The 123,352-nt window shown below is 33.0% G+C and overlaps 1 protein-coding gene across 1 annotated transcript; it reads left to right on the forward strand.

The window, feature by feature from the left end:
- The first annotated feature begins 8,019 nt into the window (after positions 1–8,019).
- LOC114338162 (potassium voltage-gated channel protein Shaw) lies at positions 8,020–107,989 on the forward strand. Its single transcript, XM_050656015.1, has 7 exons — positions 8,020–8,228; positions 36,176–36,293; positions 45,841–46,035; positions 58,342–58,565; positions 63,065–63,590; positions 89,058–89,259; positions 107,814–107,989. The coding sequence occupies exons 1-7, from the start codon at positions 8,020–8,022 to the stop codon at positions 107,987–107,989; spliced, it is 1,650 nt and encodes a 549-aa protein (XP_050511972.1).
- Positions 107,990–123,352: the final 15,363 nt, after the last annotated feature.

The following is a 123,352-nucleotide window of genomic DNA, read 5'->3' on the forward strand; positions in this document are numbered from 1 at the left end:
TGTATATAGGTAAGTGAGGTTCAATCAACTTATCTTTGACCCCAGAATCTGTGGTATAATTTATGACCAATCTTTTCGGGACACCCTGTATAGAGTGTCCCAAAAGTAGTGGAACGGTCGAATATTTCGCGAACTAAACATCGGATCGAAAAACTGAAAAATACGTGTTCAATCATTTTCAAAAATCTATCCAATGACACCAAACACCAATCCCCACTACACCCCCTGGAGGTGGGGTGGGGGGTAACTTTAAAATATTAAATGGAAACCCCCAGTTTTTCTTGCAAATTTGGATTCGTCACGTAAAAGTAGGCAACTTTTATTCAAGACGTTTTTTCGAACTGTGGATAGATGACGCTATAATTGAGAAAAACGATTTATCCTGATACCATAGGTAAATTATAGAAACGGTCTAATATCTCACGAAATACACTTCCAAATGAGAAACCAAAAATCAGATTTTTAATCTTTTTTGAAAACCTATCGAATAACACAAAACATGACCCTCCAACCCACCCCCTGGATGTGGGGTGGGGGTAACTTTAAAATCTTAAAGAGCAACCCCGACTTTTTATTGCAGATTCGGATTCGTCATAAAAAAATTAAGCAACATTTATTCGAAAAATTTTTTAAAATTTCTGATAGATGGCGCTATTAAATCGAATTTTTCCAATTAAGGCGCCATCTATTAACAATTCTAAAAAATGTTTCGAATAAATGTTACTTAATTTTTCATGACGGATCCGAATCTGTAATAAAAAGTGGGGGTTGCTGTTTAAGATTTTAAAGTTACCCCCCACCCCACATTCAGGGGGTGGGTTGGAGGGTCATGTTTGGTGTTATTCGATAGGTTTTCGAAAAATATTGAAAATCTGTCTTTTAGTTTCTCATTTGGAAGTGTATTTCGTGAGATATTAGACCGTTTCTATAATTTACCTATGGTATCAGGATAAATCGTTTTTCCCAATTATAGCGCCATCTATCCACAGTTCGAAAAAATGTCTTGAATAAAAGTTGCTTACTTTTATGTAACAAATTAAAATCTGCAAGAAAAACTGGGAGTTTCCATTTGAGATTTTAAAGTTACCCCCCCACTCCATCTCCAAGGGGTGTAGTGGGGGTTGGTTTTTGGTGTCATTGGATAGATTTTTGAAAATGATTGAACACTTATTTTTCAGTTTTTCGATCCGATGTTTAGTTCGCGAAATATTCGACCGTTCCACTACTTTTGGGACACCCTGTATAAAAAAGTTTGCTTCATTTTCTATTCATTAGCTTCCTGTAGTCTACGGATAGTTCTATCTAGCGGTTTATTATTATTTTAACAATCCATTAACTATAACTTTATTCCTCGATATATGCCAGATAATCTTCGGAAATAACTAAACAATCAACTGGAGTTAATACCTCAAAATAATTTCAGACAGCATAAATTTTCAAATTTCCAACATTTACCTCTGTATAATAACCCTTGGTTTACAGAAGTCAGCAATAGATACGGATTAGCTCTTAACATAAAGAAGACCAAATTTATGACAATTAGTAAAAAAACCAAAACTAAACGCTCAACTTACAATCAACCAACAGAATATCGAAAGAGTTGAACAATAATCTGGCCACGAATTTAAACAGTACCCCCCCCCCCCATGGGACCACTCAACAGAAATTAAACAGCGAATAATAAAAGCAAATGCAGCATAGGTTAGAATGATACCCATTTTCAACGGTCAAGACATATACACCGACAAAATACCGTCTGTTGAAATGCTACATATTCACAGTTCTGCTCTACGAAATGGAACCGTGGACACTAACTGTTGCATCTATGAATCGGCTCGAAGCTTTCGAAATGTGGTGTTATAGCGCTACAACCCTGGCTGGAGTTCTTGGATGACTGTACAATTTTTTTACAATTTGTTCGGTCTTCCATCAACATAGGGTCAAATATGAACCACCGATATACTACGGAATATTCCCTTTGCTTAGTCTTTTCCAGCAAGTTTTGCCTGAAGAGCTAAAAATAGCGAAATACCTGTCACAGAATGGCAGGTTAGACGATGTATCAATACATTTCGTATATTATTTATGAAAATGAATATTTGCACCTCATACTTTGATTTAACAATTATTTGCTAGCAAAAACGATTCATTAAGTATTAACATATTAAAAAGTTTGCTTCATTTTCTATTCATTAGCTTGGTGTAGTCTATGGATAGTTTTATCTAGTGATTTATTAATATTTTTACAATCCATTAACCATAACTTTATGCCTCGATATATGCCAGATAACCTTCGGAAATGACTAAACAATCAACTGGAGTTAATACCTCAAAATAATTTCGGAGAGCATAAATTTTCAAATTTCCATCATTTACCTCTGTAACCCTTGGGTAAAACCATTAATCTCTATACAGATAACACCACAACTCTCCAGAATAACATAATTCATATCATTTATCATCCATCAACGCTTGTGACAAAGGGATATTATTTGATAATCTTACGAAATGTTTAGAATACGAGGGATACTTTTAATAATTAAAAATATGTTTTGAAACAAGCTTTTAACTGGAATTCTTAATTGGGACTAAAAATTGAATTTATACTTTACGAATTTGTGACTATTTTGTATTAGGGATGAAAGCTTTGACCGAACGGTCCGCTATGTTGAGAAAGTTAAAATTCTCCCAATATTTGCAGCACTGTCAAAGACAAGCAAAAATTCGGTTTTAACTGATAATGTATTTTGCATTTATTTCAAGAAATGTATAAACCCTTTAAAGAAGCTATACTCAACCTTTCTCTTTCCTGGGCCACATAGTAGCTATTACCACAGCTTGCGGGCCGCAATCAAGATGAAGTAGTATTATAATAGAGGGTCTACAGGGTGTTTCATTAGGAAACGGAAATACTTGAGTGGCGAATAGAGGTAAATGAGCCGGTTCTAGACATAAAAAAGAATGTGTGTACTTTGTACGCACGTAAGAAGTTATAATTCTATTATATGATTTCAACGAAATCAATACAGTTTCTCTACTACTTTCAAAAATTTTTATTAAAACAATACCAAAAATTAAAAAAAATAAAAGAATAAAACACACACAAACACATTGAAAAATGCCACAAATAATTTTTGAACAATAATTGTTGACAAAATTTTTAATTAAATACGTATTTTCTGAAAAAAATTATATAATAATATACTTACAATCATAAAATCTATAAAAAAAATCAAAAAAATAACAACTTGCTTGGGGCTTGAACCCACTTCACGTCTATCGCGCCGTACGAATGTCGAAGCGATTTCCCACTTCACCACCTTCGCGTATACGTCATGTGGGAATATACACAAACTAAACGTTTACACCATAAACTTTTTGACATTTTGTTTATTTATATGAATTTAATCAAATTATTAGTTTGATTTTTGTCGAATTAAAATACAACAAAATATAGAGTAAGAAAACGATATATTAGATGAAGATTTGTAGAAAGTTTGTTCGTAATCAGATTATGTAAATCAAAGCATTGCCTACTAATAGGTAACTACATTATTTTTTTTTACATTTTCCAAATAGATAGGTATGAAGATAATTTTTTATTGGAATACAACTGAAACATTTAGAATTACGTACCTGCGGCTTTTCAAAACTATTTAAAAAGTCACTATAATTATAAATTTGATTTTATTTCTGTCCTCACAATAAAAACTAATATATACAACATTTTTGTTTACCGACCTCCATATTGAACAATTATTGACAGATCATTTCAACACCCAATCAGAGCCCGTATAACGACTAATACCATACTGTCGGTGTGCGCATGCGCGCAGATTAATAAAATTTCACCCTCAACGAAATCGCGCCTAAAGAAGTATAACTTCAATAAATTTATTGCTCCACCGACTTTATAACCGAGTTACAGGGTGTTTTATCGATTTTGCTCATTTCTTTCTGGACCCATAACTTAAGAACCACCTTGTATATTTTTTTGATATTTGGTACACATATGTCACATTAAGAACCCAAACCACACAACTACTAATTACAAGAAAAATCCAGGTCCGTATTAAACAAAATTATAAATTCATTTGAAATTTTCAAAACCCGTTTGCACATTTGAAAGGAGCTTTAATGCAGCTTCCATTTTTTGCGCAGACAATTCAATGACTTTAGTTTTGAAATTATGTCGAAATTTTTAAGAACTCGAACTTGTTGAAACAAAAATTTCGATATATTTTCAAAATTAATGTCATTAAATTATCTGCACCAAAGATTGAAGCGAGCAATTAAACTTAGTTTTCTGTGCTCTTTTGAAATGTGCGAAAGAATTTTGAAAATTTTAATATACAGGGTGTTGTTTCAAGGTCAAAATTATTATTTTTTGTTTATCCGGACCTGAATTTTTCTTGTGATTACTAAAAAAATTACTACATTGCAACGACCCCAATTAGGTAGTTGCAATATACTAAATACGTATTGACTAGTTTTAAAATGAATATTTGTTCATTATCTTTAATAATTTATTCTTAAAAGTTAATAATACCTTGCTTTTTAATCAGATTTCTTTAAAACTTCAATATAATTTAAAATTAAGTCATTAAATTGTCTGCCTCACGCCCAAACACGCCTCAAACACATGGGCACACTATCAAATAATTTGAAAAACACGTGAAATTTGACAAATAATTTGATCACTGGGCCCTTTAGTTAGCCTTCGGGCCGTATAAGAAACGCTAGAGCGCCGCATGCGGCCCGCGGGTTGCAGGTTGAGTATCACTGCTTTAAAGCTTAGTGGCTACAGATGTACACTAACAAATACTCTGCATAAAAAACGATCTCATTTGGCGAAGAAAAAAGTGCTCTTCCACCATTACAATGCACTGACTTCCACTGCCGTCGTTGCATAGGCAAATTGGTCGAATTGGTATACAAACTACTGCCCCGTCCAACGGATTCTTCAGATTTAACCTCTTGTGATTTCTTTTTCTTTACAAACTCAAAAAACTCGTTCGTCGGATAGAAATTTAAGGTAAATAAAGAGTTCATCGCCGTCACAGAAGCCTACTTGGCATACCTCTAAAATACGTATTTTTCAGACTGGTTCAACAAGTTGGAGCATCGCTGGGTTTAGTGTATCGAGCTAAAAGAACACTCTGTCGAGAAATAAATCGCCACTTTTCCAAAACAGATCTAATTTTCAAAAGTAATATTCGTTTTATTTTACACATCATGGAGATTTTAAATCATATCTTCTAAATGTTGATATATTAGATTAATAACTTTTCATTTAAAACTTATAATTATTAATGTTACGGTAGAGGCATAATAGCAAATATAGCATACATGGCAAAGTGGAAATAGCAAATATGGAACTAAATTGCTTTGACTTGCAGGAACGTGTAGGATACATTCCAATTTTAGAAAGTTACTATGCTTCCCAGTTAATAGTCTGGAGAGATAGAAAGGAATTTTCAGAACACTAATCAGATTTGCTTTGCTATTTATAAATGCATTTAAATTTTCCGATGTATCCAGAAATTCACTTAGGTTATTTAGGAGTTTTTAGGTTATCTATTATTATGTATCATTAAAACATGATACTGCTTTAGGGCCATCGGTACATAATTCGCAAATATTTACGGCTATCCCCACGGGCTATCCCTACCTTTTCTGTCTTTACACGGCAAATTACGTGTAGTAAAATTCACACTGGAATGGATATGTAAGCATTACTAGAATGTCATTCTACTTGACAATGGCATCATTAACTTTAAAGAGATGGCTTTTTAATGTTCTTGTATAACTGTTATTTGTATAATTGCAAATTATTAATTTAGTTAATAAATGTGATATTTTTTTAGTATGTATTCAGTGATTGTAATAATTTATATGTACAGTTACGATCACTGAATAATTAACAACTTAATTTTTATATAGATCTACTGTAAAATTGCAGTGTCGTATGGATTTGATAAATGTCAAAGTAAAAAAATTTCAAAAAGTCAATTCTTGTCAAAAATTTCGCGAGTGTTGGAAAATAAAATAACGATATCAAACCAATCAAACTCATACAAAATGGTTATAATGAATTTGAATAATGCGCAAAAGCAAGAGCAATTGCCAAATTCGAAGAAGGTTTAAGAGAGGCTTAAGACAAGTTGTTGCACACTTGAGCCATATATGTGCATATGGAAAATCAAACAAAGATTGGATAATTTGGGATAGATATAAAATAAAATCGGTATTTTCAAACCAGGCTTCCATGTTTTCATTATTAAAACCATAATCCCATTCTATTCAAAAAAAACTTCTCTCTATATTTTGTTAAACTTTGTAAAATATCTAACAATAAAACACTGAAAACGTTTGTTTTCTATACTTCCACAAAATTTATTACAACTAAAGTCGCGTTTACACGATGGCAATGGGCGAGACAATTGTCATTGGACAATTGTCATCACGTGGTTGTGGATTGTCGGAGGCCAGTCCAGTTGAAAGAGAAGATGTTTACACGGGGCCATGATGTTTAGTTGGCCGCGTGTAAACATCTTCTCTTTCAACTGGACTGGCCTCCGACAATCCACAACCACGTGATGACAATTGTCCAATGACAATTGTCTCGCCAATTGCCATCGTGTAAACGCGACTTTAGTGACTACAGCTGTTTCGGCAGAGTGCCTTTCTCAAGTGATTTAGTTTACAATGGTTTGCCTATTTAATGTCTTTAACTGAAGAGGTTGAGGAGTGGGGAGCTGTTTGTCTCGAGTTGTTCATTCAGAATTATATCTGTATTTTTCAATTTATTAATTTCCATAGATTCTAATAAAGATAGCTTAAGGAATTATTAGAATCTATTAGAATCTATTAGAATCTATTAGAATCTATTAGAATCTATTAGAATCTAATAAGAAAGATTAAATTGTTATCGAGGGCCAAAAGTCCCTTATAATGAATAAAAAGTTTTTTTGAGTGAGATATTTGAAATTAAAAATCACACTACATTTTCTCTTAGTTTTTCACCCCTGTAATTTACTAAAATAAACATAGAAGTTTTCAGGGACTTTCGGCCTCGGTAAGAACGTAATCTTTCATTCTGCGTTTAAATTTTTCAAAAATATTTATTAGTTTTCTCAGGATTCGAAAAAAACGAATCCCCATTTGAATAGCATTGCAGCTGAAAATACGTACCCATCCCCTTAACAGATTAGATTTGTTAATAACCTTATGATTATTCAAGTATTAAATATAATCATTGCTGTGGTTGCTTTTAAGCACAATAATAATGTCTATTGTTTGGAACATACTTATACCAAGACTGTTCCAATCGTGGTCGCCGAAATTTAAATAGGGAGTGTGTGCTGGTCATGACGTAAGAGTAATATCCTCTTATTTAAAAATAAACTTCTAATTCTTTAAGGGTTCTCTGATTATGAGTGCCGCATGAGGGAGTGGATTATTCTGCGTCAGTGTGAAGTGTTCTCCAATAAATGGTGCATTTGGGAGAACATAATTTGGCAGTATGTCATTTATCAGAGGTTAGAGATAGGAACAACGTACAATTCTGTACTCGCCTTCGAATATATACCAAATCATATCATAACTGAACCCCTTTAAAAATTTACTTTATCTTCTCCTTTCTCCAGACTCCATCTCTTCTCCAGACTCTTTCTCTTCTCCAGACTTGTGACCATCGGGAAACGTAGATAAAATCTGGACTCATCGGTAAACATTCCCATGCTTCCTAGCGAAATATTCTGGATACACGATGTTCCCTGGAAAGTTCGGGTCTTGTAGCGAGTTTTATTAAAATTAGCGTCATTTAACCGTCTTCTAACGATTGTTAAAACTATTTCACAATCACTATTATTCACAATTCATATTTTTTGTATATTTAACTGCTCATAACTATCTTTTAAATATATCCAGAGTATCCAGACAGAAACACCATAGCAAATACGTTCTAAAAACTTATTTTGCTAAGAATATTCATTAAAATTTTTGTTTTCAGAAAAAATGAATGTCGGTAACATGGACGCGGAGAACCGCGTCGTCCTCAACGTTGGTGGAATTCGACATGAAACGTACAAAGCGACGCTCAAAAAAATTCCTGCCACTAGACTTTCCAGGCTCACGGAAGCACTAGCCAACTACGACCCGATACTCAACGAGTACTTCTTCGATAGGCATCCTGGAGTTTTCGCACAAGTATTAAATTATTACAGGTAAGATAATAATATAATGTTCGAGCAATTTTGATATTGAATTGATTTCAGTTTTTTGTTTTATACACACTGTATTTCAATGTCTTTTAAATAAGACATTCAATATATTAATTTACGAATAATATTTACATGCCGATATAAACGGACATTCTCTATTTAGTTCAGCGGTTCTCAATCTTTTTGAGTCATGTACCAAATACTTTTTATTATTTTTGGTACCACCTAATTGAAATACCTGTCTAGTCAGGTGATCTAATCTATAATAATAGTGATTTTAGGTGTTTTTACGTTTTCTGTACCACTTTAAATAATGATATGTACCACCAGTGGTACATGTACCACAAATTTAATACCGCTGATTTAGTTAATCTTCTTCTTCTTCTTCTTCTTCTTCTTATGCAATCCACTAATGGATGTTAGCAATCACGTTTGACCATTTTTCTCTATCCCTTGCAGTATGTATTAGGTCTCCTATTTTTTTTAGTCCTGTCCATTGTTTGACATTACGGAGCCATGACATTTTCTTCCTGCCCACTCCCCTTCTTCCTTCGATCTGTCCTTCAATTAAGGTTTGCAGAAACTGGTATCTTTCATTTCTAATTAGGTGCACCAGGAATGCCGTTTTTCTCTGTTTAATTGTGCACGTCAGTTGTCGTTCTGTACCAATTCTTCTCAGGATTTCTTCATTTGTTATTCTTGCGGTCCAGGGAACTTTAAGGATTCGTCGATAGATCCACATCTCAAATGTCTCTAACTTATTCATTGTGTTTATTTTTAAAGTCCATCCTTCCATGCCATATAGGAGCACCGACCAAAGATAGCATTTTGTGAATCTTAGTCTTAGGTTTAGGCCAAAGTCAATGTTCGTAAAAACACAGAATATATAACCACACAGAAGCGAATCTGACTGTCGATTCCATTGATTTTGTTATGACCGAAATATTTGACCTTGTGCACCAGTTACAGAATAGAACTTGATGTTCTAAGGAATAGACCATTCCAAATTAGGTAATATTTTTGACAAGTTGTTATTAATTAAATATAAAATATAAAATTTAACTATACAATATAAATAAAATATAAAATAAAACATATATAAATATAAAATTTAACTATAAACAACTGTCACGTCGTCGCAAAAGTGAGGTTGCACCAGTTACGTTGACACATGAGCATGAAAATTATGTTACCGTTTTCGGCAGGAGTTTCGCTTCTGTATGGTTATTTATTCTGTGGTAAAGACGTTTCTGAATTTCATGAATGCACTTCTAGCTCTTTCTATCCGACAGTTAATTTCCATATCCGATATCCAGTCTGCACATAGCCAGGTTCCCAGGTACTTAAACTTTCTTACGCGCTCTACATCTTGGTTGTTATATGCTAGTCTTGCATTTTAATGTTGCCATAATTGACGGCTGATTATAAGGAACTTCGTCTTTTTTATGTTGATGCTAAGTCCCATGTTCTCGCTATGCTCTCTAATTTTATTAAGAAGGTTTTGGAGGTCTTCTATATTGTCTGCTATTAAGGCCGAGTCATCCGCATATCGTATATTATTGACCCAGGTACCATTTACTTTGATGCCGCTTTCGCATTCCTCAAGAGCTTCCTGGAAGATACTTTCTGAATATAGATTGAAGAGTAGTGGGGAGAGAATGCGTCCCTGATTTAGTTAATATATCATAAATATTCCGTTTTCGTGGACCGGCAACTTACTTTGCTAATGCATAAAAGAGGCCGGTAATTATTGGTTGCTTCCAATCGTACAAGCAGGATTTAGAGCAGGAAGATCCTGCATCGACCACATTTTCTCGCTCAACCAACTCAATGAAAAAAGTAGCTACAGACAGAGCAATACATCTACTATTCGTCGATATAACTAAGGCATATGATACCGTGTAAATTATAGCAAGTCCTGGAAAAATCCCCTATTAATATAACTTCAACAAAAGCAATGCAAAAATGCTATAACAACATTCACGCAAACATAAAATCAACAAGAGATTATCCGATAGCTTCAAGAGACTACGACAGGGATGCAGCTTATCGCCTACACTGTTTAAGATCCATATAAATGAGGTCTTAAATTAAAGGCGGAAATCAAGTTCTCGCATGGGGATATAGTTAAATGGCGACTAAACACTATACGCACTACATTTTGCTGACGATCATGTGGTGATTGCCCGGGATAAAAATGATCTAATATGTCAAAAAAATACCAGATTTGTTGTAAAAGGTATATTTTAAAATAACCTAAAAAAGGTCACACTAATACAAAACGTTTTCGGATTAAGAAATCCATCATCAGTGTTCTAAAAGCCCTAAAATTAAGTATAACCTAATCAATTGAGAAAAAAGTTAAAAAATTGACAGAGGTTTTAAAAAAACAAGAGGTCATACTTACAAAAAATAGCATGCCTGAGCCACCAAAATGTGTTGGGTTAAAACCCTTTAAATGTAAACTATTATGTTATCTTACACATTTATGTAAAATTGAAATGATGTTATATAGTCCGTCCGCTATAACTTTTCCCATGCGGTACGATTCATTTTCAATCAATTCAAGTCAAAACAGAAAGTGAACATGAAGTGAAAGTGAAGTGTGTAGTATATAGTATATACAGCATTCAAAATGTATATACACATCGACGTTCGTTTCAATTTATGTTTTGACTTAATTTGATTGAAAATGAATCATACCGCATGGGAAAAGTTATAGCGGATGGACAGTAGATATGCCTGGATGTTACCCAGGGCAACACAGGACTCTTCCCACATGGTTGGATTTTTTTGGAGAAAACTTCACATATTGGATTTCAATGGCCAACTGACAATTGAATTCAAGAGCAACCCTGAATGACGTTAAAGGATCCCCCAAACCAACGCGAAACTTTCGCAACCGCAACCTACGAGGTATCGCGGCGAATCGATAGGCACGGCGGATTATGAACGTGTTCAGACCACTTTGCGCGTAATCCGCAACGGTCGCGGCTAGCGATGTGAAATTACGTGTAATTTCAGAAATTGTAAGTTACACGTGTAAAATTACCCAAAAATTACAAACCAGATGTAATTTATGTAACTTATGTAATTTATGTTCATTGTATTAAAAAATCAATTGTTTGCATTCATATTGAATATAATAAACACAAAGTAACTACATACTTATGAAATAAAGAAAAGTGGATAAGAAATACATACAAATAATAAAGAAATGAAAACATAGGTTCTTTAGTTTTGTTTTAAGCGGCTTTTATAAATCACAACTTCCTTTTTCGCAGACAACTGGAGACCTTCTTGTTATAAAACGTCGAAGTTTCAATTGTTTGCTCTTCCAATGAGCCTTGTGTAATTTTTTTTATCTCCGGCAAATCCAGAACTGCATCCTGAAATTAAATAGGAAAGTGTAAACATAGAGAGTAAAAATAATGGGTTTATAATATAATATATACAGATCTAACTACCTTGTTTTCGGCATCTGAAGTATCCTTCTCGACTTCCGTTTTTTTTTGGGGTTGTTCTGTGCCTTTACCCTGAAATTGATAATTTTGGAATATAAACAATAAATATGTATGTGTTTACACTAATTTACCGATTTCATTAAGACGTTTTCTAAAATGTTCACTTTGCTTTGTCTCAAAATGCGTGCTGGTCTCTGTTCCCTAGTTTCCATTCTTTGATCAATTTCATCATCGGTCATTGCAAAGTCAGCAAAATTAAAATCATCGTCGGAATTTCCATTTCCTGTTGTATTTGAATGCCATGATGATATTGTCTGAAAACATAAGATTTATAATTTTTTATTCGAAAACGGTGGAATGCATTGGAAAATCGGAAAAGAAGCAAACTGCATATATCACATGCACATATCACATATCTAAAAAATGCCTAAATTTAAAATTACCTCGTCTAATTCTTCCTCTTCGGAAATATGGTTTTCAATTACTTCTATCTCCTTCTGTAAGTTTCTACCTTCTATCGAAACGTTGTTCTGTACAGTCTCTTCTATAGGATATTGACTTTGTATGTGATGTTGTCGTGAACGTTTCAGCAATTTTGAATTATATTGTATATAATTTAAATTTGCTGCCCTTTGAGTTGTTAGGCGATTTCTTCTCTTCGTATGAATGCTGCTCTGGGAGCTAAAGCTTCTCTCTGTTGCCGCAGAAGTGCACGGCATTGTCAATATCCTGACTGCAACTTTGGAGAGGCATGAATGTCCACAAAATCCTTTCCACCATGTAACCAAAGAGACATTATCGAGTATGTTCCATAAAAATGTTTCGCCAAAAAAGTCTGTTTTAGCTAAATAGTTTCCTAAATCCTCAGTAATCTTTGACACTCCTTCATCACCAATCTCTATCGTGGTCGTGGTTGACATAGTAGTAATGTATTTCATCGCTTCAATCCTTTCGGCTGATGATAAATTTGCACCAACAGACCGAGGGTTTAGTAAGTCTGCGGCAAAATGGATCGGTTGAAGGGCGTATTCCTTCCTTGATATAAATTTATCCATCGCTTCTGTTTTTTCGCAATCCGTTAGTTTCACGCATTCTAAATGAGTAGATATGTTACTACCGATTTTCGCGAAAGTTTCACAAACCAAATGAATTGACGAAGAATCTCCTTCAAGACGTGTTATTGCTTCAGTAATTGGCTTAAGCAATTCAACAAGAGCGCTAGAATTTATCCAGAATCCTTCATCAAGTAAATTTGCTTTTGCGCTGCGTATTCTATCTTGAATTGTTTTATCTGGAGATATTGCTAGACGTTGTAGGACGGACTTGCATTTAGTCAGATCTTGAAGACATTTTACATGTGAACCCCATCTTGTTTTTACAGGTAGGCTAAGAGACACTCCACACTTCATCTCATTTCTTATTTCTGTGAATTGAGCTCTCAGTACTTGACACTGGTTAATAGTTTTAACGATATGTATAATATGTGACAAATGTGTCTCTATTGAAGATAATTTCAAAATATCGCTGCACAATAAATGTAATGTGTGCGCTAAACAGCCGTATGATACAAGATGGGGATACATCTCTTCACATTGTCTCACAGCCTTCCTCATATTCTTTGCGTTATCAGTCACAATAGCGAAAAATTTTTTAGGTCCATACTCCTCCAGAACTTCAACCATTAATTTTGTTATATATTCTGCGGTATGCTTCTCTGCTTTTGTTAGTACTGATTTGACAAATAACGGTTCGGGTGTTGTAACAATGAAATTAATTACACTTTCATTTCGCAAGTTGGACCAACCATCGCATTGCAATGATAAATTGTCAGCTTGCTTAATTTTATCATTAACTTGAACTTCAACTCGCTCGTACTCTTCGGTCAGGAGACGATTTGATAACATATATCTCGATGGTAAGGTGTATGAAGGTCTAATTTTTTTAAAAAACAATTTCCAATCTTCATTCTCGGTAATTGAATGTGGTGCTGAACTGGTGTAAATAGCTCTAGCAAGCAAAATATTCAATTCGTTATTTTGTTCGTGTGTCATTCGATCACAAAATGATTGTATTCTGTTGATTTTTGTGCAAACAGGTGTTTCCACATGAATGTTATCAGAAGCAGATGTTGATGCTGTGGAAACCGTTGATGATGTACAAGCAGCATCAGTGTTATCGTTATCCAATTTTGCCGATGTGATCTTTTTCATGGATGTTTCAAATGGAAATTTAGAGTGATTCCCCTTTGACTTTGGAGTTAAAATATTGAATTTAAGTTTTATCATATGCGGCACATAAGTGCATTGTTGAAGATGAGATTTCATTCTTGTAGCATTTTTTGCATGTACACTCTTGCAAAATTTACACCTCACATTTATGGTCTTTTGATTAGAAGAACCCGCAGGTAACACTTCAAAATAAAGCCAGATATCTGTCTTACGTTTCACCATGTTTTATGACCTAAAAAAAATATTCAGGTAGACTTAAACATTAAGAAGGGAAAAAACATTATTTTTCAAAGTATTTGATGGGCACGAGGGCATAAAAAATTGTTAGGCATCCTTAAATAGAAGAAAGATTAAAATTGAATCTGTGTAACAATTTAATGAAATTCGAATAAGCAGAATACTGGATCGGACAACTACATTATTTTGCCCTCAACGTTATCAAAATTTTTTATTTAGTAAGTTATGTCAGTGTAATTCAATTACACATGCTACATGCACAAGTACCCCGTTGCTCCTATCATTCTTATAGTTATTGTACAGTAAACTAATCTAAAAAATCGAATAAAACTTGGTAAACCGAATTCAGAATTAAGTACTGTAGCCACATATAAAATGACGCGCGTTAGATTTAACGTACAGTCGATATGCGATAGGCCCGCCCCTGTGTTTCCCAATCTAAGGTTGCTATGGACATCACCGGCACGTGTTTTGCTGTTTGTAGAAATAATATATTTCTTACCTTATAGTTTCTGTGCTTCCTTATAAATAAATGTAAAGTAACCAACGCTGCGTGAATGAATAGAGAAAGAACAGTCGAAAACTAACTTATACATACACATTACACATACAATAACAGAAATGTAAACATAACCTGCCTGACTCAGACTAAGGAACGACTAACGAGCGACGAGCGTAATAGCACCCACTGGTTCGCGCGCGCCGGCACCGGCGCACCGCACTTACGACAATTGCGCGCGCATAAGTTGCCATAATATATGTAATTTTACCAGTAATTACATAAATTACGGTAATTTATGTAAATTTATCATAAGTTACGTTAAATTTCATAAATTACGTAAATTCCAAAAATTACATAAATTACATTAAGTTACGGGTATCATGTAATATTACCGTAAGTTACGTGTAATTTATGTAACGTAAGTTATGTAATTTTACAACTCACATCACTAGTCGCGGCAGAACAGCGTTCCTTTAATGAAACGCTGCATGCACGGTTTTTTCCGCTACCGTTGTAGTTTCGCGTGTTTTAAAATGGTTGTTACAGAAAAACTCATTGAAATTGTTAAACAATATCCTATAATATAGTATTTTTACTACAAAAGCGATATTACGTAGGTCAAAATTTTTGACGTAAGAGAACTGTCAAAACATGAGAATGTGACTTTTCATTATTGCCATGTTTATTATAAACATGCCATGGCAATAATGAAAAGTCACATTCTAATGTTTTGACAGTTCTCTTACGTCAAAAATTTTGACCTACGTAATATCGCTTTTGTAGTAAAAATACTATATATGATTTAACGGACGAAGATTATAACAATATAAGAAAAAATGATAAAGTCTGGAATAGTATAGGGTCAGAATTAGGAGAAAATGGTATGTTTTCATTATATATTATAATATTATTATAAATTTGTGTGCATAGAGATTACGCCCACTTAAAAATTTGGTCATTTTTGATGTCTTGTATTTCCTAAACCTGTTGGCCGATTTAAAAATATAATTTGTTCGCATTTGTTTGGCGAATAGTCGCGTCGGCTTTCGCGTCAATATGGGGAACCCTTGTCCGCTACCGGACCACCTGCGAATGTTCCGCTACGGAAAATTCGCGTCGCAAAACTTTCGCGTCGGTTTGGGGGATCCTTAAGAGCTGTCAATGCAACCTAGTTGTATTATTATTTCAGCCACAACGTTTAAAGATTATTTTAGTATTTGAGATAAAAACAGTATCAAATTTACATAAGTTAAAGTTGTTCGAAAATAGATGAAAAAATTTTCTTTAAAATAATCCATTAATTAAATAATCAAATAGGAACATAAAATGTTTACGTTACCAGAAGTTATGCAGTCAACAATACCAATAGTTGTTATGGTAGTGGTATGATATCAATACAATTAGACAAATAGTGGGAAAGGCCTTATACGTATAGACGTCTAGGAACACAAAATTGTATGTAATGTGTAAATATGTGTACAATTCTAAGGGCCGGTTGTTCGAAAGCTAATCAACAATGATCATTATCAAATATTTAATTACTATCCCCAACTGTCAATGTCAACTTTGTTTGGGTTGCTGAAAACATAATATGAAATTACTTAATCAATTATGTTAATAATTGTTATGTTAATTGAGTAACTAATCTCATAATTTTAATCAATTATGTTTTCATTAACCCAATACAAGTTGACATTGACAGTTTTGGTGACAGTAATTAAATATTTGATAGTGATCATTGTTCGAACGCTAATCTGCATTGATCACTATCAAATACTTAATTACTGTCACAACTGTCAATGTCAACTTTGGTTGGGTTGAAGAAAACATAATTATTGATGACAATTATGAAATTAGTTAATCAATTTTGTTAATAATTGTTATGTTAATTGACTAACTAATCTCATAATTATAATTAACTATGTTTTCAGCAACCCAACCAAAGTTGACATTGACAGTTGTGACAGTAATTAAATATTTGATAGTGATCAATGTTGATTAGCGTTCGAACAACCGGCCCTTAGGGCCGGTTGTTCGAAAGCTAATCAACAATGATCATTATCAAATATTTAATTACTGTCCCCAACTGTCAATGTCAACTTTGTTTGGGTTGCTGAAAACATAATATGAAATTACTTAATCAATTATGGTAATAATTATTGTTATGTTAATTGAGTAACTAATCTCATAATTTTAATCAGTTATGTTTTCAGCAACCCAATAAAAGTTGACATTGACAGTTTTGGTGACAGTAATTAAATATTTGATAGTGATCATTGTTGATTAGCGTTCGAACAACCGGCCCTTAGAGTATTAATTGAAGGGTAATTGTTTGATGACTGATTACTTGCTTAGAGGTGTAAAATGTAATTGGACCCAATATAATTTGGATAAAGATGGAATATGTAATATGATAATTAAAGAAATACTGTTTTTTGTGTCTGACTGAAACTGAGACTAAAAGTAGCTTGATGAAACTAAGTCCTCCAGAGACCTGACATCAAATTGCTTGAAAATGAAGTGATGGTAAAATATGGAGGGAGTTGGAGGGTATGAAAAGTCTGACAGAGTATGTTGTGATATTGGACCATGAATGATGTGTAGTGTGTTGTTATGGTAGGAGAGTTTTCTAATCGATAAGCTATAAGTTAAGACTAAGAAGAAGAGGTTGGCTGGAATGAGAATCAATTCTGAGAGATGTGGTGGTATATGCGATATAGGAGCTGAAATTTTCTTTTGGAAAAGTAAAGCAGGTGTGAAATAATGAGAATGTGGGAGGATGAAGTATTAAAGAGATAAAGTAGGATGTTGCGTATCGACAATTGGGAGTGAAATAGATGTAGGTGGTAGTCATGGAAGTCGAAGCAAAGAAAAGAGAAAATGTATCAGATCTGGTTTATGAAAAAAGTTGACGGTGTAGGGGTTGGAAATCTCGGTTAAATGACACATGGCGATTGACACAATTAGGACTTCTTTGCTTATCTTTAACTATTTCTAAGTCTTCATACAGGTCCAATTTTAGAAAGTTTAGAAAGTAGAAGTGTTCTCTCTTTTGGCATGCTCTAAAGGGCCCTATTCACATGCGTATTTGTCCGGCGGATATGTACGGTGGACAGATCCGTTGTTAGCTATATACATGCAGATGTGTCTCCAGACAAATTCGTTGGTGCTACACATTCACGGACAAATCTCTCAGTTGTACTTGTTCCCGCGTTGTGTGTTTATCTGTTTTCCACTGTGCTATGAATAATAAAAAACAACTAGCAATAATTGGAGGATATATGGTTTTATTTGATGATAGAAAAAAGAAAAGACTATGGCCAAACGATGGTTATTGGAAAGAAGAATGTACTCACGTATGAATTTAATTAGAGAACTCGAAAAAAGCGAACCCGAAGATTTACTCAATTTTCTGCGAATGGATAATGAAGCATTTGAAACATTATTAGGATATATTGGTCCTAGAATCGAAAGAAATAACACACACATGAGATAATCAGTAAGTAGCAGAGAGCGATTAATCGCCACGCTACGATACTTAACAACTGGACGAGGTGGTGAAGATTTAAAGTTCAGTTGTGCAATCTCCCCACAGCTTCTTGGACAAATAATACCTGAAAGTTGTTGGGAAATATTTATGGAATAAATACTGTCCGTAGATGACCTAGTTCTCTTACTCATCCTCATTTCTCTTAACTCACGTCGAAATCCAGCACGAAAGGGACCTATTTTCTTTCTTACGTACTTTATATCTGCATCTGGACAAATTTCTTGGCATTTTTCCACTAGTTTTTTATATGCGTTGTTTCGCATTTGCTGTTAGAATATCTATTCTTTACTTTTTACATTCTACAAGCATGGCTTCAACTTATATAACGAAATAAAACTTTTTCAAAATACTTTATTATCCGAAAATGCCATTTTAATGTATCTAATATAAATACACGCCTACTACCGTGGTTAGAATGAAAATTGACACAAATTTAACTCATCCGGCGAACAAATCCTTGAAACGTTCCGACACATGCGTATATGTCTGGCTCGCTGTCTGTGGTCGTCGTCTTGAACCACAGACGGCGAGCAAGACACATACGGCGTACGCCCGGATACACAACATGAGGATCTGTCCGGAGTATCTGTCCGCCGTACATATCCGCCGGACAAATACGCATGTGAATAGGGCCCTTAAGGAGCGAGAAGATAGGGATCTACAGGTCCTACCTATATATGTAGCGTTACAATCAGAACATTGTAATCTATACACACCACTACGATCCATGTAGTTGATAGGGTCTTTAGAATTGGTAAAGATCTACCATAAAAAAACCAAGAGTACGAGATATTATGAATAAGAAAACAAACATAATAGAAGAAATCCAAGAAAAACAGCTTTGCTGGTGTAGTCATGTACAGAGAATGGAGGAATATCGACTCCCAAAGCTGATAATGGAATGGCAACCCGTTGAAACAAGGAAAAGGGGCAGACCGAAAACTACCTAGATAGATGGAATCCAGAAAGCAATGTTTGAGAGAGATCTACTACCGGGAGATTGGACAGATCAACGCGGCTGGAAGATAGGAACCGGAAGGCGCAGGATGCTATAAACCGGTGATATATGTATAATTGACAATTATGTTTATTTTGTTGTTGTTTTCTTCTGTAAAGAAAAATATTAGTGTTATATGCAATATGTTTTTACATATAAATTCCACCATTGTACAAATAAAATTAATAAACACGGCATGACATCTTACCTTTTATAATATCAACCTGTTTTATAAATTTTTCTGTTTATTATGCAAATAAAAGTTTTATTAAAATAACTTTTTCTTTATGATCCATTATAGTTTGTGTAATTTAGAATTTTAGAGGCCTCTAAAAAGTACGTTACTAAATTCGTATAAACCACCTTGCTTTATATCAAAATAAAGTCTTTTATAGAGTTCATAAAGTTACTTGGTAACTAGTGTATATGTATATGTTTAATGTCATTGTGTTTTAATATCGTTCATTTTGCTTACCTGGATGTTTTAATAGGTACATGTTGTTTTAGTACACGATGTTGACATAGAGCTGAAATTGAATGGGAATTGTTAACAGATACGTAATGTTCATAAATCAGATTTTGGATTACGTGATTCATTTGGCCTATGTAAAAGATCGGGTGCAGTCGGTAAACAATGTGTATTTCGTTTGGAATCTTGTCTGTGACTGATCGAGTGATCGGACAAGGGATGAAAGCTTTTGTTTGGGGGGGGGGGGTTCATTTTTTATCTTGATTTGAGAATCTTGTTGATGTCAGTGACTCGTTTTATGTAAAGAAGAAAATTTTTCGTATGATGAGGGTCTGAGTCTAATGTGATTTTATCCGTAACTATTTTTGATGAGGGCTTGTTTCAAAGAAGAGAGCTTGCAAACGTATCCTTGTCTCTAGATCAATACACCTGTGCTATTGAGCTTGAGCCTGAAACCAAATACCTATATGTGCATTAACAGACAAAAATTAATTGAACAAAAATGTTTCAAAATGAACTTAAATAAAACAAAAGTGATGACAAATCAAGATATAACAATCGACTTAGATGGCAGCGAGATAGAAATTGTCGAAAAGATACTTGGGTCACACGATCAAACAGAATCAAACGGCAGAAATAACTAGAAGAATCCGAATGACTTGGGCAGCAGTAGCAAGACTTAGTGATGTGTTGAAAAAAAAGGTACCAATAAATCTAAAGAAAAGGGTATTGAACAGTTGTATTCTACCAGTTATGACCCATGGAATGGAGACGAATACTTTAGTGAGGCAAATAAAAAGGGAGCACTGGCAGAGTTTCTCAAAACAGATGGAACACGACTTCTACGGAACACAAAAAGAAGTATGGAGAATGATCAGAGGGGAAAGAAAGGAGATGAACGAATTAATAAAAGCGAAACACATTCAGAAGGAAACATGGCAGACTACTTTCGATCTCTATTTGCTAAAGGCGACGATAATGAACCACCAACACCTGAACTTACGACAAACGAAGAAATAAACATCGAGGAGGGAGAGGTAAAGGAAGCATTAAGAAAATTAAAAAACAGGAAATATCCAGGAGAGGACAGAATATCGAACGAACTCCTAAAGTACGAAGGAGAAGATCTAATTAAACAACTATTAAAACTAATACAAACAAGAATGGGGATCAAGCATCCTAATACCTTTCTTCAAAAAAGGAGACAAATCAGACCCGGAGAATTACAGAGGGATTAACTTATTAAACACAACATTAAAATTAACAACAAAAGTGATAACAAACAAATTGAATGAAAGTATAACATTAGCAGAAGAACAACAAGGTATTAGGTCGGGAAGGTCATGCACTGACGCTATTCTTGTTCTCATGATCATTTTTCAGTGCGTCATTAATTATGACGTCACATACTGTATTGGGTGTGTCGAGACTTATTTCATGTAATTATTGACGAATCTGACAGATGCCAGAATCGTACTTCGCCATAGGTGAAAAGCTTGTGGAATTAAACTAATTAGTAATTTAGTAGATTTGATTTTTACACAATATGTTAACATGTAGGTATTTTTTATAAAGGGGAATAAAATTAAAGAGTAAACAATATTGTTAATTAAATTTATAAATATGGAAACATTAAAAAATGACACAAAACTATCCATAAACTGTGTTATTATCTTCTTCTCTAGGTTCTGTCTCCGCTTCAAAAGTTGGCAATCATCAGAGAGATCTTTATTTCTGAAACCGCGGCTCTAAATAATTCACTGTTATTACATCCAAACCAGTTCCTAAGGTTCTTCAGCCATGAGTTACGTCTCCTTACTATGGATCTTTTTTTTTGCATAATGACCTGGAGTATTAGATATACATCTCTCATCACATGTCCCATATATCTCAGTTTTCTTCTTATTGGTTAGTTCTTCTCGTTCCCTATGCGTAAGTCTCATTACCTCCACGTTGGCTATTCTATCTACTCATGAGATTTTTAGCACTCTTCGGTACATCTCGAATGTCTCTAGTCTCCTCACGTCAATGACTAACTTTTAACGAACTAAATTCTAAACCAAAACACAAAATAATGCACAAAAACGTTGTGAAACACAAGGGAAGTCGAATTCGAATTTCAAAATGACAGGTACACAAAATACTGACCTGAATAATAACCGTCACTTGACTCTTTGACACTTCTAAAAAATGGCCAAAATGGACGAAGTTTTCGTCAAATGTTCGTAATACGAGTATTTGATTGGCTAGAAAAAACGCGCATTCTAAATATCAACGAATCAAATGTAGGTTAGGAATAGACATCTTATGTATATAACCATTGTAATGCTGCATTATTTTTGTGTTTAATCACGGAGCTACCGCTTTTTCCGTCTCATCTAACTTAATGCATTAGAGAGAAATCGAAAAACTGTGACGCACTGAAAAATGATCATGAGAACAAGAATATATATATATTGAGCCAAGTTCAAGAGAAATCGTTGGAATACAACAAACTGGCATATTTATGTTTCGTGGACCTTAAGAAAGCATTTGACAGGGTCACATTAAAGGAAGTTATCCACTTGTTATACTCGAGAGTGGTACCTCTGGGAATAATTAAAACGACAGAAAACATCTACCAGAACAACACAATAAAAGTAAAAGTGGAAGATGAACTGACTGACCTAATTGAAGCCGGAAATGGGATAAGACAGGGGGATTCCTTGAGTCATTTGTTCTTCAACGTGATCATGGACGAAATAATAAAAAAAGTAAAAACTAAAAAAGGATACCAAATGGGAGAAAAACAACTTAAAATAATCTGATATGCGGACGATGCAATACTAATCTCTCAAAGTGAAGATGATTTACAACGTATGCTGCACCAATTCAACATAATTGCCAAAAAATTTAACATGTTAATTTCCTCAAAAAAGACAAAATGCATGGCTATAACAGCAGATCCAATAAGATGTAAATTGGAGCTGGAAGGTCAGATAATAGAACAAGTGATGGAGTTTATATACCTGGGCATCACACTATCTAGCTACGGAAGGCTCGAAACAGAAGTGGAAGATCAAGTGAATAGAGCAAACAGAGCCGCAGGTTGCCTGAATGACACAATATGGAGAAATAAAAATATCGGAAAAGAAATGAAAGGCAGAATTTACAAAACAGTCATCAGACCAATAATGACATATGCGGCAGAAACACGACCCGACACAGAGAGGACAAAAATATTGCTCGAAACATCGGAGATGAAACCCCTTCGAAAAATCGATGGTAAGACTCTATGGGACAGAGCTAGAAGTATAGATATACGACGGAGATGCAAGGTGGATAACATTAATAACCGGGTAAGAAACAGAAGAATAGAATGGAATGACCACATAAGCCGAATGACAACAAATAGGGTAGTCAGGACAGCGAGAGACGGTTCCCCAATAGGAAGACGATCAGTGGGAAGATCACGAAAACGATGAAACGACAACTTACTAGAGGCACATTGAAAAAACAGACAGAGTCATGTCTATACAAAAAGAAGAAGAAGAAGAAGAAGAAGGAATGGAGACGATGACACTTACAGGAGCATCAGCCATTAGATCGAGAACGACAAAGAGGGCGATCGAACGAGCCATGTTAGGAGTATCTCTGAGAGACCATATATTATACGAAATGTGCCAAGCAGGACGAAGGTGGAAGATGTAATTGGAAGAATTACGCAAATGAAACGGAACTGGGTAGGACACGTGGCACGACAAAACATCGAAAGGTGGACGAGAAACATTGTACATTGGAAACCACGCGAGCACAGTCGTAGTAGATGAACTAGAAAAACCACAAAAACTATTGCTGGACGACACCAAAGCCAAAGTGGAGGGAAACTGGCACCAAATTGCAAGAAAAATGGAAGAGTGGAGAACTCAGAAGGAGCCTTTGTCCAGGAGTCAATGTAAGTAGACTGAAGAAGGAATAAATATTTTTATTTACACACTTTGATATACTTTTCTTCACTTCCTTCATTCATTCCAGTGTGTACAAACTTATCAGTCTTTCAACTAATAAATATAAAGCCAACCATTTCAACAATTTATAAGCAGAGTTGTTTTTTATTTACTAACGCATGTTTAATAGAAAAGATAATAACATTTAATCAGAATAAGTGAGAATTTAAGGTTTTTAGATAATTTATATGACTATAAAGTTAGATATTTCCATAAAATAGCGTAATTGGCGTCGAGATTTATTTATCGTTGATTCCTTTTATACTTCACTTCTAATTTTCAACTCGTACTTACCGTGTCGAATTTATTTCTATTGCATTTGTAGAAAAGTGTTAAGCTTTCGCTCTCTCGCTCTCTCGCTCGGTTGCCTCCGTTACATTTGAATTCGAACACGATTGTGTGAAATTAAATTTCCAAAACGTGATCTCTCGGATTACTCACTTCTCCTACTTTTAAATTAAATCTCGAACGAATTTAATCGAATTATCAAAAAATAAAACGTGAATCTTAAGAACATTATTTTGTTCTTATTTTATTTATTTATTTCTCAAAACGATCCTATTCCTGTTAAGATATGTACCGATAATATGCTTTTATCGTGACGATAATATACTTTTTTCTTCAAACGTCAAATAATGATGACATTACTTATCTAACTTGATCCTGTCAAAGTTTGATGTCTCCGCCGGCAGCAGTTTTTTTTCCCATTTCTTTACGGCGCCGGCGGAGGGAAAAATGTTGTCATGGCAACAATATGAAACATGTCACAAAGCAACAATACAAATGTCATTAACAACAATTAAACATCATTTTTATTTATAGTAATATTAAAAGTACAATTAGTTAATGAGGCATTTTCATAATTGAAACCGTGCAAAAATGTTCCCGACTCTTGATACGCATTGGTAATTGTTGATGATACTGATGGTCGAGCACAACTTTCAGCAATCATTCCCGATGTTGGCGAGTCATGAGGGTTTAAAATTTTTTGAGCATTATCGTTCTTATTTTTTATTGAATCCTCTATATATCCTTCGGCAACCGTGCTTGATTTCCAGCCCCCATGTCGTTTGAGGCATTCTAGATTTCCGCCTCCATCAATTAAAAGTGTTGCTGAAGTTCGTCGTAAAGAGTGACCCGTGTATGCGCTTGCATCGTTTAAATTTAAATAACTAGCTACTTTTTGGGCTACTGCGCTGATCGAATGTATTCCCATGACGCTTCGGTAACACTTTCCATTTTGGTACCCGACGACTTAATTATTTTAATTTCTAACATCTAGACGACTTTGATAGTTGTCACAGTTAATTTTGAGTAAAAATAGCGTATGAATTGTACTATTTATGGTTGAATTGCTACGTTTCAAGAAAAAATAGTATACTTTATTCGGCAAGGAAGCGACTTTTCTTGACGTGCCCTCTATTACGCGCCTCACTTCGTTCGGCGCGTAATATCGGGCGCGTCAAGAAAAGTCATGCTTCTCCGCCTCATAAAGTAATATACTATTATCGTCTAGCTGGAGTACACCTATTAGTCTAAGAGCTAGAGCCGAAAAATCATCGTCATAAGTAATATGGAGTTTGGCATGTGAAATGTGTCTATTTTATATTGATAATTATGACCCCTTTCAGGCTGACACCTCAGTGGATAGAGGAAGTAGCAATAAGGGATGAAAGGGGAAAGTTAGTGTAGTCTTTAAAGGTTTTCACCTCCTATTTTGTTAAACCTCCATCGATTTGCATAAAAATTGGTGACTAGTTAGAGCATACCCCAAGAAGTAAAAATAATTTGGTGACAACTTGCACTTTTACCCTGGGGTGAATACCACTTCTCGGGGGTGAAAACTATTTTATTAAAAATAACCCGACAAATCGATAGAGGGGCAAATTATAAGTAAAATTTGTTATATCATGTTATTAAAATAAATCAATACATTCTGAGTTATTAAAGATCAAAGATTTGTCTGTTTAAGAGCACATACAGTCGGAAAAATGAAAGAATACCCATGAACGAACATATAAAACACGCTGTATTTTCCTGTCACCGTGTCACAAAGAAAATTGCCCAGCGCAAGTAGGTACATGTAATAATAAATTATTACATGTACTTGCGCTGCCCAATTTTTTGTCTGACACGGTGCCAGGAAAATACAGCCTGTTTTATATGTTCGTTCATGGGTATTATTTCATTTTTCCTACTGTACGTGAAGTTACAGATGATAAAAAAACATATCAATTAATTGTAACAACTTGATAGTGTATCTTGAACAACAGAAATATTTAACTACTCTGTACAATTTGAGATTCATTTTTAGGTTACCAATTATTCAATACTCCCTTCGTAAAACATGTGATATGGTAATATAATATTAAAGCACCCCTTAATGGTTTAAGGTCCTATCAAGTTTATTTGAAAGTTTTGTCCCTAAGGAAAGGTCTTGTTAAACCAGCCAAAGGATTTCCTCTTCGCGATTGATTAGTTTATTTTGCAAATTGGGCGTCTTAAATTTTGGAAATGAGATCCTGCCTCCTGCCTCCTGTAAATCGAGCATATAGAAAGGGGAATAAAATTAGTACGAATTAATTGCTTTTATGTATGCGTAGTGTTCGTCTGAATTGAAATCCACAAATTGAGATTATTTGAAATGAATTAACTTAAAACTAGATCAGAATTTAATCCAAATTATAAAACGGCGTTGATTACGTTCTCGAAACAAACAACAAAGTTGTATAAATTAGTTACTGCATATAGATATAGTATGACTCCAATATGTGTTCCTGTATAAATGTATTAAGGGTATTTATGCAGGTACATAGTAAAAAAAAATATGAAAAAAATATTTTTAAGAAACGTTTTTCTTTAGTTAAGAGTGACTTAAATTAAACATATAAAAAAATCAACTAACAAGCAAAAAGTAAAAAAAAAATGAAAAAATCTAACACATTCGTCAAAGAAAAGCGTGGCGCGTCTTCATCGAATAAACGGTTTTCGCCCCACGCTTTTCTTTAACGAATGTGTTAGATTTTTTCAATGTTTTTATTTTTTGCTATTTAGTTGATTTTTTTATATGTTTAATTTAAGTCACTCTTAACTAAAGAAAAGCGTTTCTTAAAAATATTTTTTTATTTTTTACTTTTTAGTCTTACTCTTTTCAAACATTAAAATATATCGTTATATTTATTAAAATATGTATATAAAACATATGATATACAAACATAAAAAGTAGTCGGAATCGGCAAAAAATTTGAAACTTTATTGTTTATTTACGAAGCATAACGTAAACAATTAACGTAAAAAGTGAAATTATGTTTAGTTCATATAATTAGCTACAATCTGTAAAAGTTTCAAGTTTCTTCATTGTAAAAAAACAAGAGAATTTCAGCATTTTCCGTTAAAATCGTTTTTTTATTTAAACAATTAATAAACAAAAATTTTTTTTATTGACTATTCGTGTATTGTTTCCGCTAATGCATATGTCTGCAAATTTTTAGTCATTTGCATTGAAAACAAGGTAGTCAAATTAACGTTCAAAAATTTGACCCAAACGATTGAACTAAAGAAAAGCGTTTAATTAATTAATACGACAAAAGGAATTCTAATGTTAATTGTAGCACAAAACGTCTCTACCGGTGGTTTTTCTAAAACTACGATAAAAACACGAATTTTTTGAATTCGAGTTTTGGTTGAAGTTTTGTTTCGTATTGTATTGACACGAATAAACGCCGATTTATATACAGTGATGAGCGCGCTAATAACCGGCAAAATAGCGGGAAAGATGGAAAATGTATTAAGTTGTGAGATAAAAAGAAATGAAACTATTGGACGTGGGAATTTATCGGTATTAACTTATAATTTAAAATACCATTATGGATAGTTTCCACCTTTATTCCTTTAAACGTGAGCTAATTAACTTCGGTCATAATTTTACGTATGACGTTCTTTCACACCTAGTTTTAATAGGTTATGTATATCTTCTTCTTTGGTTTATTGGCCTCTACCTGCATGGGTATTTGGATAAGTCCATCGTCTTGGAATAAAGGATAAATTCTTTATTCGCCTACAATTTAGAGTTAATATCGGACAAATACAACAAAGGTAAAAACTTTTCTCGTTCAGAGATAACTGCTGACCATTACACAATCTGCTTCTACTTCTTTTTCTCGTTTTTTGGTTAATTTTCACAATTTTGAATTGTCATGGGACAAAGACAACAAAGGCAAAAACCTTTCTAGCTCGGGACATTTGCCGATCATTACAAGATTCCGTAATGTGGCCTCGGTTAGTTGAAGTGAAGAACCCAGATGATTACAGAATATTTATACAAAAGATTGTATTGTTAGTTTACCTAGATTTGAATTATCTACTCGTATGTAATTTTTGACATATTGTTCAAATTATTTATTATTTTATCAATTCATTTCAAATATTTTGCTCTCCTCATAACTACGTATGACGTTAACATGATATTAACATTTTTTTGATTTCGCGTAAAGTAAAAATCAATTGAAGACAATAAAGCAAATCTAAATAAAAACAGTTTAATTTTGTTAGTAATTTTTTATTCTAAAAATAAATTAATTTCTACCATGATTTTAGACGTCAAACTTTTTACCTATGTTTTATTTGTTCCATGGCAACCTAAAATTGACAATTAATCAAAGAAGGTGAAGAAAAAGTAGAAGCAGATTGTTTAATAGTCGGCAGTTATCCCTGAGCGAAAAAAGTTTTTACCTTTGTTGTATTTGTCCGATATTAACTCTAAATTGTAGGTGAATAAGGGATTTTTCCTTTATTCTGAGAGGATGAGCTTGCCAAAACACCCATGCAGGCAGAGGCCAATAAACCAGAGAAGAAGAAGACATACATAACCTGATAAAACTAAGTTTGAAGGATTGTCATACGTCGAATTATGACCGAAGTTAACTAGCTGGCGATTAAAGGTATAAAGGTGGAAGCTATCCATAATGATAATGTAAATTAGATAAGTTAATACCTATAAAATCCCACCTTCAGTAGTTTCATTTCTTTTTATCTCACAACCTAATACATTTTCAATCTTTTGCGCTATTTTGCCGGTTATTAGCGCGCTCATCACTGTATAAACAAATAGATGAGCGTTCAAAATTTGAAACTTTATTGTTTATTTATGAAGCATAATGTAAACAATTAACGTAAAAGTGAAATTATGTATAGTTCATATCATTAGCTACAATCCGTAAAAGTTTCAAGTTTCTACATTGTAAAAAACAAGAGAATTTAAGCATTTTCCATTAAAATCGTTTTTTTTTATTTAAACAATTAATAAACGTAAAAAAAAATTCATTGACTATTCGTGTATTGTTCCCGCAAATGCATATGTCTGCAAATTTTCATTCATTTGCATTGAAGAAAAGTCAGTCAAATTAACGTCTAAAGATTTGATGCAAAATATTGAAGTAAAGAAAAGCGTTTAAAAATTAAAAATAATAAAATAAAACAATATTCTGTCGTCGCGCCGCTCCGAAGAAATTTGCGAACATCAATAAAAGAAAAGTAAATTGTAAAAATGTATAAACATTTTCAATTTCTTTTCAACACGAAAATGCAGCAGCTGCATAATACTCTGGTTAAATCGGAGAGTGCAGGAAGAGTCTATACCGGTTTCGGAGGTCTTTTCCCCCTCATCAGTAGTCTCATATCCTCTTCTCTCCGATTTCTCCAGGTCTCATACTTTGGGCCTTCCCGAATTGCAAAGAAAGAAATGTCACGGATGAACTAGAGCCACCTACCGAAAAACAATGTAAGTTATCAATCGAAGTAGCACAGAAAACGACAATAAATATCGTCTCCATACCACCAGATTGACAACAGGTGGAATATTTTCTTTGGTTACTGCTGCTGCATTTTCGTGTTGCAAATAAATAATGTTTATACATTTTTAATTCATTTACTCTTTTGTAGGAGTATTAAGGAATCTTTCTTGTTGGAATTTTTAACAGGCTGTGCAGATGAGTTGTGAATTATTTAAAATTCTCTCATGTTAATTTCCTCGGTATCCTGTTTGATTTATAAATTTTGAAAACATCAGGAGGTGTAACCAAAGAAAGTATTCCACCTGTCGTCAATCTGGTGGTATGGGAACGATATTTATTGTCGTTTTCTGTGCTACTTCGACTGATAACTTACTTTGAAAAGTAAATTATATTTACTATCATCAAAAACATAATAACAATATTATTAATATACAGAAAGCGATCACGTTATACGGCATCAACATAAACAACTACACACAGACTCGTAGCCCCCTTACACTTCAATCCTGTGTAAGTACACATAATCTCACAATCAAAACATCGACACACAGCTACCCATTAAACAACTCCGGATAGAAAATAGCAGCTACCGCTCACGGCGGTTACAGCTACGGCAAAGCATCTCTTCAATCCAGAGTACCTTTACCCCGGCAGAGTTCCGAGTCAATTCCTTTTGTTCAGTACACTAAGTGGAACTCACTTCATGATTCTCGGCTTTCTTCTTAAATACCATTTCCCTCCCTCACCTGACATTCTTCAGTAGTGGAGGAAGTCTAGTGAGAGTGGGCTCGGTCCTCTGCTGTTGAGCTGCTGAAAGATGGACGGAAGGCATATCGTTACAAGTTGTATTTTATTTTAGGTCTAACATAAACTAATACTTTACACATATAAATTCCTTTTGTGTTAATGACTCAAAGCATTAATAAATTTGAATATTTCTGTCTGAATGACGACAGTACAATGAAATCAATAGAACAAAGAACCCCTTATCGGCTACCGCTTATCAGCGACTGGGGAAAATCAAAAAATAGATTTTGTCAAAAGGCCGGTAAAGCATAATGCACACCACACGAGTATATATTATTATTCAAATATTTCAAAATAAAACGATTACAAAAATAAAAATTTGGCATTATACAGTGTGGACCGAGAATCATATGAATATTAGATCCAAATATACAGGGTGTAACGAAAATACAGGTCATAAATTAAATCACATATTCTGAGAACAAAAAGAGTTCGAATGAACTTAATTTACCTTAGTACAAATATGCACATAAAAAAAGTTACAGCCCTTTGAAGTTACAAAATGAAAATCGATTTTTTCGAATATATCGAAAACTATTAGAGATTTTTTATTGAAAATGGACATGTGGCATTCTTATGGCAGGAACATCTTAAAAAAGAATTATAGTGAAATTTGTGCACCCCATAAAAATTTTATGGGGGTTTTGTTTCTTTAAGCCCCCCCAAACTTTTGTGTACGTTCCAATTAAATTATTATTGTGGTACCATTAGTTAAACTCAATATTTCTAAAACTTTTTTGCCTCTTAGTATTTTTTCGATAAGGCAGTTTTTATCGAGTTGCGGCTTCTTTTTTAATATGTTTACATAAAAATTTTATGGCGGTTTTATTCCTTTAAACCCCCCAAATGTTTGTGTATGTTCCAATTAAACTTTTACTGCGGTACCATTAGTTAAACACAGTGTTTTTAAAACTTTTTTGCCTCTTTGTATTTTTTAGAGAATGCACTTTTTATCGAGATATTACTTCTTTTTTAATATGGTTCAAAATATACCTAAAAATTAAATCATAAATCAATTTTCATATTATTACAAAGTCTCCATAATCGTACTTATATACAAATATATGGTGTATTTGACAAATATTCAAAATATCTCGATAAAAACTGAATTTTCGAAAAAGTACTAAAAGGCAAAAAAGTTTTTAAAATATTGTTTTTAACTAATGGTACTACAATAATAATTAAATTGGAACGTACACAAAAGTTTGGGGGGTCTAAACGAACAAAACCCCCATAAAGTTTTTATGGGGTGTCCAAATTTCATTATCATTTTTTCTTAAGATACTACTACCATAAGAATGCCAGATGTCTATTTTCAATAAAAGATATCTAATAGTTTTCGATATATTGGAAAAAATCGATTTTCATTTTGTAACTTCAAAGGGCAGTAACTTTTTTTATGTGCACATTTGTACTAAGGTAAGTTAGGTTCAATCGAACTATTTTTGGTCCCAGAATATGTGATTAAATTTATGACCTGTATTTTTGTTACACCCTGTATACAATTTGCATAAACAAGCATTTTGCAAGAAAAAAATGGTGATCTGCTACCAGAGGATTTATCAGCAGGTGTTTCTGCTTCCTTCATTAAGTGATAGAGATTTTACTACTTGTAACAATGTTAAACAAAATATACGGCTCTGCGCAAATTAGAAAATCACTAATCGCTTATTTCAGTAAAAAATACAATTTATACAGTTGTTCAATAAATTTTGCGGTTTGATAAGAGAGGTAATTGCTACTAGCCTTATTTTTTTTGTTATATTGATACACTCTTCATATGAACGTGTGTGAAGTTTCATTTAAATCTGTCAATTATCCATTCTTAATTTAGAAGCCATGTAGTATGGATGTGTCATAGTACATACAATGAAAATAAGTTTTACAATGGAAATAAGAAATAAGTATTGTGCAGTGATTGAATTTTTGTTTTTGGAAGGTTTAAAAGCAAAGGAAATTTAGGAACGAATGTTGAAAGTGTATAAGGACCCTTTGCTTTCAATTATTACAGTAGCCAGATGAGTTGCTGAATTGAAACATAGTAGTACAAGGCTTGAATACGATCTACGTCAATAATGTCCAAAAACAGCAAAAATGCCAGAAATCGTAGAAAAAAATACAGAGTATTTTATTGGACAATCGTCTACTGACATTGCGATTTAGTTGAATCCCTAGGCCATTGGGCAGTGTAAGCAATATTTTGTCTGAAGCATTCGGTTTCAAAGTGCCTCATTCGCTAACAGTGGAACAAAAACACATTCGAATGTGACTATCTCAGATCTCAGCAACATTTAAAGCGTTTTCGAAAAAAAAGTAGATTTTGTGCATCGATTCATCACAATGGATAAGACTTGGCCTATAACCATGATCCTAAATCAAAACAAGAGGCTAAATAGTGGTAGAATCTGGTTTTTCGGCTCCGAAATGAGTTAGTGCCCCGAAATCGGCCAAGAAGATTTTAGCAACAGTTTCTGGGATGCGGGGAAATTTCTTGTGGGTTACTTGCAAAACTAATTAAACAATAAATTCTGGATATTATTGTAACCTTTTGGACCAGCTGAAGGAAAAAAATTGTGAAAAAGATCCGGTTTGCAAAAGAAAAAAATCCTTTTTCGTCGGGACAATGCACCGTGTAATATGAGCATTTTATTAAAGGCTGAAATCCATTAATTAAAGTTTGAATTGTAGGAGCATCCACAGCATTATTTAGATTTGGCTCGTAGGGACTTCCATTTGTCTCAATATTTTGCTTGGAAAGCGTTTTTCATCAAATGATGAGTACAAAGCGTATTTTGTAGCCCTTCCAGATTCTCCCTTCAGGGATAGAATTTATAAATTGGAATCTAGTTGGAACAACAAGTGTTTTATATTCATAATAAAGTATATTTCAAATCATAAATAGTATATTGTGCAACAAGTGCAGAAAGGTACTAATTTCTCACGAGTTTAAAAAATTGCGGTACGAGTGCAAGCAAGTGCCGCAATTCAAACGAGTGAGAAATTACCTTTCTCCACGTGTTATATACTATACTTTTTCTACAAGCACAGTTTTTCCTAAAAATAAAAATCACAATTTCCAAACGAAGATTAATTATAATAGGTACCTATGTGATAAATTTTAAACTGTATTTAATTAATACTAATCAATTTAAATTTCTTATACCTAAACTAATTGCACAGAAATCTGTTAAAAAATTAATGCACTGCCTTAATTTTTTTAAATTTAAATTCTTTTAAAAGATTATTACACATTACACTAGTTTACAACCAATTTGCGACTGGAATGCAAAATTGTGTTTTTTGTTAATTTTCGCTCTCTGAATATGAATATGATGATAAAAAGTTCCTAACACGTAAGATTTTTGAGTTATGATTTAAAAAAAATGAGTTACGATTTTTGAATTATGAATATTTTACTAAAATTTTTTAAAACAGTCATTTGTAATATATCGGTGAGTGATGTTATCAAACTAACGTTTTTCCTAAAAATTGTGCATACTTTGACAACACTGGGATATCTAATGTCTACGAATAACACATTAACATTTAAATAAAGAATAAACCAAAGGTAATCCTTAATCAGTAAACCTACCCATTTAAACTTATTAGTTCTAAACTGTTTTAACGACTGTTACTTCTGCATGACAAACGTGTCTGGTTTTTCAAGGAAAGGCAAGCATAAAATTGAATATCCAGATATTATCTCAGCAATAAAACCGGTTTTCCATGGAGAAGATTTACCAATTCCAGAACCCCCGGCAAATTGGGAAGAAGATTTGGAAATGTATGGCGATAAAAGTAAACCCGATGATGTATCAGAAAAGAATGATTCTTATTTTCCCGAAAGAGGCGAAAAACACCTTATTGCATCCAACAAGCTGAATTACATGGTTTAGTTCAAGATCTTCACTTGCCCAAAGAACATGCTGAACTCTAGGTTCTACATTACAATAATGGATTTTTTTAAATGGAATTTACTAGCCAGTAAAACTTACAATATTTAGGAACCGCAATCAGGAGCCATCCTAGTTTTTTACTATGCAGGATAAAATGTGTGTTTGTATTAATCCACATAGTGTTATGGGAAAATTGGGATAGGCATAAAATTGTGTAAAAAAGACTTACTATGGTTTTTGTTTCTAGTTCTGAACTTATGTGTATATAGTATAAAAGAATTTTTATAATAAACAGCAATATTTGATACATTCTATAACTCAACATCTAACATTTCACCTGACAAGACAATGTATGCGTGGACCCTACGCATAAATGCACGGCAGCTTAAAAAGAAGATAATTTAAAATCTATACGTGGTGGAAAATTTTAGTGTTTGAATTCGCATTCAGGACGCTTTAAACTCCTCGGTACAGACATTTTAATTATCAGTCGCATTTTTTTTTGTTTTTTTGTTGACTAGTGATTGACGTTATAATTATGCAGTCACGGATTTACACAAAACCTACTTCATTCGACGTCTCTTGCAGAGGTTGCTAAATCCTTAATGTTTAATAAGAATAAAATTGTAAATTAAAACAATTGTAACATCCATAATTTAATTTCTATTCTATAGTGAAATATAATAATATAGTTAAATATAATAATTGTTTTATTATATTAACCACGGATGTAAACAGAATATAACGTTACTCAGAATGAGGTAGTCAACTGTGCAGAATAGTTATTTATGAAACAGTTCGTGAAGTATGCTTTTTTGCGAACGCACGCGATTTTTAGAGCACGAGCGACAACGGAGCGAGTGCTATACATCGCGTAAGTTCGCAAAAAGTACTTCACGCACAGTTTTATACAATATTTTACTACGATAAACAAATAAAAAAAGCTGTAACTCTTCGTCACTGGAATTCATTTCTATTCTACAATTTTTAGAACTTTGACATTTAAAAATTCTAAATCAAAACTTTTGTTGTAATTCATTGCTTATATTGTCATCACCATGACAACGCAAAAGTTAAGGATTGTCACCATGACAACGCGAAAGTTAAAAACAGTACGCAAAAGTAAATCCCACTTAGAATACATTGTTACTTCATGCACACTTCAAATCCTTCACGCACTGCTATCTATAATGACAGTTTTCACAAACTAAAAACTTATACATAATATGACATAGAGTAGATAAAAGAACTTTATCTACTTTATGTCATATTATGTATAAGTTTTTAGTTTGTGAAAACTGTCATTACAGATAGCAGAGCGTGAAGGATTTAATGTGTGAGTGAAGTAACAATGTATTTTAAATGGAGTTTACTTTTTTGCACACTTTCAATGGGTTTTTTGGCACACTTTCATATAATCAAAAATCCTTAACTTCGCGTTTTCATGGTGATGACAATATGAGCAATGCCTTAAAGCAATGAGCAATAACAAATTTTTTGACAGTTTTGTGGTTTGAAAGTAGTAAGGATTTTTAAATGTCAAAGCTCTAAAAATTGTAGAATAGAAATGAATTGCAGTGACGAAGAGTTACAGTCTTTTTATTTGTTTATCGTAGATAAAATATTGTATGAAACTGTGCGTGGTGAAGTACTTTTTGCGAACTTACGCGATGTATAGCACTCGATCCGTTGTCGCTCGTGCTCTACTCGTGCAAAAATCGCGTGCGTTCGCAAAAAAGCATACTTCACGAACTGTTTCATAAATAACTATTGCGGCACAGAAACGTCACTTTCCGGCACAGAAACGTCACTTTTCTGCACACTAATGTCAAATATCTTATACTGTGAGAAAATATCAAGTTTGCTAACATAAAACCGTGCAGAAAAGTGTATTTTGAATAGTTGTTGTAGAAAAATTGTGTTTTTCTTATCGAACCGCAAAATTTATTGAACAACCTAGTAGTTAATGATATTATGTTAGTTATTAATTAATTAATTTAAAAATAAATACATTTGTTTTAGGACGGGCAAACTGCACTATCCTTCCGATGTCTGTGGACCACTTTTTGAAGAGGAATTAGAATTTTGGGGTTTAGACGCGAATCAAGTAGAGCCCTGCTGTTGGATGACGTATACACAGGTACCTAAGCTTTGTACATAAAAAACAATGGTGATACACAAAAAATTACGGGGATATACCCCATTAAAACAACTAAGACACTGCACTGTATGTATGGAAGAAAATTAAAGTACTTACAATTTCTTTCTTTATATTGTTTAGCCAGGGAAATATTTAGCTCAGATATTATCTGCTGAAGCAGGATAAAAAAAATTACTGTGAATATTATTTTTTTCACTATACAGGGTGATTAATTAGTGGGGTAAAGCTCAATAGATCCGCTATAGTAATAGATAGCAATAAAAGTTAATAAAAAAAATTGTACCCAACTTTGAGCTTCACATTATAAAATCAGTTAAAATGTTACAGGTTGTTCGATAACACAGTGGCAGACCAAACTTATGTTCTTTTAAATGAAACACCCTATATTTTATTTCATATTCGAATTGCTGTTAACTTCGCTATTACAAAAATATAAAGGTTTGTTATGTTATACAGGGTATTTACAAAGTTATAACCAATTATGTATGAAAATCGTAACAAGTTCAACTCCCTGTATAAATAAAAATAAGCACAACAGCAATGGTTTATTAATGCCATATTTTTTTATTTATTGTTAAAATTTTTAAGAATTATTGGCATTGCTAATTTTCTTTATATCAAATACAGGGTGAGTCAAAACGCAAGTACATTATTTTCTCAGTAATTTTAAATGGAACAACCTGTATTTTATACACGAAAGAAAAGTACTATTACCGTACTTTAATTTTTGTGTAACATTCCCGTCCAAATTTATTAGTTTTCGAGATATTTTCATTTTTCAGAGCAAATTATTTTAGGTGCCTAAATTTATCTAAATTTTAAGTAAGCCATGACTGAATTGACAATTGACGATTACTGATTATCAATCCGGTAATCAATGTTACAATGTAGCAAATAAAGAAATAAAAATAATTTATTAGTAATACATTTTACAAAAAAAAAACACAACCACAACATGCAACATTTTTGAAACATTTAAAAACTACTTTTTTATGTAAATGTAACAAATAAAAAAGAAAATTAGTAATAAATTTTACAAAAAAAATACACAAAAACAAAATACAACATTTTATGAAGACAAATAAACACTACTTTTGTATGTAAATGTAACAATGTAACAAAATAAAGAACGAAAAATAATTTATCAGTACATAATACATTTTGGAAAAAAACATGTTTAAAAAAATTAGAAGCTACTTTTAATAAAATATTTTCAACGAAAACATTTCGTTTATAAATTCGCAAAAGTGTGTGTGTTATTGCGTTGCCGCTCCTGCAATACTCAGATCAAATTTTTCAATGGATTCTTATGTAGTTTTTTCTTCTGAATTCATCAATATGTCTAACCGCCTTCGAGATAATTGACCTCAAAGTCTAAAATGTGACGTCACAATCGTTTTATTTTCTGCCGACACACTACACGTCCAGCTGAAATCGTTGCTATTAAGTAGGCTAGTTTTTTAATCTCGATTTGTTAAGCAAAGCATAGGTTATTTACATTTGAGTTTGACACTTCGTGAATGTCAAACTAAATTTTAAATTAAGTATTAATAAAACATCAATGACATTTGATAGTGAATTTAATTATTATATGCAATAAATAAGATGTTCAAAAATACAATTTGAGTATATTTTGAAACAATAATTTATTAACAGCTTTAAAAAGGTTTATACGAGTATACGGCCTCCCCTTTATGATACATGGACTGTTCCATTTGCTATGAAATTAAAATATAGTGGGTTTGCTAAACTCGACAAAACTGGCTAGTGATTTTAGTAGGTATTTTTTTGTTTTTTGCGAATTTTGCCAAAATTGGCAAATTACTAATTATTTAGTAATTATTAACTAATTAGTAATAATTTTTTTGTCCAATTGGCAAAATAATTGACTAAAATCACTAGCCAGTTGTGTCTGAGTTTAGCGAACCGACAGTATATGAAATAATATTGTTTGGTATAAAAAAGTATGGTCTGATATGTGCAACTACATCCTTCTAATGGGAAAAAATATTTGAAGATTTTTCTCAAATTATGGATACCAACAACATTTTCATTTATAACTCTTTTAATTTTAATTTGACGAACAAAAGTTATTCTTCATAAAAAGCTCTTCATGTTCTAAGATTTATGATGCAACCATCATATATAAAATTTTATTAATTTTATACGAGGTATATAAAAAATATTAATTTCGATCAAGAGTAAACTACCTTTATAGTTCATAACATTTAAATTAGAATGATATAATTGCACATTAAAACATAATTATTAATTCTAAACTACTTTTCATAATAGCAGTTTTCCATATTATGAATTAAAATACGTAAAAAAACAAAGTTCTCGTTATGATAATGCTCGCATTTTCAGCTTGCTTAATATGTATTTAAGTACATAATGTGTTCAAAATTACCTCCTAACACATTTATGCATGCCTAAAAACGATCATTGAAGTAGCTACTTAGTCTACGAAGCATTTGTAAATTAACTCATCGATCTCCACTTTGTATTCTTTTTTTATCTCATCCCTTGTTGTTGGAGGTATTTTATAAACTTCATTATTAACGTAACCCCAAAAAAATCAGTCCAGTTTATTAAATTCTGGTGATTTGGGTGGCCACGCTACACAGTGGTCCTTTCTGACGATCTATGGTTGCAAAAGTATTACACCACAATTAGTCGGAGAGATAGAAGCGGATTTTGTGCGTGATAATGACTATGGAAAAACTATACGGGAATATGTTGAATTAGTTGTGTACATGACTTTCCCCAACGGCCGGAAACCAGAGTGGGTGACGAGGGTAGTTATAAGGGGTCAAAGTCGCGGTTTTTATTATTTTTTTTGTGACGCTCATGATCGAGATCCACCAAAATTTGGAAATAAGTAGGTCATGACGTAACTAAGTAAAATCTCCAGGGGTGGAACGCTGCGTGGCCGACAAAGGGATGGGGGTAGGGGTGAATATCAGAAATATAAAGGTTTTTTTTGCGACGTTCGTGACTGAAATAGTGTACCAAAATTTGGTAATAAGTAGACCATGACGTAACTAAGTAAAATCCCCAGAGCCGGAAACCAGAGTGGGGGACGAGGGTAGTTATAAGGAGTCAAAGTCACGGTTTTTGTTATTTTTTTTGTGACGCTCATGATCGAGAAAGAAAAGTAGGTCATGACGTAAGTAAGTACAATCTCCAGGGGCGGAACGTTGCGTGCCGACAAAGGGATGGGGGCAGGGGTGAATATAAAAATTATAAGGGATTTTTGTGACGTTCGTGATCGAGATAGTGAACCAAAATTTGGGAGTAAGTAGATCATGACGTAACTAAGCAAAATCTCCAGGGATGGAAACCAGAGTTGGGGATGAGGGTAGTTTTAAGGGATCAAAGTCACAGTTTGTATTCCTTTTTTTGTGACGCATCGCAACATTTGCCCGCCACGTAGCGATCCGCCTCTAGAGAATTTACTTAGTAATGTCATGATCTACTTATTCCCAAATTTTGGTGCACTATCTCCATCATTAGCGTCACAAAAAAAAATAATAAAAACCGCGACTTTGACCCCTTATAATTACTCTCGTCCCCCACTCTGGTTTCCGGCCGTTGGGGAAAGTCATGTACACAATTAATTCAATATATCCCCGTATAGTTTTTCGATATTACTTATCACGCACAAAATCCGCTCCCAGCTCTTAGACTAAATATAAGGGACTGAAAATTCGTATACAGGTAAAACATTGTTGTATAATGTAAAATACAAGAACCTACAAAAATTAAAAAAATATAGAAAGAGCACGTTCGAGCACACAAGAGTAACTTTTTCTGAGAGATAAATAAATAAAGTAACAATAAAAAAATAGATTAGCAACAATCCCGAACGATCCCAAAAGTTCTACTCTATTAAAATATTTACAAATTCTTATTTTAGTGCTAATCTATCATCATCTTTACAATCAAATATTTTTTTATCAACAAAGGTACAACTATTGTTTTATAATTATTGTAAATATACCTGTTCGCTCGATTTCCATTTCAAAAAAATATTAAAATAACAGTTTTAGGTACACTTAAATTCACTTTGAAAGGGCGCAGGCGCTGGTAAATTGCCTGAAACTACTGAGCGTAAGTTCGGTAAAGAAGTACAACTTTCGGTTTTAATTGTTCACTTCGAGGTGGAAGTTGAGTTCTAAGAACGATTTATTTTGTTTACCTGGTTATCTAGGTATTCAATGAGTGTCATTTGAACCAATTATTTAAAGATGAATTTTATACCTTTTGCAAGCATAGATTATGAAAAAGGACCACCGTGCGCTACTGGTCCATTGAAAAATGAAAATATCTCGAAAACTAATAAATTTAGACATAGGGAATGTTATCTAAAAATTAAAGTACGGTAGTGGTACTTTTCAATAGTGATATAAAATACAGTTAATAAATAGTAAAATAAAATTGGTTATAACTTTGTAAATACCCTGCATAACATAACAATCCTTTATATTTTTTTGATCGAGAAGTTAACAGGATTTCGAATTTAAAATAAAACATAGGGTATTCCATTAAAAAAAAAAAACAAAAGTTTGGTCTGCCACTGTGTTATCGAACACCCTGTAACATTCTAACCAATTTTGTAATGTGAAGGTCAAAGGTGGCTAAAATTTTTGTTATTAACTTTTGTTGCTATCTATTACTATAGCGGAGCTATTGAGCTTTACCCCACTAATCAATCACCCTGTATGTACGCTTTGACTGTAAATTTGGTTGGCTGTTTTAATAGGCAGATGGGCAGATTCCCTGATATGATATGAAAGGGAAATTATAGCAGATTTATACATAAACAAACAAGCCTTAATAAATATCAAAAAGCCAGCCTGCCGGCCTGTTCAGAAGGCCTAGTGGTAATGTATGTATAATATTTCTCACAGCAAAAATTATAGGCTCAGAGTGTGCCAAATAACCGGCGATTCTCACGCACATTTAAGGTCGAGTCAACAAACAATAAAAGAAACCAACAACCAACAAGAGAAGAAAAGGGTATTCAACAGTTGGATTCTACAAGTTATGACTTAGAAAATGGAGACCGTAAAGTCAATAGTATTGAGAACAACTCAGATGGCCGTGGGCCTATGTTAGGAGTTACATATCTGTAAGAGAACATTGAAGACGTGTGAAGCAGGACGAAGGTGGAAGATATAATTTGAAGAATTGCGCAAATGAAATGGAACTGACTGGACAGAACACCTGGAACGATAAAACAACGAAAGGTGGACGAGAAACATTGTACATACATTGGAGACCATGCGAGCATAGTCTTAGTAGAGGAAGACAAAAAAAAAACGATGACTAGACTACATCAAAACAAAAGTGGTGTGAAACTGGCACCATATAGCACTCATAAGGTGGTCTTTGTCCAGGAGTGGATGCAAACTAGCTGAAAAAGAAGAAGGAACAAACAACGGATGTTTATTCTATTAAATAAGTTAATTCCGAAGATTTTGAGTTGTTTATAAAAAAGCTATGATAATTAAATACATAATCATTTCGTTGTAAAATGAAACAGGAGCCGTCTTATTTTTAAATTCGTTCAGAGTGCATCATAAGCACCCGAACCGATTTCAAACCTAATTAGTTCATCATCAGAGAGAACATATGATTATCTCTGAATAACTATGATGTTTATTCCAAACATTAGAAACATTATACAGGATGAAATACGAAATACGTGAATTCAATTTCTTAAGGATTTTTCAAGATCATTCTAAGATAACACCATTTCTATACCAACAAAGTATAGACTTGTTTTGTTTTCAGATTAATTATTATTATTTCTTTGTACACAAGCATTTTTAATATTGAAAATTTTAAATCAACAACATTTCTATTTCCAATTTTACGCAAGAAAACTCTGATGTAACCAAAACTGTTTTCCGAAAGTATTTAGGGGATCCCATCCCATTGTCAAAACCAGCGGATACTTACCGAAAGAAAAACTGACGATACTTATGCGTCCGCAAAATAAGAGTTCCATTTTCATAAAAGAATTCGAAGTGGATTTCTTGTTTCTATACTCTCATATTCATCCATTATGTATCTTTCTTGTTACGTAAAGCTGATTGTTATGGATAACCCATCGTATCTCTGAATAGACCTCGATACGGATGGATCTGAATGTAGCCTATAGACTATTCGATTTGTAATCTTAGATGATTCTAAGAAACAAGAAATAATACTGCAATGAAAAAAAGTAATTTTCTTTATATTCAGTATGTCTGAAAAGGTAGGAAAAAATGGAAACTTACTTTGTTATTAATTTTTCGAAAAAAACTATTGTTCATAAGAATATCTGCAAATGTTATCAATATTATACGAGGTACGTCAACAGTTCGAATTTCGCTCAAGAGTAAAGTACCTTTACTCACAATCGGTTAGTAATTTATGGATTTCTAACCTTTGAAGTATTCAGGAAGCGACTTATTACTTACTTTACTTTCCCAGCTAGCCGGAAAAGTACTTTCCCGGCTAGCATCTGTCACTTTTCTACCTGCAAATGTCTATGTCATTTTTGATTAAAAGATGGTTTAGAAAGAATAGAATCCACTCAACATTTATTTAATTAAGAAACAACAACAACAATAACAAAAAGAAAACTATTTGGAATTATAAATATTAATAGTTACATTGGAATTATAATTACTATTAACGGTTAAAGTAAGACTTTAAGATATTTAAGATTTCAATTTGATTATATGTACAATTAATGGCGTCGTGTATCGCCTAAATGTCAGATTCAACAAACTTGTTTTGTTACCTAGCAACGATCTCACAGGTTACTTAAAATCATTAATCGTATCACATAATGAAAATGGATACAGATATTTGAAACGAAATTATTATTGGTAGATTTTGAGTATTAGAAATCCATAAACTACTAACCGATTGTGAGTAAAATAGTATACAAACCTCGCGGAAACTCATTCTAGCCTCGCGTCTGTAGTTTACCTCGGTGCTTCGCACCTCGGTAAACTACCTTGCCGCTCGGCTGAAATAGAGTACTTTCCCGCTAGGTATGTAATATACTATTATTTTTCACAATATTGACAACTACGGATGCAGAATTTTGTTGGAATTTTTATCTAGATAAGTGAGTGATAAGGTGATGAGTGTAGGTTTTAGGCTCTCCCATATCCGTTATTTATCGGCCTGTGTCTTTATAAATTTGTAAAAAGCTCAGGCAACAGATAGTTACCAAGGATTCTGCAATCCGACTCATGAAGAATTTTCTCTGTGTCCAGATAGATGTCGTTAACTTGTCCGTACGCATTTAATATTTTATTTATATGCATACTTCGACAGCTTGGTTTCAGTTCTCTTCAAGATACACCACAGGCGGCTCTGAAGATGCTGAAAAGCAGAAACCTTGGTCAGCCGATGGCGGTGGCCCTGAATCGAATTTAATCTAAAGCTGTTTTTCCATATTAAAATTGTTATTATGAAAAGTTGTTTGGAATTAACAAATATGTTTTAATACGCAATTACATCCTTCTAATTACAATGAACGAGTCAGAAGTAGCAGAAGCTATATAACCGACGATACAAATACAACAGAATATATATGTACAGGGTGAGTGGGGAGGAACGCGCCAAACTTTAAGGCTGTATAATATACGTAAAAATAATCAAAAATAACTCATATTATGTTGTTATTCGATTTTCATTTGTTTCTGAGATATGGGGTGTTAAAATTTTTCTTACAAACTGACCATTTATCTATTGCTCTAAAACCGGTTGAGGTGTGCAAATGAAATTTGGTGGGTTTTAAGACATAGTTATTGCACTTATTTTGACACAAGTGGTGATTCTGATCAAGTGGTGATTCTGATCAAGCAGTAGGGACGACAAGTAAAGAGGCGACCAACAAGGTCCAAATAGTAGTTAACAAAATCCATAAATGGAGACAAAAATGGAGAATCAGGCTGAATGAAGCTAAATCTGTCCATGTTAATTTCACCAACAAAAAAGACAATATATACCAGTTATAATCAACAATATCCAATTACCATATGCAGATACTGCTCAGTATTTGGCTGGAAAGTGCACGTTAATAAAAAAAGGGAAGAACTAAATATAAGATATAAAAAAATGCATTGGCTAATTGGAAGAAACTCCACATTGTGGATGCATAATGTCACTAGTTTACAAACAAATATTGAGACCTGTATGGACTTATGGATGCCCACTATGGGGGTCTACTAGACCAAGTAATATAACAGTAATACAAAGATTCTAGAACAAAATACTAGGAAGCATTGTAGATGCTCCTTGGTATGTGACAAACAGTGATCTCCATAAGGACCTAAGAATGGAAAATGTGGATATAATCATCAAGAAGATGGCAGGAAGTCACGAGCAATGACTTCATATGCACGAGAATATTAAGGCAATCCAGCTCCTCGATACCACAGGACAAATTAGAAGACTGAAGAGGACAAAGCCTTTTGAACTAGTTTAAGTGATAGGTGATAGTGAAAAGCAGAGCATAGTGCTTGTGCGCGTTACTGTGTATGCTAGAATAGTGCACTATCTTGTTGGATTAGATAAGAGACGCTATGGGGTATTGCTCATTGGTCAATTATGACCAGAATGTAATTGTAGTAATCATCATCATAGTGATGATTATGGAAAAAATATTTTGACACACAATTAAGAATTTTATATTCACCATTGGCGCGCGTACGGATAAGGGTCTGAAATTTTTTAAAGAAAAAAAATAGTACGCCACTGAGATATTTCAAATTATAAATTATTTTTGAATTCCCTGTTCAATTTCTAACAAACCATCTATCTTCATGTTTGTTCATACAACGTTTCGTTTTCATGTAAAAAATAAAACATCTTAACGCTTACAAAGTAGGTATTCGAAATAAGTTTCTACACATTCATATAGAAACTTTAACGAAAACTTTGTAAGCGTTAAGATGTTTTATTTTTTGCATGAAAACTAAGCATCGCATGAAAAAAAGTGAAGATAGATTTTTTGTCACAAATTGAACGAGGAATTCAAGAAAGATTTTTAATTTAAAATATTTCAGTGGCGTACCATTTTTATCTTCAAAAAATTTCAGACTATTACCCGTACGCGCGCCAATGGCAAATATAAAATTCTGAATTTTATGTCAAAACATGCGCAATAACTATGTCCTAAAACACACGAAATTTCATTTGCACACCTCAACCGGTTTTCGAGCAATAAATAAATCGTCAGTTTGTAATATAAATTTTAACACCCTGTATCTCGGAAACAAATGAACATCGAATACCAACATATGAGTTATTTTTGATTATTTTAACGTATATTATACAGTCTTAAAGTTTGGCGCGTTCCTTCCCACTCACCCTGTATAACAGAAATACAGAAACTATCAATATGGAAGTAGGAATTCCTGTTTAGAAGATTTTGAAAATAACACTGAACGGAGCAATAAAAAGATCAACTTGTATTTTACACATATTTTTGTACTAATTAAGCCTTTTGTTACAGCACAGGGATACGCAGGAGACTTTAGCCGTTTTAGATAGGTTAGATTTAGATACAGAAAAACCTAGTGACGAGGAAATAGCTCGAAAGTTTGGTTTCGAAGAAGACTATTTTAGAGGGACACTCTCGTGGTGGCAATTGATCAAACCGAAAATTTGGTCGCTGTTTGACGAACCATATTCATCGACAGCGGCAAAAGTAAGTTAAATTAATAAATATATTTATAATTTAGAATTAGAACAACACAAAAATAATTTTGATTAATTTGGCAACAAGGCGATACTTTCTCTCTTCCCTGTGGTGCTACTACAGTCCAAGTCGGGTCCTGGCTTCTCCTAGGGATGTTTTGACAAAACACCGGTTTACGGTTATACCGGTTTTTATTGCTTACGGTTTAACCTGGCTGTTATAACCGGCCAAAAAAAAATGTTTGTCCAAAAACAGGCTTTCGGTTTTTTTTCATCCAATAGGTTACAATGTTATAGGTCTGGATCCCGCGTATGAAAAAAAAGTTGATTAATAGCAAGCTGAAAATTTGTTAATAGCTTAAGGGTGTCTAGTCGGACAAACTTTGATATATGGGAACACTGGGATAGGGGCAGTTTTAATTGTGGAACAGCTTAAAAATTTGGAACGGTCAGACTACGAAAACGGCACATTTATTTTGTCCGACAGAATAGACTTAAACTCTCCGAACAGAGATTAAACTCTCATGTAAACATCAGACTGCTATATATCACCTGTTATAATTCCTGTCATTTGACATATTTTACATGTTCCACTCATTAAAACACCCATTTGGTGATAAATAGCAGTCTGATTTTTGCATGAGAGTTTAATCTCTGTTCGGAGAGTTTAAGTCTGTTCTGTCGGACAAAATACATGTGCCGTTTTCGTGGTCTGACCGTTCCAAATTTTTAACCTGTTCCACAATTAAAACTGCTCCTGTTCCAGTGTTCCCATATATCAAAGTTTGTCCGACTAGACACCCTTAAGCTGTTAACAAATTTTCAGCTTGCTATTAATAAACTTTTTTTTCATATGCGGGATCCAGACCTATTACATTTACAATGCACTTTAGTTTATGATACTCCACTCGACTTGATACTCGATATTAATATGATCAAAATTAGTACTATCGAAAGAACATCAATATCAATATAAATATAACACAATTTTTAATTAAACCATTTTATTCTATTAATTATTATATTTATTTATTATTTTATTATTATTATATAGTTATTGATTATTATTAAATATAATATAGCAAAAGATTAATATACAGAGAGAGTCTGTAAAGTGGAATAAATTCAATATCTCAAATACTAATTGTTTTTTTGGAAAATGCTCAGACCCGTCGATTAGTATTTCAAATTGTCCTTTTTGACATTCAATAAAAATGTATACAGGGTGTCCCAATTTAGAGATATGACGTCATCGTCGATTTTCTTAAATGGCAACACTGTCATTTTGATAGCTAATTTGATAGGGTTTGTAAAGTTATACATAACTGCAAAATATCAAATTTTTATTCTCTACCATTTACAAGATAATAGAAAATAACAAAGTTATATCTGTAATTTGGAATATATTCAATAATTAAAATACTAACTGTTTTTTTGAAAAATGCTCCGACCCGTCGATTAGTATATCAAATTGTCATTTTTGACATATAATAATAATGTATACAGGGTGTCCCAATTTAGAGATATGACGTCATCGTTGATTTTCTTAAATGGCAACACTATCATTTTGATAGCTATTTTGATAGCGTGTGTAAAGTTATACACATCTGAAAAAATTCAAAATTTTATTCCCTACCATTTACAAGATAATAAAAAATAACAAAGTTATGAAGAACAAGAAGTAATCAAATAATAATTGAATTTATTTATTTCAATTAAGCAAATGCTCATAACGTTGCCCATTGACAATTTGACAATAATTGAGGGCAACATTATGAGTTTTTGCTTAATTTATTGAAATAATTAAATTCAATTATTAGTTGATTACTTCTTTTTCATAACTTTGTTATTTTTTATTATCATCTAAATCGTAGAGAATACAAATTTGAAATTTTGCAGTTGTGTATAACTTTACACACCCTATCAAAATAGCTATCAAAATGACAGTGTTGCCATTTAAGAAAATCAACGATGACGTCATATCTCTAAATTGGGACACCCTGTATACATTATTATTATATGTCAAAAAGGACAATTTGATATACTAATCGACGGGTCGGAGCATTTTTCAAAAAAACAGTTAGTATTTTAATTATTGAATATATTCCAAATTACAGATATAACTTTGTTATTTTCTATTATCTTGTAAATGGTAGAGAATAAAAATTTGATATTTTGCAGTTATGTATAACTTCACAAACCCTATCAAATTAGCTATCAAAATGACAGTGTTGCCATTTAAGAAAATCGACGATGACGTCATATCTCTAAATTGGGACACCCTGTATACATTTTTATTGAATGTCAAAAAGGACAATTTGAAATACTAATCGACGGGTCTGAGCATTTTCCAAAAAAACAATTAGTATTTGAGATATTGAATTTATTCCACTTTACAGACTCTCTCTGTATATAAATATTGCAATAATATACAATTTAACCCAACCATTTCAACTTATAAAAAATTTCCCAGACTCTTTCAAATGGCATTTAAAAAATAATATCAACATAAATATTTTACTTGAAAATAAATTGGATATTGCAATTTATCTTTTATTTTTACTACCATCAAAAAAAAATGTATCATGTTTTTCTTTAACACGTTTGTATATTTGTATAATAGGTATATTTTAACTCATTTAATACTTCCTGTATGGGTGTATAGTTTTGAAAACGTAGGGAAATGCTTGGAGATTTCTTATTCGTAATCGGTAATTCGATATTCATAGTCAGAACATTATTTTTGGTAATCAGAAAAAGCCATTCACCCACTTTCAATGTCAAGAGTCAAGTGTCAAAAATAGATGATGTTTGCGTCTACTTCAACCAGATTACTTCTTATAAAAATATTATGATTACAAATACCTTTTCAACGAAATATTATAATAAAACTTAATTGTTTCTGGCTGATGTGAGTTTACTTCTGTATTTATAAAATAAAATTTGAATTATGAATTTGTTTGGAATAATTACTTGAGAATAATAATTATGATTAAGGTCCAAAATAATACCTAACCTAATCCTAATCACCGTAAAAACCTAATAACCGGTTTTTACTTTAAAAAGAAAAAACCGGTTATAACCGGGACAAAAAACAACTGGTAAAACCGGTTATTGCGAAGTAAAAAAACCGGTTTTAGCTTAAAACCGGTAGGTTTTTCCCATCCCTACTCTATCCTCGGCTGCTAGCTCTCCTCCAGTTATCCACCCTCAATATGTTTTTACAAGCAAAACACGAAGACATCTGGAAACCAACGAAGTAAAGATCTTAAGAAGAATTACTGGAAAAGGACTACAGGATAGGGTTAAGAAGTGAGGAAATCAGACGCATATGTGGGATAGACAATATAAATACCTAGGTAAAGAACAGAAAAGAAGAGTGGAATAAGCACATAAGTAGGATGTCTGAATCAAGGATAGTAAGAATAGCCAGGCAGAAGTCACCGTTAGGCAGGAGAAGTATAGGACGCCCAAGGAAAAACTTAGGGGCAGAATGAAAGGCGCCGTTGAACAAAAACAGGCAATACTGCCTATACAAAAGAGGAAGAGAAGAAGAAGAAGAAGAAGAAGAAGAAGAAGAAGAAGAAGAAGAAGAAGAAGAGGAAGAAGAAGAAGAAGAAGAAGAAGAAGAAGAAGAAGAAGAAGAAGAAGAAGAAGAAGAAGAAGAAGAATATATTTTAAGAATCGGTTCTCACTTCGTCTATCCACCTCTTCCTTGCTCTTGCTACTGAACGACGTCCCAACATAATTCCGCTAAGCGTTCTACTAGGTGTCGTGTCAGTATCCATTCTTATAAGGTAACCTGCCCAGCGGAATATTTGTATTTTTGCATAATTTGCTGTAGAGGGATCTTTGTTATGTTGGTATAACTCATGGTTAAACAGTATTCTCCATATACCATTGTCGCATGAGGGTTCAAATATCCTCCGTAATATCTTTATTTCAATAGTATGAATAGTCTTTTGTATCATGATCCATGTTTCTATGTCATAAGTTACTATTGGCTCTATGAAAGTTTTATACATTTTGAATTTTACCAGTTATGACCTATGGCATTGAATGGCATAGGTGTTCTCTGAATGTGAGCGTTCTGTCTAGAGTAACCCCAAGGTATTTCGGGTATTTATTGTGTTTTAACAGCTTGTTATTAAAATACCCTCGCAATCCTCTGTTGGTCAGCTTGTTGTTGAGATAAAAAGCTGATACTTCAGTTTTTGTAGTACTTGGTTGTAGTCTCCATTTCTTAAGGTATTCGCTGAGGATGGATAGGTCATTCGTGTGAGAGTGATTTCTGTAGTTTCTAAAGATTGGTGGCTTGGTGCAAGGGTCCAGTCGTCAGCATATCCAAACTTCCGAGATTTGGTTTCAGGCATGTCATCAATATAGAGGCTGAAAAGTAAAGGGCCAAGGAGAGCACCCTGTGAAAGGCCGTTGTTAAGTTTCATCTGTCTACTCGTCTCCTTTCCCATTATAATCTGGAAGGATATGTTTGTCAGCATGTTGTCAATGAGGTTAATTATCTCTCTGCAGGGGATAATACGGGACAGTTTATATAAGGGGTGGCCAAACTGTGGCTCGCGAGCCACATGCGGCTCTTTGAAGAATTACTTGTGGCTCTCGATAAATGTACCCGAGATCCTTTTCAATTTTGTGTTATTATTTAAAAAAATTATTATCGTTCCATGTGTGTTTCAGAATGTTTTTTAAATTACTGACAATAAAAAATATGAAAGACCAATTGCAACTTTATAACAACTTCCATTTCCATCCAAGCTAAGAGTGATATGACAAATCGAAAACTGCGCGAAAAAATATTAAGAGTGGCGCGACAAAAAATTCACCACTCCAGACCGATTTGTATATTGAGTCATTTTACTCGACTTAAAAAATTTGTTGCAATATTAAACTAGAAAAACGAGTAAATAAAAAAGCCAGAAGGAATATTGACCGAAGTCGAAGTCCAAAATTTATTTCAAGACTTCAAATATTTTAAATCGTCTCTTCATTTTTTCTGAATTAATTTGAAATAAACATGGTTCAAAAGGTGAATTTTTTATTACCATAATATGACCCAAACAACATCTGGAAATTAATATTAATAGAGACGCAAGAAGATTAAGCTCGAAAATAAAACTACAAGTCGACGCCCATTACCGAATTTTGTAAATTTGTACCAAAATCGAAGTACAGTGGAACCTCGATAACTCGGATTAATCGGGACCGCGGCCGATCCGGGTTATCGAAAATCCGGGTTAGCCGGAGAATATGGTAAAAATTAATAAATAACCTCCATTATAATTACAAAAACATGAAACACATATGCACAGTACACATCTAAATTACGTATAGTTGTATAGAGTGTAGAGTTTTGTTCATTTCTTGGTAAAAAACGCAGTCATAGAGATGTACCGACACCATAATATGGTATCATAATATCATATTATGATACCATAATATGGTATCATAATATCATATTATGATGCTGCAATAAATTTATTTTAAAGATTCGCCTCTATCAATCCTACCTAATGTTTCTAGTTTCTTTTCCATTGTCAGTACAACATTTTTACGTTTTGTTACCATTACGTAGACAAAAATCACGCAAACACAATCTGAAGCACGATTACAGAACGGAAGTGATTGATTAATACGACTGTACTACACACAATACGGTCACAAGGAACAATGTTGTTATTTAAGAACAGACTAAGACCATTATTTTAAAAAAGAATTTTTAAATAGTCACCTCTATTTTAAACAATGCTAAGACAGTTTGACATAAATAAAGGAAAAGGAATACACACAGGTGCCTGTTCTTTCCGATAAGCCAAGACGGTCGCTGTGCCTGCCGCCGTGTGCATGAATCATTTTTACTATTGTATATGTAGTTCAAATTACACAAATACACATTATCGCTCAAATATTATTTTGCCTACATACATTTTTATTTGATAAAATTGTTAAATTGTTTATTTGTTAAATTTTTGTCTGATGAAAATCGGTCCCGGTTAGCCGGACTTCCGGGTTATCGGGGGCCGACTTATCGGGGTTCCACTGTACATATTCTAAATTAAAAAGGATGCTTGTCGAATAATTATTTCCATATTATTAGAAATAACGTACTTGTATGGACCATTTAATTCCATTTTAAAATTCGTGAAATCCTAACACATATCACTCATATCAGTATAAACTACTAACCAGCATCTGAAAGAATTACTGAGAAGTGCTACCACAAATTATTCACCAAATTTTAAAGAATTACCAAAAGTAGGAAAACAAATGTTGGACAGGGAAAGGAACGAAAACATTAAAAACATGCTAAGAAACATGCTTAGAAACATGCTAAGATAAGGACCAATAGAGAAAAAAATTGAAAAAAGAAACCTGAATTGGTTTGGACATATAACTAGAATGAATGAGAACAGACTAGTAAAGAAGGTGACAGATGCCAGGAGACAGGGGAAAAGAAGAAGGAGCAGACCTAGAAAGGGATGGATGGAACAAATCCAGGAAATCGGAACCAAGAGACGGAAAACAGCGCAACAGGTGAAGAAAGTGGGAAGAAGACCGGAAGGCGTGGAAGAAATGGGTAAAAGATGGATAGGTGATAGAAAAGTTCGACTCTCTTATTGGGCATAAGGACAACGAGAAGAAGAATAAGGAAAACAAATGTAATTAAGTTTTAATATTTCGTAATTTTATTTCTGTTTTCAATAAATAAAAGTTCTGTTAAAAAACATTGTGTGTACATACCTTCTTTACATACTTTTTGAATACGTTTTTAATTGCGGCTAGCGAAAAATTTTAACTTGTGAAAAGTGGCCCTGGCTATCAAGGAGCTTGGCCACCACTGGTTTATATATTAATCCCTGTATCCAAACAGTATCATATGCTGCTGTTAGATCTATGAATACTGTTGCTGTCTTTTGTTTCTTTTGAAAACTAACTTCTATAAAAGTTGTTAATAACAACACTTGGTCCGTATATCTTCGATGAGGGCGGAAGCCAGCTTGTTCAATAGGGACGTTTTCTAGTATCCTGTGACTAATTCTGTTCCGGTCTGGTATTCTTCTATGATTTTTTTCTGTGAAGTTCCTTAATTTACGGTTTATGATCCATTTAAACACCTTAAACCAACACAGAGTAAGATTAAGCTTCCATAGTTTTTGTAGCTGAGTTTGTCCCCCTTCTTGTGAATTTCTTGTGTACACCTCACATATAATATTATTAGTTTATGGAATCTATCTGTCGGTGCCGGTGTGCTTCCTACAATTTTGAGAAATTTAGCCGGTATGTTGTTAATCCCTGAGGCTTTGACAAGGCGATACAATAAGCATCAAAATTTTGAATTAATAAAAGAGACCAACTACTGAAAACACGAAAAGTACATTATTCCATGAAATGATGACTATTTTCTATTATTAAAAAAGTATGAATTAAAGTGCGGTGCCAAAAGGATTATTCATTATTTAAAAGCAGTATACTATTACAAACTTTAATGTGGATGGATGTTAACATTTTTCTTTTTTCGCTAATATGCGTATAGGCCGATGTGAGTTTGTAAATAAAAAAATGTATAAACATATTAAAATACCTTACACCAAAACAACATGTTGTGTAATAAATAAAAACTCTGATTTACATTCTGATATGTAATAAGTTCCAAGAGAACTATGCTGGATATTCAAATATTTATATCCTACTAATTAAGAAAATCCTTTTTGAAATTCATAAAAATAAAAGAAGAGTGAACTTTTTATGGGTTAAGGCTCATATAGGACTAACGCATAATGAATATGTTGATAGGTTGGCTAAAAAAGCCATTGAATATGGTACTTCACATAATCGTAAGTTTTGCATATCTGACTTAGTTAACACTATTAAGCATCGAGTTAAAAATCAGTGGAGTCAATCATGGCGAGATCTTTGTAAACAATCCAAATCTCAGTATTCACTGATTCAACCTTCTGTTCCAAATATATATTGGTTTAAAAATTACGTAGTACCTCGAAGATATATAACAACATTAATTAGAATGAAGTTTGGACATGCATGTTTCCCTCTACATCTAGCAAGAATTAAAGTTTTTGATTCAAATCTTTGTACAGAATGTCAGAAGGTTGGTGACTTAAATCATACTTTCTTTGAGTGCGCAAAATATATTCCATGCACATATAATTTAATCCAAGATTTAATAAAATGTAATGTTTTTTCACCTTTCAATGTATCCTATCTATTGTCTCTGAACAGCAAGAATATATATGATTGTTTAATGAAATTTATCTGTGAAACTAAAATTAATCTCTAAACTTGTTAATCCTGATAATTTGGTATATTATGTACATATGAAAAAAGAAGAAGAAGAAGAAGAAGATACATAATGGAAAATGTGGTGAGCAACTTGGACAGTCCATAGCGGCCAGCTTTTGAACTGAGTAGAGAGCTGTAGAAGAGTTTGCTATGGAACTCTAAGGACCTCATTGCCTTCCTTATGTATGAACAGAAAACAAAAAAAAAAGTTGTGACTGGCTAAATGACACCCAAGTCAATGCCATAAAAAAACAAAAAAAAAAAAAAAAAACTATGCTGGATTTAAAAAAAATTGACTATAACGTACATATAAAAAAATGAAGAAAAAAATCAAATAGAAATTTAAAAAAATGGCAGTTTGATAGATTTATCAAAATATAAAAACTGTTTCTTTTGGATTTATGTCTTCATGGCTTGAGGTAAGTATTTTTATGTCTTCGTGGGGCAGAAAGTACCTATACTATTTTGTAGTTTATAACTCAACTAATCAAGCATACAAAATAAGGAGTTCAACTGATTCCAAAATAAAAAACCAATGCGGTGTAGATTTCATATGAAAATAATATTCACATGATCTAAATTATTCACGCACTGCGCAAGTAGCAACTAGTTCTACCCTAGGGTCCACAGTTTCCCAAGTTTTCAGTTTATATACGATTACTTGCGTGAACTAAATGAATAACCATAGGACTGAATAATGAATCAAACTACCAACTTTTCAATTTACCCAACAACCCCGGTAGAACAAAGCGAACTTTCACAACATTATTGGACCGTAATTAGGGAATGTGAGTTATTATATACTCAATCTAGAGGTTTAAAAGCTTTGGATAAAAGATATCCTCATATTACAATTCGAGCACTGATATATCCATACTTTAACGCAGGTATATAATGTTGCCCAAAAAACCAAAAAGAGGAAGAAAAACTAAGCCGCCCAATAAATGACCGTTTTGGAGTGTAATTTCCAGGGGCAACTCCGAATTGCATGAAAATTTGGATTTTGGTTCTACCTACCCTCCACTTCAAAGTTGAATTTATTCCGTTGGTAGCTTTTGCTTGGGGGGTGACATTTACCCCTTCTCGGGGGGTGAAAAACGCGTGTTTAAAATAAGGCCGGAAATAGATAAATTGACTTATTTTAAGAAACTTTTGTTCTATAAAGTTTTTTACGTTATTCAATACTTTTTGAGTTATTCGCGATTTAAAATGTTGATTTTTCGACAAAAAAAGAATGTGTGTGTACTTTGTACGCACGTAAGAAGTTATACTTCTACTACATATTATGTGATTTTTAAGACAATACCAAAAATTAAAAAAAAATAAAACAATAAAACGCACACAAACACATTGAAAAATGCCACAAAGAAAAAATGATTTCTGAACGATAATAATTGTTGGCAAAAATTTTAAATACGCATTTTCTGAAAAAAAAAATTATATAACAAATATACTTACAATCATAACATGCATGAAAAAATAAAACTTGCATCGGGAATTGAACCCGTGAATTTCGTGACGCTTTGATTCGTAATCGAAGAGTAGACTAACTCGTCCAATCTCACATTATTTATCATGTGGAAAAATACGGTAACTGAACGTTTTACTGTTTGACAGTTGTTTTGAAAATTAAAATATATAGTTTAAATTTTGTGGAAGAAAATATAAAAATATAACAAAACAATATATTAGATGAAGATTGGTAGAACTTTTGTTGGTAATCAAATTAAGTATGTAAATCAAAGCATTACATACCTACTAGATAAATAAATCTACGACAAAAAATCATAATTTAAAAATAAAAATCGAACCTAATTTGGGATTTCTCTCTAAAATCCGCATTCTTGAGAAAATAAATGTATGTATTTCAACCTAATCCAAATGTATAATTACAATATGATTATAATAAAAACTTATTACCAAATAAGAATGAGTTTTCCTTGTCCAAAATAGTCCAAATTCCAAAAATACAGGTATATGAAAACTATTTAAAAAGGCAGTATAACTATTAACTAACTTTTGTTTGTTGTTTCTTTTCACACAAATTTTAAAACGCAACAACCATAAATAATCTAACTACAGCTGTGCCACAGCCGCCATATTGAATAATTTTTGACATGTCATTTGAACATCCAATCAGAACAAAGTTATAATGCGCATGCGCCCGGTCGCTAGGTTTTACCATAAAAAAATTCACCCTCTATCGCCGGTAAAGAAGTATAACTTCAAAAAACTACGTTTTCAGACAGTTTTTCCCAAATAACTCAAAAAGTAAATATTTTATCAAAAAAAATATTTTTAGCAAAAGTGTAGCCTTTAAAAAAAGGAAAAAAATGGTGTACCAGTAAAGTCTACAAATTGAGTAGAAGCAAAGTTGTAGCTCATGAAAAATACGTTCTAATTCGTCTAATTCCAAATCGAATAATTCAACGCTAAATCACCGAAGAAAGAAGCGTTTTTCGGGAAAAGTTTATTAACATTTTTAAAGCATCGAAAAAAAGGTTATTACTTCAAAATAACTTAAAAAGTATTAGTGATAAGAAAAATCTGAAAGAGTATAAAAATGTAGGTTTTGCTATTATAAATATGCTAGTTTCATTTTGTTTCTCCGTAAGAAAAAAAATTGGTTAAGATATGGCTGTTCAAAATTTGCATACACTCGTGATTAGTGTATTCTCAATTAAAGCTTCCTCAATTATAACCCTTTCAAAAATAAACACTTTAAACCGGTGAGACTGACAGATCATATAAAAAATAGATAGGTAAATAAATTGTTTGTAAAACGTTAGCGATTAATTTCATTTGGGGAGCTAAACACGGCGAGATTTTCATGATTTTTTTACAAAAAAAAAAGAGGGCCAACTTTAATTTGAGCGTAACTCGCTTATTTCTAATGCTAAAACTTTTGTTAACAATTAAAACAAAGCTTTTTATAAACACTTTAAAAAAGTTTAAATGGGTTTTTCCCGAAAAGTGCTTAATTTTTCGGTGATTTCACCTTGAAATATTCGATTTGGAATTAGACGAATAAGACCGTATTTTTCATGAGCTACAACTTTGTTTTTATTTGATTGATAGACTTTACTGATACATCATTTTTTTGGGTTTTTTATAGGCTACACTTTTGCTAAGGATATTTTTTTCGATTAAATATTTACTTTTTGAGTTATTTGCGAAAAACCATCTGAAAACGTAGTTTTTTTGTCGAAAAATCAACATTTTCAATGGCAAATAACTCGAAAAGTATTGACTTACATAAAAAACTGTATAGAACAAAAGTTGCTTAAAATTAGTCAATTTATCCATTTCCTGTCTTATCTTGAACGTATGTTTTTTCACCCCCGTGAAGGAGTGACTGTCACCCCCCAAGTAAAAGCAACCAACGGCACAATTTCAACTTTGAAGTGGAGGGTAAGTAGAACCTAAATCCAAATTTTCATGAAATTTGGAGTTGCCCCTAAAAATTACACGGTATCGCCGAATTTCCCGTTCATTTACTGGGCTATAAGCACGAAAACTGTATTAGAAGAAAGAATGCAACTAACAGATAAATACGGAACTAATTTAACGAAAATAAAAGAACCATACAAACAACTCACTAAGAACATCAAAAAAGACATAAGAGACTACAACACCAGAGACATATCAAAAGTCATAGAAGAGAAAAACGGTCGAAAATGGTCGAAAGTCGGTCTAGACGGCCCAGTTGGCTGAGGCGCAGTCGATCGGCAGGTTTAGTGAATTTGCGATCGAGGTTCCAACCTCAGCCAGGTCATTTTAAATTAATAAAAAGGCCAACGTCGTAGTATAAAATTCAATAGTATCTACGACTTAGCCTGGAATAAACTGGGGTCTGATCGGCCTATGCAGGAGCGGTACGGCAAGTGATAAGGGCTTGCGGCTTGGTGATACTCCTCCATGGATCCCTACCGAAGGGCGTTGACACCTAATAACGGTGTATATATAATATAGTATTAAAAGTAATACTCTATTTTATTTTTAGGTAATTGGTGTGTTGTCAGTATTCTTCATATGCGTATCAATTCTTTCGTTTTGTTTAAAAACACATCCAGATATGAAAGTACCATCGCTTAAGCTTATAGGAGTAAGGACACCCGGAAATGGAACAGACTATTATTTTGACAAAATCGACACAGACGCTCATATAGCCTTCTTCTACATCGAATGTATCTGCAATGCTTGGTTTACTTTTGAGATCCTTATTAGGTAAGTCATATGAAATTTAATAAACATTATTTATAGTCCTGTCGCCAGGGGGGGTACAACCGCCTCCTGTATACAGATGGACTTACCCAAGTTTTTCTTATGTATTTCGGTCCGTAGAACACGAATTTTTTGGGTAACAGTTGATCCGGATGTCGATTAGATTGTTATAAACAAAGAAGTTGAGGAATTACATAACAGCGATTTCTCGCAAAACAAACCATTTTTTTCTATTTTTTGGGCCATTCTAACCAAAAAATGTTCCTACAAGTTTTTTCGTAAGATGCATAGTTTTCGAGATAAACGCGGTTGAACTTTCAAAAAATCGAAAAATTGCAATTTTTTAACCCAAATAACTTTTGATTAAAAAATAAAATGGCAATTATTCTTACCGCATTTGAAAGTTTAAGTCAAATTATACACGTTTTGAATATTTGTATTGCTAAAAATTTATTTTTTGATTGTTAAAAAAAGCTATAAACACATAGTGTTTCCCGCGCCTAATACATGCGTTTTAATGCATGCTACGTAGAAATAGACTCGCTTGCACTTGTACCTACTCTAGCTACTCGTTCGATTTTAAATGAGAAATCATTGAAAACATCACTCAAGCACTAGGTGTTTATAGCTTTATTTAACAATAAAATAATACATTTTTAGCAATGCAAATAATTAAAACCGATGTAATTTGACTTGAACTTTCAAATGCGGTAAGCAGAATTTCTATTTTATTTTTTAATCAAAACTTATTCGGCTTCAAAAATTGTAATGTTTCGATTTTTTCCTAAACGAAAAAGTTTCGAGTTTTTCCTAAAAACTATGTATCCTCCGAAAAAATTTCTAGGAACATTTTTTGGTTAGAATGGCCCAAAAAATACAAAAAAATGTTTTGTTTTGCGAGAAATCGCTGTTATGTAATTCCTCAAGTTCTTTGTTTATAACAATCTTATCGACATCCGGATCGACTGTTACCCAAAACATTCGTATTCTACGGGTCAAAATACATAAAAAAAACTTGGGTAAGTCCATCTGAATACAGGAGGCCGTTGTACCCCCCCTGGCGACAGGACTATTACGGTTACAAGTGTTTCAAATTTTTCCGGGGTTCGGGTCAAGCAAGTCGTGCCATTTTTTCTACCTCCGCTCTATATTCTTGCACAGATTTGTTTCGACTATTTCCTGTTATATCTTAGTTCTACTACCGAAATTATGATTTCATACCTCTATTGTGCATCTTTTGGGATGTTTTGGAGGATCTCCAAATGAAGTGAAGGATGGATTGAAGTGCTAATATAAAAGCTGTTGCCTAATGTTCATTTGCCCATCTACTATTTTGTCAGCGGCTGCTTATTTCCTTCTATTCACTGACCAGAAGGTCCTAGTACATAAACTGTACCATCTGGTACCATTTAGGTAGTAGGTCGTCTTTCCCCACCGTGTCCTAAGCGAAAATCCGATCAATGAAAGCTACTGTCGTTTTGATTTTCTATTGAAAGCTTTTTTCAATAAAAGTTATTGGAGAAAGATCTTGATCACTGCAGTGCAGTTCCTTCCTGGCATTAATCCAGCTTGTTCTACGGGAATCTTTCCACTGACAGATTGTAAAAGTCTCGTGTAGATTATCCTCTCAAAAATCTTATAGCACAGACATTAGACATTTAAAAGAGCGATTGGTTTGTAACTCTTTGGTAGTGAAGTGCCTTTCCCTATGTGTTTTATGAATTCGGGAAATATTTTGTCAACTCCTGCAGATTTACGACACTTAATTAAGTTCAGTGCATTGAAAAGTTCCTTGGTCTCTATTAGTCCAGGAACCAAAGCTTTTCACCTCGCAATTTTTACAGAATGGATCGATTTGCTTAAAAATTCGAGAATAATTAGTGGATATACTAAGGATTAAAATCTATATAATGCCGAAAGGCGCTTTTACCATAAGGGTGATTGCTACCCCATCTAGGGGGTGGAAATTTTTTATTATATTTTGACTGCAAAAGTTGATAAAAACATTCTTTTTAGCAAAAAACGTTCTGTACATTTTTTTGATAAAATTAATAGTTTTCGATTTATTCGCTATCGAAAGTGGTAGTTTTATATCTAAAAAATCAATGTTTTTCGATGGTATACTCATTTACGATTCACTCAATTTTGCCGTAAAAAAATTTTTTCAAGCCAAGTTCTTAGAAATGAAATAACCTACAATTTCATATTGAAACATTTTTTCGTAGGTATCTCTCATGTTAATATTTCTATTCTGAAGAGAATGGCATTTTTTACCAAATTACAAAAATTCGTTATTGGCTTTAAACTCCAATTTTTTAAAAACTAATCATTTTAAGCCAGTCAAACTTCTAGAATCTATTAATAATACATAAATAAAGAAGAATGCATAAGGCCAATGACTAAAAACACCGCTAACTTACATTATTATGCTTCAATTTGGATTTCTCCTTTTTTTTTTTCAAATCATATATTATCTTAGAAAGTTTGGTAAAAAAAGAATTTTGTAGGTTTTTACAAAGTCTATAAGGCTATTAATATTAAATCCTTTTAAAATCCTCAGTCACAAAAAGAGGTGACATTGAAAGAGCTCGTAAAGGTGGTTTTTGCATGTTATTACAAGTTGTCAATAGCTCACTCAATTTTTGCCGTAGAAAAATTTTTTCAAACCAAGTTCTTGGCAATTAAATTAACTACAATCTCATATTTAAATATTTTTTCGTGTCTCTGATGTCAATCTTTCTACTTTGAAGAAAAAGGTATTTTTTCCCAAACTACAAAAACTCGTTATTCGCTTTTAAATCCATTTTTTTAAACTAATCATTCTAAGCCGATGAAACTTCTAGAACCTATTCATAATACATAAATAAAGAAGACCAAGTAAGGTCAATGGCTAATTTTAATTAGGGTGTTGATTATGGGGTCGTTTCCTATCACTTTTTCACTGAAAAAAATAGGGACTGGCATTCTTTTTATTAAAAGTCACTTAATTTTTGAGCTAAAGATTTTTTTATTTCTGGAGATAAATATTTTTAAATACTTTCAATTAGTTTGAAGAAGTTATCTTCGAAAAATGCACAATTTTCCCGTCTTATGAATTTGAAATTGCAATATTTAGTATTTGACGAAGAAGAGCTAACATATCATAAAGATCGATTAAGCTCAATTACTGTTGATCATAAAGAAAATCAGAAAATACGGTTTTGTTTATTTTTCAAAAAGTACATTTCTGTTAAGCAAAGTTGTTTTGATAAAACGAATACTTTTTGAGTTATTAGCAGAAAACTGATTAAAAACATTGATTTTTTCGATTTAAAGCTAACATTTTCGATAGCGAATAAATCGAAAACTATTAATTTTATCGAAAAAATGTGTAGAACTTTTTTTGCTTAGAATTAATGCTTTTACCAACTTTTGCAATTAAAGTATAATAAAAAATTTCCACCGCCGAGATGGGGTGGAAACCACCCCCATGGTAAAAGCGCCTTTCGGCATGATATAGATTTTGATCCTTGGACTACCCTCTACTTATTCATCAATTTTCAAGCAAATCGATCCATTCTGTAAAAATTGCGAGGTTTTGTCCTATTTTAAGCTTCATTAGTTGGACTATATTTGCCTCACGGTTAGCCGGCTTTTCTGATGTACAAATTTATTATTTTTGAGCTGATATCGTACTTCTTATATATGAACTTCTTCTATGCCTTGTTTGAAGAGCTGGCCAATGTGTTTCGCTATAACCTCTGGGATTAGTGATTCAGACTTAGTTGTCGGGATCTTAGGGCTTGTGTCCAGTTTTCTGAGTAGGGTCCAGGCAGTACCACTGCGTTGCGTGAAGTTAAGGTTTTCGAGAGTTTCCTTTATCTGGTGGTTCTTGCTGAATTCAGAGACTCTAAAAGTTGTTTACCTACGTCTGGTTGTCTGGTTGACTCGTAATGATCATACAGGGCTTTACATTCTTCGGTCCAGCATGAAATGCAGGATTTGGATAGGCTGCGTGGAATGTATTTTTAGTACTGCCAATTATTGAGTTTGGCAAATATTTGCGTCCCTTCTATTAAAATATTATATTTTCCATCGATACTTTACGATAGAAAATGCAAATTTTTTAAATAAACACTAAATCACTGTAAAATCGCATAAAATAACATTTTGAGAAAAAAAGAAGAATATTTTTTGACCTTAAATATCTTATTTTTACGTCCCGCAGAAGCTGTATACCAATTTTCAGACAAATCGGAGATCCAAAATTTTGTTTGCTCCAAAATTAAGTGATTTGAAATGGAATCAACCTTATACACAAAAATAACAATGTGTTACATGGTTTTTAATTTATGTTCTTTACAAGTAATTCTCAAACGTATAATTTTCACTTTTTATGGTCAAAATATTTAACTTTTTATTAGTATATAAATTATTGTAAACAAGTTAAATAGACATTTATATTAACTTATAAAATGGTATGATAAACTGTAATTATGTAATAATACAATATAATCCTACAGGTTTATTGCAAGCCCGAACAAATGCGAATTCATCAACTCATCCGTCAACATAATCGATTACATAGCCACGGCCAGCTTTTACATCGACTTGTTGCTCAGAAAGTTCGCCTCTCACGTGGACAATGCGGACATCATGGAATTCTTCTCCATCATCCGCATAATGAGGTTATTCAAGCTCACTCGCCATTCTTCCGGCCTGAAAATTCTGATTCAGACATTCAGAGCATCGGCGAAAGAACTCACTTTACTGGTGTTTTTCCTCGTTCTAGGTATAGTTATTTTCGCGAGTTTAGTGTACTACGCGGAAAGGATTCAAACAAATCCCGATAACGACTTTAAGAGCATACCACTGGGTTTGTGGTGGGCTCTGGTGACCATGACCACTGTGGGTTATGGGGATATGGTGCCTAAGACTTATATTGGAATGTTCGTGGGTGCTTTATGTGCTTTAGCGGGTGTACTGACGATAGCCTTACCCGTGCCAGTCATAGTCTCCAATTTTGCGATGTACTACAGTCATACGCAGGTAAGTTTTAAGGTTATTTATTGCTTAACTGTCATTATTATAGACGGAGAGCTAGAGCCGAAAAATCATCGTCATAAGTAATATGGAGTTTTTCCTGTGAAATGTGTCAATTGTATATTGATAATTATGACCCCTTTCAGGCTGACACCTCAGTGGATACAGGAAGTAGCAATAAGGGATGAAAGGGGAAAGTTAGTGCAGTCATTAAAGGTTTTCACCTCCTATTTTGTTAAACATCCATCGATTTGCATGAAAATTGGTGACTAGTTAGAGCATACCTCAAGAAACAAAACTGATTTGGTGCCAACTTGCACTTTTACCCTGGTGGTGAATACCACCCCTTCCCGCGGGTGAAAACTATTTTATTAAAAATAACCCCACAAATCGATAGAGGGACAAATTTTTGAGTAAAATTTGTTATATCATTTTATTAAAATAAATCAATACTTTTTGAGTTATTAAAGATCAAAAATTTGTCTATTTAAGAGCATATGCGTGAAGTTACCGATGATAAAAAGAACATATATAATTAATTGTATGTTGGTAAAATATTATTTTTATATTATTTCGATATTTAGTTGAATTTTTTCTATCAATATAAACTGAATATTTCCAGAAACTGGGTGTGTCCAATAATGGGTACATTTGACATATTCGAATACACTTTTGCTAAATTTATAATATCGAAATAGTATCAAAATAATATTTTAGTAACATCGTATTATAACATAGTATTGCTAATTCCTGTATCCACTGAGGTGTCAGCTTGAAAGGGGTCATAATTATCAATATACAATAGACACATTTCACATGCCAAACTCCATATTACTTATCACGATGATTTTTCGGCTCTAGCTCTTAGACTATTATTAGATACTGGAATATATGCAACAGAAAACACAGCAAATATGTGCATAATATAAACTTGTGTGCATATAAATCGCCCCACTTAAAAATTTGGTGATTTTGGATGTCTCGAATTTGTTAAACCTGTTATCCGATTTATCTAATTTTTTCAATATGTTATAATGAACCTTATAACCTTCTTTATCAATATCGCTGTAATAATATTGTTGCTAAACAGGTAAATTTGTCTAGCCCTTGTACGAATAAAATTGTGTTTTTTTTTCTCACAGTTTGCTTTATAAATATATGTCCGCAAATGCTTCGTTTCCGAGATACGGAATGTTGAAATTTTTCTTACAAAATTATGATTTATTTATTGCTCTAAAACTGGTTGAGATATGCAAAAGAAATTTGGTGAGTTTTAAGAGGTAGCTATTGTGCATTTTTTGACATCTTCTTCTTCTTTTTCGTCTAGCCATTTACGTCCACATCTGAACATAAGCCTCTTCAAGTCTTCCTTTCCATTGTTTTTTGTTGTACTCTACTTGTAGCCAATTTTTCCCGGCAGTTCGTTTCAGATCATCTGTCTATCTCATAGGAGGTCTGCCTCTGGGTCTTTTGTGTTGGTATGGTCTCCAGGTTAAAATTGTTCTTTGACATTGTTCTGTGCATTTTTTGACATACAATTAATAATTTTATATTCTGCGTTGGAGCGCACACGGGTCATATTACCCTTTTTAGTAACTTTTTTTTTTCTTTAAATAAATTGAGAATATTACCAGTTTGCATATGTTAATCAGTTTCAGAGCAATCAATAAATCGTCAGTTTTGTGAAAAATTTTAACTTCAAGTACGTCAGACAACGAAGCATTTGCAAGCTCTCATTATTTTTTCTAGTAGTCCAGAAAGCCACTGCGCATCCGCTAGGAAAAATATTCTAATTCAGATTTTTTGCACAATCTTACTCAAAAAGGACTTCTTTTAACAAATTTGCATGTTGCCAGGACCAAAAGGTGGTCAAAAATTTTTTAAACGTTTTTTTTTTTGTTTTTTTCCTTAAATTATTTTTTTTGCATGGAAAAAAGTTTTTTTAGATTTTTTGGTTCATTCCAAACAGAAAAGGTCTTTAGTGACTTTTCTCTAAAAATAATAGTTTTTGACATATAAGCGATTAAAAATTGAAAAATTGCGAAATCGGCCATTTTTTGTCCTCAAAAACTATGTGACAAACTGAAAATTTGAATGTTGCCAAGGTAGGTAGATATTCGTTAAACATCGATTGATGAAACCCCGAAGAGGTTTTTGCAATACAATATTCAAAACTCCTTTGTTTTTTAATTGCTAATCAAGCGTGCGTGACACTATTTTCCACCGACAGTATGGTGCAAATGAAAGGAATAAATTCGTTATTTCGTAAACCGGCAACTTTAAGGAAAAATCCCGAAACAGGTCGATTTTTATTTTTAAATTATGATATTGTGGCATATATGGTATACTAGTGACGTCATCCGTCTGGGCGTGATGACGTAATCGATGATTTTTTTAAATGAGAATAGGGGTCGTGTGGTAGCTCATTTGAAAGGTTCTTCAATTCTCTATTCAGTAATGTAAACATGTATATAATTATTTATACAGCGTGCCCTTCTACTTGTTTTTTTATCAAATAATTTAATTTAATAAAAATTTTTTGGACACCCTGTATAAATAATTATGTAAATGTTTATATTACTGAATAGAGAATTAAAGAACCTTTCAAATGAGCTAGCACATGACCCCTATTCTTATTTAAAAAAAATCATCGATTACGTCATCACGTCCAGATGGATGACGTCACTAGTATACCATATATGCCATTATATCGTAACTTAAAAATAAAAATCGACCTGTTTCGGGATTTTTCCTTAAAGTCGCCGGTTTAGGAAATAACGAATTTATTCCTTTCATTTGCACCATACTGTCGGTGGAAAATAGTGTCGCGCACGCTTGATTAACAATTAAAAAACAAAGGAGTTTTGAATATTGTATTGCAAAAACCTCTTCGGGATTTCATCAATCGATGTTTAAAGAATATCTACCTACCTTGGCAACATTCAGATTATTAGTTTTTCACATAGTTTTTGAGGGTTAAAAATGGCCGATTTCGTAATTTTTCAATTTTTAATCGCTTATATGTCAAAAACTATCATTTTTAGAGAAAAGTCACTAAAGGCCTTTTCCGTTTGGAATGATCCAAAAAACATAAAAAAACTTTTTTCAATGCAAAAAAAATAATTTTAGGAAAAAAACAAAAAAAAAACGTTTAAAAAATTTTTGACCATCTTTTGGTCCTGGCAACATGCAAATTTGTTAAAAGGAGTCCTTTTTGAGTAAGATTGTGCAAAAAATATGAATTAGAATATTTTTCCTAGCGGATCCGCAGTGGCTTTCTGGACTATAGGGCTTTTCATCGATTCTCATTTATAATATTCATATACAGAGTTGGGATAAAGTATGGAACCAAGCAAATATCTTTGAAACTAAAAGAACAATATTTATGAAACTTTGCGTGCAAGTAGAGTGACGCAAAAGGCATCTGATGCAATATTTTTTGTTACTACGTCACTTCCGGTTTCACCGGAAATACCCTTAACTTATTTGTTTTAAATGGGACACCCTATGTATTTTTACACGCTTTAAAAGAACTTGTTATTTTTAATTCATTCATACCAAGTTTGGAAAAAAAAATTATTAAAACAAGAAATAAATCTCTTTAAAGTTAAAAAATAGGTTAATTTATTTAGGTTAGACCAATTATGTTAAAAATAAAAATATAATTTCAAATGTTGAAAATCCTTGCCGTTCACCTCCTGACAACGTGCAAGCCTATAAATAAATTCGTGAGTCACTCTTTGCAAGATTTCTCCACGTATTAGTTCACATTCATCAATTATTCTTTGTCTCAAATCCTGCAAACATGTTGGTCGCGTAACGTTAACACGTGATTTTAGATAACCCCAAAGAAATAGTCTAACGGGTTGAGGTCCGGAGAACAAGCGGGCCACTCTATGAATCCTCTATGTCCAATCCATCGATTTGGAAAATTCACCTCCAAAAAATGAAAATTCACCATAACCGATTATCATTAATACTCCAATTCGATTTTTTTCACTTAAATGAACCATTTTAATAAAACTTATTTACTATACTAAATATTATAACACTATACTAAATTCAAATAAGTCATGCAGTGCATTTAAACAACAATTTTAGTCTACAGTATAGATGATACTCGTTTATTTCCTACTAGGTTCTAATAATACAAAAAATTATCTACAGACACTCTTTAACAAATTTTTCCTTCCAAAGGACATCGCATACATCTTATGGAAAATATAATGTCACTCAAATTCAATAAAATTCTTACGAACAGATTCGTTTTAAATTAACGGTCAAATTTTATCATTGCGCCAACTCTGTATTTTCAATAATAAGAGCAGAAATTGATATAAATAAATCTGAAATCAAATGGGTACGTACATAAGTTAGAGAGAGAAAAAATATTTTAAAATACCCAGATTATCGGTATCAGGGGATTAGTTTCAATAATCCGCTTAGGCCCAGCGGGGTTTAAGCTGTTTTTATTTTCTCAGAGCAATAATGATTGTAACTAACACTTTATGGACTCCAAAAATGTGATTTCGATAAAATTTAATTGCAATTTGCGCCGTAATTAATCATAATTAAGAGTTGGCGCAATGATAAGAATTGACCGTTAGTTTAAAACGAATCTAATATAAATTTTATTGAATTTGAGTGACATTATATTTTCCATAAGATGTGTGCGATGTGAGGTATGTATGAATTAAAAATAGAAAGTTCTTTTAAAATCTGCAAAATATACCCATTTAAATTAAATAATTTAAGGGTATTTCCGGTGAAACCGGAAGTGGAGTAGTAACAAAAAATATTGCATCAGATACCTTTTACGTCACTGTACTTGCATGCAAAGTTTCATAAATATTGTTGTTTTCATCTCAAAGATATTTGCTTGGTTCCATACTTTATCCCAACCCAGTATACAGATTATACGACATATGACAGAGGCTTGAAACAAGAGAGTCGATGAAAAGCCCTATTCAGAATGAGTCCCTGCAGTTTGTTGCACTTATTAACTAACACTGTATTTTATACGAACATATTGTATTATTCAAGTAAAGTAAAAAGCGTCACTTTGAACCTCTGGGCTTCAGAAACAATTGATTTCTGAGTCTTCGGGCGCTGAGAAGTTTTGATAAACATGACCAAAGCTACCTTTTTGAAAAGTTTTAGCCAATTTTAACTTTAACTGAAACCACTTTTACGTAATAAAGTGCCGAGGTCTTTTTTACTTATCTAAAAAAGGTTCTCTTGTGAAAAAATTTGTTTTATGGCGAATATACCTAAAGTTTGTTTGTGGTAAATGTATGCCTGTAAGTTTTGGTACATTTTAGAATAAAGTTTAGACGAATTTCAGAACTCGGTGGAATCATTTCAGAATCATTTGTTCGCTTATTTTTACATTGTTTCGCCGAATACATTCCACCACGAAAAAAATTAAGCAAATAATTTTCTATTCTAAACCTCTATATAAATAATATGTATATAATAATTATAATTAAATTGATGATTTTTTGTGTGGTTCATAAATACTTGAGTCGAGTTCAATGTCTAGATCAAGCTGGATTCAGAAAGGGATACAGCACAACAGACCACTTGCTAACAATGAAAATACTCATTGAACGCGCTAATGAGTACATAATACCGCTATACAATGCTTTTGTGGATTTTGAAAGGGCCTTTGACAGTATTGAAAACTGGGCCATACAATCCTCGCTAATAAACGGAAGATCGACTATCGATACTCAGAAATGTTGAAAACATCTCCGAAAAAGCAACAGTAAAAATAAAACATCCCCACCAAAACACCAAACCAATAAAAATAAATAGAGAAATTAGGCAAGAGGACACAATATTCCCAAACTTATTTACACAAGCACTAGAAGATATATTCAAAAAACTTGAATGACACAACAGAGGAATCAATATCAATGGAAAACTGCTGAATAACCTGAAATATGCGGATGACACAGCGGTGATATCAGACAATATGAAAGATCTTAACGAAATCATGACACAATCGGACAAGGAAGCAAATGAGATACCTAGGTCTAAAAATGAACTACACAAAAACTAATTATATGACAAACGTAGAAGACGACAAGGAAACCATACAAATAGGAACAAGTACAATACAGAAAGTCAAGGATTACATATACCTTGGGCAAATAGTGAAACATTACAGAAAATCAAACAGCAGAGAAAAAAAGGAGAATAAGAGTCGCATGGGTGACATTCGAAAAAATGAGCTATATCCTGAAAAACCAGAAATATGCCCAATACCCCCGCACAAAAGTATATAATCAATATGTTCTACTAGTACTTACATAATATGGAGCACAGACATGGACCTTGACACACGAAAATATGGAAAAGATGGCCAACACTCAAAAGACAATGGCAATGCAAATGCTGGGTATCAAGCTAATTAATAAAAAGAAAAATACATAAAAAAAAATAAAACCAAAGTGAAAGACGTAAACAAACATGCAGCTACTCTCAAATGGAAATTTGCAGGACACAACAGCAGACAAAGAGACGAAAGATGGATGAAGCGATAACTCACTGGAGACCTTGGGACTACAAAAGAGGAAGGGGCAGACCAAAGATCAGATGGTTGGATGACCTAAAAAGATACGCAGGTGAAAGACGTAAACAAACATGCAGCTATTCTCAAATAGAAATTTGCAGGACACAACAGCAGACAAAGAGACGGAAGATGGATGGAGCGATAACTCACTGGAGACCTTGGGACTACAAAAGACGAAGGGGCAGACCACAGATCAAACGGTTGGATGACCTAAAAAGATACGCAGGTATTTACCAAATGGACAGCATTAGCACTAAACCGAGAAGAGTTGACATAAGGGGGAGGTCTACGTTCAACTGTGTGCAAATGAAGGGTAATAGATAGATAGATACAAATATCAAAAGATGCAAATCACATTGTATTGAATTTGAGTTTTAGTTTACTGATTCAAAAGCTTGATTAATTAATTAATTCTCATTTAAAAGAATTATTTATATTTTTATGGTTAAAATATTATATCGTTCAATTAGCATGTAAAGTACTGTAATCAAATATAATGAAAATTGATAATAACTTATAAAATGGTATAATATAACTATTAATTATTTACATAATATGTACCATAAATACATAATAATTACAATATTCCTGCTCTTCTAAAATACCATGATTAATAATATTATGCCCTATTTTTATAACATCTATAAAAATTATTAAAATATATGTAAAATAGATATAAACCGAAAAATGGAACAAAATTATGATAACTGTAAAATATAGGGATTTTCTTTAGGTGTACAAAAATCGATAGCATATTATTTTTCTTGAAATTCAATTAATTTTGTTTGGCTTCTGTTGACTGAAATGGTGTGAAATGCGACAGTAAATTGAAAACAAAAATAAAATGCTTACAATAGAGAACCGGATATTAAAGAGACCCTAAATTAATTATTTTATTTTATGATGAAGCCAAATTCTGTTTATTTTAATACCAAGAAAATATTTATTTTATACACCTACACAGATACAGTGAGCAAGAACGCACTGGCGGATATACGGGGAGGGAAATGGGGAAATTTCCCCCCTAGCAAGAGACATAATAAAGGAAAAAATGTTGATACATGTATTAGCTGGCATGAAACTTAAGCTCCATATAGACAGATTCAACCCAATAAACACCTCAGTGCTTATGTATAACTTGATTATTTAGAATGTATAAACATTCTCAATTTCTTTGCAACACGAAAATGCAGCAGCTGCATAATACTATGGTCAAATCCGATAGTGCAGGAAGAGTCTATACCCTTTCGGTGGTTGTTGAAATTGAGAGAAATAAATTGAGAATGTTTATACATTTTTAATGCATTTACTCTTTTGAGTATTAAGGAATCTTTCTTGTTGGAGCTTTTACCACGCTCACAGATGAGTTGTAAATTATTTAAAATTCTCTCATCTTAATTTCCTCGGCATCCTGTATGATTTATAAATTTTGAAAATCTCAGGAGGTGTGACCAAAGAAAGTATTCCACCTGTTGTCAATCTGGTGATATGGAGACGATATTTATTGTCGTTTTCTGTGCTACTTCGATTGATAACTTACTTTGTTTTTCGGTAGATGGCACTAGTTCATCCGTGACATTTCTTTCTTTGCAATTCGGAAGGGCCCAAAGTGTAGTACGGGGAAGAATCTGAGAGAGGACGATATGGGACTGCTGATGAGGGGAAGACAACCCCAGAAACCGGTATAGACTCTTCCTGCACTCTCGGATTTGACCATAGTATTATGCAACTGCTGCATTTTCGTGTTGCAAAGAAATTGAGAATGTTTATACATTTTTAATTCATTTACTCTTTTGAGTATTAAGGAATCTTTCTTGTTGGAGCTTTTACCACGCTCACAGATGAGTTGTAAATTATTTAAAATTCTCTCATCTTAATTTCCTCGGCATCCTGTATGATTTATAAATTTTGAAAATCTCAGGAGGTGTGACCAAAGAAAGTATTCCACCTGTTGTCAATCTGGTGATATGGAGACGATATTTATTGTCGTTTTCTGTGCTACTTCGATTGATAACTTACTTTGTTTTTCGGTAGATGGCACTAGTTCATCCGTGACATTTCTTTCTTTGCAATTCGGAAGGGCCCAAAGTGTAGTACGGGGAAGAATCTGAGAGAGGACGATATGGGACTGCTGATGAGGGGAAGACAACCCCAGAAACCGGTATAGACTCTTCCTGCACTCTCGGATTTGACCATAGTATTATGCAACTGCTGCATTTTCGTGTTGCAAAGAAATTGAGAATGTTTATACATTTTTAATTCATTTACTCTTTTGAGTATTAAGGAATCTTTCTTGTTGGAGCTTTTACCACGCTCACAGATGAGTTGTAAATTATTTAAAATTCTCTCATCTTAATTTCCTCGGCATCCTGTATGATTTATAAATTTTGAAAATCTCAGGAGGTGTGACCAAAGAAAGTATTCCACCTGTTGTCAATCTGGTGATATGGAGACGATATTTATTGTCGTTTTCTGTGCTACTTCGATTGATAACTTACTTTGTTTTTCGGTAGATGGCACTAGTTCATCCGTGACATTTCTTTCTTTGCAATTCGGAAGGGCCCAAAGTGTAGTACGGGGAAGAATCTGAGAGAGGACGATATGGGACTGCTGATGAGGGGAAGACAACCCCAGAAACCGGTATAGACTCTTCCTGCACTCTCGGATTTGACCATAGTATTATGCAACTGCTGCATTTTCGTGTTGCAAAGAAATTGAGAATGTTTATACATTTTTAATTCATTTACTCTTTTGAGTATTAAGGAATCTTTCTTGTTGGAGCTTTTACCACGCTCACAGATGAGTTGTAAATTATTTAAAATTCTCTCATCTTAATTTCCTCGGCATCCTGTATGATTTATAAATTTTGAAAATCTCAGGAGGTGTGACCAAAGAAAGTATTCCACCTGTTGTCAATCTGGTGATATGGAGACGATATTTATTGTCGTTTTCTGTGCTACTTCGATTGATAACTTACTTTGTTTTTCGGTAGATGGCACTAGTTCATCCGTGACATTTCTTTCTTTGCAATTCGGAAGGGCCCAAAGTGTAGTACGGGGAAGAATCTGAGAGAGGACGATATGGGACTGCTGATGAGGGGAAGACAACCCCAGAAACCGGTATAGACTCTTCCTGCACTCTCGGATTTGACCATAGTATTATGCAACTGCTGCATTTTCGTGTTGCAAAGAAATTGAGAATGTTTATACATTTTTAATTCATTTACTCTTTTGAGTATTAAGGAATCTTTCTTGTTGGAGCTTTTACCACGCTCACAGATGAGTTGTAAATTATTTAAAATTCTCTCATCTTAATTTCCTCGGCATCCTGTATGATTTATAAATTTTGAAAATCTCAGGAGGTGTGACCAAAGAAAGTATTCCACCTGTTGTCAATCTGGTGATATGGAGACGATATTTATTGTCGTTTTCTGTGCTACTTCGATTGATAACTTACTTTGTTTTTCGGTAGATGGCACTAGTTCATCCGTGACATTTCTTTCTTTGCAATTCGGAAGGGCCCAAAGTGTAGTACGGGGAAGAATCTGAGAGAGGACGATATGGGACTGCTGATGAGGGGAAGACAACCCCAGAAACCGGTATAGACTCTTCCTGCACTCTCGGATTTGACCATAGTATTATGCAACTGCTGCATTTTCGTGTTGCAAAGAAATTGAGAATGTTTATACATTTTTAATTCATTTACTCTTTTGAGTATTAAGGAATCTTTCTTGTTGGAGCTTTTACCACGCTCACAGATGAGTTGTAAATTATTTAAAATTCTCTCATCTTAATTTCCTCGGCATCCTGTATGATTTATAAATTTTGAAAATCTCAGGAGGTGTGACCAAAGAAAGTATTCCACCTGTTGTCAATCTGGTGATATGGAGACGATATTTATTGTCGTTTTCTGTGCTACTTCGATTGATAACTTACTTTGTTTTTCGGTAGATGGCACTAGTTCATCCGTGACATTTCTTTCTTTGCAATTCGGAAGGGCCCAAAGTGTAGTACGGGGAAGAATCTGAGAGAGGACGATATGGGACTGCTGATGAGGGGAAGACAACCCCAGAAACCGGTATAGACTCTTCCTGCACTCTCGGATTTGACCATAGTATTATGCAACTGCTGCATTTTCGTGTTGCAAAGAAATTGAGAATGTTTATACATTTTTAATTCATTTACTCTTTTGAGTATTAAGGAATCTTTCTTGTTGGAGCTTTTACCACGCTCACAGATGAGTTGTAAATTATTTAAAATTCTCTCATCTTAATTTCCTCGGCATCCTGTATGATTTATAAATTTTGAAAATCTCAGGAGGTGTGACCAAAGAAAGTATTCCACCTGTTGTCAATCTGGTGATATGGAGACGATATTTATTGTCGTTTTCTGTGCTACTTCGATTGATAACTTACTTTGTTTTTCGGTAGATGGCACTAGTTCATCCGTGACATTTCTTTCTTTGCAATTCGGAAGGGCCCAAAGTGTAGTACGGGGAAGAATCTGAGAGAGGACGATATGGGACTGCTGATGAGGGGAAGACAACCCCAGAAACCGGTATAGACTCTTCCTGCACTCTCGGATTTGACCATAGTATTATGCAACTGCTGCATTTTCGTGTTGCAAAGAAATTGAGAATGTTTATACATTTTTAATTCATTTACTCTTTTGAGTATTAAGGAATCTTTCTTGTTGGAGCTTTTACCACGCTCACAGATGAGTTGTAAATTATTTAAAATTCTCTCATCTTAATTTCCTCGGCATCCTGTATGATTTATAAATTTTGAAAATCTCAGGAGGTGTGACCAAAGAAAGTATTCCACCTGTTGTCAATCTGGTGATATGGAGACGATATTTATTGTCGTTTTCTGTGCTACTTCGATTGATAACTTACTTTGTTTTTCGGTAGATGGCACTAGTTCATCCGTGACATTTCTTTCTTTGCAATTCGGAAGGGCCCAAAGTGTAGTACGGGGAAGAATCTGAGAGAGGACGATATGGGACTGCTGATGAGGGGAAGACAACCCCAGAAACCGGTATAGACTCTTCCTGCACTCTCGGATTTGACCATAGTATTATGCAACTGCTGCATTTTCGTGTTGCAAAGAAATTGAGAATGTTTATACATTTTTAATGCATTTACTCTTTTGAGTATTAAGGAATCTTTCTTGTTGGAGCTTTTACCACGCTCACAGATGAGTTGTAAATTATTTAAAATTCTCTCATCTTAATTTCCTCGGCATCCTGTATGATTTATAAATTTTGAAAATCTCAGGAGGTGTGACCAAAGAAAGTATTCCACCTGTTGTCAATCTGGTGATATGGAGACGATATTTATTGTCGTTTTCTGTGCTACTTCGATTGATAACTTACTTTGTTTTTCGGTAGATGGCACTAGTTCATCCGTGACATTTCTTTCTTTGCAATTCGGAAGGGCCCAAAGTGTAGTACGGGGAAGAATCTGAGAGAGGACGATATGGGACTGCTGATGAGGGGAAGACAACCCCAGAAACCGGTATAGACTCTTCCTGCACTCTCGGATTTGACCATAGTATTATGCAACTGCTGCATTTTCGTGTTGCAAAGAAATTGAGAATGTTTATACATTTTTAATTCATTTACTCTTTTGTTTGGGTATTAAAGAATCTTTCTTGTTGGAGCTTTTACCACGCTCACAGATGAGTTGTAAATTATTTAAAATTCTCTCATCTTAATTTCCTCGGCATCCTGTATGATTTATAAATTTTGAAAATCTCAGGAGGTGTGACCAAAGAAAGTATTCCACCTGTTGTCAATCTGGTGATATGGAGACGATATTTATTGTCGTTTTCTGTGCTACTTCGATTGATAACTTACTTTGTTTTTCGGTAGATGGCACTAGTTCATCCGTGACATTTCTTTCTTTGCAATTCGGAAGGGCCCAAAGTGTAGTACGGGGAAGAATCTGAGAGAGGACGATATGGGACTGCTGATGAGGGGAAGACAACCCCAGAAACCGGTATAGACTCTTCCTGCACTCTCGGATTTGACCATAGTATTATGCAACTGCTGCATTTTCGTGTTGCAAAGAAATTGAGAATGTTTATACATTTTTAATTCATTTACTCTTTTGTTTGAGTATTAAAGAATCTTTCTTGTTGGAGCTTTTACCACGCTCACAGATGAGTTGTAAATTATTTAAAATTCTCTCATCTTAATTTCCTCGGCATCCTGTATGATTTATAAATTTTGAAAATCTCAGGAGGTGTGACCAAAGAAAGTATTCCACCTGTTGTCAATCTGGTGATATGGAGACGATATTTATTGTCGTTTTCTGTGCTACTTCGATTGATAACTTACTTTGTTTTTCGGTAGATGGCACTAGTTCATCCGTGACATTTCTTTCTTTGCAATTCGGAAGGGCCCAAAGTGTAGTACGGGGAAGAATCTGAGAGAGGACGATATGGGACTGCTGATGAGGGGAAGACAACCCCAGAAACCGGTATAGACTCTTCCTGCACTTTCAGATTTGACCATAGTATTATGCAACTGCTGCATTTTCGTGTTGCAAAGAAATTGAGAATGTTTATACATTTTTAATGCATTTACTCTTTTGAGTATTAAGGAATCTTTCTTGTTGGAGCTTTTACCACGCTCACAGATGAGTTGTAAATTATTTAAAATTCTCTCATCTTAATTTCCTCGGCATCCTGTATGATTTATAAATTTTGAAAATCTCAGGAGGTGTGACCAAAGAAAGTATTCCACCTGTTGTCAATCTGGTGATATGGAGACGATATTTATTGTCGTTTTCTGTGCTACTTCGATTGATAACTTACTTTGTTTTTCGGTAGATGGCACTAGTTCATCCGTGACATTTCTTTCTTTGCAATTCGGAAGGGCCCAAAGTGTAGTACGGGGAAGAATCTGAGAGAGGACGATATGGGACTGCTGATGAGGGGAAGACAACCCCAGAAACCGGTATAGACTCTTCCTGCACTCTCGGATTTGACCATAGTATTATGCAACTGCTGCATTTTCGTGTTGCAAAGAAATTGAGAATGTTTATACATTTTTAATTCATTTACTCTTTTGAGTATTAAGGAATCTTTCTTGTTGGAGCTTTTACCACGCTCACAGATGAGTTGTAAATTATTTAAAATTCTCTCATCTTAATTTCCTCGGCATCCTGTATGATTTATAAATTTTGAAAATCTCAGGAGGTGTGACCAAAGAAAGTATTCCACCTGTTGTCAATCTGGTGATATGGAGACGATATTTATTGTCGTTTTCTGTGCTACTTCGATTGATAACTTACTTTGTTTTTCGGTAGATGGCACTAGTTCATCCGTGACATTTCTTTCTTTGCAATTCGGAAGGGCCCAAAGTGTAGTACGGGGAAGAATCTGAGAGAGGACGATATGGGACTGCTGATGAGGGGAAGACAACCCCAGAAACCGGTATAGACTCTTCCTGCACTCTCGGATTTGACCATAGTATTATGCAACTGCTGCATTTTCGTGTTGCAAAGAAATTGAGAATGTTTATACATTTTTAATTCATTTACTCTTTTGAGTATTAAGGAATCTTTCTTGTTGGAGCTTTTACCACGCTCACAGATGAGTTGTAAATTATTTAAAATTCTCTCATCTTAATTTCCTCGGCATCCTGTATGATTTATAAATTTTGAAAATCTCAGGAGGTGTGACCAAAGAAAGTATTCCACCTGTTGTCAATCTGGTGATATGGAGACGATATTTATTGTCGTTTTCTGTGCTACTTCGATTGATAACTTACTTTGTTTTTCGGTAGATGGCACTAGTTCATCCGTGACATTTCTTTCTTTGCAATTCGGAAGGGCCCAAAGTGTAGTACGGGGAAGAATCTGAGAGAGGACGATATGGGACTGCTGATGAGGGGAAGACAACCCCAGAAACCGGTATAGACTCTTCCTGCACTCTCGGATTTGACCATAGTATTATGCAACTGCTGCATTTTCGTGTTGCAAAGAAATTGAGAATGTTTATACATTTTTAATTCATTTACTCTTTTGAGTATTAAGGAATCTTTCTTGTTGGAGCTTTTACCACGCTCACAGATGAGTTGTAAATTATTTAAAATTCTCTCATCTTAATTTCCTCGGCATCCTGTATGATTTATAAATTTTGAAAATCTCAGGAGGTGTGACCAAAGAAAGTATTCCACCTGTTGTCAATCTGGTGATATGGAGACGATATTTATTGTCGTTTTCTGTGCTACTTCGATTGATAACTTACTTTGTTTTTCGGTAGATGGCACTAGTTCATCCGTGACATTTCTTTCTTTGCAATTCGGAAGGGCCCAAAGTGTAGTACGGGGAAGAATCTGAGAGAGGACGATATGGGACTGCTGATGAGGGGAAGACAACCCCAGAAACCGGTATAGACTCTTCCTGCACTCTCGGATTTGACCATAGTATTATGCAACTGCTGCATTTTCGTGTTGCAAAGAAATTGAGAATGTTTATACATTTTTAATTCATTTACTCTTTTGAGTATTAAGGAATCTTTCTTGTTGGAGCTTTTACCACGCTCACAGATGAGTTGTAAATTATTTAAAATTCTCTCATCTTAATTTCCTCGGCATCCTGTATGATTTATAAATTTTGAAAATCTCAGGAGGTGTGACCAAAGAAAGTATTCCACCTGTTGTCAATCTGGTGATATGGAGACGATATTTATTGTCGTTTTCTGTGCTACTTCGATTGATAACTTACTTTGTTTTTCGGTAGATGGCACTAGTTCATCCGTGACATTTCTTTCTTTGCAATTCGGAAGGGCCCAAAGTGTAGTACGGGGAAGAATCTGAGAGAGGACGATATGGGACTGCTGATGAGGGGAAGACAACCCCAGAAACCGGTATAGACTCTTCCTGCACTCTCGGATTTGACCATAGTATTATGCAACTGCTGCATTTTCGTGTTGCAAAGAAATTGAGAATGTTTATACATTTTTAATGCATTTACTCTTTTGAGTATTAAGGAATCTTTCTTGTTGGAGCTTTTACCACGCTCACAGATGAGTTGTAAATTATTTAAAATTCTCTCATCTTAATTTCCTCGGCATCCTGTATGATTTATAAATTTTGAAAATCTCAGGAGGTGTGACCAAAGAAAGTATTCCACCTGTTGTCAATCTGGTGATATGGAGACGATATTTATTGTCGTTTTCTGTGCTACTTCGATTGATAACTTACTTTGTTTTTCGGTAGATGGCACTAGTTCATCCGTGACATTTCTTTCTTTGCAATTCGGAAGGGCCCAAAGTGTAGTACGGGGAAGAATCTGAGAGAGGACGATATGGGACTGCTGATGAGGGGAAGACAACCCCAGAAACCGGTATAGACTCTTCCTGCACTCTCGGATTTGACCATAGTATTATGCAACTGCTGCATTTTCGTGTTGCAAAGAAATTGAGAATGTTTATACATTTTTAATTCATTTACTCTTTTGTTTGAGTATTAAAGAATCTTTCTTGTTGGAGCTTTTACCACGCTCACAGATGAGTTGTAAATTATTTAAAATTCTCTCATCTTAATTTCCTCGGCATCCTGTATGATTTATAAATTTTGAAAATCTCAGGAGGTGTGACCAAAGAAAGTATTCCACCTGTTGTCAATCTGGTGATATGGAGACGATATTTATTGTCGTTTTCTGTGCTACTTCGATTGATAACTTACTTTGTTTTTCGGTAGATGGCACTAGTTCATCCGTGACATTTCTTTCTTTGCAATTCGGAAGGGCCCAAAGTGTAGTACGGGGAAGAATCTGAGAGAGGACGATATGGGACTGCTGATGAGGGGAAGACAACCCCAGAAACCGGTATAGACTCTTCCTGCACTCTCGGATTTGACCATAGTATTATGCAACTGCTGCATTTTCGTGTTGCAAAGAAATTGAGAATGTTTATACATTTTTAATTCATTTACTCTTTTGTTTGAGTATTAAAGAATCTTTCTTGTTGGAGCTTTTACCACGCTCACAGATGAGTTGTAAATTATTTAAAATTCTCTCATCTTAATTTCCTCGGCATCCTGTATGATTTATAAATTTTGAAAATCTCAGGAGGTGTGACCAAAGAAAGTATTCCACCTGTTGTCAATCTGGTGATATGGAGACGATATTTATTGTCGTTTTCTGTGCTACTTCGATTGATAACTTACTTTGTTTTTCGGTAGATGGCACTAGTTCATCCGTGACATTTCTTTCTTTGCAATTCGGAAGGGCCCAAAGTGTAGTACGGGGAAGAATCTGAGAGAGGACGATATGGGACTGCTGATGAGGGGAAGACAACCCCAGAAACCGGTATAGACTCTTCCTGCACTCTCGGATTTGACCATAGTATTATGCAACTGCTGCATTTTCGTGTTGCAAAGAAATTGAGAATGTTTATACATTTTTAATTCATTTACTCTTTTGTTTGAGTATTAAAGAATCTTTCTTGTTGGAGCTTTTACCACGCTCACAGATGAGTTGTAAATTATTTAAAATTCTCTCATCTTAATTTCCTCGGCATCCTGTATGATTTATAAATTTTGAAAATCTCAGGAGGTGTGACCAAAGAAAGTATTCCACCTGTTGTCAATCTGGTGATATGGAGACGATATTTATTGTCGTTTTCTGTGCTACTTCGATTGATAACTTACTTTGTTTTTCGGTAGATGGCACTAGTTCATCCGTGACATTTCTTTCTTTGCAATTCGGAAGGGCCCAAAGTGTAGTACGGGGAAGAATCTGAGAGAGGACGATATGGGACTGCTGATGAGGGGAAGACAACCCCAGAAACCGGTATAGACTCTTCCTGCACTCTCGGATTTGACCATAGTATTATGCAACTGCTGCATTTTCGTGTTGCAAAGAAATTGAGAATGTTTATACATTTTTAATTCATTTACTCTTTTGTTTGAGTATTAAAGAATCTTTCTTGTTGAAGCTTTTACCACGCTCACAGATGAGTTGTAAATTATTTAAAATTCTCTCATCTTAATTTCCTCGGCATCCTGTATGATTTATAAATTTTGAAAATCTCAGGAGGTGTGACCAAAGAAAGTATTCCACCTGTTGTCAATCTGGTGATATGGAGACGATATTTATTGTCGTTTTCTGTGCTACTTCGATTGATAACTTACTTTGTTTTTCGGTAGATGGCACTAGTTCATCCGTGACATTTCTTTCTTTGCAATTCGGAAGGGCCCAAAGTGTAGTACGGGGAAGAATCTGAGAGAGGACGATATGGGACTGCTGATGAGGGGAAGACAACCCCAGAAACCGGTATAGACTCTTCCTGCACTCTCGGATTTGACCATAGTATTATGCAACTGCTGCATTTTCGTGTTGCAAAGAAATTGAGAATGTTTATACATTTTTAATTCATTTACTCTTTTGTTTGAGTATTAAAGAATCTTTCTTGTTGGAGCTTTTACCACGCTCACAGATGAGTTGTAAATTATTTAAAATTCTCTCATCTTAATTTCCTCGGCATCCTGTATGATTTATAAATTTTGAAAATCTCAGGAGGTGTGACCAAAGAAAGTATTCCACCTGTTGTCAATCTGGTGATATGGAGACGATATTTATTGTCGTTTTCTGTGCTACTTCGATTGATAACTTACTTTGTTTTTCGGTAGATGGCACTAGTTCATCCGTGACATTTCTTTCTTTGCAATTCGGAAGGGCCCAAAGTGTAGTACGGGGAAGAATCTGAGAGAGGACGATATGGGACTGCTGATGAGGGGAAGACAACCCCAGAAACCGGTATAGACTCTTCCTGCACTCTCGGATTTGACCATAGTATTATGCAACTGCTGCATTTTCGTGTTGCAAAGAAATTGAGAATGTTTATACATTTTTAATTCATTTACTCTTTTGTTTGAGTATTAAAGAATCTTTCTTGTTGGAGCTTTTACCACGCTCACAGATGAGTTGTAAATTATTTAAAATTCTCTCATCTTAATTTCCTCGGCATCCTGTATGATTTATAAATTTTGAAAATCTCAGGAGGTGTGACCAAAGAAAGTATTCCACCTGTTGTCAATCTGGTGATATGGAGACGATATTTATTGTCGTTTTCTGTGCTACTTCGATTGATAACTTACTTTGTTTTTCGGTAGATGGCACTAGTTCATCCGTGACATTTCTTTCTTTGCAATTCGGAAGGGCCCAAAGTGTAGTACGGGGAAGAATCTGAGAGAGGACGATATGGGACTGCTGATGAGGGGAAGACAACCCCAGAAACCGGTATAGACTCTTCCTGCACTCTCGGATTTGACCATAGTATTATGCAACTGCTGCATTTTCGTGTTGCAAAGAAATTGAGAATGTTTATACATTTTTAATTCATTTACTCTTTTGTTTGAGTATTAAAGAATCTTTCTTGTTGGAGCTTTTACCACGCTCACAGATGAGTTGTAAATTATTTAAAATTCTCTCATCTTAATTTCCTCGGCATCCTGTATGATTTATAAATTTTGAAAATCTCAGGAGGTGTGACCAAAGAAAGTATTCCACCTGTTGTCAATCTGGTGATATGGAGACGATATTTATTGTCGTTTTCTGTGCTACTTCGATTGATAACTTACTTTGTTTTTCGGTAGATGGCACTAGTTCATCCGTGACATTTCTTTCTTTGCAATTCGGAAGGGCCCAAAGTGTAGTACGGGGAAGAATCTGAGAGAGGACGATATGGGACTGCTGATGAGGGGAAGACAACCCCAGAAACCGGTATAGACTCTTCCTGCACTCTCGGATTTGACCATAGTATTATGCAACTGCTGCATTTTCGTGTTGCAAAGAAATTGAGAATGTTTATACATTTTTAATTCATTTACTCTTTTGTTTGAGTATTAAAGAATCTTTCTTGTTGGAGCTTTTACCAGTTGGAGCTTGTTGTGCTACTTCGATTGATAACTTAGTTTGTTTTCGGTAGATGGCCCTAGTTCATCCGTGATATTTCTTTCTTTGCAATTCGGGAAGGCCCAAGCTGTGGTAAATGGTTAAGTCGGAGAGAAGAGGATGTGGGTTTACTGATGAGGGGAACAAGATCTCCGAAACCGGTATAGACTCTTCCTGCACTATCCGATTTAACCAGAGTATTATGCAGCTGCTGCATTTTCGTGTTGCAAAGAAATTGAGAATGTTTATATATTTATAAATCAATACTTTTTGAGTTATTAAAGATCAAAAATTTTATATTTTCGTAAAAAATGCATGTTTTAAAGCTGTTTTTCACGTATAACTCAAAAACTATAAGTTTTTACAAAAAAGTTATTATTACCAAAATTTAAGGTAATAAAAACTAAATACACTTCTCAGTTAAATAACTAAACTAATGTTAATTCAAAATGAGTTAGTGGTAATTGAATGTATATTTTTTTGACGAATACTAAAGAAATGTAACATAACCAAATTTTAGTGTTTTCTATATCAAATATTTTGCCTGTTTTACTATTTTTGTAGGGTAAAAAATAACCGAGATATAAACGTTTAAAGCTTAAATTTTGCTACGAGAACCATGTCATCGGTAAAATTTAACCTTTTATTTTTAAAAATTCAAGGAGTCTAAATGCCTGGTTGCACCAACAGATCTTAAGTTCCAGATTAGCTAAGCTCTACTTATAAATAGGGCCTCCTTAAGTATCACTTACGTTGCACCATAATTTTAGATTCTTACCTTATTATCAATTATATCTATTATTATATTATGGTATTCTTATTGTAATATATTATAATTATATTATATTAATTCTTATGATATTCTCGACTTAAGCTTAAGATCTGTTGGTGCAAACGGGCATAAAAGATTAAGTTAAATGTAGTTTAACAGCCCTCGTAATTAGCTTTCAAACGGTTTTTTGTTGTTGTTTATTTGGGTTTATATGACTGCGGACTAGCGTTACCAGGTGTCCCGATTTGCGCGGGACGTCCCGATTTTCAGGGGCCTGGGGACGCGTACCGATTTGTACCTGATCGGGACACTAAATGTCCCGATTTTCACCCACGAAAACCAATTTCAGGAGGACTTGCAGGGAATTTTATAACTATGTTATAAAAACAAGGCACTAAAAAAAATATAATTTTAATAAAAAATAAATAATTTACTTAATCTACGACTTTTTTGTAATTTCGTGTGATTATTATTATTATGTAGGATTAAATACAGATTATAGAAACACCTTGTAGTCCAGTAAATAAACGGTAAATACGGCGATACCGTGTAATTTTCAGGATCAACTCCGAGTTGCATGAAAATTTGGACGGCTTGTACCGTTGGTTGCTTTTATTCGGGAGGTGACAGTCACCCCTAGTTGAGGTGAAAAACCGCGCGTTTAAAATAAGTCAGGAGATGAATAAATTGACTAATTCTAAACAATTTTAGTTCTATAGAATTTTAATTTAGTTAATACTTTTCGAGTTATTTATGATTGAAAATGTTTATTTTTCGACAAAAAAAATCATGTTTTCAGGCGATTTTCACAAATAACTCAAAAGTAAGTATTTGATCGAAAAAAATATTGTTAGCAAAAATGTAGCATAATATAAAAAAATGAAAAAAATTGTGAACTCGTAAGTCTATAGACCCAACAAAAGCAAATTTGTAGCTCATGAAAAATACGTTCTTATTAGTCAAATTCCAAATCAAATATTTCAACGTGAAATAACCAAGAAATGAAGCCCTTTTCGGGAAAAACCAATTAAAACTTTTTTATTAAAGCTTTATTTTTATGTTTTAAGTTTCTAGCATCAAAACTAAGCGAATTATGCTCAAAATCAAGTTTTGAGCTTCCTTTTTTGATTCCAAGACTCCTTTTTTTTTTGGTAAAAAATCGTGAAAATTCCCCCCTACTTAGCCCTCCAAATGAAATTAATCGTTACCACTTTACAAACAATTTACTTTACTTATGTATTTTTTATATGATTGAAAGGGCCTGAACGAGTCTTTCTGTAAGACAAAAACCAATTTTTGTCGAAAAACAAACTGAATCTATCATATTTATAAAACCAAACCTACCTACTTTTTACTCCTTGAGATTTTTAGTATCCCTTTTTGAAAAAAGGCCATTTTCCAATATTTTAGGAAAAATTTTTTTTGCTATAAAATCAAATTTTTTCTAAGCACTCCCAAAGGGTAAAAAACAATACATACACATTGTATAAAGTAAATGGTAAAGCGGCAACGATTAATTTTATTTACGCTGCTAAATAGGGGGAGATTTTTACGATTTTTTTTTACCAAAAAAAGGGCCAACTTTATTTTGAGCGTAACTGGCTTAGTTTTAATGTTGGAGACTTTTATATAAAACAGAATTACAGATTTTTTTAAACTAAAAAATTTTAATAGGCCGAAAATTGCTTAATTTTTTGGTTGTTTCAAGTTGAAAAAATCGATTTGGAATTTGACGAATAAGAACGTATTTTTGATGAGCTACAACTTTGCTTTTACTGGTTTTATAGACTTTTTGAACATAACTATTTTTTTTTGCTTTTTTAAAAGCTGCTTTTGCTAAGAATATTTTTTTCGATAAAATTAAGTACATACTCGAAAAGTATTGACTTAGTTTAAAAACTATATACAACAAAAGTTTTTTAGAGTTAGTCAGTTGATCCATTTTGGGACTTACTTTAAACGCGCGTTTTTTACCCCCGAGAAGGGGTAACTGTAACCCCCAAGTAAAAGCAACCAACGGTACAAGTTCAACTTTGAAGTAGACAGTAAGTAGAACTTAAAACCAGATTTTCATGCAATTCGGAGTTGACTCCGAAAATTACACTCCAAAGCGGTTATTTACTGGGCTATTGTTGTTTATTTGTCCCGATCTACAACCGTAAATCCCGATTTGTTTTTGCTTATGTACCGATTAAAAACAAATCGGACCTGGCAACACTACTGCGGACACTAAATCCATTTGCCAATTTTACTATTTTTTATTTTATTAGTAATTTTTTCGTATCTTATCCTAAAACTAATACTAATATTAATCTCTAATAAATAATTCTACTAATAAATAATTATTTTTGTATTTTTTTAATAATTTTTTATTTTATATTTTTTTTATTTATTTTTTCTAAATGATGTTCTCAGAGTTCCACAGCAAAAACTGCAACATTCTTCTTTTCTTCTTTATCCCTCTACTTAATTCGAAAGCTTTTTACTATGGACTCTCCAAGTTCGTCATTTTAAGTGAACCTGATATCTTAAAAACTGACAGAGTTATTAAAAAAAACAATAACATTTTGTGGAAAAATGTTTTAAGTTAATTTTTAAAAATGTTTGGAGCATAAATTGGAATGCTATGAACTTGTTTGGGGGCTCGTTTTGAAGCGTTTTACCTGTCTGCTCATATGGGGTCAAGGAAAGACTATCTACTAAGATACTGGGGGGTCGAAATGGGGCTAGTAGAAGGAACAGACACGCAAACCTTCATGCGAACGACAGCTCATTTTTTGTGCGGTGGCGGGTCGTAGATTCGTTGGGAGGGGTAGGAGGGTTTAAAGAAGACTAACTACATAACCAAATAAGCAAAGGATACTTACACAGACTTGAGGACTTTCCTACTATTTAAACAAATTGGGACGCCGTTTGAAAAATCCTCAAATTCTCATATCGAGTACTTACTGGAAACCAACTGGGGGACATTCATCGTAGATTCCTCGTTGGGGTTATACTGGGCTATCTATTATCATCATATGGCTTTTATGCCATATCATTTTCTTCCATTCTAAAACTTAATTTGCTTGTATTAGTTATCTGGTTAATAATTTTTTTAAAGAAAGAGGTTACATAAATAAAAATGTGTACATTTTATAATGTTTATTTAGACCTTACTCCGAGAATAAACATATTCTCAAACAAGAAATGAATAATAAAAACAAATACATGGTTTTACAATTCTTAACCTTATTTATTTTTAGCAGTGTACCAAAACAAAAATTTGACTTATGGCTGTCAAAAGTCACTGCCATTAAATTTACTTTACATAAAACTTTCCAAGAATCCATGTTGAAAACAAATTATTTAAATATGTAAAACTTTTACCAAATTAATATCCACTTGTGAATTATTTAAAATAAGCATTATCCATACCTTAAAACAAAAATCCATGTCACACGTTCAAACACTTATCCAAAATTTTCCATTCTAAGCGGGGCTGGGAGGGGAGACATTCAATTTTGAACCACAGGACACTGGATAAAATTGATACCAAATCAAATATAATCGGGATACTTCAATACAGGAATGTTACCATAACATCATAAAAACAGGAAACCAGGAAACCACGCATTTCTTTTTTACCGCCGGCAAACCAAACTGCATAACAATAAGTGTTTCACAAGAATATATCCATGTAAAATGTTGTGAAACTATTGTAATAATATACCTTGACATTTACTGGACAAACTGCCAGTCCTTCACTTCTTTTACCATAAAAAGAAAACCATTTTAAAGCCGGCAAAGTGCGTTTCTTTGTGAGTCTGTTGAGTTCTACACAAAAAGATGCTTATACTTCAAACATCCTTTCAGAACTACTGTACTTTTAGAACTGCCTTGCATCGTCACGTCTCTCTCGCGTTCAACGGATGCATTTCTTCTCGATGTTTCGACCAAAACTATTGACCAATCGTCAACTACAACTCAAGGATCTTTCAAAATTCAGACCAATAATATCATAGGGTTTTTGGCGCTCAAAACTTAAGGGAAATATACTGGGATTTTTCAACGGATCCTTCCAGAACAATAAATGTTTATACAAGTAAATAGGAAATTTCCTATGATTTTACTATGTTGCGAAACAAACAGTATTACTCATAAGCAGGGACGGCTTAGAATTTTTAATGATATATTAACTCACAAAATATATTAGAAAAATAAATATTTTTCTTGGGATAGGATTAAAATTAATGGATATTTTTTATAAAACATTGTAGTAGAAATCCATCTGCTACAGTTTGATAGATATTTCTTAGTACTTTGACAAATGTTTAATAAGATTTTATTATTAAATGCATCGTTTTCCCGTTATTTAAGCTTTAATACATAGATTTGGGTACTCGCCTAAAAAAATATACATTCAATTACCAATTTACAAATTATTGGGTTAACAGCTGAAATGAAAGACTCAGTGTACTCTTTTCTACGATTCCAATATTTCGTTAACAGTCGTTAACATCATCAGGGACGCTGAAATAATATTAAAGGTATAATAGTGAAACTGGGTATTAAAAAATAACTCACCAGTGTGAGATTTTAGTCAACAATGTTATAAATGTGTAAAAAAGCGGCATTAACAAAAAGAATTGCAGTGAATGTTATTAAAAATTAAAAATATAACAAATACAAAAGATAAAAAATGGAACTATAATATAAATAACTATGCTAAAATATGTTAACCCAATAATTTGTAAATTGATAATTACTAATCAGCTGTGATCATTTCTAGTTTATTTCATTCAATTACCTATAACTCAATCAGAATTAACACTTTATCTGAATATAACACTTTATCTGAATATCCACCGATAATCCAAAACAGTCTCAAATTCGTGAAATATACTTTACAGTCGGAAAAATGAAAGAATACCCATGAACGAACATATAAAACACGCTGTATTTTCCTGTCACCGTGTCACAAAGAAAATCGTCCAGTGCAAGTACATGTAACAATTATTATTACATGTACTTGCGCTGGCGAATTTTTTGTGTGACACGGTGACAGGAAAATACAGCGTGTTTTATATGTTCGTTCATGGGTATTTTTTCATTTTTCCTACTGTATTAACTTTGAAAATAACATTTTTTTACATATAACACTGTACATCCACAGAATACTTCTTATTTTTATCGTTGCTTGTACCTAATAATCTAAACTTTCTCTATCTTGATATAGGCTCGCGCAAAACTTCCCAAAAAGCGGCGACGAGTTCTTCCCGTAGAGCCAACGAGGGGGCCTCGTTTACCGGGCCAGCCTGGAGTTCCCCCAGCCACAGGCCCCATGGGCCCCTCGGCGGTGGAGCAAAATCGCCGCATGAATGCCATTAAATCAAATAATCCCAAAGATATGCTGATGTCGTCGCCGGTTCCCAAAATGGGTAAGTTTTAACAAGTATTTTGGGGTTTCATCGGGGTCACAATAAAAGATTAGATCAAATCGAAACAATCCGTTTCCCTGTATAATATTCAAATTTACTTGTCCCTTCCGTCGTTAGAAGTGTGTTAAATGTATGTAATGGTGTGTGTGTATGTTTTATTTCAATTTTATTAAATGAAATTATTTAATAAAATTATTAAATGGCTGTTAGAACCTTTGAATAATTGCCTAACTCAATTTTATCTATTAACATGCATATTACATGTGGGTCAGTATATCTTCACGTGTTATTAGGCTATTAATTATATTAAAAATAAGAGGGCTAAAAGGAACTACAACGTTAACGGGATTTAATTATTTCACATTGTTAATGGACCCCTAAATTAGGGGGGGGACTTAAATGAGGACCACCTCATTTAAATAGGTGCATAATAGGTGCGTTCTATGCACTTTTGGTACAAACACGTCTACAGAAAAATTGTTCCAGGTTAAATTTACTATCGAAATATCATATATCAAAGTCGAAAATATTTTTTTTACCAAAAGATATTCAAAAGACAAGTAAGAAAAAAACACGAAGGAAAGCAATTGTGTTTTTGCCCCATAACTTTTTCCACAGGGATAGAGGTATAAGCATTGCTTCAGCGAAAAATAACTTTCCTCCTTCTTTTTTACAAAAACGTTTGGTAGAAGTCACTTGAATTTACAGTTTCCAGAATAAGATTTTTTAAAGTTCGCCGCTCACAGCATTTTTGGGACATTTTTCCTATTATTTCGTAAACATTGTTCTGTAACTGTTTTCTACGCATTTCTAGATATATGCAATGGTATATTTAGTAGAAAGATTAGAAGTCAATTACCTTTAAACTGGTCTATTGTATAAGGTTGTACAACATTTTTTAAGCAAATTATGCTTTTTCAAGATTTTATACTTTTAATGATTTTTGATATTTTTTATGATTATTTTTAAAACTCCGTATTATTTTTTCTTGTACATTTAAGTATTACACATTGTGGAATAAAAAAAGCTTATTTTTTTTACTTTAAAATGGTGTATTGCAAAAAAATGCAAGGACTATTTTTAAACAAGGTATCCGTAGAATATCCAATGGTATCCGTAACTTGACAAAAAATTTTAAATTTTTTATATTTTTCAATGAGAAGATTATAATTGCATATTATAACATAATTGTTAATTCCAAATAACTTTTCTTAATAACACTTTTCGATATTGTGAAATATAAAGGTACTTTACTCTTGAGGGAAATTCATATTTTTTAACATACCTCGTACACTATTGATGAAACTTTTTATCTGATGATTCAATCTTAGGTTTTAGACTATGCAGAGCATTTTATTAAGAATAATTTTTTTTCATAAGGTAATAATAAAAATGTTTTCCATATGGTTCTTGTGAAACTTAGTGCGACCTATTGCATGTGTATATGTCACATTTTGAAAAACCATATCTTCTTTAAACGTAGCCCTAGAATTTTTTACAATACACCATTTTAAAGTAAATAAAATAAGCTTTATTTTTTATTAGACAATATAAAATATATAGGTACCTAAATATACAATAAAAAAAGTTATAATGAGAAATTTAAAAATAATCGTAAAATATATCAAAAATCATTAAAAGTATAAAAATTTGAAAAACCATATCTTGCTTAAAAATAGTCATACAGCCTTCTACAGTAGACCATTTTAAAGGTAATTGACCTTTCTTTCTATTAAATGTAGCATTGTGTATAGCTAAAACTGCGTAGAAAAAAGTTACAGAACAATGTTTGCGAAGTAACAAGGAAAATGGCCCAAAATCGCTGTGAGTGGCGAACTTTGAAAAATCATATTTTGGAAAGTATAAATCGTAGAGACTTTTTCCAAACGCCATTTTAAGGAAAAAGAATGGTAGTTTTTTTTCTGTGAAGCATTACCTATACTTATATCCCCGTGGAAAAAAGGTATGGGGCAAAAAACAAAATTGCTATCTTTCGTGTTTTTTTCTTGCTTTTCTTTTGAATATATTTTTGTAAAAAAAAATATTTTTTACTTAAAAATGTAATATTTGGATATCAAATTTAACCTGCAAACAATTTTCCTGTGGACGTGTATGTACCAAAAGTGCATAGAACTAACCCTAATTCGCAATGTACCTAGGGACTAATTCACCCCTTTCTCAAAAACGCACCCCTTTAAATGGTAGCACTCCGCGGTTTTTTCATATCTAGAGGTCCATTGACTATATAGAATAATAAAATCCCGTTAACGTTGTAGTTCCTTTCTAAAATACATAGTCAATGGCCTATATATCAGAATTGTCCGACGACGTTGGCAATCAACGAAACCAAAAAACTTGTTTTCTTCCTACACTTCTACAGCCATCTATTTTGCCTTTAAGAACCAGTACCTAGTTGTACCATTTTATATCAATGGTATTTAAGACTTCCCTTTCGTTATTCATCTTTCTCAGAACCTCTTTGTTTGTGACGTGTTCTGTCCATGACATTTTCAGAATTCTTCTGTACACCCACAGCTCGAATGATTCCAGTTTTTTCATTGATGCAGCCTTCAATGCCAAGCTTACATTTCATAAAACAAAGTCGATAAAACGTAGCACCAAGCCAACCTAACTCTTAGCTCCAACTTCAAATCTCTTGTGCAGAGCACTTTTCTTATTTTGTTAAAATTTGCTCTAGCCTTTTCTATTCTAATTTTGATTTTCTGTAAGTAATCTCAGTTGATCAATGTTCCAAGGTATGCAAATTGGTCGACTCGTTCGATATTGGATCCGTTTATGAAGAGATTCTGTTATTTCTTTAAGTTTTCCATATTCTCCTAAACTTTGTCTTCTTCACGTTCATTGTTAGATCGGATTCTTGTCCAAACTCCGCTATTCTGGTCACCAACCCCTGAAGACCCCAATATTTTCAGCTAAGATGACAGTCTCATCCGCATATATATAAATATTGTTCTATTTTAGTGTTTTTCAAGATCCAACTCAGTTTTCCAAATCCTGCCCACGCTACCCTTATTCTTCTAGTAATTTCGGCAGTTTGATTTTCTTTGTTAACTTTCATTATCTGTCCCAGGTAGATGTATTCGCTTACTGTTTCTAACTCTATACGTTATTTTTGTAATGTTCGTTGTATTCGTCATTACTTTTGTTTTTTCCAAGTTCATCTTAAGACCTACTTTTTCCGAAGCTTGAAATTAACATTTATTCCTTTATCTACCCAGTTAATGTCTTTGAATACGTTTTCAAGTCCCAGTGTGAACAGCTTTGGTGAAATAACGTCTCCCTGGCGAACTCCTCTGTTAATTGGTATAGCTTTGGTTTTCTCATCTATTTGTATTTTCATTGTAGCTTTCTTATAAATATTATGTATGAGCTTTCTGTATCGAGAATCTATTCTGCAGTTGTTCATAGCTCTCTCTATTGCCCAAAGTTCTATGCCTTTTCATAGTCGACGAAGCCAATGTATAAGTTCAAGTGATATTCATTGGCTTTCTCTATTAGCGTTCTGATTGTAAGAAGATGATCCGCTGTACTGTAACCCTTTCGGAATCCCGCCTGCTCTACCGGTTGATAGCTATCAAGCTTCGACGATAGCCTATTAGATATTACTCTCATAAACAGTTTGTACATTTGGGACAACAGGGAAATTGGCCAATAGTTCTTCAGATCTCCCCTGTCTCCTTTTTTGAAGAGAATTATTGTCAAGCTTTCTTTCCAATCATCTGGGACTTCTCCTTTGTGAAGGCATTCGTTGAAAAGATTTTTCAATTATTCGAGAATAATTTCACTCCCCTCCTTTTTCGGCAAGTATTCCATCTGGGCCCGGAGCCTTATTGTTCTTTAGTTGTGCCATAGCTTGTTTTATTTCGAAGGATTCTATATTAGGGAGTACTTCTGAGTTGACATTTATTATCTCGTTCTTAAGATTTTCCTTTGCAGTGTTATCTGGGTCTTTGTTTGAGGAATATAAATCACGGTAAAAAGTGAGAAGATATACAAACATTTTACCGTGATTTATATTGCTTATACTATAAATTCTTAATTCTTAATTTTTAACAATAGGTGGTAAAACAAAGGTAACTGGTAACTATATACAAAATTGTAATTAATTTTTTTCAGAGCAAAGCCGGCGTCTCTCCAATTTCAGATCAAATGGTACCAAAAGTAATGAACCGGTTGAATAGTACGAGGGGTATATAACAAAATGAATTTTTATTGTGATTAAAAATTGAACATAAACCATTTACTTGCTCGAATTGTTTCATAATCAAATACAAACCACAAAAATTTACACAAATATATTATTTCGTTATAATTGCTATACTAGCCGGTGCATTTTGATTCAGGTCAGTCTTCTTACAAGTCTCTCTGATGATGGGTAGACTCTGAAACACGTGGAAGGGACTGGTCTTTGTCTGCTTGTGCCACTCATATCGGAGATTGGAAATCATCAAGGCTACCCTGGCCTTGTTTACAGCTGACATAAATACCTAGTTCGTTAGTGGTGCAGCTAAACCACTCTCTCAAATTCCGCAGTCATGACATTCTTCTACGGCCTGGATTCCGTTTTCCTTCTATTTTTCCTTGCATTACATTTTGAAGTAATGCGTATTTATGTCCTCTCACCAGGTGGCCCAAATATTCTAGTTTTCTTCGTTCTATCGTTAACAAAATTTTTGGGTCTTTATCTATCCTTCGTATTGCTTCAAAGTTTATGACTCTTTCAACCCAACTTATTTTCAGCATCTCGTAGCACCACATCTCGAAACTTTCAATATTTTTTATGTTGTTCTATTTGAGAGTCCAAGCCTCTACACTGTATAATAGCGTGCTAAATACGTAGCCTCTTAGCATTCTAAATAGTAGAAGGATGCTTATATCTCTGTTGCAGAATAATTTCCTCATCTTTATGAAGGCAATTTCGATACGTCTTTTTATTTCATTGTTTTGGTCTCCAGTTTCGTTTATTAAAGTTCCCAAGTATTTGTAACTTGATACTTTTTCAATTTGATAGCCGTTTATATGTGATGGTTGCGTCATGTTTCAACTGAAGACCATGTACTTGGTTTTTTTATATTGATATTATGCCATAATTGTTGCAAGCAATATTTATGCTTGTAAGTAATCGTTGTAATTCATCTACTGTTTTTGCAACTAGTACAGTGTCGTCCGCGTATCGAATATTATTTACAACCTCTCCATTGATTACGATTCCTTCGTTTGCCCCCAAAAGAGCTTCCTGACAGATGCTTTCACTATATACATTAAATAGCAGTGGTGACAAAATGCATCCCTGTTGTACTTCTCTACGTATTTCTATTGCTTGTACTCTCTCATTTTCTATTTTGATGTCAGCTTTCTGATTCCAATATAGATTGAGAATCATTCGCAGATCTTTATTATCTATGTCCTTTTTTTCAAGAATGTCTCTTAGCTTATCATAGCGTACTCTTTCAAACGATTTTTCAAAATCCATGAAACACGCATGTACTTCTTGATAGTGGGAGTGGTAAGAGACTAGAATTGAATCGAAATGCAACCGTCTATACATACTTACTTTTACTTTACAAGTAAATGAAATCTTACATATTGAGCAATAATAAATGGTTTATTTTCAAATTTGTGTTGGCCACAAGAAAGCATGTACCCGTATTTTCCTTTCTAAGTGTCTTTGAATAAATTGATAAAAGATCAATAAAAATGCATGAGTGTCACCGTACTTTCCTGTTATTTTGAATTAGGACCAAGTAGATTAAATATATGAATATTAAAGTTTAGAGAAATAGTGGTAGATTATAGAATAAATATTCATTTATATTTTATGTATTAAAATATACAAACATCAGTTTTAAAATCGTATTTCTTTAAATAAATAGTTATAACTGAACATATTTAACTGAAACCCTCAAGGTCACTTGCACTGGATCAAATAAGATGGGCTGATGACATTAACAAGATTGGAGGACACAACTGGAAGTAAGTGGCGCAAAATATAACACACAGGATTGAATTAGAGGAGGCCTATGTACAAAGCTGGATTACTTAACCTATTCGCTGCCGATAACGCGCCAGCGCATGATATGGTTACTTGCCATACTTGACTTGGTCAGGTGCCGTTCAACAAAATGGCTCCTAGATAAGTTCCATCCTCTTAGATAGGCAGCGAATGGGTTAAGGCTGAAGAAAAACAAGAAAAAAGGTTGTAGAGCGCCAAACTCTGGGAAAGAACTCAAGGAAACAAATCAAAAATTAAGTCCATGAAAATGAACTACATATTTTACACGATGTTGCCGATTCACTAGACTTAATAGGGTTAGGAACGAAGATATTAGTATAGAAATGGAGATTGATCTAGACATAATAGACACAATTGAAGCCAAAATACTTAAGTGTTATGGACACCTGCAGACAATGCCTGAAAATAGATGGTCAAAATAGATAGAAACATGGACTCCGCCCACCAGAAGAAAACGAAGTAAACCAAGACTGTTCTGGAGAGATGTCGAAGATGCAATGACTGCCACGGGTTTAAAAACTTAAGAGCTTTGACAGAAAACTCTGGAAATTCGGCTGGAAAACGCTGTAATAGACGCAAAAAAAAGAAAAGGAGTAAAAAAAATCTAAGCCGTTTATCGATTTTATTTTATTTTAATGACAAAAACAATAGATTGTCATATTAGTCAAATTTCTACTTAAAACATACTGATTTCAAAAAAGCGTTAACATAATATCATTCTATATATCATATCGCCCCTATAGATGAATTGTAATATGGTTTTGTATTGGTAGGAAATTTAAATTTATTGTCCTGATTTTTTGATATTTTGCGTTCAATTGGAAGTCGTCTGAAGCTATAACTCAGGATTATTTATAGCTTTAATTAACGATGTAGCCGCTATATCATTTCAGTAATAATTGTTATTTATTTGTCCGACCTCAATTTTGACCTTTTGAGGAATTAAATTGAAAATTTTTTTGCTCAATTAGAAATCCAATGAAATCAATTAATTTGTGGTCATCTGATTGAATACAACCAATAAAACCAACATTATACTGAAAACAGATCCCATGGGCTGTTTTCACTCAATCATGTAGCTATGGATATCTACATTTCGTTTCATTTCGATTTTGACATTTCAAATATTCAATATTTCAAAATGTCACGATTTGGTTGTAATACTGATGAGAATATTAATGAAATTATCGAATCAAATATACCAAAGAATACTGTTTACAGTAAAAAATTTTCTATCCGAATAACCCTCGAACATTGATAAATGCTCAAAAATTTTTTAACAACTTTCTCAAGCTTGTTGCTTACAGGCAACAGACCTCCGTCTACGGCGTCGGTCTGTTTCCAAGCAACAAGCTTTCGAAATCTGTTATAAAATTTTTTCGAACAATTATCAATGTCCTTGGGTTATTACTACTGAAAATTAAATAATTTTCTAAATAATTGTTACATTTTATATAGGAACCAATAAGAAAGATTTTATTAAAATATTTACAATTTAAATAGATTTATCCCCTCTGGGGCTCAGTGGTAAGATAACCTACCTTTTGAAACAAGGGTGGTGAGTTCGAATCCCAGCTGAGTACGATTTTTTTTATTATAAATTAATAAATAAAAATAATTTCTATCCTTGTAGGATCGGTACTCACCGGAGGGACCGCAGACGTTCGGATACAATTAGCGTGTCTTTGTAAAGACAAAGAAGTCGACTTTACCAAGTAACAAGACATTTACTCACTATAGACACTACACATTACACTAAAATATGATTGCGAAATCAACTGTACTATACCAATGGTCTTAGTTGTCGAGCCGTTTAAGCTAAATTAAATAAAAAATAAGTTTAGAATTAGGAGAAGAATATTTGGGTTTGTGATAAAGTAAATGAACGTGTTTTACAATTATAATTCAAGTGAAATCGCTTGAAAAATTGTAGACACGTATTGAATTTTCAAAAATATCTTTCATAGTATAGTTTAATTCGTCAACTTGGTGTTGTATTTTGAATGTTTAAGTGTTCTTTATAATGTATAAGAATATTCTACAATGGATCATGTCATATTAGCATTTCCTTATTTGTAAAAAAAATTACATACAAAGAATTTTGTTACATTCATACAGTTGAAGAAAAGAACTACGCTAAAATCACAATAAAGATGCACTAGAAATAAGCAAACCAAGACATGTTGAATGTTACGAGGACTACTCCCGAATCATGATTTACAAGGTTTAATTTTTTTTTGTAGACCAGGGCGCATATGTAAAAATATTAGTACATTTGGACGTTGAGAGGTTACTCATATTTTTTTGCATAAATTGCTTGAAAGTAACTAATATAATAATATTTGAGTTATCATCCCACTCAAATAGGTCCGGAACATTGTTTAAATAATCAAAATGTCAAGAAATGAAGGAAAAATTCGATTTTTTTCTTCGTTTTTTGATTATAACTTTGAAAGTATTCATTTCTGAGAAAAGTTGTAGTGACATAAAAGTTGCGCAATTAAATTTCCTACAGTATAGAATTCGTTAAGAATTTTAAAAATTGTCACCCTTGTTGCAAAATAGCAATAATTGCGAAAAAACGATAAAAAAAACAAGTATTCGCATTTTACGTTTTTCAACCATTTATGCTAAACTTAGGATTAAGTATTTTCTATGGGAAATAAGCCACAATTTTACTAAAAAATGAATTTATTAACGTTTCGAAGCCCAAATCGGGTTTCGTTGTCAAAATACAAAATACTATTAAAATAGACAAAAATGTTGTTGCTAAGTAAAAAAATTCTTCTAATAATTTATTTAATCTGACTCATTTATATTGGCAATTTAGACGTATATTATACATTTTAAAGTAGAAGACTTTAAAATGATATCGCCAATATTTATGAGTTGCGTTCCTGGGACGACTTTACTTCCTGGGAGATAGTTCATTCGATTACATGAAATCAATCCCAACTCAAGAATATCCGTCGCAAAAAAATCATAGCATGTGATCTGTCTTTAAAAAGACAACCAAATGCAACGATGACAGTAGAATTCTTGCGTTAGAGATTCCATTGTAAATCACGAGGGAAAACCAGGAAAAAAACGTCGTGATACTATCCCGACATCGTAAGTATTTGGTCTTACATTTAATTTACCTTCAAAAAACTAATACCAAATTCTGACTTTAATATGTTTGAATTATAAATAATATTAATAATATATAGATATACAATAAGTAATACTAAAATATAAAATTTGTACTAACTCGATATGTTATTGACTTACTAATCGTGGTATTTTCTTTCTATTGACTTCCTCCTTTAATATGGGTAACCACATCCTACTGCATTCTACCGAGGAATTTGCGACACAATTGGTTTCATTTAGCATAATTAGAGCCGCTTCTTTGATTTTTCTCTTTTTACTATCTGTTTCTTTCAGAACTATACTTGAATCTCTCCACTGAACTCTATGTTCATTATCCCATGCATGTTGACATATTTGAGATCTATCAAATTCTCTATTTTTAATATAAGACTGATGTTCACTTATTCTAACGTTTAATGGTCTTGATGTTTCACCTAAATAAAATTGTTCACATTCACAAGGTATTTTATAAATGCAATTCTTTGTTCTTTCTTGTTCATTGTTAGGTTTAGTTTTAGATAGAATAGATCTCAATGTGTTTGTTGTTTTGAATGTTGTTGAAATGTTGAACTTATTTCCTATTGTTTTAAGTTTCTCGGATATATATTGTATTGTTATTTTCCTCGTATTATTTCTTGTGAATGTTGTAGGAGTAGTTCTGTTCCATTCGATCCAATCTTGTCAATTCCTTATTTATAAACGATAAAGGATAATCATTTTTTAATAAAACAGATGTTAACAATTGTTTTTCTTCTAAAAATGAATTTTCGTTAGAACAAGTAATTTTGGCTCTATCATATAAGGATTTAATGATTCCCCTTTTTAAGTTGATGTTGTGATTTGATTTGTGATTGAGATATCTGTTGGTGTGTGTTGGTTTTCTATATACTTGAGTCTCATATCCAGTATCCTTCTTTGAGCCTAAAACATCGAGGAAAGGCAAAGTGTTATTGTATTCCTTTTCCATTGTAAATTTTATTGTCTCTTCTTGATCGTTTATAATATTCAGGAATGTATCCAACAATTCTGATCTATGAGGCCATATCGAAAACAAATCATCTACATATCTCCACCATACTGTGGGTTTTAAATTTTGTTTAGAAATGATATTAGTTTCGAAATCCTCCATAAATATATTAGCCAATAATGGAGATAAAGGAGAGCCCATTTCCCATAGAAAATACTTAATTATAAAAATGCCACAAGGAAATAGCTTCAGAACAACACTAAACTTAGGACCTTCATATGTTACCAAGAAAAACTTAATGACATAAGAAAATAATACTGTGAATTTCATTAAGATAGGTTGAATAGATTTTGAAATAGTATATTGTGCAACAAGTGCAGAAAGGTACTAATTTCTCACGAGTTTGAAAAGTTGCGGTACGAGCGCAAGCGAGTGCCGCAATTCAAACGAGTGAGAAATTACCTTTCTGCACGTGTTTCACACTATACTTTTTCTACAAGCACAGTTTTTCCTAAAAATAAAAATCACAATTTCCAAACGACGATTATTTATAATAGGTACCTATGTGATAAATTTTAAACTGTATTTAATTAATACCTACTAATCAATTTAAATTCCTTATAATTAAATAAATTGCACAGAAATCAGTTAAAAAATTAATGCACTGCCTTAATTTGTTTAAATTTAAACAATTATTACACATTATTGACGTTATATTTTTATGCAGTCACGGATTTACACAAAACCTACTTCATTCGACGTCTCTTGCACAGGTTGCTAAATCCTTATTGGTTATTTGATAATTATAAAATGTTTAATAAGAATAAAATTGTAAAATAAAACAGTTGTAACATCCATAATTTAGTTTCTATGCTATAGTTAAATATAATAATTGTCTTATAGGTTATATATTTGTCTAAAGTTTAACCACGGATGTAAACAGAATATAACGTTACTCAGAATGCGGTAGTCCACGGATGTAAACAGAATATAACGTTACTCAGAATGAGGTAGTCAACTGTGCAGAAAAGAACTTTGCGGCACAGAAACGTCACTTTGCGGCACAGAAACGTCACTTTTCTGCACACTAATGTCAAATATCTTATATTGTGAGAAAATATCAAGTTTGCTAACATAAAACCGTGCAGAAAAGTGCACTTTGAATAGTGGTTGTAGAAAAAATAAATTTTGCAATCCAGCTTTCGCAAAAAAAATTAATTTTTTCAAAATCTTGCAGGACTGAATATAAAGCAGGCAGCAAGTTTAATTTTTTTTTACATATAGAAAAATACCGTAGCTTTCATTTGCAATATGCAAAACTAAAATCGGTTAACCACTACGGCGTCAGGAATTTTATTAAAATACACATTTTTTTGTGCTACGCGCAGGACAGCGGATAGTTTGCTCTGATTGGGCATTCCAATGACCTTTGATAATGACTGACAAATTTTAATTTTTAGTACATTTCGATATAAATAAATAAATGTGTTTATTGCAAAATAAAAACACATGCTCTGTCCTTTGAAATAACACTTTTTTGGCAAAAACTTTCTTTGTTCATATATTTTAAGTTAGAGAATAAAAGTTTATTATTTTTAAACATATGCAACTGTTTAAACAATATTTCACAAACAATAATCAAATTAGTTTGATTTTTATGGAATTAAAATATTAAAATACAACAAAATGTAGTGTAAGAAAATAATATATTAGATAAAGATTGGAAGAAATTTTTGGTGGAAATCAACTTGTGTGAATCGAACACCGCTGTCCTGCGCGTAGCACCAAAAATTAATGTTTATTTAAAAAATTCCTGACGCCGCCGTGATAGTTAATGGATTTTAATTTTACAAATTGAAAATGTAAGGTACGGTATTTTTCTATACGCAAAAAAATTCAACTTGCTATCTGCTTTATTTTCAGTCCTGCAACATTTTGAAAAAATTAATTTTTTTGCGAAAGCTGAATTGCAAAATTTATTTTGCAAAATCTATTGCACCGATATTAATGAAATTTACAGTATTATTTAACTATATTATATAGTTTTTCTGGGTAAAACATGAAGGTCCTAAGTGTAGCATAAATGGTTGTAAAACGTAAAATGCAAATACTTGTTTTTTTATGGTTTTCTCGCAATTATTGCTATTTTCCAACAATGGTGACAATTTTTAAAATTTGTAACCAACCCTATATTGTAGGAAATTTAATTACGCAACTTTTATATCAGCACAACTGTTTTCGAAAGTGAATACTTTGAAAGTTATAATCAAAAAACCAAGAAAATTGAATTCTTCCTTCATTTTTTGATAATTTGATTATTTAAACAATCTTCCGGACATTTTGGAGTGGAAGGATAACCTAATTATTATTATAGGAGTTAATTCCAAAAAATTTCTGCAAAAAATATGAGTCACCTCTCAACGTCCATCTCAAAACAGATGCGTCCTGGACTATTGTTTATTCCTAGTGCATCGTTATTGTGATTATAGTATAGATAGTACGGTTCTTCTGACTTGATAAATTTAGAAGAAAGATCACTACTTAGAATGAATAATTTGTAAAATAACTAATTAGTCCGTTCTTTAACGGTAAAATATTGCAAAACCTCTAAATTTTAAAGAACCGCTTGGATTGACATGAAATTTGGCATACACATAGCTAACAAGTCAAAGAAAAAAAGTGATATTGTGCCGATATGTGCTTTTGCCCTGGGGGTGGTTTTCACCCCCTCTTGGAGGTGAAAAAATATTCGTCCAAAGAAAATCAGGAAATGGGTAAACTGGCTAATTTTAAGTAACTTTTGTTCTATAGAGTTTTTTCACTAAGTCAATACTTTTCGAGTTATTTGGCAGTGAATATGTTCATTTTTTCAACAAAATAACCACGCTTTTAGACGGTTTTTCTCAAATAACTCAAATAGTAAGTATTTTGTCGAAAAAAAATTCTGAGCAGAAATATAGCTTATAAAAAATTTAAAAAGATGGTGTATATATCACGTCTCTATACCTAGTAGAAGCAGAGTTATAGCTAATGAAAAGTAGGTTCATATTCGTCAAATTCCAAATGGAATAATTTAACGTGAAATAACCAAAAATGAAGCACATTTCTGGGGACAACTCATTACAACTTATTGTAAGTTTTTAAAAAAAGCTTTATTTTTGTTTTATAAAAAAAATTTCTAGCATCAAAATTAAACAAGTTACGCTCAAAATAAAGTTAGTCCCTTTTGGTTTTGGTAAAAAAATCGAGTAAATCACCCCCTAATTAGTATCTTAAATGAACTTAATCGTTACGACTTCACAAGTTTCTTGACTCGTGTATATATTGTTTATATGATCTGTAAGTTTCATCAGTTCAAAGTCCTTATTATTGAAAGGGCTGTAGTTAAAAGGGGTTGAACGAGTCACTGATCACGAAAATATGCAAATTTAGAAATACCAAATCTTGATCAATTTTTGTCTAACAGAAAAACAAAAAAATACATGATATTTAGAAAAGAAAATCTGACTTTTTTTGTTTTTCGAGATTTTTGGTATCTCTAACAATTTTTAAGTTATTTTGAAAAAAATCATATTTTTCAAAATTTAAATTTTTAAAAATTTTATTTTGAAACCAAATTTTTTCAAAAATAAGCACTTTGAATTGATGAAACTTACAGATCATATAAAAACAACATAAGTAAAATAATTTGTGGAGCGGCAACGATTAGTTTCATTTAAGTTGCTAATTAGGGGGTGGTCTTCCCGATTTTTTTTTTGCAAAAACAAAAGGGACCAACTTTATTTTGAGTGTAACTTGCTTAAATTTAATGCTAGAAACTTTTTGTAAAAACATAAATAAAGCTTTTTAAACACTTTAAAAAAGTTATAATGGGTTTTCCCCAAAAAGTGCTTAATTTTTTGAATATTTCACGTCGAAATATTCTATTTGAAATTTGGTGAATATGAATCTATTTCTCATTGGCTATAACTCTAGTTCTCGATACGAGAACTCTGGTACGAGATCCAGAGACCTAACGCGTACACCATTTTTTTAATTTTTTTATAGGCTCTATTTTTGCTACGAACGTTTTTTTCGACAAAATACTTACTTTTTGAGTTATTTACGAAAAACCGTCTAAAAATGTGGTTATTTTGTTGAAAAATGAACATATTCACTCGAAAATAACTCGAAAAGTGTTGACTTGGCGAAAAAGCTCTATAGAACAAAAGTTACTTAAAATTAGTCAGTTTATCCATTTCCGGACTTATTTTGGACATATATTTTTTCACCCCCAAGAGGGGGTGAAAGTCACCCCCAGGGCAAAAGCACACATCGGCACAATATCACTTTTTTTTCTTTGACATGTAAGCTATGCGTATGCCAAATTTCATGTCAATCCAAGCGGTTCTTTAAAATTTAGAGCAAAACAAAAACCGTGAAATAATGGACTAAATATAGGATTATGTTTAAAATAACTTCATGTGATGTGTTTTTACTATGCGTTTACACTTTATCACACTTATCTTATTACACTTTTATCACACTTTCTCACATTTTATCCCACTTTATCACACTTATGCGTCACACTTCAGTAAAAACACATTGAAAGTTAGGTCCCTTGAGGTATCATTCAATAGCTAAAAAAATGTTAAATAATCTTTATATGATTTAGAAACTTTAGGTGCAAAATAGGAACTCAGAGACAAAAAAAAAGAAAAATATAATTTTGACTTTATTCCTTCTTCTTCTTTAACTACCGTGTTCATATTCAGGCGTTGGCCAAAACGTCTGCTCCACGAAATATTTCTTCTAGTGTGGAACCACACCACTGTCTAACATTACGCAGCTATGGAAGTTTCTTTTGAACAATCCATCTCTTTTCCTCCACTTTCCCTTGTATTACAAGGCGAAGTAGAGGGTATTTAATTTAGATCCTATAAGTATGTTATGACCGAAGTATTCTGTTTTTCTCCTCTTTATGATGCTTATCAGCAGACGTTCTCAATTCGTCATTTGAAGAAAATCTTCATTGGAAGTATGCGAAACCCACGATATCTTTAGGATCTGACGTTATCACCACAATTCGAATGACTCTAATTTGTTTATTTTAATTTTTGCGATTTTTAACGTCCACGTCTCGCAACCATACAATAGGATAAACTACACATTTCAGGACCTTCTTGCTTATATTCATCGACAGGTTTCTGTTACGTAAACCTGGTTTCTAGGTAATAACAGCCTTACGTGATATTCCGATCCTGGTTATTATCTCTTCATCAGAGTCACAATTTACATTTGACCAGCTGCTAAGGTAATTGAAATTGTTAATCCGTTTTATTTCTCCTCTTCATTAAGAGAAAGCAGATTTTGATCCATATTAATCTTTCCAACTGCCATCCTTCTTGTCTTTGAAATGTTGACTTAAGGCCTCCCCGATAACTTGCTTAACTGACTAGAATTACCAATGTCTGGAAATTTTCTGCAAAAATGACTGTATCGTCAGCATATCTGATATTGTTGACTACTTCTCCACCTAGGTTTACTCTCTCTTGTCTGTCATCCAAAGCCTCTCTAAATATTTCTTCAGAGTACAGATTCAAACGACTGGTTGCCAAAACACAACAGTGTGGTACTCCATGTTCGATGAGTACTTTTTCAGTACGACTCTCTCCAATTTGGATAGAGGCTACTTGATTGAATTATAACTACACTGCGCTTCAAAATTGACACATAATTTTAAAATTCTTATTTTGAGTTTTAATGAGAAAATTTTCGTTTGTTCTTTTCTGCATTATGGTTGTTTTAGAACATCTTAAATAAAAACTTTTCTTTTTTACAAAAAATGTATTGAAATTTACAATATAATATCATAAATCTAAACATCTAAACAAACAACTGATCTAAGCAAACTAACCCTATAAATAAATGATGGAATTGAAATTTTTAAAGTTCAACAAAGGACTAGTGTATAGTACCGAGTACTAGTATCGAATATTGCCTCTTCTGGCATTTATCACTGCTTGACAACGATCTCTCATACTGAGAATAACCGTTCTAATTTCTTCTTGATCATTTTGATTCCAAATTTCAACTAACCTCAAAAACAGTTCATCTAATGTGTGTGGTGCGTTAGGTAGTTGTCGTAGTCGTTTGCCTATGGCGTCCCAAATATGTTCTATTGGGTTGAGGTCAGGACTTCTCGCAGGCCAATCCATGGCAGGAATTTCAACCTCCTGACGATATTGCTGCAGAATTCTTGCCATGTGTGGCCTGGCATTATCTTGCATAAGCTTGAAATTATTTCCCATAAATGGTGCAAATGGCACGACATGCTCTTCTAAAATGTCTGTTATATACGTCTGCGATGCAAGCCGCCGGCGATCTATTCTAACTAATTCCGTACGATCCTCCAAATTAATTCCACGCCACACCATTACCGAGCCGTCACCATACCACAGTATATAGAGGTTCAACTTTAGAGGTCCCTCTTTATACTGTGACCATACAGTACAGTGTACAGTCCCTACGGTGCTACACTGTGCGTAGCGTTCCCCAGGCCTTCTGTACACTCTGTTTCTCCTGTCATCAGAAAAAAGACAGTACCTGGATTCATCGGTGGGGATATTCTTCTCCAATCGTCATTATTCTAATCAACATGTTCACGAACAAAATTTAATCTTTGCCTTCTCGGTTTCTGGTCAATAATGGGCCAGTTGGTGCCCTTCCAGGGCGTAGGTCGTTTTTGGCAAGTCTTTCTCTAATCGTATTTTGGCTGATTCTAAATAGATAACGATCCAAAAATTCATTTTGTAGAGAAATACTGGTAACAAACCTTTATCTCAGTGTACGAAGTGTTAAAAACCCGTCTTGATTAGGAGTTGTAACCATTCTTCGGCCTTGACTGAGTTTTCTCGAGTTACTTCCAGTAACAGAAAACGTATTAACACTCTTGAAATGGTTGACTGAGTGAATTTCAGGAAAAAACACTTAATAAACTTGAAAAGCCCCTTTGAACGTTCAGCACAACGTATTTAGACCGGGCAGTATCGGTGGCCCCGCTAGCGAAATTATTCCGATTCGATTTTTTTGCACAAGCTTACTCAAAAAGTAGTCCTTGTAACATATCCATAGGGTGCCGGGCGGTGCCGTGATCGAAAAATTGTTTAAACAATTTGTGTTAAACAAATTCTCAAAAATAATTTTTCATTTCGAACATTTTTTTGTTTAAACAATTTTTCGACCACGGCACCGCCTGGCACCCTATGAATATGTTATAAGGACTACTTTTTGAGTAAGCTTGTGCAAAAAAATCGAATCAAAATAGTTTCGCTAACGGGGGCGACGACGCTAACGGTGGCTAACAGTATACTGTTGAACTGTAGCGCTAATTGTTAATAATTAAAAATGGCAGCTTTGTAATAAAATAATAACAAAAATTTCTTCAGGACCTTGAAGAAGGGGTTTGAAACTTAACTTGGCCACTTTCTGAATTTCATAATAATAATTTTTAATCGAGTTATTAGGCCTTGAAAAGGGCCATTTTTGCATTTTTCAAATTTTTAATCGCATATAACTCGACAACAATCAATTTTACAGAAAAATGAAAAGAAATATTTTTTGCTCAGAATGATCCAAATTATCTAAAAAAGTATTGTTCGAAATGAAAAAAAATTTTTTGTAAATTTGTTTAAAAAAAAATGGTTTGAACAATTTCTCGGCCACGGCACCACCCGGCACCCTGTGGATATGTTATAAGGACCTATTTTTGAGTAAGTTTGTGCAAAAAAATTGAATCGGAATAATTTCGCTAGCGGGGGCGACGATAATGCCCGGTCTAATTCCAACCCAACTAAATTCGAAATAAAATGAAACACAACTAGCGTGTTTTTAATTTTTTTGCAAAAAGTGATAAAACATCAGCGTTTTTAACCGTTCTTGCGATAACTTTTGTAATATACCGGGGGTAACAATAATATATTATCACAAAAATCAGAGAAATTTAAATTATTTGATTTACCAGGGTTTTTAAAATTATGCGTTAATTTTGAGGCGCAGTGTATTTTAGCAGTCTTATATCGTAGTAGGCATGTCCCTCTAAATAGAGTTAAATAAGCTAAGACAGTAACTAAGCATGATCCATTGAGAATATTACGTTCTTCTATCCACTTCAATTACTCTATCGAATGAGGAATGTTTGAAAAATGCACTTGAAATATGTTTAAATGTTTTTATTGTATTTATTATTAAGACTATAAAAAATAATATATCTAAAAAATCTTAACATGTTTAATGAAGGGTCGTAGCTCTTATAGAATAACCGTTCCTTCCTTCTAATGCATCCAGCTTTCCTTAAGGATTTTGATGGTCTTGTGAAGCATGGTGTGGTAGTCGTATAAACCACTGGCATATACACATTCTAAAGTATTTTTCTGATTACAGGACTGATAGGGGTGACATCATCCCTAAATCCAAACGGGGTTGGACTAGAATCAAATCCAGCGTTTTTGATGGGCAAACCAAAATTTGAGAGTCCGCCAACATCGCAACCGACGCAAGTAAATCTAGCTCAAAGTTCTGGCCAAACTTATACGACTACAGTGAAGACATCATCATAAACGAATAATTTTTTAATAAAGAGATGTTTACAGTAGACTCCCTCTATAACGATAACTGAAATTTCAGACTAACTACCTCGATATAAGTTGACAGGTGGTGGAGTTTACTACATCACTGGTCTCGATAAGCACATAGATTTTGGGCATTTCTGTATACAGGCAGCTGGGGTATTTATTTAGCCATCACCGCGAAGAAACAGGAAAAGAAATATGTTCGTTGATCTCATTTTCCCTCGTTATAACTAAATATGCCTCGTTATAGAGGCTTATAGTTCAATAGGAATTTTATGGGACACCTAATGTATCTCGTTATTAGCGAAACCTCGTAATTACCCTATTCGTTATAGGGAGAGTATACTGTTTTATAAACGCATTTTTATACGAACCAAGTTTTTATATTATGTGATTAATACTCGAAGAAGTTTCATTAGAAATAAAAGTAAATTATGTAACAGTTGAAGAAACTATTTACCAAATCTGTCATCATTATCAACAACGGCTATTCCATCCATCGTCGGATGAAAGCCTCCCTTAGGTTTGTCCATTTATATCTGATTGTTGTTTCTTACATCCAGTTGTGACCAGCCATTCGCTGGATATCATCAGTTCATCTTGTTTGAGGTCTGCCTGTACTTCTTTTGCTTGGCCTTGGTCGCCACTCGAGAATTCGCTTTGTCCAGCGGTTGTCTTCCATTCTTCTCATGTATCCTGCCCAGTTCCATTTTAGCATGGCGATCTTCTGGATCACATCTGTTACTTTTGATCGTCTTCTCATCTCTTCATTGTACTTGCGATCACTGAGCTTAATGTTGAGCATTCTCCGTTTCTTAGCTCTCTGAGTCACTTGAAGTTTTGGACTACGCTGTGGCTAAAAGCCCAAGTTTCAGTTCCGTATATCAGAACTGGCAACACGTACTGATCGAAAGTTATTGCTAACGGTTTTTAAAATTTTGTAGGTAGTTGTAAAATTACAGTGGTATTCTTCTTCTTCTTCTTTTTGTGTAGAGATACCTGTCTGTTTTTTAATGCGCCTCCAGTAAGTTGTTATTCCATCATTTTCGTGGTCTTCCCACTAATCGGCTTATATTTATTTCTACTCGTCGATGGCTTAGTGTGAAAAACTCGTGTCTCATTTTACAGAAAATTTTACATGAGTGAATTTTAACTGAATTTCTGCATACTCTAACCCAAAATATATATGAAAAATGTATGTGTAATGATCTAAACGTACCCAGAATCAAAAATATGTAAAGATAGTTTTTTTGTTTTATGTAGTATGCAGAAATTAAGTTTAAAATCTCTCCTGTAACGAGGTTCTGTAGGTATCCTGTAGATACGAGGTTTTCACACTAAGGTATCGTCTTATATTTCTTACTCGGTCCTTGATATTCTTCACTTTGCATCTCCGTCGTATATCTGTACTTCTAGCTCTATCTAGGTATAGTGACCATCGATCTTTCTGGGGGTTTTCATCTCTATTTTTTCTAGCATTATTTCTATTCTATTCTTTAATTTTATTTAAAAGCATTCATTTTTTCGAATCCTTAGAAAACTGGAGAATTTTGGAAAAATTTGAACGCAGAATGAAAGATTACATTATCACTGAGGGCCGAAAGTCCCTGAAAACTTCTATATGTTTAATTTTAATAATCTACAGGGGTGAAAAAAAAGAGAATATTTAGCTTAATTTTTAATTTCAAATATCTCACTCAAAAGAAACTTTCTGTTTAATCTAAGGGACTTTCGGCCCTCGGTAATAATGTAATCTTTTATTCTGCGTTTAAATTGTTCAAACATATATATTAGTTTTCTCAGGATTCGAAAAAAAAACTGAATGTATTTAAATAGCATTGGAATAAGATTTTGTGACTACTCCCTTAATTGTAGCAAAATAAATTTTTCATTGGGTTTTAAAATTTTAATATTCTGTATCGAACATTATTTACTTTTATTTCTAATCATTTTAACCATTTTTTATATGTTGTGAAAACATAAAACGAAATAGTTCTACAAAATAGTTAACTAATTATATCGAAGTTTCTAAAATTTTGCGATTTTTTTATGAATTACTTTACGAGACAGCAAATAATTTGTCAGTAGAAAGATAGCGCTGATATATTACAGAGTGTTTCAATATTATGAAATAAATTCAATTTTTCGAGAATATGCCACTTTGGAGAAAAATCAAAAAACAAGTCGATTTTTATTTTTAAGTTAGGATTTTTTGATATATGTATATGACATAATAGTGACGTCATCCATCAGGCCGTAATGACGTAATCGATGATTGTTTTAATGAGAACAGGGGTTGTGTACTAACTCATTTGAAAGGGTATTCAATTCGATATTCAGTAATATAAACATTAACATAATTATTTTACAGATTGTCCAAACAAATTTTTTTGAAGTAAATTAATTGACACAAAATGAAGCGTACCTATATGTAATTTATTTAATTCAAAACACATTTTAAGTTCGTCAGAGTACACGAAAAAATGTTTATTTGACGAATATATATTGTTTTCCCTAAAATTTAATGTTCATGCTGCCACCCACCTGCCTCGTGGTTGCAGAATTGCGACAGTACCGAAATCCCTCGAAACTTCAGAAAATGACATGACGTAGCAGTGACCTTGGGCACTAGGTAGTCCGGGGATCAGTTCTGAGGGTATATTCGTTCTCAGCGACCCCAAAACCCTCCTATGAATATATTTGCATGCATTCAGTGTCGAAAATCTTCGAAACTCCAGAAGATGACGTTTCTTTGCAGTGACCGTGGACACCTGGAGCTTCGAAAGTCGATTCTAATGGCAAATTCGGGTTCAGCATTACCAAAAACCTCCCGTGTGATCTGTTTGCGTAAATTTATTACCGAATTCCCTCGAAACTCCAGAAGATGACGTGACCATAGTCTCCAGATGCTCTGGGTGTCATCCTGATAACATATTTGTCTTCAACAACCCCAAAACCTCCCAAGTAATCTGTTTGCATCAATTAAATGCCAAAAACCACCAAAACTCCAGAAGATGACGTACCTTAGCAGTGACAGTGGGCACCAGGTACTCCGGGAATTAGATCTGATCGCGTATTCTTATTCAGGAACTCCAAAAACCACTTGCGTAATCTGTATCCATCAATTCAATACCGAAATCCCTCGAAACTCCAGACGATAACGACCCTAGAAAGATGACATGACCCTAGTCACCAGGTACTCCGGGTGTCGTTCTGATGGCATATTCATTTTCAGCCACCTAAAAACCCCCAAGTAATCTGTTTGCAATTAATGAATGCCAAAAACCTTCGAAACTCCAGAAGATGACGTGCCTTAGCAGTTTGTGGGCACCAGGTGCTCCGGGGGTCGGTCCTGATAGCGTATTCGTGTTCAGTAACTCCAAAAACCTCTTGCGTAATCTGTGTGCATCAATTCAGTGTCCAAATCCCTCGAAACTCCAGAAGATGACGTGACCCTAGCCGTGCTCCAGGTGTTAGTTCTGATGACGTATTCGTGTTCAGCGACCTCAAAAACTCCTGAGTAACAAAACCTGGCCCTTAATATGCTCATTTTGACATGTTTATACACATGTGGGTGCATTTTATGCACTTTAAAGTGCAATAATTATGCATTTCCACCCATTCTTCTATAGAAGACTTTTTCCTGACATCATCCTGAGCACAATGCAAAAAGTTACAAATCTCTAGATGCTGTATTTAAAAATCGATTTATTCCAATGTTTTCAGTGCTAAATGCCCTGGTCTACTATACAGGGTGTCCAGAAACTCTACCGACAAACGAAGACAGTAGATTCCTCAGATAATTTTAAGGCAATTTAATCCAATTCACCTAGTTCGAAAATGCTTCCTAAGGGAGCTAGAGCTCTTTGAAGATGGCGTCATGAAATTAGTTTTTGTTAAATACCTCCAGAACGCTTCTATTTAGAAAAACGAAAATTGGTATGCGTATTTACTTTTCAGAGATGAATCGATTCCATTCATTGCAAATTTCTAGTACCGGTCATAGGCGTGCATTTTGGGTAGAGCAACAGGTATTTTATCGCATAACTTTTTTGTCCTTAACTTTCATGCTTTTTTGACACCGGATTATTAAATTGTGAGGTATTCTAGTACTAAAAAGTACTCTTGATTTAAGTCGGTAGGACACACCGTTTTCTAGAAAAATCGATTTGAAAATTTTTCGTTGTTGGAATTTGAAAAAAAAATTGAAAGAACTTTTCAACAAAAAACGAAATATTTTACCAACATAAAGTAAGAGTAACTTTTAGTACTCGAATACCTCATAATTTAATAATCTAGTGTCAAAAATGCTCAAAAATTCAAGACAAAAAAGTTATGCTATAAAATAACTGTTGACCTACCCAAAACGGACGCCTATGACCAGTACTAGAAATTCGCAATTAATGAAATCGATTTATCTCTGGAATATAAATAAATGGACCAGTTTTCATCTTTCTAAACAGTTTTCTTTTTGAATTTTTTTTTTAAATCAAAAAGCGAAAAGTTTTTAAATCGATTTTTCTAGAAAACGGTGTGTCCTACCGATTTAAAACAAAAGTACCTTTTAGTACTAAAATACTTCCCAATTTAATAATCCAGTATCAGAAATGCATAAAAGTTAGAGATAAAAAAGTTATGCGATAAAATAACCGCTGTCCTACCCAAAACGGACGCCTATGATCGGTACTAGAAATTTGAAATGGATGGATTAGATTTATATCTTGAAGATAAATACGCGTACCAATTTTTGTTTTTCTAAATAGAAGCGTTCTGGAGGTATTTAAGAAAAACTAATTACAAGACGCCATGTTCAAAGAGCTCTAGCTCCCTTAGGAAGCATTTTCGGACTAAGTAAATTGGGTTAAATTATCTTAAAATTATGTGAAGAATCTCCTGTCTTCGTTTGTCAGTAGAGTTTCTGGACACCCTGTATAAAAATCTCCGTAAAATGTTAATTACCTATATACCTACAAAATGATTCATTAATAGCGAAATAGATAAAGAATTGTTCATCTAATGAAATTATCGCCTTATAGTATTTATTTCTGGTATTTCAGTTTATGTTTTACCATCGTGAAGGTGGAACCGAGATATTTTATATTTGTATCTACGGAATATTTTTCGTGGGTTTTTGCTTTACTTGATTAAAGTGTAGTGATAAAATATGTATTAGATTTAGTGTGTTGTAGTGTGCGATTTATGCGGTTTGATGTGCGGTAGTGTGTAATAAACATTAACAAATGCCGACTAACTGCTGAACATGGTACTGCTAAAACTTCGTCCGTCTTCTACAGTTCAAAGTGAAGAGATTCTACAAGCGAATTGGTAACTTGCTTTAGTTTATTTGTAATTTTTTACCACTGTTTCTAATATCCATAGATTATGGTATTCCCTAAGCGTTTATTTATTGGTTGTATGTTGTACATTGTATAGTATAGTATATATTTATTGTATGAATGTATTTGTATTGAATGAGATATTTTTGATTACTTATGCTCTTTTCGTTTTTATATCATGATGAGTTCTAAATTATTTATATTTTTCTTCTAATCCTATTTCTACATAAAGTGTGTCGCATTAAGATGAAGACAGCTCTATATTTCGGCTATAAAATTAAATACACATTTGAAGTTTTTCATAGTCATAAAGGTTGAATGTTCACATTTTTTAAGATATTAAACTGAAATTTAAATTTTAAACGCAGCCCACTGCGACTCCACAAACAGGGTACATTTTGGATATTTTGCTTAGTGTTAGAGTTAGGTATGGGAATAAGTTATTTGAAAAAGTTGTTCCAAATATTATCCTAACTCACATACTAAATTTCGTAACAAAATTCGCACTTTTAGTTTTTCCATTATTTGTAGTGAGAAACTTAAAACCTAAAATTGGCTGTCCTGAGATGAATATTTAGGGTCTTCACTAATAATACTGAGAAAAATATAAAATTGCGAATTTTGTATGTGAGGTAGAATAATATTAATTTGGAACAAATTTTTCAAATAACTTTTTCCGATATCTTAACGGGAAGCAAAATATACAAAAATTAACCCTGTTTGTGGATTCGCAGTAGGCCGCGATTAATATTTAAATTTCAGTTGAGTATATTAAAAAATGTAAACCTTCAATATCTATGGTAGGGGAGCAAAGTATGCTAAATGTGCAGTCACTCGAGCGCTTTGGGGACCTATTGGGTTGTAAAGAGTAGGTCCTAAAACCAAAAAAAGTTAAGTAAAGTTTTCCATTTTAGTGGGCGCTTGCCATTTTCTAATTTAATTTTCCATATCCAACAATCGTTTTTTTCGATTATAACGCCATCTATCGATAATTCGAAAAAATGTTTTGAATAAAAGTTAATTATTTTTACGTAAGGAATCCAAATCTGCAATAAAAATTAGGGCTCCTATTTAAGATTTTAAAGTAACCCCCCACCCCACGTCCATGGGGGTCGTGTTTGGTGCCATTCGATAGATTTTTCAAAAATATTGAATCAGTGTATTTTACAGTTTTTCGATCTGATGTTCATTTCGCGAAATATCGCGGGATTCGTATTTAAAATATTAAATTTACCCCCACCCCTCTCCGTGGGAAGTCGTGTTTGGTATCATTCGATAGATTTTAAAAAAATATTGAGCACATATTTTTTAGTTTTTCGATCTGTCAATCATTTCGCGAATTATTCGCTTTTTTCTTGTGAAACTTTGGGACTCGCCCATTTCCTTACGCCCGGCTCCAATCGTCAGATTTTTGAAATATACACTCTTTTGCATGTACTTAACTTACCGTATCTTAATCTGACAATTTCGAGTTTTTTTAAGGATAGATTTTTTTTTCGGGCCCCCCTTAACGAACTCCCCTGTGTTAAGAGCCAATATATGGTAGAGGTACATCTGCAGAGTACCAGCTTTCTCCCATATGCTAATCTGACGCGCTCGAGTAACTGCAAAAATCCCCGCTTGGGCTCCCCTACCACTATGACTGTGCAAAATTTCAAATCAGTAGTTATTTTGATAGACGAAAAATATAGGGCTCTCTTCATCTTAAATGCGACACACTATTCAAGGTGTCCAGAAACTCTACCGACAAACGAAGACAGGCGATTCCCCAGATAATTTTAATACAATTTAACCCATTCACCTAGTCCGAAAATGCTTCCTAAGGGAGCTAGAGCTCTTTGAAGATGGCGTCATGTAATTAGTTTTTCTTAAATACCTCCAGAACACTTCTATTTAGAAAAACGAAAATTGGTATGCGTATTTACGTTCTAGAAATGAATCGATTACATCCATTGCGAATTTCTAGTACCGGTCATAGGCGTCCGTTTTGAGTAGGGCAACGGTTATTTTGTCGCCTAACTTTTTTGCCTTTAATTTTTAAGCATTTTTGACTCTAAATTATTAAATTTTAGGTATTAAAAAGGTATTCTTTATTAAAAAGGTATTCTAGTACTAAAAGGTACTCTTACTTTAAGTCGATAGGATACACCGTTTTCTAGAAAATTCGATTTGAAAATTTTTCGTTCTTTGAATTTAAAAAAAAATTAAAAAAAAAACTATTTAGAAAGATGAAAACTGGTACATTTATTTATATTCCAGAGATTAATCGATTTCATTAATGGTGAATTTCTAGTACCGGTCATAGGCGTCCGTTTTGGGTAGGTTAACACTTATTTTATAGCATAACCTTATTGTCTTTAACTTTTAAGTATTTTTGACACTAGATTATTCAGTTATGAGATATTCGAGTACTTAAAGTTACTCTTGCTTTAAGTTGGTAAAATACATCGTTTTTTTTAATTTTTTTCAATTTTTTTTTTCAAATTCTCACAACTAAAAACTTTAAAATCGATTTTTCTAGAAAACGGTGTGTCCTACCGACTTAAAGTAAGAGTACCTTTTAGTACTAGAATACCTCACAATTTATATTAATCCAGTATCAAACATGCCTAAAAGTTGAAGACAAAAAAGTTATGCGATAAAATAACGGTTGCCCTAACCAAAACGGACGCCTATGACCGGTACTAGAAATTCACAATGGATGGAATCGATTCATTTCTGGATAGTAAATATGTATACAAATTTTCGTTTTTCTAAATAGAAACGTTCTGGAGGTATTTAAGAAAAACTAATTATATGGCGCCATCTTCAAAGAGCTCTAGCTCCCTTAGAAAGCATTTTCGAACTAGGTGAATTGGGTTAAATTGTCTTAAAATGATGTGATAAATCTCCTGTCTTCGTTTGTCGGTAGAGTTTCTGGACACCCTGTATAACATGACATACCATTGTTTTATACATTTTTATATAAAATATTATATACACAAGTAATTTTAAGTTTTTGTTTTGCAGTGCAAATGGTACAATATCGCCGGTGAGTAGGGAATGAGTTCAGGGCTAATTTATTTTTACGTATTCTTTACTTTATTTACTTCTTTACTTTATTTTTAATAAAAACACTTAATTTATGTTTTATTTATTATTTACAAGAATTTATAAATCACACTAACATAATAGGCTAGTATATTATATTAAAAAAACATATATATTATCTAATTACCTAAAAGTTATTTTTAAATTAAATTAATTGACACAAATAAAAGATTGTATGTAATGATATATACTATTTAATTCTCAATACATTTTACTGCTGTCAGAAAACATTTGAGAAATGTCATTTTCGCTTAAATTAAATGTTCAGGCTGCCACGCACCTGCCTCTTGACAGTTTGAATATTTAATTTAAGCAAAAAGCACTGTTTATTTGTGAAATAAATATTATTTCTGTTATCTGATATCAGCAAAATGTATTTTGAATTAAATTAATTACATACATTCTTTTTTTTATGTCAATGAATTTGACTAAAAAAAATTTGGGCACCTTGTTGAACTGAGAATTGAATAACCTTTGACATTGGCATGAGCTAGCACACGAACCCCATTATCATTTAACCAATTATCCATTACGTCATCACACCCAAAAGATGACGTCACTGGTAAGATATACATGCCAAAAAATCATAATTTAAAATTATTAAAAATCGACCTGTTTCACGATTTTTGCTTAAAGTCGCAGGCTTACGAAATAACGAATGGATTCCTTTCATTTGCACCATACTGTATATAAATAGTGGTATTTTTATGTTTTAAATTGATTATTATAAAATATTTTATTATTTGTACGGAATTCTTCTTATCGTAAACGTGGTCTTACAACCCTTAAAGACAATCCACGCCAAGGACGTCCAAAAACGACAACAACAGCAGAAATCGTAGAAAAAAGTCGAATAATAATTAGTTAACTTGAAAGACATTATGGGTACTACTCTATTTGGTTTTGTTATCAAGATAAAATAATTCTCACTTTGTCGACAAATATTTATATGCGTATAAGAAATTTGTTATAAATCGGAAACAAAATATAAACTATTAGTGGAGTCACTGAAGGTGGATATGAGCTATTACCTCCGATTTCGTTGAACCTCCATCGATTTGGATGAAATTTGGTAAGTGGTTAGAGGATATCTCAAGGAACAAAGGTGACATGGTGCCAACTTGCGCTTTTACCCTGGGGTGGATGCCAACCCTTCTCGGGGGTGAAAATTATTTTATTAAAAATAACCCCATAATGCGGTAGAGGGACAAATTATAAACAAAATTTGTTATATAAAATTATTAATATAAATTAAAACTTTTTGAGTTATTAAAGATCAAAGATTTTAATTATTCGTGAGAAAAATGCATGTTTTAAATGATTTTTCATAAATAACTCAAAAACTATAAGTTTTTACAAAAAAGTTATTATTACCAAAATTGAAGACATTAAAAAACGAAATAAATCCCTTACTAGAAAAACCTTTTAGTGTTAACTAAAAGTGAGTTTGTAGGTAATTGAATGTATATTTCTTTAGGCGACTACTCAAATCTAAGTATTCAAGCTTAAATAACGGGAAAATTATGCATTTTATAAAACAAACTTATTAAACATTTGCCTAAGTATTTAAAAATATCTATCAGATGAGCTTACGAATAAGTTGATAGCATTAAAATTCATGCTCCAAAAATTTTTCAAAAAATATCTTTTAAAATTTTTTCCAAAAAATGATATTGTTTTTTTAATAACTCCGTTAATTTTGAGACAACAGATTGACCTAAAAACTTTTCGCCTTTTAAGGGCTTTTAAACCACGTTAAATTTAATCTTTTCGACCCCTTACTTTTTTAATAATAAATGGTTAAATTGCCCAGTTACCTGGTTCTCGCAGGCAAAATTTAAGATTAAAACGTTTCTATCTCGGTTATTTTGTACCCTACAGAAATACTAAAAAAGGTAAAATATTTGATAGAGAAAAAACTAAAATTTGATTATACAGTATGTCCCTGTAAGTTGTATCCATATGGAAAACTTTTTTATTATTAATTTTACGAAAAAAAGTTATTCTTCATAAAAAGATTTGCATGGTCCAAAACCTAAGATTCAACCATCAGATATAAAATTTTATGAATATTATACGAGGTATGTCAAAAAGTTTGAATTTCACTCAAGAGTAAAGTAGCTTCATTTTTCACAATATTGAAAATTCCTATTAGGAAAAGTTGTTTGGAATTAAAAACTGTATTCTAGTATGCAATTACGTCCTTCTAATTAAAAATTTTTTTTTTTTTTTGAAAAATTATGGATAACTAACATTATTTTCAGTTATTTCAATTCTGATAACTCTTTTATTATTAATTTTACGAAAAAAAGTGATTCTTAATAAAAAGTTCTGCATGATCTGAAACTTAAAATACAACCATGTCATGTCAAATTTTATCAATTTTATATAAGGTATGTCAAAAAATATGAATTTGGCTCAAGAGTAAAATACTTTTATTTTTCACAATATCGAATATTGATATTATGAAAAGTTATTAAGGATTAAAAACCATGTTTTAGTATGTAATTACATCCTTCTAATTGAAATATTTTGAACTGTAAAGGTACTTTACTTTTGACCTAAATTTATCTTTTTTGGCATACCTCGTATAAAATTGACATAAGATGGTTGTATTTTAGGTTTTAGAGTATTTTAGACCATGCGGAACTTTTTTATTAAGAATCACTTTTTTCGTAGAATTAATAATAAAAGAATTATTAGAATTAAAATTGCTGAAAATAATGTTAGTTATCCATAATTTTTCAAAAAAAAAAATTTTCGATCAGAAGGATGTAATTGCATACTAGAATATAGTTTTTAATTCCAAACAACTTTTCCAAATAGCAATTTTCAATATTGTGAAAAATAAAGCTACTTTACTCTTGAGTGAAAATCAAACTTTTTGACATACCTCGTATAATATTCATAAAATTTGATATCTGATGGTTGAATCTTAGGTTTTGGACCATGCAGAGCTTTTTATGAAGAATACCTTTTTTTCTTATATTGAAGACATACTGTATATAATTTTTTTCGTATATTGAGTATTTTTGGAGTTATTATTAAAAGAAAATGAAAATAACGATAATCTGAAAAATTCTGATTTTTTTAAATTATACCTTTTTTCAAAAATATGTATTCTAAACCGGTCAAAATTGCCAAAATCATTACTTATGCTAATATAAAGAAACTCTTGTAAGGATTTCTATAAATTTTAATTTTTGTGGAAATGGCGATGTTTTATTTTTCACTTTTTCCAAAAAAATTCCAAAAAGTTCTCTTATTTTCATCATAACTTGATTAATTTTGATACCATTAACGTCTTATGGAGCTCATTTGATAAGTATTCCAAAGTAATTCGACAAGTGTTTAGTAGGTATATTTTATAAAATGCATAGTTTTCCCGTTATTTAAGCTTGAATACTTTGATTTGCGTACTCGTCGAAAAAAATATACCTTCAATTACCCATAACTTATTTTGAATTAACATGAGTGTAGTTCTTTAAATGAGAAATGTAGTAAATTTTTTATTATCTTTAATTTTGGTAGTAATAACTTTTTTGTAAAAGCTTATAGTTTTTGAGTTATACGTGAAAAACTGCTTTAAAACATGCATTTTTTTACGAAAAAATAAAATCTTTGATCTTTAATAACTCAAAAAGTATTGATCTATATTAATAACTTTATATAACAAATTTTGCTTAGAATTTGTCCCTCTATCGATTTATTGTATTATTTTTAATGAAATAATTTTCACCACCGAGATGGGGTAGCATCCACCCCCAGGGTAAAAGCGCAAGTTGGCATCATGTCACCTTTGTTCCTTGAGGTATCCTCTAACTACTCACCAATTTTCATAAAAATCGATGGAGGTTCAACGAAATCGGAGGTGAAAACCTTCAGTGACTGCACTATATTATTACTTGTAAAGGCTAAGCGAAAACTTGTACATTAATATCACTTGCAGTAATAGTTGTTTTAGACTCTTTTATTAAATTTTTAATCTCGATATAGCCGTTTTTCCATTCTACAGGCATGTTTTCGTCCTTCCAAATTTTGACCATTATTTTATACATCCGCGTCAGCAGCCCTTCTCCTCCGTTTGTGAATCTCCTCGTTGTTAATTTTATTTATGAATTCTTGATTATTGATGCATCTTCCTCTACATCTCTGTTATCTCTAATTTCTTCGTCTTCTGCATATATCTGCATTTGTATTTATAATGAAGTATAATCAATTACTTTTAATGGGAAATAAGCCACAATTTTACCAAAAAAATGATTTTATTAACGTTTCGAAGCCCAAATCGGGTTTCGTTGTCAAAATACAAAATAATACAAAATACAAAAAGTAGTATTTTGTATTTTGACAACGAAACCCGATTTGGGCTTCGAAACGTTAATAAAATCATTTTTTTGGTAAAATTGTGGCTTATTTCCCATTAAAAGTAATTGATTATCAAAAATTCCACAAGAAAATAGCTTCAGAACAATATAGTGAAGTATATCTTCTAAGGCTAACTCTTTAAAACAATCAAGGAGCACTATCGATCTACATTAGTACTTATATTCCATGGCTATATTTAATTAAAAGTCTTACTAATTTTAATCTTGATTACATTATCATCGTCATCATCATCATCATCATCATCATCATCATCAATGACGTTACAGCTGTTTATGAGCCAAAGCCTTCTTTAGAACAATCTTCCATTCGCCCCTGTTTCTGGCAACTTCAATAGATTTTAAATCATTCCCTAAGTTGTTTTGGTATCCAAGTCTCGGTCTTCGTCTTGCTCGTTGTCCCATCGGCCCTCTTTGGTCTAAAACTTTTCTGATGTATTTTCTGTCTATGGCATCTTCCATACATGCCTTATCCATCTAAGGCGTGCTATCTATGGATTTTACAACGTCAGGTTCTCCAAAACTTCTATACAACTGAAAGTAGTAAGTGCTGCGCCACAAACCTTTTCCTTTTATCCCACCATCTTGATTGCAAAATTAGGTAAACGAGTCTAAAACAATTATTTATCCGCAAAATATTTTTGGATATCAAGAATGATAAGTTATGTGAAAACTGAACATAAAATTTTAATATACAGGGTGCTGTTTCAGGGTCTCAATTACTTTATATTCATTGTTAATCAGGACTTGGATTATTTTGTGATTAGAAAGAGGGTCGTTTGGGTTCTGAATAAGACATACATGTACCAAATATCAGAAAACATACAGGGTGGTTTTAAAGTTATGGATTCAGAAAGAAATGGTCAAAATCCATAATACTCAGTTATACTAAAGAGCCAATAAATATGGTATTAATAGAATGGTCTCAGAGACCTCTATACACTATTTATGTATTTTCGTTTTAAATAAAACATCCTGCGTATATTTATTTCATACTGCAATAATTTTACAAATATAATATTATTATTTGAAGTTTAAATATAACTTATCATTTAGATCTCTAACTCTCCTGATCTTGACTGTAAGCTAGTGAGTAATGAGGTGATAAGTATTTAAGTAGCAATAATTGATTTATTTGATTTAAAAAATAACAAAGGTGTTTATAATATTTACCTTTTTTACATTACTCAATTTGTTGAGTATCGGTTGCAAATAATATGTACCTGTTATTTTGGTACGAGGATCATTTTTAAAAATGACGATTGTGGTGTAAGTAATAAAAATAAAGGTGTATTCTTTGGACATTTTTTTAAACACCAACTGAATTATCTGTTAAAACTACATACTACTATAATATAATATAAAATACATGGTGCCCTTGCAGCATAGCAATTTTTGTTGAAATATACAGGGTGTCTGCGTAACTTGGAACCATATGGGAAACTTTTTTAATATCAATTTTACGAAAAAAAGTTATTCTTCATAAAGTGCTCTGCACAGTCTAAAGCCTAAGATGCAATCATCAGATATCAACTTTTATCAATAATATACGAGGTATATCCAAAAATATGAATTTCGCTCAAGTCTAAAGTGCCTTTATATTTCACAATATCGAAAATTGTCATTGAGAAAAGTTGTTTGTAATTAAAAATTATGTTGTAATCTGAATTTACACTCTTCTAAATTTTCCTCAAATCACGGACACCCAACATCATTTTTATTTATGATAGCTCCGTTATTATAAATTTTACGAAAAAAAGTTATTCTTTTTAAAACGTTCTGCATAGTCTAACAACTAAGATAAAATTATAAGATATTAACTTTTGTCAATTTTATACGAGGTATGTCAAAAAATATGAATTTCGCTGAAGAGTAAAATACCTTTATTTTTCACAATATTGAAAATTGTTATTATAAAAAGTTGTTCAGAATTAAAAACTATGTTTCAATATGCAATTGCATCCTTCTAGTTGAAATATTGTGAACTATAAAGGAATTTTACTCTTGAGCGAAATTCATATTTTTTGACATACCTCGTATAAAATTGAAAAAAATTGATATCTTATGATTACATCTTAGTTTTTTGACTATTCAGACATTTTTATAAAGAATATCTTTTTTCGCAAAATTAATAATAACGGCGTTATCTTAAATAACAATGATGTTGGGTACCTGTCCGTAATTTGAAGAAAATTTTCAAATTTTTTTTTTCAATTAGAAGAGTGTAAATACAGATTATAACATAATTTTTAATTACAAACAACTTTTCTCAATGATAATTTTCGATATTGTGAAATATCAAGGCACTTTACACTTGAGCGAAATTCATATTTTTGGATATACCTCATATATTATTGATAAAATTTGATATCTGATGATTGCATCTTAGGTTTTAAACTATGCAGAGCACTTTATGAGGAATAACTTTTTTTCGTAAAATTGATATTAAAAAAGTTTCCCATATGGTTCCAAGTTACGCAGACACCATGTATAAGGTACTGTATTCACCGATAGTGCTTTATTTATCGCTTGATTATTAT

Source organism: Diabrotica virgifera, chromosome 7 (genome assembly GCF_917563875.1).
Source record: "Diabrotica virgifera virgifera chromosome 7, PGI_DIABVI_V3a".
Taxonomy (NCBI): domain Eukaryota; kingdom Metazoa; phylum Arthropoda; class Insecta; order Coleoptera; family Chrysomelidae; genus Diabrotica; species Diabrotica virgifera.

Coding starts and splice junctions, on each gene's coding strand:
- LOC114338162 (XM_050656015.1), top strand. CDS start 8,020: ATGAATGTCGGTAACATGGACGCGGAGAACCGCGTCGTCCTCAACGTT. Junction 8,229..36,175: donor CAAGTATTAAATTATTACAG/GTAAGATAATAA, acceptor CATTTGTTTTAG/GACGGGCAAACTGCACTATC. Junction 36,294..45,840: donor GTTGGATGACGTATACACAG/GTACCTAAGCTT, acceptor CTTTTGTTACAG/CACAGGGATACGCAGGAGAC.